Genomic DNA, 122655 nt, shown 5'->3' with positions numbered 1-122655 from the left:
ATTGCCTTTCTGTGCGCCGCCTAATTATGAAGCACTGAAATTCCACAAGTTTTTCTTCATAATTTTTCAGCAGCTTCTGTGCAACTGAAGTTCGCCTCTGAAGTGAAAACCGCAGCACTTCATAAACAGATCAATCCAGCTGTGACTAGCCTTAAAATTTTCGATTTTTTGATCTCTAGCCATTTCATGTGCCTTAATTTTTAAAATTTCGGCGATCATAGGCAGAAATTTCTAACGCTGTTCCCTAACAAATTCATTTAAAATCACATCTAGTGAATGATATCGGCCACACTTTGGCCCACTAAACGCTTTCCTGCTACTTGAACATTCAAATAATTAGTCTCTCTGCAGTCGCCATCGCCTGACGTTGCTCTCATGAATCCCGTATGCAGACCAGCAGCACAATTAGAACTTTGTTCCGCAAAATAAATAACTCCCCTCTTGAATTTGGAACTATAACGAAAGTGCTTCATTATGGTTCACTAACAACAACAAGCACTTCACAAAATTCCGTGAAGCAATAGGTACTGCTACGTGAAATCTTAATGAGACCCAGTGTATCAACTCGTGCAACAATCCTATAGCATTGTGCAATGTTGGTATTTTTGTGTAATAAAATTATTTTCTTTCCAACGAATATTTGAAAGGCTGCTACACTCGAAGATGAACAATACTGAATTTCTGTTTACTCTTTGGATAATGTATGAAAATGCAGTGGTCTGAACTCAGCACAGAGAAAAAGCTCGCCTTCCACTTTTTTTTTTAATTTATTTACTGACGCAGAGGTTTTGGCGCCCGTGTTTATCTTCGTGCCTGAAAAGCATGCCTGTGTAGCGCTACATATATTCGACGGCATAAGTTAGTTGTGGCGGCACCTACCAACAGTTTTCGGAACTTCCGCTTACTTTGCACTCGATTCTAAGCCGCAGGCGGTTTTTTGAATTACAAAAACCGCAAAAAATTGCGGCTTAGATTCTAGTAAATATGGTAGTTGCAGGTTACGATACGCTGTCATTCTTTGAAATAAAGTATAACATCTCTATTAATAATAAATAACTTTTTGCCCGTATATTAAGTCATGCTACATATATTTTAATAACGACACAAATGTCTGATCTTCTGGACTCGAAATTCATCTGAATGGCTCGTCATCAGCTTATTTTTAAATGAGTCAAATGCTCTGTGATTTAAGAAATTCATCGTACATTCTCGCACATAGTTCAACTTGCGTAAAAGGAAATTTACTTCGATAGTAACGTTTTCCAAACATTCGGAATATTTTCCCGCGACATGTTAGAAAAAGGTTTTTCTGCAGTTGCCAGAGAGCGCCAGATGACAGGCGTTACCGCGCTTGCGCAGCTACAATGTCTAGGGAGCCCTATGTTCGTATGTGTAAAACATTAAAAGATCTTACATTATGTCATAAACGAAACAATACATCACGGGATACTCCAGGAGCATCAGAATTTCGTTACCCATACTAAAATGTGCACATTTATAGTGTACATTCGTTTGTCCAGATTCCCAGTGAAGTAGGCCACGACCTGATATTAAGCTTTTCAATGTGGTTTTCGGAATGTAAATTTTCTTGGAGTACCATTACTGTGTTATCTCATGTTTGGTTCTTTATTATGTTATACGTGCTAGAAGTTGAAAATGTGCACCTGAAAAGCAGCGAACAGTGTGTGGAATAAAACACTACGTTTCAAATATCTACATTTACATACATATTCCGCAATTCACCATACGGTGCGTGGCGGAGGGAACCTCATACCACAACTAGCATCTTCTCTCCCTGTTCCAGCCCGAAACAGAACGGGGGAAAAATGACTACCTATATGCCTCTGTACGAGCCCTAATCTCTCTTATCTTATCTTTGTGGTCTTTCCTCGAAATATAAGTTGGCGGCAGTAAAATTGTACTGCAGTCAGTCTCAAATGCTGGTTCTCTAAATTTCCTCAGTAGCGATTCACGAAAAGAACGCCTCCTTTCCTCCAGAGACTCCCACCCGAGTTCCTGAAGCATTTATGTAACACTCGCATGATGATCAAACCTACCAGTAACAAATCTAGCAGCCCGCCTCTGAATTGCTTCTATGTCCTCCCTTAATCCGATCTGATAGGGATCCCAAACGCTCGAGTAGTACTCAAGAATAGGTCGTATTAGTGTTTTATAAGTGGTCTCCTTTACAGATGAATCACATCTTCCCAAAATTCTACCAATGAACCAAAGACGACTACGACTATCCGCCTTCCCCACAACTGCTATTGCATGCTTGTCCCACCTCATATCGCTCTGCAATGTTACGCCCAAATATTTAATCGACGTGACTGTGTCAAGCGCTACACTACTAATTGAGTATTCAAACATTATGGGATTCTTTTTCCTATTCATCTGCATTAATTTACATTTATCTATATTTAGAGTTAGCTGCCATTCTTTACACCAATCCTGTCCAAGTCATCTTGTATCCTCCTACGGTCACTCGACGACGACACCTTCCCGTACACCACAGCATCATCAGCAAACAGCCGCACATAGCTATCCACTATATCCAAAAGGTCATTTATGTACATAGAAAACAACAGCGGACCTACCACCCTTCCCTGGGGCACTCCAGATGATAACCTCACCTCCGACAAACACTCACCATCGAGGACAACGTACTGAGTTCTATTACTTAAGAAGTCTTCGAGCCACTCACATATCTGGGAACCAATCCCATATTCTCATACCTTAGTTAGGAGTCTGCAGTGGGGCACCGAATCAAACGCTTTCCGGAAGTCAAGGAATATGGCATCCGTCTGATACCCTTCACCCATGGTTCGCAAGATATCATGTGAAAAAAGGGCGAGTTGCGTTTCGCAGGAGCGATGCTTTCTAAAGCCGTGCTGATGCATGGACAGCAACTTCTCTGTCTCAAGGAAATTCATTATATTCGAACTGAGAATATGTTCGAGAATCTTGCAACAAACCGATGTTAAGGATATTGGTCAGTAATTTTGAGGATCTGTCCTTCTACCCTTCTTATATACAGGCGTCACCTGCACTTTTTTCCAGTCGCTCGGGACTTTCCGTTGGGCAAGAGATTCGCGATAAAAACAAGCTAAGTAAGGAGCCAATGCAGTAGAGTACTCTCTGTAAAACCGAATTTGAATCCCACCAGGACCTGGCGATTTATTTATTTTCAACCCATTCAGCTGCTTCACAACCCCAGGGATGTCTATCAATATGTCCTCCATACGGGAATCTGTACGAGACTCAAACGGTGGTATGTTTGTACGATCCTCCTGCGTGAAAGATTTCTCAAATGCTACATTTAAAATTTCAGAGCTTTCGTTTTGCTGCCTTCCGATGCCAGGCCAGACTGATCAATGAGTGACTGGATGGAAACTTCCACCAGCTTACCGATTTTACGTAAGACCAGAATTTCCTTGGGTTTTCAGCAAGATCTTTTGCTAAGGTATGACGGTGATAGTGATTGTATGCTTCACGCGTCGCTCTTTTTACAGCAGCACGAATCTCTACTAACTTTTGCCTGTCCTCATTCTCCCGATCTTTCTTGTACCGCGAGTGCAACCGTTTTTGCTTCCTAAGCATTCTCCGAATTGCGCTGTTAAACCACGGTGGGTCTTTTCCGTCCGTAACCCACTTTATCGGCACATACTTGCCCAATGCGTGATCTACAATGCCTTTCAAATTTGCCCATAATTATTCCACGTCCATCGTACTGCAAGTAAATTATTCATTTACTAAGTGGGATGCTAACAACTGCTTATCTGCTCTTTCTAGTAAGAATACTCTCCTAGCCTTCTTGACCGACTTTTTAACTTTCGTAACCGTAGTCGTAATGACATCATGATCACTAATCCTTGTCTCAACACTGACACCGTCGATCAGGTCTGGTCTGTTCGTGGCTACCGGATCTAAAATATTTCCATTACGCGTTGGCTGTCGAATTTAGCTGCTCAAGACAGTTTTCGGATAATGTGTTCAAAAGAAATTCACACGACGGCTTGTCTGTACCACCTGTAATGAATCCATAGATATCCCAGTCTATACTGAATTATTCTAGAACTGTCACGGTGGAACCTGGTGGCCGGTAATAACACCCAACAATTAACTTTATTTCTCCTAACCCTGTTGAACGTGTCCGGATAACTTCACAATCACACTCTACTTCGACCTCCGTAGACACAATATTTTTGTCAACTGCAATGAAGACACCACCTCCTACGGGATCTAATCTGTCTTTCTGATACACGTTCCAACCCTCACTAAATATTTCAGAACTTCCTGTCTCAGGGTTCAGCCAGGTATCAGTTCCTCAGCAGAAACTATTAATAAAAGAAAATTTCGTTAGCAAACCGACAAAAAGAACATAGTTCTGCAAGGCAATTAATGTTTGCTTGTCAGAAAGGTGGAAATAAAATAAAATCTGAAACTAATAACACATTTTAGCCTTCCGTAATTATGTAAATGTATGTTAATTCACTTGATAGTTTCCGGCCACAGAAATCTGTTTTGTTTTTATTTGACGTGAGAGCAGTAAACGAAGAGGAAACAGCAAAAATCACTAAATGTAAACACGGGTCACGTGCAGACTACCTACTTCCCCACTATAACTCAGACTGCTGTGCGCATCAGCACGGGATCTATGATATTTCCGAACCGGGTCAATACTAAATAGTGTGGCCTGCTACACATGCATGAATATGGCAACTTGGGCGCTCCAGTAAAATTTTTCCCGTTAGCATCTAGCTGTTTGCTGCGACTGCTTACACAGCTATCAACAACATTTCTGTAGCCAGACGCGGGAGAAGGTACTACTCAACTGCGGATGCGCATGATCCCGCTAACTGCTAAAACGAATCTAATATAAAGTTGTGACGTCACGCTCATCGGAGGCAATTTGTTGTTACGAAGCATAGCACATTCTTCCTAAAGCCTTTGACACATTTTGCTGTTGGCAGACGCTTGTATGAGCACTGTGTTTTGTTGCTGTATATGGCACATTTCCTTTGCAGTTTAAGTTGCCACTATAATAATATTAATAAACTTTTGTGGCCAGAACAACTGTATGCAGTGTCTGGACTGAGCTACTCTGAGGCCAGTGTAGGATTGAGGCATATTGGGCAAGTGTTTCAAACATTGCAAAATCGGCACTGTGATTAGGTAATGCTGTGGGCTTCATGTCTGAGTGTTCCATGTGGGCACCACATTATCACCAATGACGGCTGCAAGCAGCAGATATGCAGCAGTGCAGCATATATTCTGGATCAGAGATCTTGACAACGTAACATATGGTACCATGCCGGTGCCATGATGTTTGTACAGAACTTTGGTCGAGGGGGCAAAATGATGTCATACGGAAGATGCACCGTGAACTATCAGATAGCAAAAAAATGGTGGGAGACTACGCCTGGCACTGTCGAAACAAACAGCAATCCTGGGGAAGGCAGCAACCTCCTATTCATTCACCAACAAAGGACTCACAATGCCACTCCAACAGACTTCAGTGGATGCACAGTCTAGGGCACAAGCCTCTGTCTCCAAGAAACTGAGATAGTTGAGTGGTTGCCACAGGTACTCGCTATTGCAACTGATTCAGTCCCACATCTGCCTATCAACAAAGCAGCACAAATGAAGATCCCCAGAGAGTGACCCACCATGTCATAAGGTTACACGGCTACCTGATGAGAATGTATTAGATGGGCCCGATGGTCAACAATCACTGAGAGTCCAGCAGGGGGCATGCTACATACAGTGTTATATGCTCCAATGTAACCTGAGCTATGAGAACTTCAACCATGAGCGAGTGTGGCAAATGCAAGCAAAGACCAGTGTTACTTTTTTTCCTAAAATAAAAATAAGTGTCAAGTATTTTCTTATAACAGACTAACATATCTCTTCTGTAAATGAACGTCATTTCTTGAATTGCGCTTTGTCTTGTTGATACCTCCTTTGAACTGGGCATACATACTCTGTTTTTTTCATTTGTTGTCATCTTAACAAAACAATGTAGAAAAAACTGGACTGCTGCTGCTTATTAATAGTAATAAAATTATAGGAGGTGAGATTCCCACTTGTATTAACAGAATTTTTGATGATTAATTTGACGGAATAATTTCACTGTTCAATGTGGATATAATTTAGGACTGGGTATTTAGCATCTTTATTTACGTCAATTTCATCATATTATCTTTTTTCTTTTCTCGTCGTGTAGAAGTGTTGATTGTACACAAACAATAGTGTACTTAGGAAAACATGAGGTTTCCTAGTTGGTGTTCCAGTCTAGCAGCGATTTTTGTATCACATGAAGAAATGCATATTGGACCTTCCGGCATCTTCTACTGTTTTTGACATCGTGATACATTAGGTTCTGTTTTGTGCAGCACTTATAAATATTATGAGTCCTACATATTTAAGTTCTGTGCAATGTATAAAATCTGTGTGAGTGATACTTCTAATTCTTCAATTACAGAGTTTTATAATGAGTAATCCTCTATATATTTTTAATACTCGTTACATAATGCATGGGTGGTTAAGCCACAGTTTATCAGTAATGCACCATCTTGTACCTTAAAATGTCAAGTTTTCTACTGTGGAGCATATTCTGCAAATTAACTGAGCTTCTTTAACGCCTTAACAATTTTCCCTATTTTGAAAATACAAATTTGTGTTAGTTGTCTCAACAGCTTCTACTCCAAAATGTTTTTAACTCATAATTGCTTTTTGATAACACTTCTTTACAATTTGATCTCTCTCACTGACTGTTGGCAAGTAGCAGAGTAATAATTTAATACAGTACTATTAAACGCAGTTTTGTCAAAATTTTCTCAATGGCAGCACCTTTAAATTTGAACAAAATCTTTGTTCCTAAATACATGAACCTTGGAAAAAGTTCTCACATTAGGGAAATCCTTATTTTTTTCTAGAGTAATTTTTGCAATTTGAGAAAAATATTTCAGCACACAAAAAGTGAATGCTTTTAGAATTGGGGAGAAGAAGAATTTGTTGCACAACTTGACTAGAAGACGGGATTGGTTGATAGGACACAATCTGAGGCATCAAGGGATCACCAGTTTAGCACTGGTGGGAAGTGTGGAGGGTAAACATTGTAGAGGGAGGCCAAGAGATGAATACAGTAAGCAGATTCAGAAGGATGTAAGTTCCAGCAGTTACTTGGGGATGGAGAGGCACAATAACAACAAAGTGAATGCTATCACTTCAAAATGGACTCACTAAGAGGCAAAAGCCTGAAAAGTGCTCCAAGGTACAATACTATCACCTATATATGCATAGAAGGAGTCTTCTCTTTATTCTCATAATTAACTTCCTGAATTTTTAAAACAATTTATGGTGGGAATCTTCTACACTCATACTCTTTGATTTGCATGAGCTAGCTAGTGAGTCTGACATTCTGGAATTTTAGCACACTACACACACCAGGATTCTTTTAGTATTTAATGTGTGACAATGTGAGTATGTAAATGAAGGGGAGCTAGAAATGTCGATGAGACCCCAAAAAATGGGCTCCAGGCACAGTAACAGTTAACAGCAATGTTGAGATGGAGATTTGTACTAAGAAGTCAAGTGGTTATTCATATATATACCGAGCAAGGTGGCGCAGTGGTTAGACACTGGACTCGCATTCAGGAGGACGACGGTTCAATCCCGCGTCCGGCCATCCTGATTTAGGTTTTCCGTGATTTCCCTAAATCGCTCCAGGAAAATGCCGGGTTGGTTCCTTTCAAAATGGCACGGCCGACTTCCTTCCCCATCCTTCCCTAATCCGATGAGACCGATGACCTCGCTGTCTGGTCTCCTTCCCCAAATCAACCAACCAACCTATTCATATATAATAAAATAGATTGAAGTTTAGCACAAGGAGTGTGTGTTAAATCTTTCTAATGTGAACAGAACTGAAGTGACCAATTAGAACTGACTTGACTTAATAAGCTATAGGAAACAATAGTACAAGCACAAACTGGTGTCACTGAAATAATTTAAGATCAGGTAAATAGTGACTTTGCAGAGTGAGAGTTTGACAGTAGGGACTGCAAAAAGTGAGGATGTGGATGGCATAGTTAGGAACTTTCATTGTTTGGAACCAATAAACCAAGCTTACGTACACTATGTTCTCTGTTATAGTAGATCCTTATCATGTGTAATTTCTAAGTTAGTGCCCTTAGTTATAGACATGTCACAAACAATCCTGTACAGGTTTATTTTCTGTGTGTAATATTTTCTGTTGTAAGCCATCTACCTTAAAAGATTGATCATCAAATGACATGGAATGGTAATACAATGAGAATTTCCAAGGGAGATCTTAAGATAGCATCCAATAAAATCAGCACATTTAGAAAAGCTGGATAAAAACAGAAGCTTGGTAGAGTAAAAAGAAGACACTGCCTGTTTCAAAATAGCTGCTTTTCTATTAAAAAATATAAAAAAGGAATGCAAGTAATTCTTGTGATCAGTAATATGAATAGATTATACTGGTCACAGTATTCAGCTCACCAGGAACACATGAAGATCCTGAAAAATATCCCAACAGAGGGGTCAAAACAACAATTGTTCAAGAAGAAACTGAAGAGGAACATGATAACTCACTACTAAGAAGATATTACCTTCAACTAGTCATAATGGTTTGATAGTATACTTAAGTAACATTCAGCTGCTTGTTCTATATGTTAATATGTAACTTGCCTTGTTACCAACCCCTGAAAGCAGTTATAGGGATACCCTGTCTGAACGAATGGACACAACACCACTATGTCCTCAAAATGCTGCACAAGTTGTTATGCTGTTTTCTAAAAGGGTCTTTATGTTCAAGAGACCTTCTTGTTTCAGTGTATGAAAACATCCAAACCAAAATAATCTTAACTGAGACCCTGAAAATTGTATTTACATATTATAAATTTCATTTCATTACATCAAAATATCTTTTTATAATTAGTTCATTATGGGCAAATGATGTTGTTTTCACAGAAGGAATGAAAAGGTTTAGTACACTTGAACAGATGCTGTCTCAGAGATAACCATACATTTAGATCTAAGACTTAAAATACACTGGAATCTTGCTTACTGCTCTTCTCTTTCAAAGTTCAACTATTACATACGTCTGACATTTAGGCTACTGAAATACATAAGAAATCTAAAAACTATAATAACAGAAATTAAAGTTACATCATATACATTAGGCACAAGGTAGAAGCTACTCAATATGAAAATCAAATGATACTTTGTCAGAACATGAACTAGCATGTGAATTACGCTGAGATAGATGTCTTCTTGGTCAAATATCTATCCAGTTCTATCAGCAGTTCTACAAAAACAAAAGGGTTGACATTCTTGCTAAGCTGAGTGAGCAAAAACCAGTTTCCAACAGGTAGAGAATGTCCCAGGTGTTCAGCAACATTCCTTGGAAGCAGGCGAGCTTTTGCCCACAGTAAATAAACTCGGGTATTAACACTCAGCAAGATGATTGCACGGTAAACTAGTGCCACTGCAGACACCACAGCCAAAGCCACAAACCAGAACCATAAGAATAGGAATACCTGGAACAGCATTTTGGGTAATCAAATACAATTTTAATCACATGTGATATGAAAGTATTATGGAGGAAGAACAGAACTGTAGGTTACACTGGTCTAAATTTGTAAAATATGTATGCAATTCATTCAGATGTACTGTTGCTATGTCCAATAATTGCAGAAGTTCAACAATATAAATGTTGTTAACACTTTACAACAGGCAGGGCAACCTATGGTGACCCTAAGGCCTGATTTACATACTTTCTTAAACTTGTGGTCTGCTTCATCACATGACAGAACAGTAGCACTCCCAATGCATAAAGTCTAAAGTCAAAATATAGTGTACATGTCGTTTATGTTTATGGGGTAATGCACCAATATGAATGGCATTTCTTTCCCAACATGCCAGGCCATCACATTGTGCCTCAAAACACCATTTTTGAGAGTACATTCATTTTATGTTCACCCCGTCTTCAGATGTTTACATTTACTTACGTGCTGTGAATGGGTTTTCCTTTTTTTTCCCCTTAGGATGTTTGTCAATAGGTGTCTTAAAAATTTCACTATGCCATTAGTAAAGGAACAATGTTCATGAGATGTCAATAACATAACATGGGATGTCAGGTACCTTGAAATGTCATCATGGAAAAATAAACACTTAAAGAGCAACTGGCTGCAACTAATTCATTATAAATTAGCTTAAATTTCAACACTGCAGTGTTCTAATGTGCCCACAGCAAAGAAGAATTATTTACTAATGTAAATATGAAATATCCAAAAATATGTTCTGAACGAAGCACAATGTGAGGGCCTTGCTTGCTCTCTCCTTTCACAAATTTCTCGGGCAGGCTATGTGGAAACCAATTGTGGGCTGAATCCAGCCTTTGGGCCACTAGATGCCCACCTGTACTCTAGAACATGACAATTTCTATTACACATATATTCATAGCACCCATGAACATGTTTTAATCTTGCATGGTCAGTTCAGGTTCATATATTATATGTGGCTGAAAAGAAATACATTATCATGAAATATATAACTAAATCTGAGGGGGAAATTACTTAGAATGTATGCCAGAATCATGGACTATAGGAAAAAGCATAATTTGAGATGTGATGCTACAGAGTGGTGATGAAAATTAAGTGGACCTAAGACATAAGGGACGAAAAGATTATTTGCAGAATAAGCAAGGAAAGAATATGTAGAAACAATGGCTAAATGATGAGACAATGTTATGCTACGAAATAACTTCAGTGGCACAAAAGGAACCTGTAGAGTGCAAAAACTGTAGGGTAAGACAGAGACTGGAAAACACACAACAAATAATTATGGATACTGATGTGTTATTCTGAGATGAAGAGGTTGGCATAGGAGTGAAGTCAGGTAAGACATATCAAATCAGTCAGAATTCACATTTACTATAATGTTCACTTGATTCTCCTAGCTGGTACACCAGTCCTGATGAACCACAACTTAGGGCTTTTTCTAGGAAACTGTTTCATAAAAGATTTAAGTTTTATATTTTCCACCAAACTTAGGCTTAGTTTAAAAATGAGGCAAGATGAAACAAAGAACACTGTCTACTTCTTTCTTCTAGTGTTACACAAGGGGTATTATCACAATACATAACATTTTCTTACATCCTGTGCTACTTGTACCACTAACACTGCAAATTATGGGTAAATTAAAAAATATATATAAACTACAATTTTCCTTGCATGATGCAATACTTACATGCTACTGAAATTTAAAATTATCACAAGTTCACATACACAATATTTATGCTTAAGAGCTGTATACCTAAACATGCCAAGAATATCTCCATTAATTTGTCCACAATTAAAAAAGTTTGTGATTTTCTTTTACTTTTTTTACTATCTATGTTACTTGCTCTTACTACAATGAAATATTTCACTCCAGTTTTTTTTTTTTTTTTCTGTAATCTTGCTGGACTTTTACTGTTGGCCTGGGCACCCCAAACATTTTCTGTTAACCATTATTTCCTTTCTTTGTAATACTCTCATTCAACACTTCAAATCACCAGCATTTGGCAAATTAAGTATTAATATCTTCATAGACTTCTGAATCAGTTGCCTATTCACAAACAGGCATACCTCAATAATGGCAGTGTTGTTAAGGAGTATAATGCTGAAATTTGAAAGAAAAGGAAGAAAGGATTAGTGTTTAGCACCTCATCAATATTGAGATGATTACAGATGGAGCATAGGCGGCTTGGTTCACACAAGTTTGGTATAGCATAATGAGCATGGCTTCATTAAAGAATCTCCCTAGTTTTCACCTTTACTTATCCAGTGGCACCACAAAATTACTACATCAGGGCAGGACTTTTATTTCCACTTCTGCTGAAGTTGAGTCTAATATTTTAACCTCTGTGTCGTCCTACTCTAACCGAAACTATGAATTTTAGATTCTATAATCACTGAATATGCTTACTTATGGTCCTGCTACTAAAGTGGCTAGAAAAGAATTGCACTTCCACATTAAATCAAATGAATAGATGTTTTAGTTATCATTGCTTGGCAACTCAGACAGTTAGTACCTTATCGTTGATATTGTTCAGAGGTAGAATACACAGGGAATCCATCTTGGACATTCCCCCAGATGTACCAAAATAGTACATCCTGCATTTGGCTACTTTGGGAAACATGTGATCCAGAGGAGATGGCATTGTTTGATTTTTTAGACCAAAATCTGTTGATGATGCATATTTGATAAAATTTGGCCCAAGAAATGCAAATTCTCCTCCAAGAAACCTATCCAGCAAGATGATCTGCAATACCTGAAATTAAGAAAATAATGTCAAACTGATTTTAGTTACATGAGGAACACATAACTAATGAATATAGATTTTCGTTGAGCTGCATACACACTTCCTCCAAAACGACAATCATTTGCATAAAATTTGAAAGGAGAACATTTTTATAGTTATGTTAGAAATGAGAAAATGTAGAAATACATTCCTGCAGGGGGACATTATTTTAGATGTGAACTCTGTAAGGCTCAAGATATAATACTTAATAAGATATGACAATTTTTCTCTGCCATAGAATTTTAGGTCACACTTTAAATTAATTTCAGAAGTTCATTGTGCTGGGTCATACAATCACAACATTGTACACTGTGACTTTGGAATATCAACACGTTACTCTTGGCAGTTGTTTTAATAGCCTCAGGTAAAATTCCTTATTATAGAATATCAGCCAGTTTTCCATTACATGAAAAAAGCACACACTGACCCATATTGCAAGTTTTATATAACCATATAAAATATGTTTTCCTTTTGTGTTCAGGTAGGTCTCTAATAAGATGTGGTTGTGGAGCAAACAGGATACATAACATTTTATCAAGACTCTGGGTGAATCAAATTACACTGAATGCTAAATAATGCTGTATGGCTAGAGTAGTCACAAGAAGGCTCACAAGCTGCATGCAGCTCTTGCTTCAATGTAGTGGGGCTCATGAAGTAAAGTATGTAATTATACAATAATGGAAAGGCAACCAATCACGTGTGGAGCACAGTAACACATAACAGCATTTACACTAGCTTTTGGGCATGCTCTTTTTTTGGCTAATGCTTGAAAAATAGTATGAATGCTGTATTCTATTAGGTGTTACTGTGCTCTACTGATCAATGTACTGTATGTGAGTGCTTGCCTTCCCTTACTTTACATATTGCTTCATCCATGAATTTCCATTATTGTAATATAAAAACATTAATAAAGTATAAAAACAATAAACATTTAAAATTGTACAAAGTAAAAAGTAATGCCTGTATATACGATACAAATGATACTCCTTCCATGGATTCACAACTGAGCAACCTTCTTGTCACTGCATCGCACCGGCCTTGCAACAGCAGAGATCGAAGTTCAGACAGTGGCTAGTTACATTCACAGCTAATAATGCAATTACTTTTCTCCATGCAGTATCGCTGTTTAAGTTAACTTGTGATTATTGCTGGTGTCCTAAGAATAGCTGTGTTATCTAAGAAGTGTAAATATGAAGAATAGAACACAGTGTTTAACATTTTTTGTAGAGAGGAATGGTAAACCAATGTGTGTTTTGTGTCAAATGATATTGTCATGGTACATGGCCAATAATCTGAAACATCACCTTGACACTAACCACAGTGGTTTCAGGATAGACTTTCTTGTTGGTTCTCAGTTGAGAAAAATTAATCTGACGTCACTATAGGAAAAACTTCAAGAGCAGAGTAGGGTTATGACTATGTTTACCAGAGGTGCAGATTTAAGAACCTTACAAAAAGGGTGAGTTTGTAAAGAATGATATTGCACATGTCGTTTCTATTTTAGACCTTAAAAATAAGAAACTACATAAAATACCAACTTCTAGACATACAACAGGGAGGCATGATTCTGGTATTAATGATGATATTGTAAGTAATGTGCAAATATAAAAAAATATAAAAAGTGACTGCTCAGCAATGAGTCTGGGTTTGGATGAGTTTACAGATATACAAGATAAAACTCCAAGTTTCCATATTTGTGAGATATGTATTGAATTACTTGGATTTGGTGGAACAGCTCTTAGACCTTTTTACATTGAACAATACTGCTCTATGTTGTGACACTGAAGAAGTCCTGGAGGTGTTTCAGTGAAATATGCAGTGCCTACTGGGAAGATTGCCAGTATATAACAAAAATCATGACCCTGTGGGGCTTTTAAATGCAGACACTTCATATTGTGTCGTTACTATTCACAGACAACATTAAGCATATAAATATTTCCAATATTGACTTGTTATGCAGGTGGTGCTAAAAATTGTAAGCTACATTCCTTCAAATTCCAGAACACACTGACAGGTCAAATCTTTCATAGAAGAAATGTGTACTGATGACCCTTGTACTGGCGTGTCTTGGCATTGCTTAGTGAGGGTAATGTTCCAGACAGATTTTTCAAATTATTGGATTCAATAAAGCTATCTTTGCAAGAAAAAGGAAAATCTTTGCCTGAACTAGATGAGCCATAGTGGCTTACATTGGCCCTTATTACTGAAGATATTCAGCATTTACTAACACTAAACACAAAGTTAAAATAAAGAGTGTAATTTATTTGTGATTTAGTGCAGCCTGTGTCATCTTTCATAACAAATTAAGACTCTTTCAGAAATAATTTGAGACTAAAACATTTGCTCATTTCATATGCCTGAAGACAATTACTGAAAGTCTGCCTCTATTTCAGGTGCAAATATAAGGTTATTTACGAGAATGCCTGCAATTGTTGAAGAAATAAATGTAAGATTTATTAAGGTATGGAACATTCTGGTTGAGAATAATGAATTATTTAGGAGTAAAGGACACGACCCACTTAAAGACAGAAGCACTGCGTCGTCGACAGATACACACGCAAAAGGTACAGAGCTTTACTTTCCTAGCTTTCAGAATGGAATTCCTTTCTAAAGCTGTAGGAGAAACATCCACACAAAAACACACTCACTCATATGTGCACACGCGTCTCCCTACATTGTACTCATTCAACTACTGAATCGAATGAGCACAGTGTAAAATCTAGTGAGGTTATCACAGATTCCGAATGTGAATTAATCAGGGTGAAATTGAGTATCAAAGAACAGCCAAAAATGGTGATCAGATGCTTCTTTTACAGATCACCTGGGTCAGGATCTGTAGTTGTAGAGCACTTCAGACAGAACTTGCAGAATATAACTAGTAATTTACCTGATCAAACTGTTGTAATAGGGATGACTTCAACTTACCAGGTATAGATAGGGAGTGTTATGCCATAAAAACTGGTGCCAGAGACAGGGATTGGGGCATTGTTCTGGGTGTCTTGTCTGAAAATTACTTGAGCAGATAGTTTGAAAATCAACTCATGACGGTAACATCTTAGACCTCCTGGCAAAACTTATCAAATCAGTTAACGTAGAGGAAGGAATCAGTGATCATAAGGCTGTGACAGCATCTATGATGTATCGAATCAGTCAATGTAGAGGAAGGTATCAGTGATCATACAGTGATCATAAGGCTGTGACAGCATCTATGATGACTCATTCTACAAGGAATGTTAAGAAAAGTAGAAACATGTATTTACTCAGCAAGGGTGACAGGATACAAATTTCAGAATATCTCAGCAGTCAGCATCAAATATTTGGTGATGAGGATGAAGATGTGGAGGACAAACAGAAAAAATTGAAAGACATCATTCAATATACCCTAGACAAGTATGTTCCAAGTAAGGTTATAACTAGAATGGTGGAAGGGATCAAAATGACCCATCAGATGTTTTTTGTTCATTGTCATATCCAATTTATTTACTTCGTTAATGAAATTATGACTTTTTCTGATATTTTTCTCGTCTTTCTGAAGATATTTTAGTATTTACAGAATATTTTACTTTTGCTCACCATTTCATTCAGTATAGCTAGAACGGTGGAAGGGGTCAATTTGACCGCACTGTAATCTCTTCTAAATGTAAGTAAATTATCCAACAATAGTGGCAACAGTGAGTAGTAACGCAAAGCAGTTCCTCCGCATTGTTGCAACTTGGCACATGTACATTCCAATCTGCCACAGCTTACGTTGTGTCATTCAGGCAGTCTTTGTCTGTGAAACACATTTTCAAACCTGTATGCTCACAAAGTACTAAAAAACAATGACTGGACTGTTTCACTTGAGAAACTGAGAGCTATCATACATGTTCGGGGTGTATTGTGCATAAAATGTATGTCTGTGGATGATCTCTGGTCACACTCTTGGGGGCCTGCTTTTATCGAGGACATTATGCCAAGGGACAGATTTCAGAAGGTTCTTAGATTTCTCCGTTTTCATGAAAAATCAACCTGGGCTGAGTGCCTGGCAGCCAACAAATTCGCTCTTGTATCTGAAATTTGGGGAAAGTTCATTGAAAACACTATTTGCGCTTACCACCCAGGAGAAAATATAACCATTGACGAGCAACTGTTACCAAGCAAAGCAAGATGCAGGTGTCCAACAAACTAAGACAAATATGGTCTCCAAACCAGACAAATATGGTCTCAAATTCTGCTTGGCTGTTGAATTAACGACGAAGTATATATTTAATGCTTTCCCATTCCTTGGCAAAGAGGACATGCACAGAGAGAAACAAGCACTTGGAGAGTACGTCGTTCTGCATCTCATGGAGCCATTTGTAAATCACGGAAGAAATGTGACCACAGGCAATTTCTTTACACCTCTTCAACTTGCTAAAAATCTCAAAGATAAGCAAACCTCATCAGTTGGTACAATGAACAAGATCCGCGGTGAAATCCTCGATGAAGTAAAGAAGCCGAATGCTGAAATACACTCCGCCACAATACTGCACAATAGTGGTAACACAGACTGTACCTTGACTGTATACCAAGGAAAGAGGAATGAAAATGTCATTCTTCTGTGTATGAAGTAGCAATAAGCAAGGAAGGAAAGAAAAAACCTGAAACTGTAATGTTCTACAATGCAGCCAAGTACCGGATGGACGTGGCTGATCAAATGACTCGTAAATATACTACGAAGGTTGCATGTAGGAGATGGCCAATGCATGTCCTCTACAACATACTGTACATGGCAGCAATAAATGCATGGGTCATCTATAACATAGTAATGAACAAGAAAATGGAAAGGAATAAGTTCATACTTTAATTGACAAATGAACTCAAGGTAACGAAAGAGCAGGAACGTCAGGCAAAGGAAGAGGATATGGGACTGAAATCACCTAGAAAGCCAAGGAAGTACCAAATCAGGGTCTGCAAAGGCAAACAGACCAGCGAAAACTGTGTAAAGTGCCACAAATCTGCGTGCGGAAAATGTGTGCATGAAACACAAATCACCAGTGCTAAGTGCATCTAGCAGCTTCAAATGACTTGAGTGAAAATGAATACAGAGCTTTTTGTAAAACACATGTGAGAGTAAAATGGACCAAATATACTAAATGTGTCTTGAAGGGTGTATGAATAGTTAATAAATTAAAATTTATAATTAAGAAACTTGTTAGCAGTAGTAACAATAAATTAGTATGGTATATGGTTGTTCAACGAAATTAGTAATAATTATTTATAGTTGTAAATAATTATTGTGATTACTACAAATAAAGTATGGATCAACAAACACTAAAAAAAGTACTTGTTTAAGTCAAATATGAAAATATTTTACATGGGTCAAAATGACCCCTTTCCGCTGTTTTAGGAATGTCAGAAACTCTGCCATTCTAGTGTTAAGGGATGGAACGATCTACCTTGGTTAATAGCCATGTTAGAAAAGCACTATGTGAATAAAGAGCTCTTCATCTCAGATTCAAGAGAAGTGAAAACGTAGCTGACAAACAAAAATGAATGAAACAAAAATGAGTAAGGAAAGCAATAAGAGAAGCGTTCAATGATTTTGAAAGTAAGACGTTGTCAACCGACCTGAGTAAAAAACCTAATAGATTTTGGTCGTATGTAAAATTAGTAAATTGGTCAAAATCATCTATTCATTCTATCATCTATTCATTCTCTCAGCACCACACCGGCACCGAAACTTAAGATAACGGAGAGAAGGCCAAAATACTGAATTTGGTCTTCTGAAGTTGTTTCACAGTGGAAAATCATAACCCTGTCCCTCCTTTCAATTGTCCTACAAACGTCAAAATGGTGGATGTTGAGATAACTGATAGCAGAATTGAAAAGCAGCTACAATCCCTTAGTAGTGGAAAGGTGTCAGAACCAGATGATATACCTGTAAGATTCTATAAGGATTATGTGAATATGTTGTAGAATTATGGAACACGTTTTATGCTCAACAATTATGACTTTTTCAGAAAATCAACAACTCTTCTATAAAAATCAACATTATTCTGCAAATAGAGATCCTGTGGAACTCAGCTCCTTCTGTTCCACCACGAGATCCACAGCACGGTGGACAAAGGTGCTCAGGTTGATGCTATGTTCCTAGATTTAGTATAACATTTGACACTGTCCTGCATTGCCGTTTAATGAAAAAAATACAAGCTTACGGAGTATCGGAGTAGACTTGGGATTGGATTCAAGACTTTCTTCCAGATAGAACTCAACATGTCGCCCTTAATGGAACAAAACCAACAAATGTAAAGGTAATATCCGGAGTACCACAGGGAAATGTGATAGGACCGTTGCTGTTTACAATATATATAAATGATCTAGTAGAAAGCGTTGGATGCTCTTTAAGGCTATTCGCAGATGATGCACTTGTCTATATCAAAGTATCAATGCTAGAAATAGCAATATTTTGCAGAATTACCTGAGCACAAAATTATGCTAACAAAATACACAAGTTTCATACATAACACTGACCAAACACTACTAGATCCTTCTGAACAAGTTGTGATACAGCATCACATATATAGTTATTAGAATCTCAATCTCAGAGATTGGCTTACCTTAGATATGCTACATATAACATTGCATGAAGCTGAATTTTTGCAGGCTGCGATTAATAATGGCAACTGGATCACCAGAGTCACAAAAACAATGACATTCCACAGTGTAATGGTTAGTGTATGGAATTGAATAGAATTGATGTGTAAAAGGTTGTTGGTTCATCTCTTGTCAGTCATTTACATTCAATTAAATGATTTAAAAGGCAATGGTTAGCATATAAACCTGACGTATGGAAGGTCATAGGTTCAAATCTCATCAATGGCAATGAATATTTTTCTAAATCTAATCAAAGACTTATTACTATTTTCATTGACATATTGACTTTTTTATTTGCTCTTATTTTTCTTCTTATCATCCCCCCCCCCCCAAAAAAAAAATCTATTTCTGTCACCTGCTCATCAGTTGGTAATGTGGCAGCCTATGTAACCAGTATGAGGATATTTTTAGGTAACCAATGGCAGCAAGAAATTACAGTTTGCTTTTACCACTAAAACTGTAATTTTTCTGTTTTGAGTTTGCTCATAGAGGTTAGCAGTAAACAGCAGAACAAAGCAATTGTGATTTCAGTTCTGCCACAGATTGTTGCTCACCATTTTCTCAGACACATTGCACATTGTGAGGTTGTAGTTAGTTAGGACATAAGTTTCAATTCAGGGCTACAAAACATGCCGATTGCCTCAGTTCAGACACTGGACACTTAAAATAATCTGTCAACTGAGCACCTCCCATTTCTGTCACACTTCGTGGTGGCTGCTTCCAACATTGCTTCTCATTGCAGGTCAACAGCATTTGTGAAGCAATCCACCATGTTTGTGAGTCTCCTCTAACCAAAAGGTAGCTGGCAGGAGATGGGCGAACACTGTAGCTGCAAGTGACAGACATGAACTATCATGTAATTTTAACCATATTATAGAATGGATCTTAGATCAAGCATGTACCATTGCTAAATTGAAATAGTGAAAGCAAGAGCTTGGAAACTTGTTAAAATGTGTCATTTGAAGTGCAAAGATTACCTTTAAAAATATTTACTAGGAAGTGGGGTTAATTTTTTTGATTAATTTTGGGCTGTAGGATATCATGGCAGGAAAGTACATTGCAACATTGCTCTTGTTGACTTAGAGGTGCCCAAAATATCAAGAAGAACACAGCACCTACACAATGACATAGCACAATACTTACTTCTGCAAAAATGTAAAATGATTTTGTATTAGCACATGAACTACGCAATGAGATATTCTACATATTTTATTTCTGCAAAAGTGTTAAATGATCCTGTATTAGCACATGAATTACACAATGAGACATTCTAGATACTGGCACAAGTATTTTATTTCTGCAAAAATGTAAAATGATTTTGTATTAGCACATGAACTACGCAATGAGATATTCTACATATTTTATTTCTGCAAAAGTGTTAAATGATCCTGTATTAGCACATGAATTACACAATGAGACATTCTAGATACTGGCACAAGTATTTTATTTCTGCAAAAATGTAAAATGATTTTGTATTAGCACATGAACTACGCAATGAGATATTCTACATATTTTATTTCTGCAAAAGTGTTAAATGATCCTGTATTAGCACATGAATTATACAATGAGACATTCTAGATACTGGCACAAGTATTTTATTTCTGCAAAAATGTAGAACGATTCTGTATCAGCACATGATCATTTCATGATACTTGCAATGCAGGTATCTGCCAACAGAAATTCAAGCGTACTGACATCACATATTGTAACGAAAGGAAAAGGACTGTATTTAGAAATAAGCATTTCAATATTAAGTGAAAGGCAATTGTGGATCATATATAACAATTTCCTCAATGTAAGTCACACCACACATCATATATGTGAAACCTTAGACCTGTCCATTTATACAGCCCTCCATTTCTTTTGAATCTGATCCAGCCATATTCTATTTCAACAAAAGATATGTAACTGATCATACTGGTCACTATTATTGACTCACATTAAGCTGATGCGATAAGGCTTGTGCAAAAATGCAACATATTTTCTCCTTCTAGGGCCTATTACTCCCTTTGATTACTGGTGTACGAAGTTATACTGTGATGACATGCTAAAATGTAATGCCTCCAGGGTGGCTACTCAAACTTAGGAGATAAAAAGAAAAATTCTTCTTCTTCTTTTGCTGATGCCTTTGTCCCACAGTTTGCACAGGGTCGGCGTGGTTACAATCGCATTTGGCAAGGTTAATTTGAAGGGGTGGCCAGATGCCCTTCCTGCCGCCATCTTGTACCTCCCGGGATGGAATCAATGTACCCCAGCTGTCTACATCTAGTGTAAATCATGAAATAGTGTGAATGTGTTTCAAATATCTGCAAGTCATGTAACTGAGGTGGGATGTGGGGACCAGCCCAGTATTCAGCTAGTGGGATGTGGAAAACCACCTAAAAACCACATCCAGGCTGGCCCTCATTGTTAATCCGCCGACTGGATGCAATCTGGGACCAGCATGCCCACCCGAGTCCAGGAAGCAGTACATTAGCGCTCTTGGCTAACCTGGCAGGTCCGAGATAAAATGAAAAATAAATAAATAAATTTGCTGAGAATTCCAGGTGTGAGGGTGAAGATGGTGTCAAAAGCTCCTGATAAGTTAATGGTGAGCATGGTGGGTGGGTTAGGATGGTGGGCTAAGCTATAATAACCACATTTTTTGAACATTGATAATTTATGTGGAATAATGTTCATATAAGTATTTTAAAATTTGTGATTTGTTATGGTCAATAAAATTAAATTCCAATGCTACGTTAATAACACAGGGTTCCCTGAGATTTTATGAAAATCCTGAAATTCCCAATTTTTCCGGGTAAAAGGTAATCTCCCAAAAATTCAAAGCTTTCCAGAAGAATTGTCATCCTGGCGACCACTCTTTTGATGGCAATAACATGCAATGTTGGGTTTTTTATAATTGTAATGAAGGAGACGGTGATGATAACCTCAACATGTGTGACAGGAGACCGGAGTGGACGACCGCACATGGAAACCAACGAGACTCGTTGGAATTGAATTGATGAACTCATCAGAGAAAATTCTTGGATAATGCAGACACAGCTGTGAGGTGTGACAGAAAACTGCGTGCACAGTGGGCGTCTCAAATGCTCACTCCTGACATGAAACAGAGAAGACTGGATATCTGTCAACAATTTCTTTTGTGTTTTGAGTGTATGGGTAATGGGTTACTCAACAACTTTGTGTCAGGCGATGAAAGCTGGATTCACCAGTTTGATCTCAAAAACAAGAGAGCCAAAAAGGATCACTGAAACCAAATAAGTTCAAGACCGTGCCATCAACAGGCAAATCATGCTGGTGCATTTGGAATTCATATCTAAGGCACCACCATAACTTCTGCAAGATACTGCGAGACCCTCAGAAAACTGAAAGCACAAATTCGAAGATTTTATCCACACATGGAGCACCATCCCATTTAGCACGAATATGCCAGACCACACACAAGCACTGCAACATATGCAACAATCCAATGCCTTGGGTTCACTGTAACTGATCATCCTCTAAACCGTTCCCACTTGCCCCCATCCACTTTTCATCTATTTCCAAAACTTAAAAAAACATCTTCAAGCACTTTACCTTGATAGTGATGAAGTGGTGCAAACAGAGATGAGGTTGTAGCTCAGTCAACAAAATCAAACATTCTAAGTGATGATATCAACAAGCTGGCCTCTCGTTGGGAGAACACAAAAGGAAGCTATTATTCTATGCATACTGTGATGTCCTAAAGTCTAATACTTATTATGAAATCTACAAAATCATCAGAAACCAATCACTTCAGATAAATTTAAATACCGAATTTGTGTAAAAATTGAACTTCATAAAGATTGTGAACTACCACTCCATTGAACACACATTTAACGTTTGTGTAATATTAAATTTTACTAAAACCTACAAATTCTAATTTTGTAAAAGCAATTGCATAAATATTTATGCAAACTTTTATAATATTTAAATGTCACTTCATGAGAAAACAATTTCAAAAACATTTCAACTGACTAATTGTGACAATCACTCACTTCTTTCAGTAACATGTACAAAAGAATCAACATCCTGCTCGTTTGCTAACACTTGGTGGGAAAAGTTGTTGTGTGATGGGAGTGTAGGAAAGACAGCTGTAAAGACTAGTCATGTTTAGTGTTAGTATTGTAGAACCCATTGTGAGAAATCTATTGTGAACCAACCATAAGTTTTGAATACAAAAGATTCAATGAATAAACTGTTTTATTTGGTAGTTAGCAAACCGCTAACACGACAAACCTGGAACTAGTATATTTATTCTTATCTACTGTATCTCTGACCATCACAGCCCTGTGAAGAAGACAGCAACAGACTCAGCAAAATAACAAAACTTTTACTTTATAATAGTGGTGACACCATTTGCTTACACTTAAAAATGACAAGAGTCCATAAAGCATATGCATCATGGTAGTTACTCACTATTGTAAAGGCATGTTACAACATACAGATCAACAACAGGTAATTATTAATTGTTTTTAGGAAAACTGTATGTCCTTCAAATGAACTTCAAAGTCAATAAAAATGAATGATTTTATTTTAGACTCCAGTGTAAACTTAAGAACTGCAAGTACAAAAAGGGACCAACTGATCAACTTATTAACCTCTTACAATTTGTCGTAAGAGAAAACTAGATTTGGCTAGAGCAGTGAATCTTCAATTTACCTGATGTTTAGTGGCAAACAAATGTGTACCTCACAATAATTTTTCAGGTCACAAGGCAATTAGAAACTTGTGCTCAAAATATGTTTAGGAAGAATTTCTGGTTAAATTACAACTATATCACAGACAACAACAAGATTTCAATTTTATGCTACAAAATGCAGCTCAGGAAAAAGCTGTGCTAAGTTAACATGAGTAATATAAGAGTTACATGATAAATGACAACTCTCTAAAAAGCAAAATTACTAATTAAGGCAACAATAGGATTTTCAATTGCATGTTGCAAAAAGCAGTCTGGGAAAAACTTATCGATCATACTACTCTTCTATGGCAACTAAAATGGATGACATTAAATGTCTTCCCTTTGCATAGATAATCATAGCTCAACAACAGATAACAGAGTACCACATTATCAAATGATGTAACAGAAATCATGGGAAACATTAAATATCACGTGCCACAAGGTTTCGTGGTTTGCTTACTCGTGTTCTTGGTCTGCATTAATAAATTTGCTGATGGCACTGGAAAGCTCTTCAAAAACTGTTAAGTTTTTGTGTTGTCACAAGTACATTGATAAAAGATTCAGGCACATCCATATTAGACATGGCCAGGAGAATAATTGAACAGACTTACAACTTATTTTCAGCCAACACCAGAACACTTATATCTTACAAAAACTAATATTATGCAATATTAAATTAATTGGCATACACTGGATGAGGCCCCCATGAGTAAAGTTCCTGGGTATCCAGAGACATAATAAACTGAGGTGCCATCAGAAAGTGGATAATTCAAACAAAAAACTTAGTTCTGCCTGATCTGCACTCACTGTGTTAACCTGCAAAGACTATTGTTAGCATACTTTGACTACTTTAACTCACCTCTGTCCCATGGAATAATCTCCTGAGGCATTGCACCTAAGGTGAAAAAATATTTACTAAGTATTTATTCTTCCTATATAAGAAATAAAAATATGTGTAAAGTTAATGACCAAATATTTTCCAGAAGCCACTTCAGGGATGTAGGGATCTTTACACATATTCCTAAATGTTATTTGTGGTTAATAACAAGAATGCATTCAGAATGAACTCAGCACTTCCCAGCACAATATTAGAAGTAGAAATAATCTCTTTATAGATTAAGCATCCCTCAGTAGAGTTCAGAATGGACTTTTATATTCTGGAGCAAAGTCTTTAATAGGCTGCCAGTGGACACCAGACAGGAAATTGGAAGTCCACAAATATTTAAACCACAAAGACAAGAATATCTCAGCAGCCATCCATTATACAATACATCTGAATACTGGAATTGGACTCAGGAGTGTAAATTCTGTCTAACTCTAATATTTGTACACTGAGCAACACAATTAAAGGGCCACATTTTTAAAAACCCAATGACATGGTATTTGACTGTTTTCTGGAAATAATCTTATGTGGTTAATTACGTCATTTCATGCTCAAACATGCTTTTTTCCCCTCATGAGCCTGCTAAAATGCTTAGTTTGTATCATGTGATGTCACTGGTTAGCAAGTTGCTCTTACTGATGCAAAGTTCATTCACAGCAATTTCTTGTTTTGGAATTTACGTTTCAGAAAATTAATTACAAATTATGTGTAGTACTACACTGTACAAATGTATCTTTGTGAGGATAATTTTGACGTAACTAAACACTCCCCATGAAGACGATGACACTTGCAGCATAATAGGTAGCGTGCTGGACTTCTGATGCAATGTTCACAAAATAAATCCATGCAGTGTTCACAAGATCAATCCTCATTTAGAGCAAGCTGCCCCCCCCCCCTCCCTGTGCCCATCCAATCCCATCCTACCCCGCCAAATCATTCTCTTCTCTCAAAGCTACTATCTTCTTAAGATTTCTTTATACATAATATAGTTATGTAAGTGCTTTAGTTTGTATGTGATGTTGTTGCTGTGGTCTTCAGTCCTGAGACTGGTTTGATGCACCTCTCCATGCTACCCTATCCTGTGCAGGCTTCTTCATCTCTCAGTACTTACTGCAACCTACATACTTCTGAATCTGCTTAGTGTATTCATCTCTTGGTCTCCCTCTACAATTTTTACCCTCCACACTGCCCTCCAATGCTAAATTTGTGATCCCTTGATGCCTCTGAAAATGTCCTACCAACTGGCCCCTTCTTCTTGTCAAGTTGTGCACAAACTCCTCTTCTCCCCAATTTCTATTCAATACATCCTCATTAGTTATGTGATCTACCCATCTAATCTTTAGCATTCTTCTGTAGCACCATATTTCGAAAGCTTCTATTCTCTTCTTGTCCAAACTATTTATCACCCATGTTTCACTTCCATACATGGCTATACTCCATACAAATACTTTCGGAAACGACTTCCTGACAGTTAAATCTATACTCGATGTTAATAAATTTTTCTTCTTCACAAACACTTACCTTGCCATTGCCAGTCTACATTTTATATCTTCTCTACTTCAACCATCATCAGTTATTTTGCTCCTCAAATAGCAAAATTCCTTTACTACTTTAAGTGTCTCATTTCCTAATCTAATACCCTCAGAATCACCCGATTTAACTTGACTACATTCCATTATCCTCGTTTTGCTTTTGTTGACGTTCATCTTATATCCTCCTTTCAAGACACTGTCCGTTCCGTTCAACTGCTCTTCCAAGTCCTTTGCTGTCTCTGACAGAATTACAATGTCATCGGTGAACCTCAACGTATTTATTTCTTCTCCATGGATTTTAATACCTACTCCGAATTTTTCTTTCATTTCCTTTACTGCTTGCTCAATATACAGATTTAATAACACTGGGGAGAGGCTACAACCCTGTCTCACTCCCTTCCCAACCACTGCTTCCCTTTCATGCCCCTCGACTCTTATAACTGCCATCTGGTTTCTGTACAAATTGTAAATTGCCTTTCACTCCCCGTATTTTACCCCTGCCACCTTTAGAATTTGAAAGAGAGTATTACAGTCAACATTGTCAAAAGCTTTCTCTAAGTCTACAAATGCTAGAAACGTAGGTTTGTCTTTCCTTAATCTTTCTTCTAAGATAAGTCGTAAGGTCAGTATTGCCTCACGCGTTCCAATATTTCTAAGGAATCCAAACTGATCTTCCCCGAGGTCAGATTCTACCAGTTTTTCCATTCATCTGTAAAGAATTCGTGTTAGTATTTTGCAGCTGTGACTTATTAAACTGATAGTTCGGTAATTTTCACATCTGTCAACACCTGCTTTCTTTGCGATTCGAATTATATTCTTCTTGAAGTCTGAGGGTATTTTGCCTGTCTTATACATTTTGCTCACCAGATGGTCGAGTTTTGTCAGGACTGGCTCTCCCAAGGCCATCAGTAGTTCTAATAGAATGTTGTTTTCACCTGGGGCCTTGTTTCGACTCAGGTCTTCCAGTGCTCTGTCAAACTCTTCACGCAGTATAGTATCTCCCAGTTCATCTTCATCTACATTCTCTTCCATTTCCATAATATTGTCCTCAAGTACATCGTCTTTGTAAAGATTCTCTATATACTCCTTCCAACTTTCTGCTTTCCCTTCTTTGCTTAGAACTGGGTTTCCATCTGAGCTCTTGATATTCATACAAGTGGTTCTCTTTTTTCCAAAGGTCTCTTTAATTTTCCTGTAGGCAGTATCCATCTTACCCCTAGTGAGGTAAGCCTCTACATCCTTACATTTGTCCTCTAGCCATTCCTGCTTAGCCATTTTGCACTTCCTTTCGATCTCATTTTTGAGACGTTTGTATTCCTTTTTGCTTGCTTCATTTACTGCATTTTTATATTTTCTCCTTTTATCAATTAAATTCTATATTTCTTCTGTTACCCAAGGATTTCTACTAGCCCTCATCTTTTTACCTACTTGATCCTGTGCTGCCTTCACTACTTCATCCCTCAGAGCTACCCATTCTTCTTCTACTGTATTTCTTTCCTCCATTCCTGTCAATTGTTCCCTTATGCTCTCCCTGAAACTCTGTACAACCTCTGGTTTAGTCAGTTTATCCAGGTCCCATCTCCTAAAATTCCCACCTTTTTGCAGTTTCTTCAGTTTTAATCTACAGTTCATAACCAATAGATTGTGGTCAGAGTCCACATCTGCCCCTGGAAATGTCTTACAATTTAAAACCTGGTTTTTAAATCTCTGTCTTACCATTATATAAGCTATCTGATATCTTCTAGTATCTCCAGGATTCTTCCATGTATACAGCCTTCTATTATGATTCTTGAACCAAGTGTTAGCTATGATTAAGTTATGCTCTGTGCAAAATTCTACCAGACAGCTTCCTCTTTCATTTCTTACCCCCAATCCATATTCACCTACTACGTTTCCTTCTCTCCCTTTTCCTACTATCGAGCTCCAGTCACCCATGAGTATTAAATTTTCATCTCCCTTCACTACCTGAATAATTTCTTTTATCTCATCATACATTTCATCAATTTCTTCATTATCTGCAGAGCTAGTTGACATATAAACTTGTACTATGGGTAGTAGGCATGGGCTTCGTGTCTATCTTGGCCACAGTAATACATTCACTATGCTGTTTATAGTAGCTTACCCGCACTCCTATTTTTTTTATTCATTATTAAACCTACTCCTGCATTACCCCTATTTGATTTTGTTATTTATAACCCTGTATTCACCTGACCAAAAGTCTTGTTCCTCCTGCCAGCGAACTTCACTAATTCTCACTATATCTAACTTCAACCTATCCATTTCCCTTTTTAAATTTTCTAACCTATCTGCCCGATTAAGGGATCTGACATTCCATGCTCCGATCCGTAGAACGCCAGTTTCCTTTCTCCTGATAACGACGGCCTCTTGAGTAGTCCCCTCCCGGAGATCTGAATGGGGGACTATTTTACCTCCAGAATATTTTACCCAAGAGGACGACATCATCATTTAACCATACAGTAAAGCTGCATGCCCTCGGGAAAAATTACGGCTGTAGTTTCCCCTTGCTTTCAGCCGTTCGCAGTACCAGCACAGCAGGGCCGTTTTGGTTAGCGTTACAAGGCCAGATCAGTCAATCATTGAGACTGTTGCCCCTGCAACTACTGAAAAGGCTGCTGCCCCTCTTCAGGAACCATACGTTTGTTTGGCCTCTCAAGAGATACCCCTCCATTGTGGTTGCACCTATGGTACGGCCATCTGTATCGCCTCCCCACCAATGGCAAGATCCATGGTTCATGTCATATTACATTTTAATATTTATTTTCAGTTACTAGCTACATCCTACACCTGATCAATATGAGATGAATCTCAAGGATGGTGTTATGAAACTGTATTATATACCTGATGTTAAGTCAGTGAAGATAATAATTTGCCATTTCCAACTGTCTCCATTGAACCTGTTGTAAAGTTGTATGATTTTGACAAAGAGAAACACTGATGGCTTCTTGGAATCTACAAGGAACACTGAAGGCTGCTTTGAACAGACAAGAAAATACAATAAGACCAGGGCATTATGATAAAACTAAACCTGGCCCTGCTTAAATATTTTTAAACCAAAGAGTTTCAGCAGCAGCTAAGTATGCAGTAGCACTATGGATACTTTGAGGTTGTGCTGTGTCAACTGCATATTGTGCAGACGTAATTTGCTAATGGTTTAAACTAAGAATGTGGGGGAAAAGAAACATTGCTATGTGCAAAGCTGTTGAATCTCTCAGTTCCCCGTGTGTTATTGGACTGTCTGAAAATTTTAAAACTGAGATAAATGGGGCCTGGAAAATAATAGCAGTTCTGACAACAAACACAGCAAATGACAATCAGAACTATATTCTGATCCAAAATGTTTCCTCTTTGTTTTATTGTGCACAATTTAGCAAGTTACCCTGGAAAAACGTTTTCAGCGTGGTCTGAACAAATGATCTAGTTCCAGATTCCTTCAATTTTTAGGACAATACTGTGACTTATTGCTGTGTCACAGTATTCCCATTCTAGTCATCATTCAGTGCAGTTTTCATGTTTCTCATTCGAGGAACATAAAAATCAGGATAGTTTTTGAAGAACAAAATGACCATAAACATATTATCTTTCAGAAGGTTTCCTAAATCATCCTTCATGCAATTCCTTTACATTGTTACGTGAAAGCTGTAAAAACATTTTCTATCAATAAATAAATAAACCGTTTGCATAAAAATCCTCATAACTTAGGCTAACACCTCTATAATACGCATACGGTTTTCTCTTACTCCTAGCCAGCAACATCGCCAGAGCTTCACCCAACAAGAGTATGTTTTCAGTTAGGTGAGCACATCTTGAAACTTAATGATTTTTAAGCTTTAATTACAAAAAAATAACAGATATATTGTTGGAATATTGACATAAATGCTTAAATGTTGCAATCGTTCAGAATAATAATCTGAACCATATTTTTAAATAGGAAAATAGTTAAATGTCTCCCATTGTGATGCCAAAGTTTGGAATTTGGCTCAAAGATGCCTACAACCTTCCTCTGTAATTGTGCAAAAGCGCAGTGCTCTGTGATGTCACCCTCAGACTAGGTGATGCTTCTTACAGCAAGGAGCTGACACGTGAAAAAGAGGCCAGCAATCAGAAGTTCATGTGAGGTGTAAGGTGCACCTGTGATGCCACAATAGCACTAAATTTCAGCCACAATTCTGATCTATGCTGCCATGGGCATGTCATACAATGGGAAGGTCATCACACCTGCTCTTACCCTCATTTCACTCCCTCTCTTGATATCTCTGCAATGTAGATCAGAACTGTAACACCCAGCACTGAAATCATAAGGTTTTCTTCCGGTTGGTCAAGAAAATCAGTTCCAACACAATTTTTCTTAGAACTGATGTGAAAAGGCCTCAGGAGTTGGCATAATGACTATCAATGAAACCACCTCTTGTATTGGGGCATTGATTCCCACACCAAAAACGATAGTTAGATGAGCAAAGGGATGACATTCTTGACAACCTGTGACACCGATGACAGGTCCCCCTCCTCCCCTCCCATTGACAATTCATCCTTTTTCTAAGGACACTGTAGTCCTGCAACCCCACTGAATGTGATTACACTCCTTTGGAGTGTAGGACAATCACATCTTTGCCCTGATGTGCAAGATGGAACTATTAGGGACTATTAAACACCATGTGACAAAATTTGAGCATGATTTGAAGCAGCAACAGTGTTTATGTTTTTTTAGCCATAATGTGGCATGATAAAATGGGGGCTGAGGGTGGAACACTGATATGTATGAATGACAAAATACTTTTCTGATTTCATCACAAATGGTTCTAAGTACACTTGAGACTTGTCAATGTCTATTCATGTTCTGGCTTTCTTCAGATTGATACTGAACTGATGTGTCTCTTTTTGGAAGGGCAAGATGTGAGCAGGGTTGATTCAAGTACATTTTTCTACACAAGTGACTTCTCGTTTGGTGCCAATCCCTCTATGACTCCCCAGTTCAACAACACCCTCAGGGCCCAAGCACATCTGTTGGGAACCTTAAAAATGTCCCTGTATGGAGACAGCCATTCACTGATTCATAGGCACTGACGTGACAGTCAATCATTTCAACACACATCAGCTGAGTGGGGCTACATCACTGAACTATCGCCTTCTACCTGCGTGCAAAATCTAAGGGCTGTGAAAAGGGATGCCTGTCATGATGGTGCTTAGAAATCAGTGAATGGCTGTATCTGTACAGCAACATTTTTAAAGTGCTCAACGAATATGCACAGGTAGCACAGAGGGTATTGCTGAATTGGAGGATCCCGGGCGGATCCATGCATATGTTAATGTCCCCGCCCCCAGACCACTTCTGATCATACCACATGAGGATAAAACAAAAAGACTGGAAAAGCAAAGACACCTTTTGCTGCTTCAGATCACATTCAAATTCTGCTGAATGGTTTTCAATGGTCCCTAGTGCTTCCACTGTTCACACCAGAGCAAAAATTGCAGTTGAACTGCACTCCAAAGGAGTGTGATTAAAGTTTAATGGGGTTGCAGGCCCATGATGAGCTGACAGCCGGGTTGAACCATCTGGGGCTGTCACAGTGTCAAAGGTTGTCCTGTTGCTCACTACACTGTGAACTGTTGTTTTCAACAAACATGTGGGAATCAACACCCAAAGTGAAGGAGTGGTTTCATTGACTCCCTTTATATCAACTCCTGAAGCCTTTTTGTGTCTGTTCTGAGCACAATTGTGTCTGAAATATCATCCTTGGCCACCCATAAGAAAATTGTGGTTTCAACATAGGGTGTTGCAGTTCTGACCTCCATTGGAGAGTCATAGAGAGGTGTGTAATGTGAGTCAGGGTGTGATGACCTTTGAATAATGTGGCACATCTGTAGTGGTGGTGGGCAAAACTATGCCAAAATTTGGTGCCAATGTGACATCCATAATCTACCTTACACTTCACATGAACTTCTGATCTCTGGCCTTTTTTTCACATATGTTGACACCTTGCTGTTTGAATTGTTGCTGAGCCTGAAGGGGACGGCAAAGAGTGACGCACTTTTGCACAATTACTGAGGAAGTTTGGAGGCACCTCTGAGTCAAATTTCTGTATTACATTGGATGTTAACTATGGGGTTTCAAGAAAGTTACTCTCTAATTGAGTTGCTCAGTGTATTAGACAGATTCTGATTTGGCCAATATGTAGACAGCTAACAGAAGGCTGTGCAATGCTAAATTGTTTCGTTTATGGCAGTATAGGAGGACAAGTGGCTATTTTGAAAGTAGCTGTTTTTCCCCAACATACACATATAATATTATCCAGAAGTAATTGCTAATCATAATCTGTTGTTAGTGTACTTTACAGAAGTAGCCAGCAATTGTTTATTCCATTTATAAGGGGCACTCAAATGAAACTCGGTCACTAGTGTAAAGTAATGGTAATGATTTTATTAACTCAAAAATGAAGTTATACACAGTACACATACTCAAAAATAGTCACCAAAATTGTTGGCACATTTATCCCATTCCAACACTAGTCGGTTCATTCCATCCTTGAAAAAGCTAGTAGGTTGCTGTCAGATCCAGGCCTGGACCTAGTCACACACTTCATTGTCCATTGTTAATCGATGTCAATGAATAGCATAGTTCCAAACACTTGAAAGTCATACGGTGAAAGGTTGGGACTGTAGGGTGGATGTTCCAGCATTTCCCACTGACATTGCTACAATGTCATCTTGAACGCATTGGGCATTTGTGGGCAGGCATTAGGAGGATAACACCACTGAACAACATGCCTCGGCATTTCGACTTCATGGCTTGTCTAAGGTTCTGTAAAGTGGCTTAATAATGCTGGACATTGACAGTGGTTCCCCATTCCAGGAACTCGACAAGCATTGGGTCCTTGTGGTCAAAAACCAGAACTGGTGTGCACGGCCTTTGATTTCCTTGGAGGCGGTGAAGTCGCACGTTTCCACTGCTTGCTCTGACGCTTGCTTTCTGGTTCAAAATGGTGACACCACGTTTCATCACCTGTGACGATATGTGACAGAAAGCTGTATTCCTCCTCATGACAATGTTGCTGATGACTCAAAGACAGTGCCATTCAAGTGTTGCGCTGTTCAGCAGTCAGTTGGTGGGGAACCCACTGCACACAGATTTTTCGAAAGTTCAAGTGTTGACGCATTGTTGTGTGGGCGGTGCCCATGCTAATACCCAGTAACTGATGGATTTTGTCCATGGGGATTCTGTGATTGTCCAAAACTAAAGAATTCACTTCTGCAACCATTTCTGATGTGATGACACGATGAGCCTGTCCAGGACAAGCATTGTCTTCCAGTGACTCACGTCCCCCAAGGAATCGTTAGCGCCATTCCCCAACACTTGAATGACTCAGACTGTACTCAACATTTACAGTCTTCATCTATTGATACATTTCATGGCCTCACTCACAGTCAAAAATCGTATTATTCCTCATTGTTCCTGCTTACTCCTCCGCATTTTCAGTAGTGGATGATAACTTGTGTGACCACCTTCTCTTCAGCGTGAAACACACTGCCACTATGCAACATCAAATGGTGCACACGTGTCAATCTCTCTACCAATAAATGGTGCCACCATACCCGCAGTTATATGGTGCCACCATACCCACAGTTATGTGGTGCCACCTTACATGTAAGGCAAGGGTAGACGCACTGACCAGGTTTCATTTGAATGAACCTCATATTAATGAATGATTACTATTTCGCTCGTTCCACATCCCTGAAGACTCTCCTTCAAGAAGGGACTGACAGAACTTGTGTGAATGTATGAATTTGCGATGATCTCAGTTACTGTGCACGTTGTTGGTGCAAGACACATAAGATGAATCACTGGTTTATCAGTGAGTATTGATTACACTAGTCTGCATGGTATCAGATGACTGACAACTAATATGTGATACTACCTCAACTTTTTTCTGCTGATTCCAAATCTGTTTTCAGTTTTGCTGCAATTCTGCTGCACCAGTAGGTTATGCATATTGTTGAACGGAAATTTCTGAATACAGCCCTGTATATCTTTAGATCGTTACACCTGTTGGTGCTAGTTGTGATTGTGTGATGGTGAAAGCGCTACTTATCACACAGGCTTGGATTACCAGTGCTATATTGAGATTATTCTGTATATTTAAGACAGTATCAGTAAAACACTTTGCCTAGTATTGATAGTTACTACAATGTCAACAGGCAAGTGTGTGCAGAACCTAAATATATTCTGTTACATTTTTGGGAATTATGCAGTGGCTAAGCAGATGTTTTGCAACAATCTTACCACCCTTATTTTAAAGCGAATCTTAAGAGACCAGGACTTGATATGGGCACCAGATAAGGTTGCCACTATTGTGTGGAAAGCTTAAGATTGTGGACAAAGGGAAAGAAAACACTCATGCCATTTCTGATTTCAGTGGTGTGCAGGGGGCCTAAAAGTCGCCTTAATGACTGTTACTTCTGCTTCATTAATGTTCAGGGGTAAAGTTCAAAAAATAAGAGACAAATTGTGAACCCAAGCATTGATTCAATCATTAGGCCAGTTTGCACATAGAGAAGATCTGATTGCTACTCTTCTTCCAGCTGCCGTAGAGAACGTGGCAGAAGATGATGAAGAAAATGAAGTTGATGCAATTACCAAAGACGATAGTGATGTCCATGAATATGAATTTACTCCATAACTTTTCCCAGAGTGAACTTAATGCTCTCACATGAGATTTGAGGTTGCCTAAGGAATCTGAGGAACTATTTGGCTCCCAGGTAAAAAGCAAGAATCTTCTGGAACCAGGAACACATTACTCACAGTATAGGCACAGAGAGAAAAAATTAGGTAATTTATTTTCACAGAACGAGTCCTTAATTTACTGCAATAACATAAATGAGATAATGCACTTCTATGGCACTGAAAAAGATCCAATACATTAGAGACATTCTAGACTCTTCAACGAGGAGCCTGAAAGGTGTGTTACTGCATAATGGAAACATGTACAGGTCCATTCTTGTTGCCTATTCACTCCTCCTGTTCAGATCCTGCCAATCCTTAGCACTCACCGATACAGTCCTGCAAAACCACATCAACCAAGCCCAAATTTCCTTGCAGCAACTTCTCTCCACGTGCAAAATACTCCTGCCATGCAATCCCAAATTCCAGAAACCCATTACACACATTGAAACTCTTGCCCTCCACGAACTAAAGCAAAATGCACAACAGCACCTCAAAAAGCTCTTCACACTGCTCACTCCCTATTTCTCCCACCTTGGAGTACCACTGTCCACCACCTCTTCAACAACCTCCAAACCTCCACCATGTCCCCTCATAGCTGACAAATGCTATCTTGCATACCTACTACATTTATCCCACCCTCCAAAACTCCCTTCCACCACCACACAGAATTCAAAACACAAACAGACCTGAACCACTGTCATGAACCTTTCCTACAGAAGAGTCAGCCCCACAGGTATATCAGTCCTTTCCAAAGGCCTCATCTTTTGCCCCACTCCCAAATTCAATCATGCAGGACCTGTTACAGACCTTCTCCTGGTCCCTACAGTGGAAACTCATTTTTGCCACCAACCCTACGAGTCAGAATCACCCACAAACCAATGTTGAACCCTACCTAACTCAGTTCACTCCTCCATCCAACCATTATCCACTGCCCACAAATCAACTTTCCAAAATAACGTAACTTCGAATCTTACCTCACCATCATTCCCCAAATTCCTCAACATGCAAACTAACCTTACATCTGCAGAAAGAACTGTAGTCCACCATCTAAAACTGATCCTACCTGCAGACAAAGGCTCCAGCACTGATGTTTTGAACGACAAGGATTACCTGCCAAAAGGATTCCGCCAGCTGTCAGATACAGCCACCTACAAACCTTGCCACAGCTCCATTCCAGAAATCCAGCAGGATGTCCAGTCACTTCCCAAATCCTTAGGCCCATTCCAGAACCTCTCCCCAAGTCTATCTCTCTCCTTGCCCCTACCACTCGACGCACTACCCAACCACCTATGATGCCTGTGCTTTATCTTTCCAGTCTCCCACCATCTCCCAAAGTCCCTCTGTCCGGCCAGAGATTAGCATTCTCCTCATAACTCAATACCACTCAGGACTGGAGCAACTGAATTACATTCTCCACCAAAATTTTGACTACCTGTCGTCGTGCCCTGAAATGAGAATGTCCTGCCCACTCTCCTTCCCACCCCTTCAGTAGTATTCCACCATCCACCGATCCTGCTAAATATACTTGTCCATCTCTACACAATCCCTGCTTCCAACCTCTTACCTCATGGCTCACACCCCTGTAATAGACCTAGATGCAAAACCTGTCTCATACGTCCTCCCACCCACCACCACCTACTCCAATCTGGGTCACAAACATCACCTATCCCATCAAAGGCAGGAGGCAGGGCTACCTGTGAAACCAGTCAAGTGATTTACAAGCTAAGCTGCAACCACTGTGTTGCATTCTATGTGAGCGTGACAACCAACGAGTTGTCTGTCCACATAAATGACCACCAACAAACTGTGGCCCAGACACAAGTGGACCACCCAGTTGCTGAGCATGCTGCCTAACTTGACATCCTTCATTTCAATGATTACCTACAACCTGAGCCATATGGATCCTTCCCACCAACACCAGCTTTTCTGAATTGCGTAAGAGAGAACTTTCATTGTGATATACCCTCCTGGACTCAACCTTTGTTAGTCACTGTTCTCCCGTATCCAGCCTCCATGTTCCAGCACCAAGCAGCTCTCATTTCACCCTCACAACCAGTCCTATTACTTCTCTTCTGTTCCGCCACCTGCCCCCCCCCCCCCCCCCGCCCTCTGTCTAACCTCCTGACTGCACATAGCTGCCCTATCCTCTCTCCATCTCATCTCTGCGTGCTCCCCAGCAGTGCTGAGCACTGCACTGTCCATGACTCCTACCATACTATCCCAACCCCTCCCCTGCCCTGCCTCCTCCTTATCCCCACCCAGTCGCCACTCCTATCATGCATTGGTGCTGCTGCTCGCAGTGTGGCTACAGTAGCCTGAGACTGCATTCATGTGTGTGAGTTGCATTTGTGTGAATGTGTGTGTGTGTGTGTGTGTGTGTGTGTGTGTGTGTTGACGAAGGCCTTATGTGCTGAACGCTTTATTTGTTAATAGTCTTTTTGTTGTGCCTATCTGTGACTCAGCATCTCTGCAATATGGTGAGTGGCAACTTTCCTTTTCATAATATTGTTACATTCCATCACAGCTTTTCTATTTTAGATTTTAAATGTATTTCATTCTTATCTCATCTTGTGTGAAAAGATGTTCTAAAACATTTGTGGGCTCAGAAGTGAAAACTGTCAAAAATTTACTTTTTATTTTGTGTAAAAATCTGATGCAATAGACAAAAATGGTAGTGATTTCCAGAAACAGCATTAAGAATTCATTCAAGAACACCTACTTTCAACAAATTAGCCAACAAAAAGTTTTAAAATGCAAACTAGTGTTATCGATGTAGAGTTTTGTTCATTACCGGTATTCTTTGTATTTATGTTGGTTACAATTGGGTGTGTAATAAAGTTATTTATTGAGTAATATTGTGTCCACAATTCATAAGGAAATTATTTCTTGTTAAATTACCCATAATGGTGACCCTGACATGATTCCTCCAAGAGAAAATTCAGGACTGAGACGGACGTGACATCAAAATCACCAGAGACTGAAGTTAAAGTGGAAGAATCCACATCTCCAGCAATGCCACAACATGCAGTCACTGACATAAATCAGCAGGATATTTATTCCTCAACCCATTCTGGTCATGACAAACTTCTACCAATCTGGTCTAATCACCCGCTGATGTGCTTTGTGCACATAAAGTGCATCTTTCAACAACTCAAAAAAGTGCTCACCAATAATGACAAGTATATTGTCGTGGTTGCATATTTAGGAGTACCAGAGACAGAGAAAGTAGATGTTCCACCACAATACTGCTACATGTCATGAAAGGAGACACTTGTACGACATTATATACTATCGCTGGAGTTTCAGCTGCAGGAAGTTTGTAATGACAAGCTGCTAGGTTAACAGATTCCTACCTCAGATGTTGTGAGCTTTACGTGCTTTAGATGGCCCTGATCTGTTGCCTGAAATGTTGCCACACATGCAGAGGCTTTGTAAGCTCCCAGTTGGTATCTGCACAGTCAAAGCAATACAGTGAGATCTGTCGCTGCAGGTATCAGCAGTGAAAGCTGACGTATTAGCGAGTATCCTGTCTGAACTGCCATCATGCATTAAAATTGAGAGTGTGACTGACAACAGTCATGGGAAGCACTGAGTACTGCTCCTAGTACCAAAATGCATGTGTTAAGTCCAGATGTGTCAACTAAGAGCAAGGAGTGGAACGGCAAGATGATCAAATTTTGCACGTGAACCTCAAGCTATCAGCACAACACAAATTCTGAGCTGCTTTGAGCATACTTCTGAGCAGTGGACAGGGCACTGGAAAGATGATTGGTGTATACTTGATACGAATACTGACCAATGATGCTGGTACCACGGGTGTTTTAGAGATGCAGCTTGCTAGTGCACCAGCCCTCTGTTACCCAAATATTGCAAACTGACATTAGAGGACACATGTTTAACATCAACAATGCATGCATCTGCAAGTGAAGGGTGAAAGGCAGCATGAAAACACAACACTGTCAGCATTGCACCTGTCACAGAAGATAGTCGTGTACACTCTCACCTCTGGTAAAATTCTTCTTGTATATTATGGGTCTGAAGTAAGTTTTTACCCAAAAAGTCTGAGTGTTGCACCTGCCACACTGGTGCGCCATATACTCACTGCAGTGAACAATTTGTGCACTGAAACTTTTGGTGAAGAGAGAATAACATTGGATTTGGATCTTCAATATGAGCATATGTGGCCATTTATTATGGCCAATGTCACCTATCCTATACTCAGTGTAAATTTTTGATCTCATTTTCATCTTTCACTGGATTTTGTCAAATGTCATTTAATTACAGCGACCCACAGTGTCAATCACCAACTGTGTTATTTATGCTGGTAAATGAGGAGTCAATTGTGTGCATACAACAATATGGAAACCACCTGAGTATCTCACATGGTGTTGACCGTGGGCCCAAATGTTTTTTGGTCAATGGAAAATGCTGTTGCGGTAAATGATGACAATCTTTTTGGCTGTGTACTTCAAAAATATAGCAGCTTTTTCAGTGCCTACAGTATGGCACAGAGATTAACAAGGCAAATAGTGTTTTTGGTAAATGAGAGGTGCAATTTTTGGAATATGTAGTCTCAACAGTTAGTTTGCCACTGTTTCCTGTATATGGAGCAGTAGTGCAAGACATGACTTTATCAACAACCTATAAAGGACCACACAGATTTTTTTGTAATGTTAAATTACTACCGGGAACACCATCCGACCCTGACAATACAGCAGGAACCACTTACCACACTATTCTCAGACAAGTATACAACTGGTAATTGGAAGGTACAATAAACTTCAGTGAGTGAAGCTGCACAGCTAGTTCACCCACACATTAGGGACCCACTGACGGTAATGATCGATGTGAGCCAAAATGCAATCAGCACAGCACTACAACAGAGAGTGGATGGTTGATTGCAATCACTTGCCTTTTACTCACAGAATCGTACAACACATCAGAAGATATGGAGTGCTATTGATCATGATATGTTGGCGATCTACATGGATATTAAACATTTTCAATCATCTATTGAGGGAAGACATTCAACACATGCCATATTTTAGGTAGAAACAACAATGTTGCAGATTGCCTGTTGCGAAATTACACTAGCCTACAGGCAGTTCTATGGATTGAGATAGCAGCTAGGCAAAAAGAGAACACAGTGCTGCACAACTTGCTCCAAAATGAACACATAGCTCTGCAGCTTTGATGTATTTCTGTTCCATATTGTGTGCCAAGAGTGTCTAGTGTGACACATCCTGGGACAAAAATGGCCATGAATTCCTGCAGAATTTCAGCAGATATGTAGTTTTCTGAGCACTACATAAGCTGACTCATGAAGGCAACAGCAATGATAGTTGCACACAAGGTGGTGTGGCCAGGAATCCAGAAGCACTGCCAAGAACAGGCACGCTCCTGCCTAAATTGCTAGACAGCAAAGTTGACCAATATACCCTTGCATTGGTTGCACATTTTCCAATGCCAAAAGTAAGATTTTAACACTTACATGTGGGTATAGTATGACCGTTACCCTACTCTGATGGTGGCTGCTGTCTAGTTATTGTGGTGGCTCATTTTATGAGGTGGCCTGCTGTTATTCTCAGGACTGTGGTCATCAGTAATGGTGGATCTGTGATGTCCACCACCCCAACTGGTCTACAATGAGCAGCTGAAAATGCCAAGCGAACTCACTGTACCAACACATCATCACCACACACTCAGTAAACAGAGACAGATTTCGTACTACATTTCAGCTCCAAGATGAGATGTTTGCACAAAGACCCATCTGCCATATATGGAGAAAAAAAGGTTCTTATCAATAAAGATCTGCTTGCAGCATCACATCTCTGGCTCAGATATGATACTGTGCTCACACCATATACTGATCACCACAGAGTGCTGTCAAAAGAGAGTCTCCATAGGCTGTTTACCTCTACACGGAGGAACTTCCACAGCACCAACCTGTCAGTTTTCCACTAACCTGCACTGAGCCTAAGGTGTGGAACGACAATACAGCTAACCCTCCCCCACAAGGAGTCTCAGGACACCTACACTATTCCCACAGCAATGTCACCCCACACCCTCCCAGCTGATAAACATGAGGGCTGCATGACAGGTATATCACCAGTACCCCAATAGGACTGGAGTGCCCAGCTTTAAAGAGAGTGAGCGCCCAGCTTTAAAGAGAGTGGGGGGAGGGGGGGCTGGGGTGTGACATCATCACTATCTACTATCTGTGCAAGAGTAGCCAGTGTAAGAGCAAAAGATGAATTGCTGATTTAGCAGAGAGTATTTATTATTGATGTAGGGTTTTGATCATTATTATTTATATTTTGATTGGTTATGATATGGGGTGTAATCAAGTTACATATTGAGTAATCACCATATCTGCTATTTACATGGTAATATTTCTTGTCATCTAATTACCCATAAATTGATTATGTAAAGATAGTATATCTAAAAACAAAGATGATGTGACTTACCGAACGAAAGTGCTGGCAGGTCGACAGACACACAAACAAATACAAACATACACGTTTGTGTGTCTGTCAATCTGCCAGCACTTTCGTTCGGTAAGTCACATCATCTCTGTTTTTAGATATATTTTTCCCACGTGGAATGTTTCCCTCTATTATATTATCTAAAGATAACATTGATAAAGTGTTTGACTCATATTTCTGCAATTATAAATATGACTGTGAAGTTGCAGTCCTAATTTGAAAAATAAAAGTTAAGGTTAAATCAATATATAGATCAGGGCTTTCCAACGTGTGGTCCCCGGACCCCTTAGGGATCTGCCAGCTCTTTCCAGAGGACCTGTGGCCACCTTCGATCAAAACCTGTAGAAAAATGAGCAAAATTATAACTTAAAAAAAAAACGTAAATTCATCAATATCATCTTTCTTTCATTTTAAAAATATGTGTATGTTTATGTCAGGTTGTGTTTCCAAGCAGCAACTGCAGCTGCAGTTTAGTGCCGGTGAATGTGGCCTCACTGCTCGACTGTTTCTACAACCCTCCATGGGTCAAGTGTGTTCCAGCTCATGGTGCTTGATGCACAGAAACCATTTATCCCATGTGGCACGAGCTCAGTCAACCAGTCAGAGTGTTCTCTGACATGTGTGTTCATTCAACATTAAACTTCCTTTGTGAGTACACAGCCTGTTTCATCATTCGCTTTTTGACTAGTGTATTACTTTGAACATGGATCAACAGCTTAAGTCAGGATCACTGACAAAGCGAGCAGTTTCTGCATTACCTTCACAGCAAGTAAACTCCCGGTTGAAATCGAGGAGGGAGGACAGCCAAACGAAGAAAATAACATGAAGTGCCAGTGTCAGATTTATTACTCAAAAACTCTGCAAGTGCTCCTCCAGTTGCAATACCATGCAGAAGTGGAATAACTAAAAAGTGTTAATGCACTGAAAGGTATTTCTTAATGGGCTTTATCAAGACAGAGGAGGATAAAGCTCAGTGGTGTAATTTGTGCACGAGTCCTTCCAAACAGTACAATGATTCCAGTTAAATTGCACCATCATTTTGAGGGTACTCATGCAGATTTACAGACTAAAGAGATTGAGTTTTTCAAAAGGAAGAGCACTGAATTAGCTGCTCCTCAACACTGCATGAAAATGTATGCAAAAACAATTAATGAAAACTCATTAAAAGCATTTCTTGGTAAGTTACTGAGTGGCAAAGACAGGCAAAGCTCATAAAACCATGTGTTAGTGATATTGTTTCTTGAATGTTAGACAAAAAGGCAGTAAAATTAGTATCTTTGGTGCCACTGTCAAACAATACTGTCAAGAGATGGGTAGTTGATATGTCATGTGATGTGAAAGAATCTCTGGTTTCTTGCATCCAACACAAGTCATCCTCTCTCCAAAGAAATGAATCTACTGGCTTGTGGGACTAGTGATTTTATTAGCTTTTGTCCATTATGAACACTTGGGATGTTTCGAGGAGGACCCCTTATTGATGAAGTCATTGCTTGCCAATATAACATATGGTGAAATATTCCATTTATTGGATGATTAGTTGAAGACCAACGAAATTTCATGGTTGAATAGGCTATTTTCCTAAGTTAAAAATATGGTTGGGATTGTTGTTTGGAGTGATTACAACATTCAAATATCATTTACAGTCAGTTTTCTCACAAAATATCTCTTATTTTTATGTAATTAAAGCTTAAAAATAATTAAATATCAAAATTTAGTTACGTGATCGAAAACGCTCTGTTATTGGCTGAAACTCTGGTGACATCAGGCTAAGAGTAAGATGAAGCTATACATGTGTTACAGGAGTGTTAGCCGAAATTACTAGGTTTTTATGTATGTTTGCTACTAATAGCTTAGCTATTTGGTGATGGAAAATGCATTTACAACTTTTGAGTATCATTAGAAAGGAATTTTGTGAACTTTGATACTGTAAACCTTACAAAAATTGATGCATTTATCTACATCTACATGGATACTCCACAAATTACATTCACGTACATGTCAGGGGTTCTTCGAACCACCTTCACAATAATTCTCTATTATACCAATCTTGTGCAGTGTGCAGAAACAACAAACAGCTGTCCGTGCAAGCTCTGATTTCCCTTATTTTATTATGATTATAATTTTGCCCTATGTAGGCCAATGTCAACAAAATATTTTTGCATTCAGAGGAGAAAGTTGCAACGAAAAATGCCTTTGTTTAATGATGTCCACCCCAAGCCCTGTATCATGTCAGTGACATACTCTCCCCTATTTAGCGACAATACAAAATGTGCTGTCCTTCTTTGAACATTCTTGATGTACTCAATCAGTCATATCTGGTAAGCAGTGCAGCAGTATTCTGAAAGAGGAAGGAGAAGTGTAGTGTAGACAATCTCTTTAGTGTAGCTGCTACATTTCCTAAGTGTTCTGCCAATAAAACACAGTCTTTGGTTAGCCTTCCCCACAACATTTTCTGCGTGTTCCTTCAAAGTTAAGTTGTTTGTAATTGTAATTGCTAGGTATTTAGCTGAATTTATGGTTTTCAGATTTGACTGATTTATCATCACTCATGTGGATGACCTCATACTTTTCATTGAGTCAATTCCCAATTTCTCCACCATACAGATATCTTTTCTAAATCATTTTGCAATTTGTTTTGATCTTCTGATGACTTTACTAGTTGATAAACAACAGCATCATCTGCAAACAACCTAAGATGACTGCTTAGATTGTCTCCTAAATCATCTATATAGATAAAGAACAGCAAAGGGCCTATAACACTACCCTGGGGAACACCAGATATCACTTCTGTTTTACTCAATGACTTCCCATCTGTTACCATGAAGTGTGACCTCTCTGAAAGGAAATCACAAATCCAGTCACATAACTGAGACGATATTCCATAAGCATGCAATTTCACTACAAGCCGCTTGTATGGTAGAGTGTCAAAAACCTTCTGGAAATCTAAAAATAAGGAATCAATTTTAAATCCCTTGTGAATAGCACTCAACATGAGTAAAGAACTAGTTGTGTTTCACAAGAAAGACGTTTTATAAATCCATATTGACTGTGTCAACAGACCATTCTCTTCGAGGTAAAGCATAGTGCTCGAACACAATATATGTTTCAAAATCCTGTTGCATACTTATGTTAATGATATGGGCCTGTAATATAGTGGGATTACTCCCACTACCTTTGTAGACAATTTTCTGCACCTTTCCAGTATATTTGATTGTTACGTATAGGGCTGTTGTATCAGCATACTCTGAAAGGAACCTACCTGGTATAAAGTCTTTTGTTAAGTGATTTAAGTTGTTTCACTACTCTGGGGATAACAGTTTCTACATTACTCATATTTGCAGCTTTTCTTGATTCAAATTCTGGAATATTTACTTTGTCTTCTTTGGTGAAGGAATTTCAGAAGGCTGTATTTAGTAACTCTGCTTTGGCAGCACTGTTGTTGACAGTATTCCCATTGCTATCATGCAGAGAAGGCACTGACTGTGTCTTGCCACTAGCATACTTCACATATGACCAGAATCTCTTGATTTTCACCCAGGTTTCAAGAGAGTTTCATTGTGGAAACTATAATAAGCATCTCGCATTGAAGGCCGCATTAAATTTTGAGCTTCTGTAAAAGATCATCAATCTTGGTGATATTGTGCCCATTTATTTTGGTATGTTTTTTCATTGTTTTTACAACAGTGTTCTAACTTGTTTTGTGTACCAAAGAGAATCAGCTCCATAATTTGTTAATTTGTGTGGTATAAATCTCTGAATTGCTGCCAATACTACTTCTTTGAATTCAAGCCACATCTGGTCTACACTTGCATTGATAATTTGGAAAGAGTAGAGATTGTCTGTCAGGAAGGTGACAAGTGAATTTTTATCTGCTTTTTAAAATAAGTATATTTTTTGTTTACTTTTGGAGGATTTGGGGGCTGTTATATTCAATCTCACTACAACAACCCCATGTTTACTAATCCCTGTACCCATTTTGGTGCTTGTTATTAGCTCAGGATTATTTGTTGCTAAGAGGTTGAGTGTGTTTTCACAACGGTTTACTATTTGTGAGGGCTCATAAACTAACTGCTTGAAGTAACTTTCATAGAATACATTTAGCACAATTTCAGATGATGTTTTATGTGTACATGTACTTTCACCAACATATCGAGGGTAAATTAATTTCACCACCAACTATAGTTGAATATATAAAATATCACCATACTCCCACAGAACAATGAATTGCATGCTGATGAGGTTTTGTATGTGGGGAAATATAAAGCACACAATGGAAAATCCAGAGTGGGATCCAACAATATTATGAAAAGGAAAGTTGCTACTCGCCATATACCAGAAATGCTGAGTCACTGATAGGCACACTAAAAAGACTGTATGTGTGAGTTGCATTGGTGTGTGTGCGTATGGGTCTGTCTGTCATCTAATTTTGATGAAGGCTTACTGGCCAAAAGCTGTACTTGTGACAGTCTTTTTAGTGTGTGTATCTGCGACTCAGCATCTCCGCTATATGGTGAGTGCCAAGTTTTCTTTTCATAATAGTGAGATATAAAGCACATACAACATACAGGTAACACAAATGTAAGGGCACTGCTGTTTGTGAGTGTAAACTAATCTCAGTGCCTTAAGCAGACTTAAGTTCATCCTATGTAAATGACGAAATTTCAGATGGTCAAGCAATAAGGATCCTAGCTGGACAATATGAAGATAGAAAAGAAATATTGTTTCTAATCAAGTAAAAAGTGTGTGCTCACATCAACTAAAAAATATATTTTTGAACGTGATGTGTGTGAACAGCTATTCAAAAATGTAAGCGCATGTAAACGTCAAGGAAAACAAGTAATGCTATGTTTCTAACCGGAGTTGTGAAGTTTTTTAATTTTAATTTAATTTCAAATGAAAGGACTGTCAATTTGTTTTATAAATAAGTTCAAATATTTTTGCAGGCTAGATTCAATGCACCAACCTACGGATATTATCTATTTAATATTCACCAGTTCGCTGCTTTATCAACCGAACTACTATGAGTTTAATTTTGTCGACTGCTCTATCCTTCTTTGTACCAGTGGGAAAGCATATATCAGAGGTAAATCAATGTTAACTTCAGAGTGCAACACATTTTTAATTAAGTAAGTGAACTTGGCCATCAACGTGATCGCATTTTGTTGGTACAGTGCAACCAATTTTTCTGTACTTTCCCATTCCCTGAAACACTCAAAATTAAATTTTCAAGAGTTTCTATGGATGTATTTGTATAGTGTGATGTTAAACACTATTTGCAATCAATTTTCTGAAACGTAAATTCTAAAAGAAGACATCACTGTGAAGTAGCATTATGACAGTACGAGCAGCAAGCTAGCCAGTGATGTTACAGGCATCACACAACTCGAATGGAGCATTTCAATGTGCTTTCAAATTATTTGAGTTTCATTTCCGTTTTTGTAAAAGAATACTGAAGTTCAAGAAGGAAAGAAGTGTTATGAGCATAAAATGATATAATTCACCATTTAAGATGATTCCCAGAGAACAGTCAAATACCCTATTACATCAATGTGTGCCTAAATGGTGCAAAAGCTATCATGGGTACACATGATGGAGCAATAACTAAAATAAAAAAAGTGCTTAAAGGACTGCAGCGGTAGTCATTGTGCTCTCCAGAGACATGCTTTAGCTATGAAATAAATGCCTGCTTCCTTCAAGAAAGTTTCAGTTGAATCTGTCCAAATTATTAATTACATAAAATCACAGCCACTGGCGCCAAGACTTTTCACAACACAGTGTACCAAGTTATGGGAAGCCTTCATTGTTCCTTGCTTCTCCACACAGAAGTGTGGTGTCTAGGAAACTACTGCAAAAGCAAAAAGAGCTTCACTGCAAATTTAAACGAAGCCAAAACCTATCAGACAAACAGAAGCTAAACGATGTCAAAGGTAGTGTACGGCGGGCTATGTGTCTAGCGTTCAGCGAATTTGAAAGTAAAATTCTATGTACCGACTTGACAGAAAATCCTAGGAAGTTATGGTCTTATGTTAAATCAGTAAGTGGATCGAAACAGCATATTCAGACACTCTGGGATGATAATGGCATTGAAACAGAGGATGACACACGTAAAGCTGAAATACTGAACTCCTTTTACCAAAGCTGTTTCACAGACGAAGACCGCACTGCAGTTCCTTCTCTAAATCCTCGCACAAACAAGAAAATGGCTGATATCGAAATAAGTGTCCAAGGAATAGAAAAGCAACTGAAATCACTCAACAGAGGAAAGTCCACTGGACCTGATGGGATACCAATTCAATTCTACACAGAGTACGCGAAAGAACTTGCCCCCCCTGCTAACAGCCGTGTACCGCAAGTCTCTAGAGGAACGGAGGGTTCCAAATGATTGGAAAAGAGCACAGGTAGTCCCAGTCTTCAAGAAGGGTCCTCGAGCAGATGCGCAAAACTATAGGCCTATATCTCTGACATCAATCTCTAGTAGAATTTTAGAACATGTTTTCTGCTCGCGTATCATGTCATTTCTGGAAACCCAGAATCTACTCTGTAGGAATCAACATGGATTCCGGAAACAGCGATCATGTGAGACCCAACTCGCTTATTTGTTCATGAGACCCAGATGTCTGCTTGTGTCTGTGTATGTGCGGATGGATATGTGTGTGTGTGCGCGCGAGTGTATACCTGTCCTTTTTTCCCCCCTAAGGTAAGTCAAACTATAGGCCTATATCTCTGACATCAATCTCTAGTAGAATTTTAGAACATGTTTTCTGCTCGCGTATCATGTCATTTCTGGAAACCCAGAAATCTGATGTGACTTACCAAACGAAAGCGCTGGCACGTCGATAGACACACAAACAAACACACAAAATTCAAGCTTTCGCAACAAACTGTTGCCTCATCAGGAAAGAGGGAAGGAGAGGGAAAGACAAAAGGATGTGGGTTTTAAGGGAGAGGGTAAGGAGTCATTCCAATCCCGGGAGCGGAAAGACTTACCTTAGGGGGAAAAAAGGACGGGTATACACTCGCACACACACACATATCCATCCACACATATACAGACACAAGCAGACATACGTATATGTGTGGATGGATATGTGTGTGTGTGTGAGTGTATACCCATCCTTTTTTCCTCCTAAGGTAAGTCTTTCCGCTCCCGGGATTGGAATGACTCCTTACCCTCTCCCTTAAAACCCACGTCCCTTCATCTTTCCCTCTCCTTCCCTCTTTCCTGATGAGGCAACAGTTTGTTGCAAAAGCTTGAATTTTGTGTGTATGTTCGTGTTTGTTTGTGTGTCTATCGACGTGCCAGCGCTTTCGTTTGGTAAGTCACATCATCTTTGTTTGTAGATATATTTTCCCACGTGGAATGTTTCCCTCTATTAATATATATATATATATATATAAAGAAAGATGATGAGACTTACCAAACAAAAGCGCTGGCAGGTCGATAGACACACAAACAAACACAAATATACACACAAAATTCAAGCTTTCGCAACAAACTGTTGCCTCATCAGGAAAGAGGGGAAGGAGAGGGAAAGACGAAAGGATGTAGGTTTTAAGGGAGAGGATAAGGAGTCATTCCAATCCCGGGAGCGGAAAGACTTACCTTAGGGGGAAAAAAGGACAGGTATACACTCACACACACACACATATCCATCCACACATACAGACACAAGCAGACACACACACACACATATATATATATATATATATAAAATTACTGTGTGCTTGACTGACAAGGGGCCTACTGTGCATTTTCACCTGAAAAAGGAGCCCACAAGCTAAAAAGTTTGGTAAGTCCTGTTATAGATTACACAGGGCATAAGGAAGCCATTTGAAACTCTCTGAGGCCTTAATGCAGCAGCATACCAAATTGCAGCCTAGATGCCATATGTTAAGAAGTTACAGGAAGGTGTACAGAAAAATTATAGTAACAATAAATAAGTTAGCAAATGAGATAGAAGGAAGTAACAAAATGAAATCACTCTGGAATGTTTTTAATGACAGTGTGGACAGCAATAAAGTAGTCCACAATAAATTCATAATAAAATGTGAAGGTAATGATAACCACATTTATGGAGGAAAGTACAAATATATGTTTTACAAAATTAATGTGAATTTCTAACAGCTGGGATAGAGGAAATACTACAAATAAAGCTATGAAAAGTTTTCAGAAATGACTGAGAATGATCCAGGAGAAATTGACAGGAAAAGAACTGCAAACTATAGAAGGAAAGACAAAGTATAATCTGCAACAAACAACAAGATACATGGAAGTTCAGGCAGTTTGTTTCTACAATTCCTATTTGAGCTGTAATGTTATCTGTAAAACCACAAAATCAGATTGTATTATGTGGTTAGAGACTCCCTACTTTTCAATGTGAAATAAGTAATTTTGTGCTGAAGAGTCACATAAGGAACAGAGAAAAAACTTTCACATAGATAAAATGTTCTTGTTTGTTATGTGGCTAAAAAAAACATGATTATTGATGACACATTAGCAGCCATGACCATGTGGATTGTGAAATTTATATTTTTATGCCTGAGATCCAGATACTAACACCAGTGATGAATTTACATGATTGACATCAAATTGTATGATTTGTTAACATGTATAGTAAATTTGGTTGTTGAAGCATTCCACCAAAGGCAACAAAGAGGATCAGGGGAGGGTAGCTGCCACCTGCTCCTCCCCCATAGAAAAAAGTCTTCAGAAGCTGTACACAATTTCAGGGCCAGCTTAAGGTCCAAGCGACAAAGCCTTCCCTTGGTGTGCCACAGGTACCACAACTATAACATTTCTATACATGATGTATCACAATATTCAGTTGCTGCTTGAGGTGCTGAGCTGAGATGGGTGACATGGGCATTCAAATACAAGAGGTGTATACAGCACGTATCACAATTATTAACGAAAAGAGACATGGGTGAAAATGTGAGTGGGAAAAGGAGTGAGGGGTGGGGTGTGTGCCAAAAGAAAAGTCAATTGTGTGGAAAAATGTTCTTGGACCTGTCTCGCTCACATTCTGCCCTGCCAAACAGAGGTATCAGTTTGAAGCAAGCCAGAACATAAAATGTCTCTGACAAGTATCAACTGTACTTAGAACCATTTGCAATGAAATCTCAGAAATATTTTGTTGTTTACCATGAAACAAACATGAGGCTTCCCCCTTCCCCCTCCATTCCCTGCTGCAGACTTAGGTCCTCTGACTTCCTGTGCATTATAGATATGCCGAAATACAACTTTCCACATCCAAACAGTGACACTGAGGGAAACCAGTTTAACTGGTGCTACATAACATTGTACTGTTTCAGAAACTATAAAAAACTGTACTTTTTAGTGGTAACTTATTACTCAAGCCATTTATGTTAACGAGATTCTTCAAATTACTGCCATCTAGCTCTTCTAATTTAGAAAATAAAGTTTAACTGAGTAGATAAAAAATCTGCTCACCAAGTGGCAGTAGGTGAAAACTTGTATAAAGGTTAAGTAAATGTGCAAGCTTTTGGAGCCAGTGGCTCCTTCTGGCGGAAGGGTTGAAGGGGCAAGGAAGAAGGATGAAGGAAACGGACTGCCAAGATTTAAAAAATGGGGAGGTTGTGGAAAAGTCACCCAGAATCCTGGATCAGGGGAGACTTACCAAGTGGGATGTTGGGGAATTCACCGGATGAGATTGGAAACCTAAGAGCTTAAATGTAGAAGATGGGGTAATAAGTGAGACATAGATTGCTTAAAAAACATCATCCAGGGATTAATAAGAGTGGAAAGCTAAGCATATCGTATGTGGCAGAGGTGAAAGATGGGGAAACATAGACAGTGTTGGAATTATGTAATACATTTATATCGGATATGAGAAAGTTCCAGAACATCGTTCTAGAATAAGTTATTCGAGTATGTTCGAGAAGTATCGATTGTGGTGACAGCTATGTTTGTGTATATATGCGTGAGTGATGAGGCGCAATAGATAGTCTTCGTGTGTCTTTTATGAAGTGAACCTATGTATATTTTAATAAAGTATTTTATAAGTAAAAGTGTGAACGTGATTCAAAACATGGTAGCAGAGCGTGGTTGAGGAGAGCAGCATGGTTTTAGCAGCGGTCGGCATCACAGCAAGCAAGGTTACCATCAGAGTGATCATGGTATGAGTAGTTTTATAACAGAGGTTAATTCTATGATAGGTCAAAATAGAACAGTAGAGTCAAGTAACAACAATCAAATTCAAATCAATTGGTTATTAGACAGTGGCTGTACTGATCATGTTATTAATAATGAGGAATATTTTTCTAAGAGTATAACTTTAAAACAACCTATAAATGTAAAAATTGCTGATGGAAAAATTTTGCAAGCTACTAAAGTTGGTAATGTAATTAGTAATTTTCCTATCTATAATCAAATGGTTCCAATTAATATGCGAGATGTTTTCTTTGTAAAAGACATAGACAAAAACTTGATCAGTTATGCCAAAATTACAGATAATCACAAAATTGTATCGGTAGGGAATAATCCTAAAATTTTTGATAAAGCTAATGGATTGATTGCAATTGCATGGAAAGAGAGTCGGTTGTATAAAATGAGTAGTACTATTAATAAAGGAGAAGTTAATGTTAATGTTATGAGTAAAGACAATAATATGACAACAAAGGAAAAATGGCATCGCATTTTGGGACATGTTAATTTCAATTATCTAAATACTTTATGTAAACATCAATTGTTAGATGGGGTTCCTTCAGAACTAGAATCAGAATTTATGAAATGTAAAATCTGTATCGAAAACAAAATGCATAATGTTCCTTTTAAAAATAATAGAACCAAAGCAAAGGAAATCTTAGAAATTGTTCACACAGATCTAAATGGGCCTCACTCAACTACTGGAATGCATGGGGAAAGATATTTTCTTTCTTTCATTGATGATTACAGTAAGGCAACTCGTGTTTACACCATAAAATCTAAAGATCAAGTATACAATTGTTTTGTAGAGTATATTAATGAAGTTGAGAATCTCACTGGGAAAACTGTTAAAAAGATAAGATGTGACAATGGGAAGGAATATTTAAATGAAAATGTCTATGAATTTGTGAGACAAAAAGGAATTGTATTGAATGCTTGTCCACCTTATGTGCATGAGCTTAATGGTACTGCTGAAAGGTATAACAGATCCATCATGGACATGTCTCGGTGTCTGCTAGCCGAAGCGCGAGTAGACAAGAGATTTTGGCCTGAAGTGGTTTGTGCAGCAGCGTACCTCAAAAACAGAACTTTAGCTAACACCATTGAAAAGAAAACTCCTTATGAGATATTACTGGGGAAAAGACCTAATGTTAATCATTTGAAATTGTATGGGAGTAGAGTTTTTGTAAGAGTACCTGAGCAACTGAGGAAGTCAAAATGGGATAGGAAAGCCGATTTGGGGGTTTTAATGGGTTATTGTGAAGTAGGCTACAGAGTGCTAATAAATAATAAGATAGTTGTTGCTCGACATGTGGACATTGTTGAAAGTGATGTTAAATGTATTGGGTTTAAAGATTATGATTCAGTAAGTGAATATTTTAGTGATTCTGAACACGAAAGTATAGAAAATGAAACTGAACTAATAGAAAAACAGAAGGAAATTGAGAAAAATGAAAAGCTTTCTGATAATCATGAACCAGAGAAAGTACTTGGGTTGAGGAGATCATCTAGAGAAAGAAAACCAAAAATATTAAATGATTATGTTTACAGCAACTTTATTTATGTAAACTTTTGCAGTGCAAATAGTCCGGAAAGCTTTGAGGAGGCGATTAACAGCGCCGAATCAAATTATTGGGAAAAAGCGATGAATAAGGAAATTGATTGTTTGAACAAAAACAAAACATGGGAATTAGTAGATAAACCAGTTGATAAAGAAGCCATTGATGTAAAGTGGGTTTTCACAAAGAAATCAGAAAGTGTTTACAAAGCAAGATTAGTTGTCAGGGGGTTTCAACAAAAAGAAGTCGTCGAGGATATTTATTCTCCAGTAACCAATATGCAAACATTAAAGATTTTGTTGTCATACTGTTGTCAAGAAGGTTTGGTTATAGAACAAATGGACGTAGAGACTGCGTTTCTAAATTGTAAAGTTTTATCTGAAGTTTATGTAAAGCAGCCAAAAGGACATGATGATGGTACGGATAGAGTCTGTAAATTGTATAAAGCATTGTATGGTTTGCGAGAAAGCTCACGAGCTTGGTACAATTGTCTTGATGAGTTTTTAAGACGTTTAGGTTTTAAAAGGAGTAAATATGATTATTGTCTTTATGTATTGCGAGATGGAGATGTCTTGATTTATTTGATTATTTTTGTCGACGATTTGCTCATTTGCTGTGTGAGAAAAGAAAAAATTGTTAAGATTAAGAACTTATTGTCAAAACGATTTAATATGAAAGATTTAGGTGAGGTAAAAAGATATCTTGGGATCGATATTAATTATGATTGTGAAACAAGAGTTATGAGTTTGAGTCAAGAAAAGTATATTGATTCGTTAGCTGTGAAATATAAAATTGAAGATTCGATCTTGTACAAAATTCCAATGGAAGTAAATTTAAAGTTAGAACCAGCGTATGAAGATTGTAATGACGTTAGATATAGAAACTTGATAGGTGCACTCTTGTACGTAAGTTCGGGTACTAGACCAGATATTAGCTATAGTGTGAATTACTTGAGCAGATTCCAAAGTTGTTACAGTAGTACTCATTTTAAATATGCTTTGAGAATTTTGAAATATTTATATTTAACTAAAGATTTGAAATTAAACTATTGTAGGAATGAAAGTGCTGAGATATTAGATTGTTTTGTGGATTCAGATTGGGCAGGTGATAGTGTGGATAGAAAGTCACCTTCTGGTTATGTAATTAGATTATTTGGTAATGTTGTATTTTGGAAGTCAAGAAAACAAGCGAGTGTTACAAAGGCTTCAACTTTCGCAGAATATGTAGCATTGTCTGAAGCTGTAAGCGAGGTGAAACTTATACATGATATTTTAGACATTTTTAATGTTAAATTTGAAAAACCTATTGTCATATATGAAGATAATTCAGGAGCATTAAATATAGCGAAGTTTGGTAATTTTACAAAGAATTCAAAATACATAGAAGTGCATTACCATTTTGTGAATGAGTATTATTTACAGGGACTCATTGATATTGTTAAAGTAGATTCAAATGAAAATGTTGCAGATATATTCACAAAGTCGTTATGTAAAGAAAAATTCATTAAAATTAGGAATATGTTAAACATCGCGATATAAATGTAAGGAGGTGTGTTGGAATTATGTAATACATTTATATCGGATATGAGAAAGTTCCAGAACATCGTTCTAGAATAAGTTATATCGAGTATGTTTGAGAAGTATCGATTGTGGTGACAGCTATGTTTGTGTATATATGCGTGAGTGATGAGGCGCAATAGAGTCTTCGTGTGTCTTTTATGAAGTGAACCTATGTATATTTTAATAAAGTATTTTATAAGTAAAAGTGTGAACGTGATTCAAAACAGACAGTTTAGAAAGTAAAAGATATAGGAAGCTAAAAGCATGTGAAGCAAGAAATGGTTAATGAAAAGAAATGCTGTGACCAAAGAAAATAATGTAAATTAAGGCCAAGTGGGTAGCGAGAACCAAGGACATGTTGTGACATCAATTACCACCTACAGAGTTCTGAGAAGTAGGTGTCTGGGGAAGAAAGTAGATGGCATGTGTGGTGAATAAGGCACCAAGTTCAAGTGAAATTTAATTGGAAGAATGTCATGAAGTTCTATTCCAAATTCCAAGCCACCTTCCTTGATGTTGACCTCATCCTCACTACATACTTCTGTTTACATTAAACATATTAACAACAGTACTTACATTTTGAGTTGTCGTCCTTTCCATGTCTAACATTCCCTCCCATACATCCTTGGCATTTGAGGAAAATGCATTTGTTCAGATGAAGACTCTTTACAGTAATACAGCACTGTTCTCACCTCTACCTTCAGTGGACATAATTATTCCACACACCTAGTTCAAAAGCAGATTTCCCACACCATCACATCCAATCCTGGTACAACTGACCTCTTCAAAAATCAGCTTAGGAGCACACCTCTTGTCACTATTATCCTGGTCTTGAATGTATCAATTAATTACTTTGACAAGGCTATGACTTCCTAAAATTGTGCCCCAAAATTCTGTCTGACCCTTTTGTCCGCCACACATAGAATAGGTAACCCCCCCAATCAAAATCTCTGCAGTATCCTGGTGGGGCCCTACACTCCTTCTGCACCCATTTCCCAACACTATGGTTCCTACTCTGGCAACCACCCCTGCTGTAACACTTGCCCCATGCACCCTCCTCCACCACCAATAATGGCCCTGTAACTGGCAGAAGACATACTATCAAACTGAGAACCATCTGTGAAACAACATGTCATGTAACAGCTGTTATGTAAATACTGTTTCGCCTTTTACATTGACATGAGAACCACCAGCTTATCAGTTACCATGAATGGGCATAGACAGAGTGTGTTGCAGAGCATGTGCTGCAACCTGACAATCATGACATCAGTGCCTATTTCACCACACATGCTATCTGGACTCTTCCCCCTGATACCAGATTTCAAGAACTCCACAGATGGGAACTGGCATTACATGTCCTTCATTCTTGCCACCCACCTGGCCTTAATTTACATCAATTCCTTCAGTCTCAGCAATTAATCTTTTCAGTAACTATTCCTTTCTTCAAACACTTTTAGCTGTCTATGAAATGTAATGAAATGATCGTGTGGTATTGTTGACTGGGAGGCCCCATCTGGCGAAGTCTGGCCGCCGGTTTCCAAGTCTTATTTCACATGACACCACATTGGGTGATTTGCATGTCGATGACGATGAGGACAACACAACACACAGTCCACAAGTGGATAAAATCTCCAACCTGGCTGGGAATCAAACCCAGGCCCATCGCATGGCTGGCAAATGCATACCATTCAGCTAAGCAGGCAGACTAGCTTTCTATATCTTTTATTTTCTGGCCTGTCTATTTTTCACCTCTACCACATACAGTTCACTTAGTTTTAAGCTCTTATTAACTCTTGCGTGATGCTTTGTCAGTAATCTCCATCTTGCTTATTACCCTATTTTTCACCTTTAAGATCTCAGGTTTTCAAATCTTGTTTGGTGTGGTCATCATTTCCTAAACCTCGCCAGTAGTTTTCCTTCAACCCTCTACCTTACCCTTCAATCCTTCTGCCAGAGGAAGGAGCCACTGTCTCTTATCACTTGCACATTTACTAACCTTTATATATGTTTTCTCTTGCAGTCACTTGGGAAATAGATGTTTTTTATCTATACTGTTACATTATATTTTCAAAAAAAGTTGATCATTTTCATTGATAAATTGGATCTTATAATTTAGAAACAGAAGAAGACTATCTAGATTCATTTACAATTCACAACTTCTACAAAAAAAGTGGTAATTTGAATGGAAATGCTTCTGACAACCGGTCTGTCTTTGAGCAGTTGGTGAGGGGCGAAATTTACCTGCCTGCATAGGACATACATCCTTTCATTTTTTATTGTGCAGATATAAATACAGAACTCACCACATTGATGAAGTTTAGAATCTCACAGAAAGTAAATCTTAAGACATAGACTGTAAAAGGGCGCAGTTTTGTGTCAGCAAGGTACTCCACAATAGTGTTCTTTCGTTCTGGATTCCATTCATTTCCCAGTACTGGAGATCCTGAAATAAAATAATGAATAATTATTATCTTAACCATTTGGATGCTACAGACATGCTGAGCTTAACACAAAGTCATTACCACCAAAGTGGGCCACCTGTCCTAAATAGCCTGTATTTGTGTTTCAAACTCGACTGAGGTTACGTGAGTGGCCTATCTCATCCTGTGCTGAATATTTCTTCTCCTTCTGTCTCTGAATGGTTTTTCCCCACTCAGATGAACATTATTGTACGTGCAAAAAATAGTTGCTCACTCTGAAACCTCTCTGCAAATTTATGGTTGTTATGAATCTGCAGAAATGTAAAGATAGCATTTCTTTCAACAGTGTCTGATCCATTTTTAAAAACACGTTCAAAACCTTGCTATCATTTTCGGATTAGAAAGAACTATGAATTACATTATGAGACTCTAATGTTACACCTGCTTAAGTAGATGGCTTAGGACTGTTACTTCCAGAATTTGTGGAGAAGTTATCACTTATGTCGACATCAAATAATACATCCACACTGTTACTTTTTGAGAGTCTCTCCATAACTTCTTTTTCAGTGCAGCCATGACACCTTTTCATTTTCTTCGTAGAACAGATTATGAGAGAAGCATTGTTATGCCAATCCTGATGAACAGTAAGACATATAGCAAAGTTGAATGCAGCATACTGAGATCAAAACAGACTAAGCATCCAAACACAAATTAGTAGCCAGAGCTGTGACAAGCTACTGAGATATGGGGTGGAGATTCTGTTGTATGCTGAAAGTCATCAGCAATACGCAAAGCTCCTGAATGGTGATGATATTCACCTTTAGAACTCAGGAGTCAACAAGGAGGCACGACATTTTTTTATCAACAGCACTGAAGGAAATCCCTAAGGCCATGCTAAAACTTATCAACAGCACTTGCGGAGTGGTGAAGTGTGAACAGTAAATTCACCAACAGCAGTCAAAGGGTTAATTATACAGATGTAATTAAATGCCAGTAACTCTAATCACCTAGATTATCTTCCCATTGGTAAAGGCACCTACATACTTGCAGCGCACGAGCTGTGTGACACTAGATGCAAGGTTTCTATGGCAAGCATAAAGAGGTGCTCAGGCTCTGTTTTTTTTGTATGAAAACTACTTTGAGCAAAGTAAAAAGATATTTTTTTCTGCATTCTTTATATCATTAACTGCAGTTCAGAATCTGTATGATACTGACCATAGTCAAAGGTAACAAAATGACAGAGCTTCCTATCAAAGACAATCTAGGATAATGATTTTCATTGTTCCATACTCCGTCAACACCATTATCAGAAATATCGTTTCCTAAAAAAAAAAATTTGGAGTACTTTAGTGCATCAGCCAAATCAGCACTTCATCAAATAGGAGCACAGAGATACTGCCAAACACAACAAATGGTATCCTCTTTTTGTCTCTACTGCTTTGTTTAACAAATATGCATGTAGCTCCACACAATAAGCAACTACATTGTCTTAGTAACACACTTAATGAAAATTCCTTTCAAATTCATTTTCCAACATAATCTGATTTTGGTTTCAATTCATTGATATTATCTTCATCTACACACCACTGTTTCATACAAGGCAAATCATGCTGAAAGGTTTGTGGAGCAAGATGTGCTCATAAAAAGAAGATGCACATAAATGTGTTTGAGCTTATAGCTGACACCTACAATATTTCATTGCAAACTATGGCAGGAAATGATTTTAACATTAATAATGAAAGACTCAATAAATTATACCATGAACACACTTCTCTAGAAACAGTAAGAGTAAGGAGAAAACCTGCACCATGGTTTACAGTCCATCACAAACACCTTACGAGTGTTAGAGATGCAGCACACAGAACACAAATGGCATACAACCTCTGATAATCACCTCATCTACAAGCAACTACGCACTACACAACCAAGTTAATCAGTCTGTAAGGAATGAAAAACTCAGGAATGCCCACTAGTTAAATAAGGACGTTCAAAGACTTGCCGTTCTGTCGAAAAATCCGCAAGGTCTAGCCATGGGCAACTTAAATCTGCTCCAGTTCCTATTGATGATCTAAACGAGTGTTTCATCATGCTGATATCTTTACCTGACCAACGCACAGAAACCATCGATTCCCTTACGGTATCAGCGGCTGGTACAAACAGAAATTTTTCACGATGATTTAACAGTGAGAGCAAATGTCAGTTTTCTCACTGATCTGCTAGTACCCAAAATAATGGACAGTTTTAACGATTCTCTGACCTCCAGCATCTTCCCAACAGCCTGGAAGCAGTAACTCATAAAACCACTACCCAAGAAGGAATCAGCCAAACAACCTTCTGACTATATGCCCATTTGCAATCTACCAGCATTATCCAGGGCTTTAGAATACACAGTTCATGAACAGCTCACTAATTATTTAACATCAAATAACCTTTAAAACTAATACCAGCCTAGTTTCTGGCACAATCACAGCATGATGACTGCTCTTTTAAAAGTGACCACAAGAGTGAAACAAGCTATGGACAAACAACAGGAGACTACACTATGTGCTTTTCGGATTTCAGCAAAGCTGTCGACACTGCTGACTTAGACACACTACTAGCTAAACTCACAAGAAAATATTTCTCTCTTCAATTGCCGTACAGTGGTCCCACTCATACCTTACATTTCATCAATGGTGTGTCATAAATGGAACAGAAAAGTCACAATGGAGGGGTGCAGTACCAGAGTTCCTATGAAAATCAATACTGGACCCATTACTCATGTCATTATATGTTAGTGATAAGTCAAACATTCTTTCTAGTGATGTGTCAAATATTCTTTCCCACAGCAAATAGCACCTACACACTAGTGACATCCACTTATATCTAAGTGCAAATCCAACAAACCTGTGCACATTCATTCAGCATGTAAATGCTGATTTCCTGCCACTATCAGGGTGAGCACAGGTATGAAACTTAACCCATCTACAATGGAAGCCATCTTAGTTGCTCACAAAAACCTGCCACCCCACAGTTCAGAAAATCTCTTCCACCATTAATCCTAAATAACACAGAAATAACATTTTCTTGTTCTGCAAAAAGAACTTGGTGATAATTCTGGATCATAACTTACACTGAACACACAACTGCAGTCTAGAAGAAGTATCTGAACAGAACAACAGGAATCTTGTTCTTAACAAAGTAAAATTCTCTCTGTATCACCACTTGACACTGACATGTTCTCTAAATTATTTTCTGTATCAGGAACACAGCGTTAGAACAATCTGCCTCAAACTATCAGATACATTAAATTCCTTGCAAACTTCAGAAGGCAGCTAATGACCTGTCACATAGCAATCCCTCTAATCAGTCCCCCATCCATAGCTTTTCTTTGCCCCTTGTCAGCAATTCTGTGTTTACATTCTGTCATTTCCTAACAACCACTGTCATTGTTACTTCAATCTGCTCCTTTTCCTCTCTTTACAGCTTCAAATGTGCTAAGCCAATCCATATAGTTCTAAATGCCCATTACCATGATTATTGTCAATTATTGACATTATTATTATTATTGGGAATATTTTGTAATATACTTGGTATGCGTTCATGGTCAAATGTGAGAGAAGGCCTTCAGGCCCTAATCTGGTCAGGCTAAATAAACAATAAATAAATAAGTATTCTTGTGAAATAATTACAAACATTTATAACTTTTGCCACTACTAGTTTACTATTTTCACTATACTTCCTTATTGATTTGAACTCTGCTACAGCTTTAACATTTTCTAATGACATATCATGAATCATCAGGGAAACTATCTCAGACTGACAGGATGTAATTAATATTTTTTAAAAAAATCAAGAGAATACCTTAACTTTAAAAAAATATGTATAGTATGGATCTAATTTGTTATTTTGTTACACGATGAACTCACATCATATATGGTGGCATCTGATTCTCTCACATAAGGTGGTATCTGATTCTCTCACATAACATCACACAAACTAAAGGGATTTTCACCACATAAGTTTCCAACTTGCGGATGAGGTCAGAGCTTATACCAAATAGACTATATTTGGCAATTAGTGCACATAAAATAAGAAACAATAATCGAAAATCAAATGTGGAAAGCAGCTCAGAATTCATAAAACTGTTCCTAAATGGTTGGCTCAATACACACACACTGCTCAGAAGCAACTGTGGAGTATTACTAGAGCTTTATTACTACTCTATGACTTTTTGGACATATTTTTTTAGCATCATCAAAAAGGGATAAAATGTAGAAAAATTTAATTCACCTTGACAAATAATAATTCAGTACAAAATTGTTTACATACCTAAATCAACAGCAAGCATGTGAATACAACCTCCTTCCCATGCTTTCCAGAGGTAACCAGGTGTGGCAAAGAACAGAGCTTCAAGAAACAGAACAAAGCACACCCACTGGTAATAATGCTGAGATGTCAGCTTGTCCTTACCCTCTTGCTGTGTTGCAACACCTGGTTTCACAATGTCCACTCCTGCAGAGCCTGAAAGTTCAAAAACACAATTTTTGGAGATTTTATTTCTGTAATACATTGTGGAAATATGTGTAAATCTTCCAAAATGTGAAATTGCCCATTATGTTAATCCCTTTAGTAGAAGGAACAGTCTAATGAGCATAAGGTTACCGTATTATGAAACCACCAAAATGGGGAAACCCTCAAAGGGATTGGTTAACATGCTTTTAGGATGGTTGTAGTCTAGCTCTTGGAAGGATGGTAGAATAGCGTAAATATTGCTGACATAATATCACATATGGCAATGCTAGAATCTTTTTTAATAACAATATATGATTGCAGTATATCTTATCTGAGCATAGCCTAGGTAATAAGTATTAGGTTTGGATGTTTTTTGGCTTTAAATAAGGAAGTATGATTGCCACAAAACAGTGGGTGTTACGCTCCTATCAAGATCTGGACTAATCCCTTTAGGACTACCAAATTAATGTTCCTACAGAGATCTGGACTAATCCCTTTACGACTAACAAATTAAACATAATTTGTTCAATTTTTGGTTGTCAAATAACTATATTACAAACGAAACAAATAATCAAAATGTTACATACATCACACATAGGCCTACCTACATTAATTTACAACCCACATCCCACATGTATTTTTCACTTTACTGAATCTGATTAAATTTTTCTTTTATTGACACAAACAAATTTTTACACAAATTGATTTTACCACTGCAATCTATTTTTAAGGCTCCTTAAGTATAAATTTAAATTTAACAACAATAGCAGTAGGTCATACTGTAATAAAATAACTTGAACAAAACATTAAACATGAACTGATAAATGTGCAATGGTATACAAATGCAATGAATTTATGTAGGCCAAATATAACATGAATTTTCCCTTTCAGATGGCAGGCAATAAAGTAAGGAAATCATCACAATAGTCTTGGGATGCTGCACAGATGCAGCAGGCTACAGATGCTGTTACCAGCGGCGAGATGGGATGGCTGCTGGCGTTTCCAGAAAAATTTCAACACTGTATTGGAGTGTGAACTGGTACAACTCCTGAAACTGTTGGAATCACACACGTTGGTATGACTATGAAGGACGTGGGTCAACTTCCATTCCAAATAGCTGAGAAAAGCAAAGAGGTAACTTAGTTTTGGAAAGAAATATTGTACAAAAATGACATTTTTTGGCAATAACAGTGATGCTTCCAAAGATTGTCTCTGTACTGCTTGTAACTATACTTGGTTTTAAAACCAAGAGAACTCCGGTTAAGGTGTCATCAATGTAATTTGTGAGCACACTCTGAATGTGCTGGAGTAAGCCATAAAAAAACTTTATTGGTTATGTATGTATTCAAATAGATATGACTGGTGAAAATTATTTTTTCAAAAACGGAACTAATTTTGTTTCTTCATGGATTAACATTCATAATTCTACTTTCAGTCTTGACTTTTTGTAAGATTTAACTGAGAAACCTTAATTGATACTGTTGAAGAATTGTTTCAGGAGTGGCTTTTTATTTGTAAAGTACAAATCTATTAAATATATCAAGTATATAATGTTTATCTGCATTTCTTACTTTTTCTTACCCCTATGTCATTTTGTCCTGACATCAGTCTAAAATGACATATTATGCCTTTCTACAAGTGTGTCAAGAATGTTTGGTTTACGGTACATTAATTTAAAAACACGGCACTAAAACTGTGAAACCTACAAGTGAATAGGCCTATGGCATGGTTCTGATAAAAATTTTATTTAACATCATGGTTTATAAGGCAATAGTGACCTAAAAACAAAATGGTATGTCATTTTAACTGGACTTCCCCTAACTGTACCTTTGTTCTGATTTTCCATCAAATTATATAAACTTTATGGACATGCAAACTTAGCAAAAATCTTTTACGATAAATTCAAATATTTTTATCTAACAAAATTTTTATAGATTCTTCCATGTAAGTCCATGATAATAATATAATTAAATAACAAACAGAGAACATAAATTCTTTAAGATATGAGATGAAAGCAAAAATCGGAAGTGAAACTAAAAAAATGTGGACATCAGTAGAAATAGAGAAAATGTATGTGGACACTAAATTAAACGTCGAAAATGCGGGTGTGTCCTTTTTTAGACGGACCCTAAAAGAGCACATATTTACACTGTGTATGCTAGACAACATATGTATGTCATATATAGATATAAAACATTAGCATGACACTTTCTATTTATTTTTTGCTTTGTGTGTTAAAGATTTACTGTTATTTGTTTGTGAACGAATTTCCTGACACTAGCTGGTTTCATGACTTGTACACCTCATCACTGCTAAAGTCGCTATCATGGTACACCAGCATGCCAATTATTCAGTAGTAGCAGTATGTGTTTCTGTCATTTGGTCTCATTTCTTACGGTACCACACATCATACAACAGTTCTTGTGTATTGTAGAAATACAGCCCAGTATGTGTGCACTATGAGGAGACTTTGAAATTCCAAATCCATCTGCCAAGTACAAATGGAATGGTTCACAACTGTCAACAGATTACTGACACAAAGAAGTATTCCACGACCTACAGTATAGTTAACAGGCAGGCCTAGAGGTAAATACACTACGACTAACTACTTCTATGTGTTACATATAGGAGACATAAAAGAATACGTATGAATGCTGCTCAGTTCCAATCTGTGACTGTGGGTACAGGAAAAGAATGCGTGTAAATGCAGCTCAGTTCCCATCTGTGACTGTGGGTACAGGGGTAGCAAACATATATGCAAATGGGAAAATAATTTCGAACTACATCATTGAAATAATTCTCATAGCAAAATTTCGCAACAATAATCATAATTATTATCATGCAATAGTAATCATAATAAATAGCACTATGACAGCTGAAATGTACAGACACGGATATTTTGAAACGTTTAGAGTACAATGACTAGATTTGATGCGTCCATGTTACCGACGCAAGCTGCGCGCAGTTACCCTGTACCGAAAATAATGAAATTCAGTATCTCCATACCCTATGCTTGAAAAAGAACAGGAAACAATGAAAACGGGTGTGAGTTGCATATCAGGGTGATCAGAAAAACTGCAACATTTAAAACGAGTTATTTCGGACGATAAAGCTAGTCACTGCATTTACTAGAAAAGCAGAATACGTGAAAAGTATCTTAGCGAATAATGTCGGGAAAAAAAGGATACTGTGGTACGGGTACCCAATAATACAATAAATTAAGTAATCACAACTTATAATGATAATAATAATAATAATAATAATGTGCGCTCATATTGATAAGTAGGACTAAAAATGCAAAAATCTTAAACTATGCAGACCTTTGAAATGGCGCTCCACCGTGAAAGTCGCATGGATCCAACAAAAAGTGTTTAAAGTCTCGCGGTTAATGTCCGGAGCTCCAGGTATACAGTCAACTGGTTCACCGAAATATTGTTTCGATGTCACAAGCAGTGAAAATGCTATTAACATTAACGACGTTAACTTGTAATGCAAGCGAAACACATTATTGTCTGTGCAAGCATTTTCGAGCTTCAGGAAAGCCGACAGATTGCGGACCAAATCTATCATAGTGACGAAATCCAAAGTGGTCTCCAAACAACTAGCACTTCTCCAAGCTGTGAAATGGAACAATCAACTGTTACGGCGCCTATGACCTACGTTCATTGTTGCGCTAAACGCAACGGGGCAATACTGAACCAACAGTGGTGCCAAAGTGACAAGTGTTCTTACTGGCGCCATTCGTAAACTTTCCGAGACCGTGTTTCATTATTTTTTATTTTATTGGCTTATAGCATACAAACTTTTTAGCCATCGCCATTTAAATGGTTGATACACAGTCATACACAAAGCAAGACATCATTTGTTCTTCACTCATGTATGCCTTCAGATCGAGATTGTTGGGCTTATATTCGAAAGACACAATTAACAACTAACCGCCTAGTTGCCATTTAAATTCTTTAGTTAACTTCAATTACGTTTAAATCTTTATGTCTTCTTTTGCTATAAATCTGGATATGGCGTCGTATCGTATGTTCTCCTGCTTGTGTCTCTGACAAATGGGATCGTGCAAAGTGGTTGGCAGTACCCAAGTCTGAAGAGCTCCTTTAAAAGCGTCTACATTGAAATAAGATGTCATTTATATTACCAATCTTTTCTTCTTCACACTGACACTAGGGTGTCTCCGATACTCCGATTTTATGTCAATGGGTAGGAAAGATTCACAAGTGAGTGGCACTCTCATAATGGATGTTATAATTTTCCTTGAGTGTTTGAACCTGGGCAACCATGGCTTTTCTGGTATGACTGTCTGTATATGTGCATAGCTTTTAGCTCTTGTTTGTTGACTTTCATTCCATTCTTACCGACACAAGAGAAGCGCTGACCGTGATTCAGTAGTTCTGTCTATTCAAGCCGTTATTGCTTAGGACAAGCGTTTTGGTGTCACTTTTGCGGCCACATTCGTTAGCTTGTCCGAGGACCATAGTGAAAAGGTGCGCTCTAATACCTCTCTAACGACGAGTGGACTAAACAGTGGAGCAAAAAAGAAATTGAAAAGACGACGCCTTCATAAATGATGACTGCTTTTCTGTATTGGAGTCCGTAAAACTATCTCATGGGTCGGGTCGTTATTTTTCCTCTCTATAAGTTATTAGGTAGATCTCTGATGTGTACTGTTAGCCTAGAACATGTAGTATGCGGTGAAACCGGAAAGCTGAGCATTTACCGGTACTTAGAAACAAATTCCATCTCTAAAGATGTTTGCGTCGAAGTGGTATTAAACCAATGATCTCTACCTAGAACAGTAAATTTAATTGGCCAAGTGAAGTGCTTTACTATGTTAATATAATTACGAATGGCTGTGAAAATCATTGATCCCCGTACCGAGTCAGAAACAACTGTACTTTGGGGTGCGGGTTCACTTCAGGACAATATTTTAAGATTTTTTGTCGACAGTATGCGACAGGATTTAAAACTTGTTCTGTGAGCTGTTCGAAGTTAAACCTTGAGTAGGATTGCCATCCCTCCCAATACTTAGAGACCTTCACCGTTATGGACCTTCTTGTCCCGACAAGACCGAGTTATGTACAGATTTTATAAAATAGTGCAAAAATTATTCAAGTATTTATTTTCTATTTCCGCACACAACGTCACTGTGGAAAGGGTATTTTCGCTGATGTTGGCCTAGTGAACTGATGGAAAAAATCGATTGCTGCGATGGATTGTACCAGCTACTTCTGCCGCAACAAGTTCCCTGTGATTGTGTTCTAATCAGAAAGTAATTATATTAAATCAATTTTTTAACTTTATTTTTACACTACCATCTGAGAGTATCCCGACGAGGCCCAAGCTAGATATCTACATCTACATCTACATCCAGACTCCGCAAGCCACCCGACGGTGTGTGGCGGAGGGTATCTTGAGTACCTCTATCGGTTCTCCCATCTATTCCAGTCTCGTATTGTTCGTGGAAAGAAGGATTGACGGTAAGCTTCTGTGTGGGCTCTAATCTCTCTGATTTTATCCTCATGGTCTCTTCGCGAGATACACGTAGGAGGGAGCAATATACTGCTTGACTCTTCGGTGAAGGTATGTTCCCGAAACTTCAACAAAAGCCCCTACCGAGCTACTGAGCGTCGCGTCTCTCCTGCAGAGTCTTCCACTGGAGTTTATCTATCATCTCCGTAACGCTTTCGCGATTACTAAATGATCCTGTAACGAAGCGCGCTGCTCTCCGTTGGATCTTCTCATCTCTTCTATCAACCCTATCTGGTACGGATCCCACAATGCTGAGCAGTATTCAAGCAGTGGGCGAACAAGCGTACTGTAACCTACTTCCTTTGTTTTCGGATTGCATTTCCTTAAGATTCTTCCAATGAATCTCAGTCTGGTATCTGCTTTACCGACGATCAACTTTATATGATCATTCCATTTTAAATCACTCCTGATGCGTACTCCCAGATAATTTATGGAATTTACTGCTTCCAGTTGCTGACCTGCTATTTTGTAGCTAAATGATAAGGGATCTATCTTTCTATGTATTCGCAGCACATTACACTTGTCTACATTGAGATTCAATTGCCATTCCCTGCACCATGCGTCAATTCGCTGCAGATCCTCCTGCATTTCAGTACAATTTTCCATTGTTACAACCTCTCGATATACCACAGCATCATCCGCAAAAAGCCTCAGTGAACTTCCGATGTCATCCACAAGGTCATTTATGTATATTGTGAATAGCAACGGTCCTACGACACTCCCCTACGGCACACCTCAAATCACTCTTACTTCGGAAGACTTCTGTCCATTGAGAATGACACGTTGCGTTCTGTTATCTAGGAACTCTTCAATCCAATCACACAATTGGTCTGATAGTCCATATGCTCTTACTTTATTCATTAAACGCCCGCATCTCGTGGTCGTGCGGTAGCGTTCTCGCTTCCCACGCCCGGGTTCCCGGGTTCGATTCCCGGCGGGGTCAGGGATTTTCTCTGCCTCGTGATGGCTGGGTGTTGTGTGCTGTCCTTAGGTTAGTTAGGTTTAAGTAGTTCTAAGTTCTAGGGGACTGATGACCATAGAAGTTAAGTCCCATAGTGCTCAGAGCCATTTGAACCATTTTATTCATTAAACGACTGTGGGGAACTCTATCGAACGCCTTGCGGAAGTCAAGAAACACGGCATCTACCTGGGAAACCGTGTCTATGGCCCTCTGAGTCTCGTGGATGAATAGTGCGAGCTGGGTTTCACACGATCGTCTTTTTCGAAACCCATGCTGATTCCTACAGAGTAGATTTCTAGTCTCCAGAGAAGTCATTATACTCGAACATAATACGTGTTCCAAAATTCTACAATTGATCGACGTTAGAGACATAGGTCTATAATTCTGCACATCTGTTCGACGTCCCTTTTTGAAAACGGGGATGACCTGCGCCCTTTTCCAATCCTTTGGAACGCTACGCTCTTCTAGAGACCAACGGTACAGCGCTGCAAGAAGGGGGGCAAGTTCCTTCGCGTACTCTGTGTAAAATCGAACTGGTGTCCCATCAGGTCCAGCAGCCTTTCCTCTTTTGAGCGATTTTAATTGTTTCTCTATCCCTCTGTCGTCTATTTCGATATCTACCTTTTTGTCATCTGTGCGACAATCTAGAGAAGGAACTACAGTGGAGTCTTCCTCTGTGAAACAGCTTTGGAAAAAGACATTTAGTATTTCGGCCTTTAGTCTGTCATCCTCTGTTTCAGTACCATTTTGGTCACAGAGTGTCTGGACATTTTGTTTTGACCCACCTACCGCTTTGACATAAGACCAAAATTTCTTAGGATTTTCTGCCAAGTCAGTACATAGAACTTTACTTTCGAATTCATTGAACGCCTCTCGCATAGCCCTCCTCACACTACATTCCGCGCCGGCCGATGGTGGCCGAGCGGTTCTGGCGCTACTGTCTGGAACCGCGCGACCGCAACGGTCGCAGGTTCGAATCCTGCCTCGGGCATGGATGTGTGTGTCCTTAGGTGAGTTAGGTTTAAGTATTTCTAAGTTCTAGGGAACTTATGACCTCAGCAGTTGAGTCCCATAGTGCTCAGAGCCATTTGAACCATTTGAACTACATTCCGCTTCGCTTAATTTTTGTTTGTCTGCAAGGCTTTGGCTATGTTTATGTTTGCTGTGAAGTTCCCTTTGCTTCCGCAGCAGTTTTCTAAATCGGTTGTTGTACCACGGTGGCTCTTTTCCATCTCTTACGATCTTGCTTGGCACATACTCATCTAACACATATTGTACGATGGTCATGAACTTTGTCCACTGATCCTCAACACTATCTGTCCTTGAGACAAAACTTTTGTGTTGAGCCGTCAGGTACTCTGTAATCTGCTTTTTGTCACTTTTGCTAAACAGAAAAATCTTCCTACCTTTTTTAATATTCATATTTACGGCTGAAATCATCGATGCAGTAACCGCTTTATGATCGCTGATTCCCTGTTCTGCGTTAACTGTTTCAAATAGTTCGGGTCTGTTTGTCACCAGAAGGTCTAATACGTTATCGCCACGAGTCGGTTCTTCCCTAAAGACACATCTCTATTGACTCAATGTTAGGGAGACGAGAAGGCAAGTAAGTTGCATACGGTAGAGTTGTATTGGGACTGAGGATACGAAATGCACTGACACAAAAGCGTTAAAGCTGGTCCACCTTAATAGTTACGGGTCTGCAGAAATAACAATTTGAAATCACATTTCAGTTCATTAAAGTTTAGCCGTTTAACACTCCTAGATTTAAACGGCAAATTAGCTTTCTAACAAAAACAGGAAGCTTAATGCATAAAACCCACATACAAATAGGAAGCTTAATGCATAAAACCCACATACAATGCCTTATAAATTCTTATGAAAATATGTTATTTCTAATGATATATTAATGGTGAACCACGGTGATAAGAGCGGTACAAAGGTGATCCTGCGCCATTGGCAGCCACCTACCAAAGCTGCTCCCCCTCCCCAATCCTGTAAAACTCAACCAACTTTCGGTAATTTTTTCTACAGATTAAGCAGAGTTTTAAATAAGTTTAATGAAAATGAAACATTATTGAAAAATGTTGTCGGCATCAGTTGCCATGTACAGCGAACTTGCGTTTCAATTTGCCTCCATAATGACGCTGTCCACTTGGAATATTGGCGTTTCCCGAGCACTTTCCTCGACTGCATTCTCGTAAGTCATATGAAAATTAGTTACAGAAGAAGATCAATTTTCAGAGGGGCCAGTAAACTACAAATACTCTCCACCTTTTCTACCTACTTTCAGGCTTCACTCATCAACCAGCAGAAATGTAGAAAAAATGGAAACCTTCCGAAATATAGCGTATACGCTTCGGCACCTACGCGTCTGCCTTTGGAAACAAAATACTGTGTCGAACTAGCAACAAAAACTCCACTGTTGCGCATGAGCAAACTGTTTAGGCGGCTGTCATATGAAACGCGCACAGTTGCCGCTTGAATTCTGATAGAGATAGATGACACTATTTTGGCGAAAAGACACTGTAGAAATGGCAATGGTCACAAAATGCTAGTTTACAACCTTGAGCCGCAGTTAGGGCTTTCTCGTACGCAGAAGATGGTAGCAAGAGAGACAGGTGAATAACGTACCTCTTCTGATAAATTCTTAAGCCATTTCCTATAGTGAATTTTTTCCGGTCGGTTTTGTGCGTCCTATTCGCCTGCAGCCTTGGCGGGGGCCAGTCCCACCGTGCCGTCTGGACGGCCCTGATGGTGATACACTCGACTTGTCGAATGTTATTTGTACTAGTGAATGCAGAAGGGCACTTACAACAGAAACTTCAGAGAAGAATAAATCATTTGTAATATTCTGGTTTTCCTGTAATTAGAATGTTTTTAAAATTTAGGCTTCTCCAACACGAAGTGCTTTAGACAATCTGTGACAAACACTCTGGATGACTGGTTGCACAAAATGAAGTTACTTTGAATATAACTGTTGTTTCGAAGGTCTTCATATTTATAAAACACACATGCTTGTAAGATTTTATGTTGCGCGTCCACGGAAAGATGCATAGATTTGATGTCTGTGTTTTGGGTAAGTGGATTAGCAGAACTCAGATGTCTGTTGATGGCTCACCTTCTGATAGCTGTCGGTGCTCTGTGCTCTTCCTCCATTCGCGGATTTCTCGTCTCGAACTGATGCTGAGCAACGGCGTGGGGCGCTGCAGGGACCATTGTATTGTCGAGACTTCATCTCATAGTGATTTGTTATTTACCCTTCGAGGATAAACGGAAAATAATCAGTTCAATTGATGAAACTACAAGGGGCGGAAAAAATATGAGAACACAAAAAATACAGCACATTACCATGCCTACTAGGCCTACGTTAGCGTTCGAAAAAGCTTCCAGTCGTCTTTAGATGTATACATATAGCTTTACGTTGATGGAGGACAGCGACACATACTCTTCTTTTCCAAATAGACTCAAATGTTCAAATGTGTGTGAAATATTATGGGACTTAACTGCTAAGGTCATCAGTCCCTAAGCTTACACACTACTTAACCTAAATTATCCTAAGGACAAACACACACACTCATGCCCGAGGGAGGACTCGAACCTCCGCCGGGACCAGCCGCACAGTCCACGACTTCAGCGCCTCAGACCGCACGGCTAATCACGCACGGCCCCAAATAGGCCACAAAATATTGACATCTGGTGACTATGGTAGCCAGGGGAGATACGACAATACACCCTCTTACTCACAAAACCAGTCCTGAACGATGTGTGCTGTTTGAACAGGGATTCTGTCGTCTTGGAACACAGCATTACCATTTGGGCACTCACATTGTACCATGGGATGGACCTGACCATCCAAAATGGTAATATAATCCTTGGTGGTGGTGCGTTCTTGCAGAATAACCATGGGGCCCGTGGAATACCAAGATATAGCTGCCCAAATCATCACCGAATCCTCTTCATATTTTATTCTTGAGACATAAACTCGGCCAGAAGTTGGAAACAGTGTGAAAATAGACTCATGCAGCCAAACGACTTTCTTCCATTGGTCAACAGACCAGGTTTTATGGTGTCGGTATACAGTTTTCCTATTACTGGCATGTGCATCATTGATGAGTGGTTTTGGAATTCCAGGTTGCCCTGCCATATCTAGCTTATGGAGCTCCCCTCGTGTTGTTTTGGTGCTGACAGGTTTCGCAAATGCGACATTCAGTTCTGCTGCGACTTCTGCAGCTGTTGTTCTCTTATTTTTCGCCACAATCTTCACTGAGCGTCTGTCACAGTCCCGCACCACTCACTTTCGTCCGCGTTGTAATTTAGAAGATGGCGGTTTTTCGCATCCCAGCAAACACTTCGGCTACCACCATAAGAGCACCAATAATTTGTCCACATTTGGATTCACTTAGCTCCGACATAATACACTCACAACTACACAGAACATTCTTTTGACCTCTGCTGACACTTGCGGCGTATTGAGGACATCGCATAGGTGCCACTGATGGTCAACTGTTAGCTGCACCGAGCGGATGACGTGCTTTGTTGGTGCTGCAGATTTTAGCTATTTTGACCGAGATAAACTCACGCTGCTGTGTTCTTTTTCGGCAAGGCTGTGTAGAAGTTTGCACAGAATCAGTCCATTGAAAAATCCGTGCATACCCCGGTTATTCATATATAAAAGCAGACTTCGGAATCTTCTTCTGTGTGGGACCAGGTATACGTGTACAAGCAATATATTTTATTGATTGTATCAGTACCCGTTTGTATTGTGGCGTATTGTGGCATTTCGAACATTCGCAAGTGCCGCGATACACTCGTACCATTATCGTCAATTATAGGCTTTAACTTAACTATGCTCTGCCAAATTTTTTTAGAACACTAGGCCTATCCTCGTTGAAAACAATCGTTCTCTAATTTTATTGAACAATTACATGAGAAATAGGTTAATTTTGAGAATTTTGGGACAGTTAAAAAACTATATTTTCGTAAGTTACTGGTACGTGTGTTTTGGATATGTAATTTATTTCGTAGCAAATCGGAGTTTGTGGTTCACAGTTCTGCCAGCGAATACATAATCCCGGAATTTCATTGTATATCAGCGCAAATAAACATGCGTATTTGTGAATTTTCAGAAGTTGACTTTGTCCTTTGCATAATATACGAGCAATCAGTAGTAGAGTGGCGTTTTTTATTTAGTTACTGTAGCAGATATTCTAACATGTCGTGTTACGTCTAGTTTTCCCTTAAAGAGGAGTAGCCCACTATACTATCTGCGTTTATCGTAAATTAACTCTGTATTCGAGTTTGCAAACAATTATAATTAACCTAAAAAGGTTTTGGGAAACTAGTAACTTTTACCACAGGTTTTTGTGTTATCTTAATAGAAATGTCGTTTTGTGTATTTGCTTCAATTCTTATTGGGAATTAGTAACTTCTTAGCTCAGGAGATTAAACGATAACGAGCGGGCTTAATTGAAAGGTATTTTTCGCTGCCAAATGCAGCCCTACTGTGAATGCTGTTTTCGAACACGAGGTGAATAGGCTGACTTTTGTAAGCAGCTGTAAATCGCCCTGACTGCTGTCAAACGATTGGCAGCTGCTGCGAAGCAGTGAGTTGAAGAGCTATCGAGATTCGCGTAATGTGATACCTGTACCAGAGGCACCTCAATTACTTTCCTCACCTGTGGATCCTGTCTCCTCTACAGAAAGTACAGGATCTGTCATTGTTCACCTGACTGACTGCAAATTATGTGTTAATGGTAGATCTAGGAGTCCTGTACAGGATCAATGAGAACCAGGGGAGACTAAGGGTGTAGTTCTGATCCCTCTAACGAACAAGTTTGGGGTGCTCTCTCTCACTGAAACTGAAACTCAGCCAGTGGGACTCACTTCACCTGCTTTGGGGCAACCTATTTTGTCCAGGGTGAAGAGGAAGCAAACACAAAAGGGTAGAGGTCCGTTAATGTCAGCAGTTCAAATGTGTAGTGAATGACGATACCCCTTAGGAAAATGGCAGCAAGGTACGGGAAGGGACACCAAGTGCACTCAGTGTGTATGTGCCTGGGGGTCTCATTCAGCACTGAGGGAACAGGGTGCAACCAACTGCTGATTGTGGCGCACATTGGAACAAATGAAGCCTGTCAACTGGGCTCTGAGGTTACACTTCGGTCATTCCAGCAACTGGCAGAGAAGATTAAGAAGACCAGCCTTGTGCAAGGCGTTTCAACGAAACACACAATTTTCAGCATTGTTCCCATAACTGATAGTAGCCCTTTGGTTTTGAGTTGTGTGGAAGGACTGAACCAGAGACTTTGAATGTTCTGTGTCAAGTTAGGCTGTGACGTACTGGACTTGCGCGATAGGGTGAGAACTTTAGGGTCCCCCTAAACAGGTCAGGAGTGAACTACACACCAGAGGCTGCTACTCACGTAGCTGACTGTGTGTTGGAGGTATACAAAGCTTTTTTAGATTAGGCGACTCTTCATCCAATCTAGATAACGATAGTTGTAAGAAAGCGAGAAGTATCAGTGCAAGATCGAAAGAAATGCATCCCACAGGTGAGAGTATTAAAATCCTAATGGTAAACTGCCAAAGCACTCGCAACAGAGGGCCGGAGTTTGAAGCGCGCAGAAAAGCAGTGAAGCTCACATAACACTAGGTACAGAACGCTTGTTGAAACCTGAAATTGATAGCACTGAGATTTTTGGGAAAAATTTAAGTGTATTTCGAAAGGATAGGTAAATGGAATATGGAAGTGGTGTATTTGTCGCAGTATACAAGAAATTCAAATCCAGTGAGTTAGAGATTGAAGCTGCATGTGAGATTGTTTGCGCAACACTCAGTATCAGGGGTGAGCATAAAATGATAACTGGATCCTTCTATCGCCCAACAGATTTGTCTACTGATGTAACCGAAAACTTTAGAGAAAATCTCAGTTCACTTGTACGTAAGTACTCAATTATACTGTAATCACTGGTGCAGACTTTACTCATCCAACAATTAACTCGGAAAAGTACAGTTTTGTTAGTGGTAGGTGTGATAAGACATCCTGCGAAACATTACTAAATGCCTCCTCTCAAAACTACCTACTCATGGTGCAAATATATTGGATGTAATGGCAACACGTAGACCTGACCTCTTTGAGGTTGTCCACATCGAACCTGGTATCAGTGACTATGACGCGGTTGTGGCAACAATCACTACCAAAGAGCAAAGGACTGTAAACAAGAAGAAAGATATATATTTTCAGTAAACTAGATAAAAATCAGTAGTGTTATATCTCAATGAGGAAATTGAAACTTTCAGCACAGGGTAGGAGCATGTAGAGGAACTATAGCTCAAGTTTAAAAGAATAAATGATCATGCACTTGATAGAATGTACCTAGTAGAACAGTCCACAATGGGAGGGACCCTCCATGCTGTGCAGTCACTTTAAGGAAACTTCTAAAGAAATGGAGATTACTGCATAATAGGTGTAAAACAAAGCATAGAGCTACAGATGGAGATATGCTGAATGAAACGTGTTTGGCTGTCAAGGGAGCAAGGCGTGAAGCCTTCAGTGACTGCCAAAGCAGAATATTGTCAAAGGATCTCTCACAGAACCCTAAGAAATGCTGGTCTAATGTAAAGGCTGTTAGTGGCACCAAAGTTAGTGACCAGTCCCTGGCGAAGGGACAGGAGCTGAAACTGAGGGCAGCAAAGCAAAAGCTGAAATGCTGAACTCTGTTTTTAAATGTTGCTTTACAAAGGAAAACCGAGTAGAATTGTCCCAGTTTAATCCTCGTACCACTGAAAAGATGAATGAAATAAGTATTAGTGTAGGTGCTGTTGAAAAACAGCTGAAATCGATAAAACTGAACAAAGCTCTAGGGCCGGATGGGATCCTTATCAGCCTCTATACCGAATTTGCAGCTGAGTAGGTCCCTCTTCTAACTATAATCTATGGTAGATCCCGCGGACAAAAACCGTGACCAGTTCTTGGAAAAAAGCTGAGGCCACACCCGTCTACAAGAAGGGTAGTAGAAGTGATGCACAAAACTACCGTGCAATATCCTTGACATCGATTTGTTGTAGAATCTTAGAACACATTCTGAGCTCAACCATAATGAGATATCTTGAACAGAATGACCTCCTCAGTGCCAACTAGCATGGTTTCCAATAACATCGATCTTGTAAAACCCAACTCGCACTTTTCTCACGTGACATACTGGAAGCTTTGGATCAAGGCAGTCAGGTAGACGCAGTATTTCTTCGTTTCCGAAAAACATTTTAATCGGTACCACAAAAAGTACTATCATATGGGGTATCAAGTGAAATTTGTGACTGGATCGAGGATTCCTTGGTAGGGAGGACTCAACATATCACCTTAGATGGAGAGTCGTCGGCAGATGGGGAAGTAGCTTCGGGTATACCCCAGGGAACTTTGTTGGGCCCCTTGCTGTTCATGTTATAAATTAATTACCTTGCAGACTACATTAATAGTAACATCAGGTTTTTTTTACGGATGATCCAGTGATCTATAATGAAAGAAGATGCACAAATATTCAGTCAGGTATTCATAAGATTTCAAAGTGGTGCTGGGATTGGCAAATTGCTTTAAATGTTCAGAAATGTAAAATTATGCATTTAAAAAACGCAAAAAAGCAATATCCTATGACTATAATGTCAGTGAGTCACTGTGGGGATCGGCCAACTCATACAAATACCTGGGTGCAACACTCTGTAGGGATATACAGTGGAATGATCACATACGCTCACTCGCGGGTAAAGCAGACAGCAGACTTCAACTTATTGATAGAATACTGGAAAGTGAAATCAATCTACAAAGAAGACTGCATACAAATCACTTGTCTAACCCATGCTAGAATATTGCTCAAGTGTATGGAACCCATAGTAAATAGGACTAACAACGGACATTGAACATATACAGAGAAGGGCACCACGAATGATCAGAGGTCTGTTTAATCCGTGGGAGAGTATCACAGAGATACTGAAGGAACTGAACTGGAAGAGTCTTGGAGACAGACTTAAATTATCCCGAGAAAATCTATTAACAAAGTCAAATGGTGAATCTAGGAATATGCTACATTCCACTACGTATCACTCACATAGAAATCGTGAGGATAAGATCAGAATAAATACTGCACGTATTCAAACAATCATTCTTCGCGCGCTCCATACATGAATGGAACGGGAAGAAACCCTAATAACTTGTGCAATGGGACGTAATCTCTGCCATGCACCTCACAGTGGTTTGCAGAGTATAGATGTAGATGTAGATATGTTCAAGCATGCTTATGTCACGGTGTCTCCGTATTTTTGTCCAGCCACTGTGTTTTGTGATAACAGCGGGATGTAGGTTAGCTGTGACACTTGAGGCAATGCTGCAAGATTGCCAACGACAGGGGGTCCACAGTGCGCGAAGAAAAGAAAGGAAAACTTTAAAGAAACAGGACAATTGGAAAAATAGGAAAATTGATCAGTCAATCGCAATATTTCGTATTCTAAAAAATCAAAGATGGTTCTGGAAATCATTAGCATCTTTTGTGCAGAACAGTAGTGTAACTAGTGTGTGGCAGCCTGGGCACGTGCAATGGCCGCTTTTTCTGTGAGGGGTTGTTGGAGTAGTTTTGTGACAGACGAAAGAAATGGAGAAGAGTAAAACTACAGTCGAAGCGGGAAGGTGAAGCAAGAGGGGTAAGAACTAGTAGTCGTGATAATACTAGTAGTGGTGATAATAGCAGTAGTAGTAACAGTAGTGAGAGCAGAGGAAGAAGAAGAAGAAGAAGAAGAAGGAAATGTGTGAGCAGTAGTTTCACATAACATACTTTCATTGTTACGTCACCCTTGTTTCTTTGATGGAGCTATTCACCTCATTCCAATAATCCAAAGCAACGAAAGTATGAAGAGTTTATTTTGTGTTTGTTATTTACAATTTGTACAGAAAGCAGATGGCAGTTATAAGAGACGAGGGACATGAACGGGAAGCAGTGGTTGGGAAGGGAGTGAGACAGGGTTGTAGCCTCTCCCCGATGCTATTCAATCTGTATATTGAGCAAGCAGTAAAGGAAACAAAAGAAAAATTCGGAGTAGGTATTAAAATCCATGGAGAAGAAATAAAAACTTTGAGGTTCGCCGATGACATTGTAATTCTGTCAAAGACAGCAAAGGACTTGGAAGAGCAGTTGAACGGAATGACCAGTGTCTTGAAAGGAGGGTATAAGATGAACATCAACAAAAGCAAAACGAGGATAATGGAATGTAGTCGAATTAAGTCGGGTGATGCTGCGGGAATTAGATTAGGAAATGAGACACTTAAAGTAGTAAAGGAGTTTTGCTGTTTGGGGAGCAAAATAACTGATGATGGTCGAAGTAGAGAGGATATAAAATGTAGACTGGCAATGGCAAGGAAAGCGTTTCTGAAGAAGAGAAATTTGTTAACATCGAGTATTTATTTAAGTGTCAGGAAGTCGTTTCTGAAAGTATTTGTATGGAGTGTAGCCATGTATGGAAGTGAAACGTGGACGATAAATAGTTTAGACAAGAAGAGAATAGAAGCTTTCGAAATTTGGTGCTACAGAAGAATGCTGAAGATTAGATGGGTAGATCACATAACTAATGAGGAGGTATTGAATAGAATTGGGGAGAAGATGAGTTTGTGGCACAACTTGACTAGATCGGTTGGTAGGACATGTTCTGAGGCATCAAGGGATCACCAATTTAGTACTGGAGGGCAGCGTGGATGGTAAAAATCGTAGAGGGAGACCAAGAGATGAATACACTAAGGAGATTCAGAAGGATGTAGGTTGCGGTAGGTACTGGGAGATGAAGAGGCTTGCACAGGATAGAGTAGCATGGAGAGCTGCATCAAACCAGTCTCAGGACTGAAGACCAGAACAACAACAAAAACAATTTTGTTCGTTACGGCTTAGCAATGATCGGCAATAAAAAAACGAGGTCCGATATTCTTGCAACCAATATAAATTTCGTCTGTGTATTGGTTGGTTGATTTGGGGGGGGGGGGGGGGGGACCTATCAGCGAGCTCATCAGTCCCATCGCATTAGGGAAGGATGGGGAAGGAAATCGGTCGTGCCCTTTCAAAGGAACTATCCCAGCATTTGCCAGAAGCGTTTTGGGGAAATCACGGAAAACCTGAATCCGGATGGCTGGCCGCAGGTTTGAATCGTCATCCTCCCGAATGCGAGTCTAGTGTGCTAACCACTGCGGCACCTCCCTCGGTGATATGTTTTGAATAGCGTCGTACAAAATAGAGTTACTGAAATGTGTTCCCTTTACTTCATTGATCTGAATCAACGAATAAACGGTGTAAGTGATGATGATAATTTATCACAAATAGCAAAAATTTGAGGTGTGGGACCGAAGGGTGTGGGTGGAGATAGGAGGGACAAAGTCGAAGTTTGGACTGGGCCCCAGTTACGCCACTGGTCACGTCAAAGATCGATGCCAAGTAGGATTCGAACGTTCGAGACAACTGGCAAAGTTTATAAATTTTTTGGCAACAGCATGCAACGGTGATAGGATTGTTACGTTGAGTACTTTCGCTGTAACGCTGAAGACAATAAACCCAATGCGGAAGAAATGACAACTTCACACTTAACGAGAGATTCATTGACGTTCTTTAGTCTCTGAGAAACATAATTGTGACTAGCAAGAGATGTAACGAACGAAGTGTTGTTCATTACAAAGTACTAGAAAGAGTCAACATAGTACCTTGGGCCTCGAAATCTGAGGGTATTGACGTTGCAGCTGCATATGACCGGTGTCGAGTTACACGTCTGTACAACCGTTCTGATGTACGAGTGTGTAACAAAATCTGTGGGTGTAGAAAAGCTGCGGTTTTTTTTTTCAAACTAAAAACATTTGAAAAATAGGCCTGCTTACATTACTTACACTCTACGCTCACAGTCAGTCACTATCGGTTATTTGGGCTGACAATAGTATCAGTAGGAAAGGGGCTGTAAGTAAAGTTACGGTATTCTTCGACTCGTGTGCTAGCGTAATAGCAATGTTAAAAAATCGTAGCTAGCGCAACTCGAAGCAAAACGCAGCACATCTCGCCATACCCGTCTATCTACGCAGAAACTACACGTCTCCATCCCTGATAAAATGAGGCAAACAGTAGTTCGCACAGAGACGTACAGGATGGGGCATATAATAGTGGAACTGAGTGGATTTGATTTGACATGAATGTATGCACAAAATCACACCAGTTGATTTGAACAGGATGGAACAACCGCCTATACAGCCGGCCGAACCTCGGAGCACATTCACATAATCTTCACGCCTGACAGAGCTGTGAGCAGAGGTCAGTCTGGTCGCGACCCTAAGAGGCCACCCGGGTCACCTCATCTTTCAGAGTGCGATTATTTTGTGTGGGGAGCCTCAAGTCGAAGGTACATTGCAACAACCCTCATGATTTTCAAGAACTGCAGCTGAATATTTCAGATGAAATTGCAGCAATTTCAGCTGTACAGCTTAGATTACCTACGCTCTGTACAAACAGTTATTCTTCGCACGCTCCACCTGCGCTCGGAAGAGGAACAGACTTTCAGGCATGCTTCAATAAAAAGTATCCTCTGCCACACACTTTGCGCTGGCTGGCTCAGTATAACTGAAGATGTAGATCTATCCATAAAAAATGAAAGAGCACGAAATACTAATTTTTATAAAATAATATACCATTTTGCAGTTACATACGAACTCCACGAAATACACTACTGGCCATTAAAATTGCTAAACCAAGAAGAAATGCAGATGACAAACGGGTATTCATTGGACAAATATACACTCCTGGAAATTGAAATAAGAACACCGTGAATTCATTGTCCCAGGAAGGGGAAACTTTATTGGCACATTCCTGGGGTCAGATACATCACATGATCACACTGACAGAACCACAGGCACATAGACACAGGCAACAGAGCATGCACAATGTCGGCACTAGTACAGTGTATATCCACCTTTCGCAGCAATGCAGGCTGCTATTCTCCCATGGAGACGACCGTAGAGATGCTGGATGTAGTCCTGTGGAACGGCTTGCCATGCCATTTCCACCTGGCGCCTCAGTTGGACCAGCGTTCGTGCCGGACGTGCAGACCGTGTGAGACGACGCTTCATCCAGTCCCAAACATGCTCAATGGGGGACAGATCCGGAGATCTTGCTGGCCAGGGTAGTTGACTTACACCTTCTAGAGCACGTTGGGTGGCACGGGATACATGCGGACGTGCATTGTCCTGTTGGAACAGCAAGTTCCCTTGCCGGTCTCGGAATGGTAGAACGATGGGTTCGATGACGGTTTGGATGTACCGTGCACTATTCAGTGTCTCCTCGACGATCACCAGTGGTGTATGGCCAGTGTAGGAGATCGCTCCCCACACCATGATGCCGGGTGTTGGCCCTGTGTGCCTCGGTCGTATGCAGTCCTGATTGTGGCGCTCACCTGCACGGCACCAAACACGCATACGACCATCATTGGCACCAAGGCAGAAGCGACTCTCATCGCTGAAGACGACACGTCTGCATTCGTCCCTCCATTCACGCCTGTCGCGACACCACTGGAGGCGGGCTGCACGATGTTGGGGCGTGAGCGGAAGACGGCCTAACGGTGTGCGGGACCGTAGCCCAGCTTCATGGAGACGGTTGCGAATGGTCCTCGCCGATACCCCAGGAGCAACAGTGTCCCTAATTTGCTGGGAAGTGGCGGTGCGGTCCCCTACGGCACTGCGTAGGATCCTACGGTCTTGGCGTGCATCCGTGCGTCGCTGCGGTCCGGTCCCAGGTCGACGGGCACGTGCACCTTCCGCCGACCACTGGCGACAACATCGATGTACTGTGGAGACCTCACGCCCCACGTGTTGAGCAATTCGGCGGTACGTCCACCCGGCCTCCCGCATGCCCACTATACGCCCTCGCTCAAAGTCCGTCAACTGCACATACGGTTCACGTCCACGCTGTCGCGGCATGCTACCAGTATTAAAGACTGCGATGGAGCTCCGTATGCCACGGCAAACTGGCTGACACTGACGGCGGCGGTGCACAAATGCTGCGCAGCTAGCGCCATTCGACGGCCAACACCGCGGTTCCTGGTGTGTCCGCTGTGCCGTGCGTGTGATCATTGCTTGTACAGCCCTCTCGCAGTGTCCTGAGCAAGTATGGTGGGTCTGACACACCGGTGTCAATGTGTTCTTTTTTCCATTTCCAGGAGTGTATTATACAAGAACTGACATGTGATTACATTTTCACGCAATTTGGGTGCATAGATCCTGAGAAATCAGTACCCAGAACATACAACTCTGGCCGTAATAACGGCCTTGATACACCTGGGCGTTGAGTCAAACAGAGCTTGGATGGCGTGTACAGGTACAGCTGCCCATGCAGCTTCAACACGATACCACAGTTCATCAAGAGTAGTGACTGGCGTATTGTGACCAGCCAGTTGCTCGGCCACCATTGACCAGACGTTTTCAATTGGTGAGAGATCTGGAGAATGTGCTGGCCAGGACGGCAGTCGAACATTTTCTGTATCCAGAAAGGCCCGTATAGGACCTGCAACATGCGGTCGTGCATTATCCTGCTGAAATGTAGGGTTTCGCAGGGATCGAATGAAGGGTAGAGCCACGGGTCGTAACACATCTGAAATGTAACGTCCACTGTTCAAAGTGCCGTCAATGCGAACAAGAGGTGGCCGAGACGTGTAACCAATGGCACCCCATACTGTCACGCCGGGTGATACGCCAGTATGGCGATGACGAATACCGCGATGTCTCCAAAAACGGATGTGGTCATCATGATGCTGTAAACAGAACGTCGATTCATACGAAAAAATGGCGTTTTTCCATTCGTGCTCCCAGGTTCGTCGTTGAGTACACCCTCGCAGGGGCTCCTGTCTGTGATGCAGCATCAAGGGTAACTGCCCCCATGGTCTCCGAGCTGATAGTCCATGCTGCTGCAAACGTCCTCGAACTGTTCGTGCAGATGGTTATTGTCTTGCAAACGTCCCCATCTGTTGACTCAGGGATCGAGACGTGGCTGCACGATCCGTTACAGCCATGCGGATAAGATGCCTGTCATCTTGACTGCTAGTGATACGAGGCCGTTGGGATCCAGCACGGCGCTCCGTATTACCCTCCTGAACCCACCGATTCCATATTCTGCTAACAGTCACTGGATCTCGACCAACGCGAGCAGCAATGTCGCGATACGATAAACCGCATTCGCGATAGGCTACAATCCGACCTTTATCAAAGTCTGAAACGTAATGGTACGCATTTCTCCTCCTTACACGAGGCATCACAACAACGTTTCACCAGGCAACGCCGGTCAGCTGCTGTTTGTGTATGAGAAATCGGTTGGAAACTTTCCTCATGTCAGCACGTTGAAGGTGTCGCCACCGGCGCCAACCTTGTGTGAATGCTCTGAAAAGCTAACCATTTGCATATCACAGCATCTTCTTCCTGTCGGCTAAATTTCGCGTCTGTAGGACGTCATCTTCGTGGCGTAGCAATTTTAATAGCCAGTTACACATGTCGTCCTACGCTAACAATAAGACCATTGCGCCACAAGAATTGCGCACTGTGAGACGTTAATAAATGTTCCGGGTTTTCACTTTCCAGACACAGTTCTGCTGCGGCACGGATAACATAACAGGTGCATCACAGTCTGGGTATGGAATGGCGGACCATCTGTAAATGTAGATCTACTCCAAAGTTTAAGGCGCTACAATACGATTCTTGTCGGCAAATGCGCAAGACTGTTCGCACAGTGGCACCGATGTCGAGGGATTCCGCCGACGACCGCCATCGGCCGGAGACGGCCGTTTTTTTGCAAATCAGTACTCCACGACATGCGTGGTCACCCTGTAGCCGATCTCATCGTCAGATTGTACAGACTTCGGACGACAATAGGTGGAATTCACATCAGTTTGTTTTCTTCGTTCAAATCCGTCGACGTTCTCACATATAGAATATGCGCTATGAGAACTTGAGAAGTTCAGTCCAAGCAAGAGTGCGTTTCTGGCATCCTGAGGAAAAAAAAAAATATATTATGATCGGAATTTATTTCGGGATTTGTGGACTAAAATTACAGGCTTACAGGAAACAACAAGTAGGCAAAATCTTAATCGGATATTTTAGGCTTATTCTATGACTCCAAGAAATAATTTGTTCAAGTGAAAAGCGTGGCATTCTTATGCTTATATAGCTAATAAAGTTGATCTTTTTAGGGCTGTGGTAGGTGTAATTAGGTGTCTACAAATCAATACTACTGCTTATTAGCGTTTTTATGCCACTGTTGTGGTAATTCTGTTATATGAAGTGGTTTGCAAATGTGGTCTACATGTTTCTGCTTTTCAATGTTTCATTTGTTCAGAGTATTTTATTCTAAAAGTCGTCTTTCACACGTATGCTGAAAAATATTCGTTGAAGGTTAATTGACGTTTTTAGATTAGATTTATTTTCATTCCAGTTGATCCGTAGTGAGGAGGTCCTCCAGGATGAAGAACATGTCAGAAAAACAATAATATATAACAAATATTTACAACTGAAACAAATAAGCTAATGTAGCTTCCACAGGTCCCAAGTAGAATGATCGTCATTTTTTAATGCACACTATATGAAAGAATCACTGCACATGCACTGAATTTAAAATAAAAAAGTTTTTTATTTATAAGGTAATAAACATGTAATAGTACTTATTATAATACTTATTTACAATGACACATTACTGCACTGAAATGGTGCGGAAGTCAGATTGTACTTACACACCACACAAACACACACTTATTTACAATGATTACATTACTGCACTGAAATTGTGCAGAAGTTTATATATAAATCATCTGGTTCTACTGAGAATTTCATCAACGGAGTAGAAGGAGTTGGCCACCAATAAATCATTTAGGCTTCTCTTAAACTGAATTTCATTGCTTGTTAAGCTCTTTATGGCTGCTGGCAAGTTATTGAAAATGTGTGTTCCTGAATAATGCACACCTTTTTGTACAAGAGTAAGTGACTTTAAATCCTTGTGAAGATTATTCTTATTTCTAGTATTGATTCCAAGAATTGAGCTGTTGGTTTGAAAAAGTGATATATTTTTAATGACAAATTTCATCAAGGAATAAATATATTGGGAAGCAGTAGTTAGTATCCCTAGTTCACTAAACAGGCTTCTGCAGGATGTTCTTGAGTTCACACCACATACACTCCTGGAAATGGAAAAAAGAACACATTGACACCGGTGTGTCAGACCCACCATACTTGCTCCGGACACTGCGAGAGGGCTGTACAAGCAATGATCACACGCACGGCACAGCGGACACACCAGGAACCGCGGTGTTGGCCGTCGAATGGCGCTAGCTGCGCAGCATTTGTGCACCGCCGCCGTCAGTGTCAGCCAGTTTGCCGTGGCATACGGAGCTCCATCGCAGTCTTTAACACTGGTAGCATGCCGCGACAGCGTGGACGTGAACCGTATGTGCAGTTGACGGACTTTGAGCGAGGGCGTATAGTGGGCATGCGGGAGGCCGGGTGGACGTACCGCCGAATTGCTCAACACGTGGGGCGTGAGGTCTCCACAGTACATCGATGTTGTCGCCAGTGGTCGGCGGAAGGTGCACGTGCCCGTCGACCTGGGACCGGACCGCAGCGACGCACGGATGCACGCCAAGACCGTAGGATCCTACGCAGTGCCGTAGGGGACCGCACCGCCACTTCCCAGCAAATTAGGGACACTGTTGCTCCTGGGGTATCGGCGAGGACCATTCGCAACCGTCTCCATGAAGCTGGGCTACGGTCCCGCACACCGTTAGGCCGTCTTCCGCTCACGCCCCAACATCGTGCAGCCCGCCTCCAGTGGTGTCGCGACAGGCGTGAATAGAGGGACGAATGGAGACGTGTCGTCTTCAGCGATGAGAGTCGCTTCTGCCTTGGTGCCAATGATGGTCGTATGCGTGTTTGGCGCCGTGCAGGTGAGCGCCACAATCAGGACTGCATACGACCGAGGCACACAGGGCCAACACCCGGCATCATGGTGTGGGGAGCGATCTCCTACACTGGCCATACACCACTGGTGGTCGAGGGGACACTGAATAGTGCACGGTACATCCAAACCGTCATCGAACCCATTGTTCTACCATTCCTAGACCGGCAAGGGAACTTGCTGTTCCAACAGGACAATGCACGTCCGCATGTATCCCGTGCCACCCAACGTGCTCTAGAAGGTGTAAGTCAACTACCCTGGCCAGCAAGATCTCCGGATCTGTCCCCCATTGAGCATGTTTGGGACTGGATGAAGCGTCGTCTCACGCGGTCTGCACGTCCAGCACGAACGCTGGTCCAACTGAGGCGCCAGGTGGAAATGGCATGGCAAGCCGTTCCACAGGACTACATCCAGCATCTCTACGATCGTCTCCATGGGAGAATAGCAGCCTGCATTGCTGCGAAAGGTGGATATACACTGTACTAGTGCCGACATTGTGCATGCTCTGTTGCCTGTGTCTATGTGCCTGTGGTTCTGTCAGTGTGATCATGTGATGTATCTGACCCCAGGAGTGTGTCAATAAAGTTTCCCCTTCCTGGGACAATGAATTCACGGTGTTCTTATTTCAATTTCCAGGAGTGTATAACTCTTACTGCACGTTTTTGTGCCCGGAAAACTTTAGCTTGGCTTGATGAATTACCCAAAAAAATAATCCCATATGACATTATGGAATGAAAGTTGGCACAGTATGTCAGCTTTTTTTCATTTTTATATCTCTTATGTCTGACACAATTCCCACTGCAAATAGAGATTTTTTAAGACTTCTACACAACTTCAAATAAATACAGCAAAGCGAAGTGTTCGTAATATTATTACCTTTTAATGTCACCACGAATCATGTTGAGTATGTAACAGAACGTTTCTCCCTTCGTCTCCTATTTTCGTAAAACTTGTCTGGTTACTCCAATAACTAAGGACATATCATACAGTACTCGCCGCATTCTTTTCGAGACAGATATAGCTCTTTCACATGCATTTGGTGGCTACTGCCATTAAACTCGACACATAACTGTGTTGCGTTTTCTGAACATTGTTTAGCGACTGCACTGATTTCATCTCTAAGTAATTTTGTTGTTGCTGCATGTGTATTATGTAATTCTTGTGCAACGGATCTAATTTCTTCACTACTATTCCTAGTACAAGCCTCAATTTCCTCACGTAATTGTTCTTTAGTATCATGACATTGCACGGCAACGGCTGTAATCTGTTCATTAATCTGTTTAAAGTTCTCATTAGTTTGTTTGATCGACCTGTCCTGTTTTTCATTAAGTTGTCTATAATTGTTGTCTTGTTTTTCATTGAGTTGTTGGAAAGTGTTGTCATGTTTTTAATTGAGTTGTAGCAATAATGCCACAACTTGACCCATGCCAAAATTAGCGACTCTATTCTCAGTACTGTGTGATGGTGTATCTACATTTGTCACGTTTTGTGTAAGCATTTGGTCATTGTCTGATTCACGAAAAGGTTTGCTAATTGGATGTGCACTGTTGGTCACTACATCGGAATCAAATAAATCTGACGTATTTTGAGTACATTGTTCATCTTTGTTAGAAGCAATTATCTGTTCACTGTGTAAATTTTGCAAATCAGGTGTGTCAAACTGGTCAGCGTTCATTGTAGCGGAACGTGCCGCGTCAACAATTGTCATTAAATGTACTGTGGACATAATAGAATTTGTTTGCTCAACATTTAGATTAAAATCATTACTGGTGGTCGGCATGCACTGATTATCTGTAATTGGAGTATTATCATTATGACACGTCGCAAGTATTATCAGTCAAATTACTCGAGTCCGCTTTTTCACTCATTAGGCATCGCGATACTGTTAGCAGTTTTTCGCGGCGTTTTCACAAGGCAAAAGTGAGCACAAAATCAAACAAAGACAAAGCGAAATGGAACAAATACATTAACAACAATTCGCAATAAATTGCCGATGATCTGTGAAAGAAGGAGTGACAAATTAGTAAATACGTTGCGCCAGATGCAAACTACATTTAACATCAGGTAATTAAGAGCAGATACCGTAACTGACTACTTCTCAGAAATTCACAAACAAAATACGATCCTGGCCGGATGTCGCCAAGTGTAAACTCCCAACCGTTTAAATAACTATAACATTCACATTCAGTGTAACCTCCCAACAGATAAAATTATTTCCGTAACCTTGGAATAATAATGTGACTAACCTCTCAATAAAAATTGTGACTTATACATAACCTGCCAATAATTAACTGACTGTGAACCTAAACTGGTAAATCTGGACGTCAACAATGCTGCGTCATGGCCCTGAAAAATCATTCTGAATAAATTGAAAATTCTTACCGCAATGAATTCGCCGGGTAACGCGTATATATCTGCTCCTGTAAGAAATTTTTCTGGCACAGTCCAGTGCAATGGCGCAGTGGTTAGACACTGGACTCGCATTCGGGAGGACGACGGTTCAATCCCGCGTCCGGCCATCCTGATTTAGGTTTTCCGTGATTTCCCTAAATCACTCCAGGCAAATGCCGGGATGGTTCCTCTGAAAGGGCACGGCCGACTTCCTTCCCGATCCTTCCCTAATCCGATGAGACCGATGACCACGCTGTCTGGTCTCCTCCCCAAAACCAACCAACCAGTGCAATGATGGCCGCTAGATTTGTCATGTATAAAAATAAACAACTGATTTTTCTTTACGATAATCGGGATGACCATGGATAAGAGAAGTTAATAAAATCTTTAAATTCATATGAATGATTGTCAAAAGTTATTTTTATAAGAAAGATTATTATTAAAAGATTTTTTAAAAAAAGTTTTCATGGGACTTGATATAACAATAGTACAAAATCAGTTGTTACAAATTACATATGCGCATGGCTGCTTTTACCTTATACTGCTTCGTTCAGGGACTGCCGTCGCTCTCCCCCAGACTGCGAGTCACTACCACTACTGACCGAGCTACAACTACTACTGCTGACAACACTGCTCTCTGGTCTGCGATTCTATTGTAGCTTACATATCGCACGCAGCGCGTGAGCAATCCACCGAAATTAAATCTGCTCGAGTGCGCTAGCAATAAATTCCTTATTCACGGACCACTCACAATGGTGAATCGCGTAAGACATAACACTCCCTGTATTGCGAGGGCGATTGCACGTATCTGCATGCGGTTTTCGGCGAATCATAGCCGACTGTGGGGCACATACGTTGGTACATGCACAATAATCACAAGGTTTATATTGACCGACATAATGAGGCAAGTATATATTTTTTGAGTGGGACGCTATACTTTTTTTACCATCTTTCGAATGCTCTGGGAAAGACGCGTATAGTGATGTAACGAATGTTGCTATTGTGATTCAAACTTTGCTTAAAAGACGCTGGGAAATACACTCCTGGAAATTGAAATAAGAACACCGTGAATTCATTGTCCCAGGAAGGGGAAACTTTATTGACACATTCCTCGGGTCAGATACATCACATGATCACACTGACAGAACCACAGGCACATAGACACAGGCAACAGAGCATGCACAATGTCGGCACTAGTACAGTGTATATCCACCTTTCGCAGCAATGCAGGCTGCTATTCTCCCATGGAGACGATCGTAGAGATGCTGGATGTAGTCCTGTGGAACGGCTTGCCATGCCATTTCCACCTGGCGCCTCAGTTGGACCAGCGTTCGTGCCGGACGTGCAGACCGCGTGAGACGACGCTTCATCCAGTCCCAAACATGCTCAATGGGGGACAGATCCGGAGATCTTGCTGGCCAGGGTAGTTGACTTACACCTTCTAGAGCACGTTGGGTGGCACGGGATACATGCGGACGTGCATTGTCCTGTTGGAACAGCAAGTTCCCTTGCCGGTCTCGGAATGGTAGAACGATGGGTTCGATGACGGTTTGGATGTACCGTGCACTATTCAGTGTCCCCTCGACGATCACCAGTGGTGTACGGCCAGTGTAGGAGATCGCTCCCCACACCATGATGCCGGGTGTTGGCCCTGTGTGCCTCGGTCGTATGTAGTCCTGATTGTGGCGCTCACCTGCACGGCGCCAAACACGCATACGACCATCATTGGCACCAAGGCAGAAGCGACTCTCATCGCTGAAGACGACACGTCTGCATTCGTCCCTCCATTCACGCCTGTCGCGACACCACTGGAGGCGGGCTGCACGATGTTGGGGCGTGAGCGGAAGACGGCCTAACGGTGTGCGGGACCGTAGCCCAGCTTCATGGAGACGGTTGCGAATGGTCCTCGCCGATACCCCAGGAGCAACAGTGTCCCTAATTTGCTGGGAAGTGGCGGTGCGGTCCCCTACGGCACTGCGTAGGATCCTACGGTCTTGGCGTGCATCCGTGCGTCGCTGCGGTCCGGTCCCAGGTCGACGGGCACGTGCACCTTCCGCCGACCACTGGCGACAACATCGATGTACTGTGGAGACCTCACGCCCCACGTGTTGAGCAATTCGGCGGTACGTCCACCCGGCCTCCCGCATGCCCACTATACGCCCTCGCTCAAAGTCCGTCAACTGCACATACGGTTCACGTCCACGCTGTCGCGGCATGCTACCAGTGTTAAAGACTGCGATGGAGCTCCGTATGCCACGGCAAACTGGCTGACACTGACGGCGGCGGTGCACAAATGCTGCGCAGCTAGCGCCATTCGACGGCCAACACCGCGGTTCCTGGTGTGTCCGCTGTGCCGTGCGTGTGATCATTGCTTGTACAGCCCTCTCGCAGTGTCCGGAGCAAGTATGGTGGGTCTGACACACCGGTGTCAATGTGTTCTTTTTTCCATTTCCAGGAGTGTACTAAACGAGTGAAGCTCGAGGCGGTCGGAATCGGCTGCAGACTGTAAACACGCCTCGCGCGACCCGGAAAGCAGGCCGCGTCGTACAACTAGTAGGTCGTGCGACGTTGAACCAGTAGGATGTGCGTCTCCTATCCAGACGTACTTACTGCTAGAACATTACTTCCAGATATGTACACAAATCAGGAGAAGTTAGACGTTACTTCTGTATGGCGAATGTCGTAGGAATGCTGCCGAAACCATGCGCCGCACAGGGATATGTATCCTGATCGTCTGTGTCCTACTCGCCAGGCCATTTCAAGAATGATTACTACACTAGTGCGAACAGGCAGATTTAACAGCAAACAAAGGAGGACGAAGAAGACTGCGACCGACAGAGACCAGGAAGACGCTGTTCTGGCCATGACGTTTATCGATCCTCATTGTGGCACGAGACGTACTGCCGCGGAATGTGGGGTCAGCCAGATGAGTGTCGTGCGCATTCTGCACCGGCATAAGTTCCACCTATATGACCTTTCGCTCCATCAGGCACTCGAAGGACGCGATTTCGAACTTCTTATGGAATTTTGTCGGTTTGCTCTGCGACGCCTGCGAGATGATAATACATTCTTCAAACGTGTGCTCTTCACCGACGAAGCAACATCCACTAATCGCAGGAATGTAAATTTACGTAACATGCACTACTGGACAGCTGAGAACCCACATTGGCTGTCAGGTACAGCACCAAAGGCCATGGCGCGTCAACGTGTGGTCTGGCATTGTAGGAAATTACATCGTAGGACCTTATTACATTACAGGAGTATTAAATGGAAATAAGTATGGAGACTTTCTTAGGAACATTCTACCCGTTCTGCTAGAGGAGATACCACTCAATGAGCTCCTGTGTATGTGATTCCAACACGACGGCTGCTCAGCTCACTCCTCACGTATTGCAAGTCAAATATTGAACGAGACATTTCCTGACCGCTGGATTGGACGGAATGCTGGTGGCCTGCCAGGTCCCCCGATTTGACTCCACTTGATTTCTTTTTGTGGGGAACACTGAAAGTTGCGGTCTACCGCGAAGCCCCAACAACGCCAGATGACATGCGCCGCCGAGTCGTCACAGCTTGCTCCGCCATATCATCCACTGACCTATCGTCTGTTACCCATTCTCTTGGAACGTCGAGGGTAAACCGTTTGAGTACATGCTTACGTAAAGTACAACGTCATGTTTTGTTAAGAACACTATGAATTGTGGAGGTTATCAGTAGGTACCAATGTATTATTAAACGATATGCGTCAATGACCAGTAACATCCTTGAAGTATAAATTTAACGTATGTGGACAATGTGTATACCACGTAGATTGTCCTTCTGTCGTATTGTTTGGTGGGAGGTGGTCAGCATATGAATGTGAATAAAATGATTATCGTATCAAATGTGTATTCTCTCTAATTATTATGTCCAATACTATCTGTGGAAACAATAGTTTCACAGCAGACGCTTTGTTGCCCCACAGAAACACTGAGGCGTCACCCGGTGAAGAGTTTCCCATGGCGCATCCATCAGCGGCTTACAGTGCGTCAGATGTGACATGTAGGCAGGAAGGGGGCAAAGCTTAAATGAGAAACGGCGTGACAAAGCGGTTGCTATGTTCACACAATAACTATTCATTTCAGCCTGGGAATGGCCATGCATTTGGCATAGTTTCCATAATCCCCTTTTGATATGCAACTAGCTAGCAGCATGTGCCACAGATAAATACTAAACGCGACTTGCCATCCTTGTAGCTAAGGTGTATCGTGAGGAGGGCGGATGAAGATTTACCTACACATCAAGGCCGTGCATGCTGCATAGAGCACGGCAACTCGGCCTGCGGGTCGCGCGAGGCGTGTTTACAGTCTGCAGCCGATTCCGACAGCCTCGACCTTCAGCCGTACAATATTTCCCAGCGTCAAAGTTTGAATCACAATAGCAACATGCGTTACATCACTATACGCGCCTTTTCCAGAGCGTTCGAATGATGGTAAAAAAGTATAGCTTCCCATTTAAAAAACATGTACTTGCCTCATTATCTCGGTCAATATAAACGTTGAGATTATTGTGCATGTACCAACGTATGTGTCCCACAGTCGGCTATGATTCGCCGAACACCGCTTGTCGGTACGTGCAATCGCCCCCGGAATAATGGGGGTCCCGCCCTCTTCCACTGATGCATGCCTGTATTCGTCGTGCCATACTATACACAAGTTCATCAAGGCACTGTTGGTCCAGATTGTCCCAATCCTCAACGGCGACTCGGCGTAGATCCATCAGAGTGGTTGGCGCCTCACGTCGTCCATAAACAGCCCTTTTCAATCTATCCCAGGCATGTTCGATAGGGTTCATGTCTGAAGATCATGCTGGCCACTTTAGTCGAGCGATGTCGTTATCCTGAAGGAAGTATTTAAAGGTGCGCACGAAGGGGACGCGAATTGTCGTCCATGAAGACGAATGTCTCGCCAATATGCTGACGATATGGTTGCACTATCAGTCGGAGGATGGCATTCACGTATCATACAGCCGTTACGGCGCCTTCGATGACCACCAGCGGCGACCCTCGGCCCACATAATGCCATCCCAAAACATTGGGGAACCTCCACCTTGCTGCACTCGCTGGACAGTGTGTCTAAGGCGTTCAGCCTGACCGGATTGCCTCCGAACTTGTCTCAGACGGCTGACAGATTGAAGGCACATGCGACACTCATCGGTGAAGAGAACGTGATACCAACCCTGAGTGATCCATTCGGCATGTTGTTGGGCCCATCTGTACCGCGCTGCATGGTGTCGTGGTTGCAAAGATGCACCTCGCCATGGACGTCGGGAGTGAAGTTGCGCATCAAGCAGCCTATTGCGCACAGTTTGAGTCGTAACACTACGTCCTGTGGCTGCACGAAAAGCATTATTCAACATGGTGGCATTGCTGTCAGGGTTCCTCCGACCCGTAATCCCTAGGTAGCGGTCGTCCACTGCAGTAGTAGCCCTTGGGCGGCCTGAGCGAGGCATGTCATTGACAGTTCCTGTCTCTCTGTATCTCCTCCATGTTAGAACATCGTCTTAGTTCACTCCGAGACGTCTGGACACTTACCTTGTTGAGGGCCCTTCCTGGCACAAAGTAACAATGCGGACGTGATCGAACCGCGGTATTGACCGTCTAGGCATGGTTGAACTACAGACAACAAGAGCCGTGTACCTCCTTCCTGGTGGAATGACTGGAACTTACCGGCTGTCGGACCCTCTTCATCTAAGAGTCGCTGCTCATGCGCGGTTGTTTACATCGTTGGGCGGGTTTAGTGACATCTCTGAACAGTCAAATTGACTGTGTCTGTCATGCAATACCCACAGTCAACGTCTATCTGAAGGAGTTCTGGGAACTGGGGCGATGCAAAACCTTTTTTGGTGTGTGTATATGATATGAGGAATCTGACTGAATCTGGAATCGAACCACATCCCCAAGAGCTGGCTGACGGTTCAAATTGTATGAATAACTCCTTGCATGAATTTTATTACGATGCACATGTCCTCATGAAAAAATGATAACCGAAGAATTCGAAGAAGAAATTTAAAGGCCATTTGCACATAATCAACCATCCTTTTCTATTGCTGCCTCCACCAGCTTTCCGACTGCGGAATTCTCCGTGGAACTACGTAGATGGGTGCAAGCATATATCATTAACGTACGAGTACCAGTATATGAACATCTGGAGGAATAATTTCTTCGAGATCATGAGAATAAAATATGCATAACTTGGGGCTAAAGATTGCTCCCTGGGGTATGCCCCTGCAGAGAGCCAGTTATCCTACAAATGAAACAATACATAAATCGTTCTCATCGAGAGAAAAGTACTAATGTCGTACATCCGAATGAAAGGAAGACCATTTCGCTTCCCATTGGCTGCCGAAACTATAGCGTTACCAATCTACGCACATAAGCAGGAAAGATCCGCTGCATTGAGCCTATTCTTGACGTCGAAGTTCGCATAATTAAAAGTTCTCTTTCTCTTGGCAGTCCCCTAGTCGTATCCGTCTCGAAAATCACAAAACAAAACTCGGTAGTCGTATCTCGGACGCTTTCGAAGACATACAAGTCAGTCGGCAAAAATTCATTATTAGTCCGGACGGAAGGGAAGCTGGCAACGAGGGCTGTGATTACGTCTCTTCAAGATAACATACGAAATTGTTTTGAATAGTCCCAGATGTAGCGCCTTTTGCGGAAAATGTGGGAACAATGGGATTTGTTGGAATATTATTTCGTGGAAAAATAGGTTAACATTGAGTAGCAGTGAGACGTTAATATGTGACGTATATCATGCGTAGCGTAACTTCTTCGGAATCCAGCGATTTCCGAGTTGGCGGTTAGGTTGGAACCAAATAGCACAGCTCATATTTTATATACGAAAATTTATATCATGTTGTGCGTATTAATATTTCATTGTACCGCCATTGTCTACGACAAACTGTTGCGAAACTCTATAGGCAAAGAAAGATACAACTTTTCATAGCTGCTACGATGCTATCCCTCCAAGTGGTTGGCATATAATAACAGAAGGGCTCACGATATCAACTGACAAACTGCTATTTTTAATGTTGTTAATTCCATATTTCCCAGTCACTAAAGGATGGTGATTTTTATAATACGGAAAACTGCCAATGTTAACACACAGTAACAAAATCTGAATGCAATGTAATATATACGGTTCACCGTAGCCGAGTCCTATTCGTATCATCTCAAATCACGTAGGTCAAACAACGATAAATTAATTGTGTCCTAATTAAGTTAAAAAATAACTGATTACGAGTATATCTTCGTGCCTTTAAAATACCTTCTGTCCGTGTCCTTGCTTCTATGTCTTGCGTGTACGTACAACGCTTATCTGCTCTGCTTCCCAGGTACTAAAATGTATATATCCCTTCCAGATTTGCTTTCCCGGCTGCAGCACGTCCATTTATGACGCTTTCGTCTTAATTATGTGTTTATCTTAACCTACAGCTAGCACAAGTTCCATTACAACTAGCACAAACCCAAGGTCCTGTGATTTTCGGCTACCACGGCTTTATCATCTATTAATTGTATATTACTAGTTTTCTATCCTTGACAAAGAACAATAGTCCATTATTTACCTTATTCCCTTTTCAATGAACAAATAAAAGTGCTCACAATGAACTTGGTTTCCACCTCTTCTGGTTTTTACCTAGGTTTCCACCCACTCTGCTACTGAGAGCACTCTTTGTCTTTCTCCCTCTTTCTCAAAAATAAAATAAAATAAAATAAAATAAAATAAAATAAAATAAACTGCCTATCCATATTTATAGCATCACAATAAGCTCCGAAACTCGACGTCATATTCATTTTGAGTGTGTTTCTTCATATGAACTAGAGGTGCAAAAAGTAACTTAAAGTAACTTAACAGGAATATATAACCGGTTATTGAGTATTCACAGTTAGCGAAATAAGCAGTTATAGGTATCAGGCTGTTATTTCAAAATAATTGCCAATACCGCGCGCCATCTTTCAGCCGAAGTGCGTACGTCGTACTTAATACACTCCTGGAAATGGAAAAAAGAACACATTGACACCGGTGTGTCAGACCCACCATACTTGCTCCGGACACTGCGAGAGGGTTGTACAAGCAATGATCACACGCACGGCACAGCGGACACACCAGGAACCGCGGTGTTGGCCGTCGAATGGCGCTAGCTGCGCAGCATTTGTGCACCGCCGCCGTCAGTGTCAGCCAGTTTGCCGTGGCATACGGAGCTCCACCGCAGTCTTTAACACTGGTAGCATGCCGCGACAGCGTGGACGTGAACCGTATGTGCAGTTGACGGACTTTGAGCGAGGGCGTATAGTGGGCATGCGGGAGGCCGGGTGGACGTACCGCCGAATTGCTCAACACGTGGGGCGTGAGGTCTCCACAGTACATCGATGTTGTCGCCAGTGGTCGGCGGAAGGTGCACGTGCCCGTCGACCTGGGACCGGACCGCAGCGACGCACGGATGCACGCCAAGACCGTAGGATCCTACGCAGTGCCGTAGGGGACCGCACCGCCACTTCCCAGCAAATTAGGGACACTGTTGCTCCTGGGGTATCGGCGAGGACCATTCGCAACCGTCTCCATGAAGCTGGGCTACGGTCCCGCACACCGTTAGGCCGTCTTCCGCTCACGCCCCAACATCGTGCAGCCCGCCTCCAGTGGTGTCGCGACAGGCGTGAATGGAGGGACGAATGGAGACGTGTCGTCTTCAGCGATGAGAGTCGCTTCTGCCTTGGTGCCAATGATGGTCGTATGCGTGTTTGGCGCCGTGCAGGTGAGCGCCACAATCAGGACTGCATACGACCGAGGCACACAGGGCCAACACCCGGCATCATGGTGTGGGGAGCGATCTCCTACACTGGCCGTACACCACTGGTGATCGTCGAGGGGACACTGAATAGTGCACGGTACATCCAAACCGTCATCGAACCCATCGTTCTACCATTCCGAGACCGGCAAGGGAACTTGCTGTTCCAACAGGACAATGCACGTCCGCATGTATCCCGTGCCACCCAACGTGCTCTAGAAGGTGTAAGTCAACTACCCTGGCCAGCAAGATCTCCGGATCTGTCCCCCATTGAGCATGTTTGGGACTGGATGAAGCGTCGTCTCACGCGGTCTGCACGTCCAGCACGAACGCTGGTCCAACTGAGGCGCCAGGTGGAAATGGCATGGCAAGCCGTTCCACAGGACTACATCCAGCATCTCTACGGTCGTCTCCATGGGAGAATAGCAGCCTGCATTGCTGCGAAAGGTGGATATACACTGTACTAGTGCCGACATTGTGCATGCTCTGTTGCCTGTGTCTATGTGCCTGTGGTTCTGTCAGTGTGATCATGTGATGTATCTGACCCCAGGAATGTGTCAATAAAGTTTCCCCTTCCTGGGACAATGAATTCACGGTGTTCTTATTTCAATTTCCAGGTGTGTACTTCCCTTTTGGTCTCGCTCTGTCGCACCACGAATTACGAACACATTTTGTTCATAGCGGACACAACAGCAAAGAATTTATTAAAAGAAGTTGGCATGATTCCAGCAAATGTGACGTTCGTACTACCATGGAGATAACTGGGTGAGTAATTGCTAGTACTACGCCATCTATTTACCGATGAATGTACTTGTAATTCGGTCTCGCGCTATCTGTTCATTAATAAATCGCAGTGACCTTCCGATATTCGTACTACCATGGAAGTAACTGATGGAATAACTGGTTATTTCCAAGGATATAGGAATACTAGAGGTTGCTAGTAACCGTTATACTAGATAAGTGAAATGTCAAAGAAACAGAACTGCGTAGAGATGTACCTCCATGTAGAATAAAGTTCTTGTTTTATTAGACTGTCAGTGCGTTAGTTTCACTGTACGGTAGCTTACACATCTTCTCATTTTGAAATCTTTCCTATGATGCGTCATTCAGTGTGCGACCAATATTAGCAATGTACAACTTCAAAAAAAAGATATAATTTTTTGAACATGTTCCAGCATCAAGCAATACTATAAATGTGATGAAGGGAGTGGTCTCAAACGCTTAGACCTCGTAAAATGGATATTTTGCTTTAACATATATTCAAGACTTTTTTTTTTAGCAATGATAGCCTAACCTGCGTAACATGTAGGCCTACTTTTATAACAGTAGCCTGTTTGCTTCTTTTCTCGGAACCTCAGTTTTTCAGGAATAGCCGAACATCTCACAAATGGAATGTACGTCTACTGTGATCATCTCCTTCATTTTGCTCTTAAATTTCATTTTGAAGGTTTCAAAGTACAGAAGTCTACACCGTCCTTTGTGACACACCAAAAGTTAGTTACTTTACTTTCATATTCCACGTAACATTTGCACAGTAAGTCTTAATGATCTCGGAAGAGTCATTTTATATTAACATCAATTTTTTTTTATAAATATACCTCCATGTTGAACATCTATTAGTTTTTTAGTTTTTTAATTAAAGACAGACAGACGTTAGTAATTCTTAGTCGTCACCATTTACATAATACAATAGTAGGTAGTCTTTTTGCGGAACAGGATGAGTTATCAAAGAGAAACGTTTACAGTTTAGTTTCAAATGTCAGGTATTTTATATCACTGGCTAAGTGATAAAAAATTTCCATTGCAGCATTGTGAATGCCTGTTTGTGCTAAGACACCCTTAGTGTTGCGTAATGAATGTCCTTTTTTTCTTCTGGTATTGTAATTATGTACAAAATTGTTTCTGTTGAAGTGCAGTAGATTACTTAAACAAACTTCACGAGGAAATAACTGTGCCGGCCGCGGTGGTCTCGCGGTTCTAGGCGCGCAGTCAGGAACCGTGCGACTGCTACGGTCGCAGGTTCGAATCCTGCCTCGGGCATGGATGTGTGTGATGTCCTTAGGTTAGTTAGGTTTAAGTAGTTCTAAGTTCTAGGGGACTGATGACCACAGCAGTTGAGTCCCATAGTGCTCAGAGCCATTTGAACCATTTTTTGAAATAACTGTGCAGCGGTTAGATTGCTACTCACACCCCGAGCAGCAGGCGGGCACAACGGCATGAGCATTCACGTAAGGTTTCGGCCAAAGCTAAGGAAGCAAGGAGCACGCATGCTTACACACATTCATACATTCACACACAGAACTCACAGACACGTGAGGGAGGGATGGAGGGAATGTGAACAATGCATAATTATCGTCGGGGGGAATTTAGGGCATTAGATGCTGCACCAACAACCGGAGCGGTCATGTAGCCGTGTGTTTTGCGGGGACGAGACCTTTGATGCGGTGTGGCTCGGATGTCAAGAGCGTTTGCAGTTTAGAAGGCGATGAGAAACACAGGAAAGATTAAACGTAAATAGCGCACCCATAATTCATGTATACCATGTATGTTTGCTTGAACGGCTAAACTTACGAATAAAATGTGATTCTTTTAAATTGTAGATTGCGATCGGATCAATTTGGACACCCGTAAACGAAGCAAACTGGCATTTTTTACGAAATAACTGCGACTCCACAAAATCGAAGCACTGGATAAGACCACGAAAGATGATAGATATCAGAGAAGCATCACAGGGAAGTATTACCGCGGTGGAACACGGAGGTATAAATGCGATGAACCTAATGCTTTCGACTATGTGAGATGACGGACGTCGGCTTCAAGTTTGTGACGTTATGACAAATCCCTTCTTATTTTGCCATAGAGTAAATATCTCTGGAGTGAGCATTGCGTTCTGCGCATGTTGTCAACATTAAACCTGGATTGTCACGTGATCTCGGGACTTCGTTGTACCTGTGTGCTTTCTGCAGCGTTTGAAGTTTATAATACCAAGAGTTTTTGTTGTGTTTCACCGTTTGTTGATAGTGCAATAGCGATGGTGAATTACGTTGTTGCTACGGATGGAAAGAAAAATATTTGAAAGGAGGGATAGTAACTTTTCATGGGTACATTCCATATAGCTCTAATTATAGTTTTCATTTTAGTAAGAGACACTGTATACGTTTAAAAATTTCGAGACGCATTATAATTAAGACTTGATTCTGTAGACCTATTTTTCTACGATTTTATGACTATATAATAAATATTACGGCTCGTACAAAAGCTTACAAACAATCGCTTCCTCTAGTAAATTTGCTAGTGGAACAGGAAAGGGAAAGGTTAGTTGTTTCAGTAAATACTATCCTCCATGCATTTATCAGTGACTTGTCAATTATGTATATTGATTACTCCATCTACTATTTATTTAATGAACTGGGAGCAAATACTTAAAATGCGTTAAATAAATACCTCAAAATGCCACCAGTAAGAAAAATTGTGCTTTAGGTCGCAAAAACGGGAAAATAAATACGCAGAAATACAAGAAAAAAGGACGAATTAGCAGGGATATAATCGCTAATGTGTGGTAAATTCGGTGTTTTTCGGACACTTGCGAAAGTACTAACGTACTGTCGTTTTGCAGGACTATCACTGCAAAAATGTACTTCAGGCTCTGTAATACTATAAAGTGCGGTATCATACCAAAAACTACCAAAAATCGAGTGCATCTGAACTATGACACCTATCGCGAAGAAGCTGAATGTAATATCACTTGCCCTTAAAAGTTACGTAGCTGGTTTATTCCCGGTATCAAATGGATACTGTTGGTTGGTTGGTTGGTTGGTTTGGGGAAGGAGACCAGACTGCGTGGTCATCGGTCTCATCGGATTAGGGAAGGATGGGGAAGGAAGTCGGCCGTGCCCTTTCAGAGGAACCATCCCGGCATTTGCCTGGACTGATTTAGGGAAATCACGGAAAACCTAAATCAGGATGGCCGGACGCGGGATTGAACCGTCGTCCTCCCGTGGATACTGTTAAAATGTCTTCGCAACATATATAAATAATCCACGACACGTACGGAAAGAATCCGTCTGTACTAGGGATGTAGTGACATTCTAAATATACAGGGCGCTATACGAACAAACACACGATGTCCCGAGATCACGTGACCAGGCCGGCAATGTATGTTGACAACACAAAATCTGTTCTCCGCATGTGAGTGCTCACTCCAGAGATATTTACTCTATGTATTCTACCTCAATTAATTCACAGTACGTACAAGTTATCTTTGACAGTTATTTATGACCGCTATAAAGAACCGTTACCGAAAAATAACTTAACCGTGATAACTGATATCGGACACTAAATGTTTTGCCCGTCCCTAAAATTCAGAATACACTATTATTTCTCTGAGTGCTTCTACACGTCAGCCGCTTGACGGCGCTTCAGTAGCGAAGGCGCAGAAAAACATCCATGAGAAAAACGGTGGGTGTTTCGCGACTTATAGTCTTGTACCGCCGTGTAGATTCCTAAAGGTAACGTCACGATGATGTTTCTCGATCCCAGTACTGTTATTGGCTCTGCAATCTTTTGTATAAACAATCAGCGTCTGTCGTTGCCAACTGCTATCTGGTATTGCGCATTATTTTCCTTAAACTGTTATCGAAAGATACAGCAAATACGTAGCGGTAGATACACAACTTGTCTACATTTCAGTATCGTGTATATTTATGTAATGTAGGCCTATGGTTTTTAATCGTTTTGTCTATCTGCTCAAGTTTTGTCAGTCAGTTGGTTAATTCGTCGCAAAAAAGGAACAAAATTAATCTGTGGAAACAGTTGAAGACCAGCGTTGTGTGCAGTCTCCCGGACAACGAAGCGGCGAGCGGCATGTGGCCACAATGCAGGGGGAGGCGGCTGCCTGTGAAACTCACGGGCGTCACCGCCGCCCCCGCGGCGGCCACCGCTATCGTCCCAGCAGGGGGCGAGGCCGCCCTCAGTGGAGGAGGCGGCACGGCCAGCAGTCCCCCGATCTCTCTAACGCTGAACTGCACACTGCAGACGTCACCCGATGGCAGCGAGAGACGTGTCCAGGCAACGGCAAATCTCCCTGCTTCTGCTGACCAACCATGTGGTTGCAGTCGCAAGCCCTGCTGCTGCCTCCCGTCATCGGGGGCGGCGTCGACACCAACGACTCAACAGCAACCGACGGATCAGCTGCGACCGGTGATCCATGAATCAAGGGATGGTCTCTTCTGGTAAATACGCGTTTACATACTCCCTGTCTGATATGGCTTTAGAGTAATAGGGTCCAGACGACTCTGTGATATTAGTCGTCTGCTTTGACCAGTGGTGTAATGTTAGTGGCTAGCTCTTCAAACGATACTCGATTTGTTTCACTGTTAATGGCTGCTGTGACGTCACTTCTTGGTGCGTATTTTGAACTGGATCCCTTTATAGCATTATTAGCTATCGTACTGTCGGTGGTTTAAAGATAAATTATTTTTTAAAATCTCTTAAGTGTTTGAGAAACAAGATACTGTCTTTTCTGTATCGGCGGAAATTCTAAGATTTCGTCCTCTTAGTTGCCTAGTATGGACATCGCGGTCGTTAGTTCTCTCACTGCCTTCGAGAACTTAGTATGACAGATTTGGTGACGTCACGCTTTGATTCAGCGATGAGGTGGCACATTCGTAAGCAGACGTCAATGATATTCCACTCACGTGCGGTTGTATTTTCAGATATAAAATATAAAATTAATCACGACTTTTACGATTTTAAATTCGCAATATTTTAAAGAACTTTTAAATTGTATGCGTTGGGAATTAACAACAAATGTACAATGACAGTCATTACACTGCACTCTATATGTCATATATAGGATACATGTATATTACGTTAAAATATTTCCTAATTAGTTTTCGTGTCAGTATATGAGTTAATATTGCACAGATGCATACGTTAAAAAAGAAATTATAAATTGCATATGACGAAATATCGAATACAGTTTACAGAACAGTAAACGGTTATAGGATGTCAGATAAGAGATGAACTAGTCAGAAACGCAGCTCTCCAGGAAAAGCTAATAAGCATTTATGAATATTGTCATTTGACAATATTGATTCGAAACGACTATAGTAGACTAGAGGATTAGCTGTTTGTAATACTTGTACGCTCCAGACAGGGGGTACGACAACCAATGTTTTGGTTGACTCATGATATGTATATACTCGCAGCTACCGTTAACTACCCGACAGTGGTCCTGCACGTGAAGTAAAGATAAACCATAGAATTCCGTCAGTAAGCTGCATTTCGAATCGATATTGGTACCTATAGACGCAAATAAAACACTTACTACTTGTTAATGCAGTTTTCACCTGTTCGTCTTTTACCTATCGCGTTAGTATCGAAATATAATGATTTACAATGCTCAAGTGTTTAAATACCCTTTGTCATTACAGTTACACAAATATTGAAGCTTTCTTAAAAGTATTTTTGAAGCTACATAAGATTGAGGTCCTTTTGTGGTTTTGTGGATTTTTTTCCTCAATATAAGAGTTGATTTCGATCTTAAAATAGTTGTTTAATAGTACATTCGCCCAAGTGTCTTTGCTATTGCCAGAAACTTCCATTACAGATTTACCACATTCACAGGTTATTTGAAAGTACTGTAATTCCAACATATGAAAAATTAATGACTTCAAAATTAAATTGGTCGTGACACGATTTGCTAATATTGTTTCACATTTGTTTGAAACAAGAGACTGAAATATTTGATAAATACAGATTCCAATTGCAGTTGAGAATCAAGAGGGATATTTCAGACGTGCTCAGTTCAAAATGTTAAGATTGCTCACTACTGCTGAATCTGTCGTCAAAAGGGCTGTACGTGTTACAGATGTTAATCTGTTATGCATCTTGTAAGGGGTCCGTAGGCCCTTACTATAAATTTGCACTCGGCACAGGTCGATAGGGCGAACAATCGATTGTGTCGTGTTGCGAGAGCGAGTGTGGAGTTGAGCCAGTGCCATGTTGCGGGTAGAGGTGTGTAGAGGCCAGTTGTTGAAATGCAAGGCTTTAACGGTGAAGGGAGTCGCCATCGCCGTGGTTAGACCCCTTTTATACTAGAAATAATACCGGGAAAGTGAAGAAGTATAATTACGGAAGTGGTCAGTGACATTTGTAGTGCCGATATTTTGGTTTCGCGGCTACCGCGCCGGCATCACCTTGGATTGCAGTGTTGGAATGCAGTGTTGGAATGCAGTGTTGGATTAGCGTGTGACGGTAATGGAAAATGAAGAAGCCTGTGCTGAGATTAGCCGTAATTAAATATGTATGACGAAGGCAGTGGCTGTCTCCTCCTTTTTGTGTTTTTGAGACGAATATAGGTTCGTAATTAGTGAAACTGTGTTGGTGTTTTTCTTGTTACCAGACATTTCATTATTACAGTATTGAGAAGGACGAAATGGAAAGTAACAACTTCCGTAGCAGTCAATTCCGATTGCCAGCCGCATTAGGTACACGGTCACATTAATAATAATTATTGGGCTGCTATTCGATCAGATCAGGTCGGGATAACTAAACGGAGGTGTTACAATCTTAAAGTTAACACATTCAGAAAGTTAACACATTCAGTTTCTACTGCTTCTGCTACAGCAACTTTTACAAACTTGTAACCTTCAGTTTTCTTCCAGATTCTACAACTGGCTGAATTGAAACACTGCATTTTAACCAACCATTCTTCCGTATTTTCTAAATCTTTGTTCTAAGCAATCTGTCTGGATTGTTCCTAACATTACACAATGCAGTCCTAAATGACTGAGCTAATATTCACACAACTTTAACCAATTTTTCAGTGTTGTGTATAGCTGCAAGTGTTACTCTGCTGAATTTCCCACTGATCTTAGGAGAATCAGTTACAGTCATATCATCTCAGTTTTGCAGCCAAGAGCAGAGTGACTGCAAATACTTGATATTTTCTTGATTCGTTCTACTAACAGAATGAGTACACTTCTCTTAAATGAACCCCCTTTTTAGGATGCTTTACATTAACTGTAAATCTACTAATTTCTTATTATTTCTAACCACTCTCTAACGCCATTACCGTCAATCCCTGCTAAATTTGATACAGCAGCTATTGTTTTCACGTCAGCCAGAGGCACAACAAGAGTAACATTTTGCCTTTAGATAACAAACTCCTTTACAAAGACGGAAGTCTGCTATACCATGTTAAGTTTTTGTTTCTCATATATTTGTCAGATATGCTTGAATTGATTGTGTTATGTTATTTGCATCGTACATAGATGAATAAAGAAATGAATAGTTCTTCTCATTCAACCAGCTATTTCTTAAGATTTTTGAACAAGTGACCTGCATCAAACAGAAGAAAAACTTTTTTACACATGCCATATGGATGAGTTACAAAAGAAGGAACCACTGAATAAAGTTTTATATGCCTTATTATTGGCCTTATTACTATTAGCAATGGTTATGTACAACATTATAAGCAATTTCATGATGTATTCTTAGGATATTCACTGTTGTCTTCTGTAAAAGTTCTGCACCTAAGTGCTTCACAGGAAATAATGTCGCTAAGTTTTTATTATTAGACAAAATTCATTTGACCATGAATGCCTGGACAGCAGAAGCTGCTTTCATATCCACTGAATTACTGGCCATCACTACCAGTCCTTTACCCTTGTATGTAATTTTTGGCTTCAGTTTTTCAAATGATGTGGATGTGGCATAACAGTAAGTTTCAACTCTCACAAAAATTTGTAATTTATTGGGAATGGGAAAAACAAAAGAAAACTGGAAGCAGTGAGAAGCAATTCTGAGGAGTAACTCAAACGTTTGGATATGAGGGGTCGCAACTGCTCACTTTAACTTGAGACCTGGCGTTATATCATCATCACCTTCACTTTTTTCCATACATTTAGTTGGCAGTGTCTCAGTTCTACATACGTTTTCCTTAACGCTAATTTCACCGCCCTCAGTATTTTTAATAGTAGCTAAAAAATTTTCCAGTGTAGCATATGTATTACAAAGAGACTGTGACCTTAAAATCCATTCAACCTATTAACTTCTATGTTTTCATTATCACACACTAAGTAAGTTTCGAAATTATTGCTGAAGATGAACACTTTGGTAACAGAGGGACATTCGTAAAATTCTAATGTGATGAAGTGTAAACAATCATTGTGTTTTTTAATGAGCCAGTATGTGTAGCTAAATGTTCCTCGATTATTGGTAATACCATTTAAACAGAAAGCATTGTCTTCTGAGAGACACTCAGCAAGTCTGTCAATTTTACATTATCACGAACTTTTCTTCAGACCAGTGAGCGTGTACGTTGAGGAATAAAATGGTTCAAATGGCTCTGAGCACTATGGAACTTAACTACTGAGGTCATTAGTCCCCTAGAACTTAGAACTACTTAAACCTAACTAACCTAAGGACATCACACAACACCCATGCCCGAGGCAGGATTCGAACCTGCGACCGTAGCGGTCGTGCGATTCCAGACTGTAGCGCCTAGAACCGCTCGGCCACCCCGGACGGCAGGAATAAAATGATAAGACAAGTATGTGGGTAAATTTGGAAGTAAGTATGGAACAGTATCACTTTCAAGAGCTAACGTTTTATGAGGCCAGAAGCTAAAAAAGAATAACCTTATCTTCAGGACCAGTGTTGGTGCTTTTCATATCCTATAAAATATTTTGTAAATTATTAATATTTACTTGTAATCAGATCGAGTTGCTCTGAGTTTCCGAATAATTTGATCCTCAAGAAAATGTAGTATGCAGACTCCTATGTTCTTTGCAACTTCCAGATTTTCCCCTCAGAGTTTTCTTTACCCATGTTATCCTCTTTCCTTCTTCAGAAGGAAAAGAAACCACTGGCACAAGTTTGCCTTTAATTAAATCTGCAGGGAGGGACAGTATATACTCTAGGAATTATATTAACAAAAAAGAACAAGAAATCTCATAGAAACACGTTCTGTTAGGCTGAATCCACCTACTCACTAAAACATCTGATTGTGTTTGCGCCAGTTCTGCACTAAGGCCCATATCTATCTCGAAGGCAGTGGTACTGCACCATATTTGGAAGTTATTTTGGAAGAGAGTTGAGTACTGAAAGTGAAAGTTCTTAGTGTGTTTCATTGGGCTAAATGTGGTTGTGGAGCTTAGGGAGCCTACCACAACTACTTTCTGTTTCATTTTGTATTATCAGGGATCATTTGTTTAAATAGCTTCATAGTTAGCCTTGCTTTGTTGTGTGTAATGGTACGTAGGAATACTTATCTGCTGAATAGCCTATGATTGTAATTCTTATTTCTGTAGTGTCTTTATATTTGACAATTTTGTGCTGTCCTGATTAAATACATTTGAGTTTCTTTCAGTTAAATGTTGAACCGATTATGATAGGCTGTCATACCGTGGCTCATCTTGCATTCTGGATCTATGACAGATGGTTAAGTCACATGTGTGATCTATATAGTAAAATTCGGCGTTGTAGCTGAACGGGGGTATCCCAGTCCCAACTTGAGGTATGTTGCTTAATTGTTTTTTCTGATACCAAATTCGATTTCTTTATAACTGCTATTTTTTGACTGATATGTGTGTCGTGGTCTCCATACAGATGTAGACTCTACTAAGTTTCTATCCGACGAATAGTTAAATTTCTTCTTGTCACAATCGATTCGATTCACTCCTGATACATTCGTAAGTCTGCATCACGATCATCACTAGAGCTATATAGCTAAAGTGTATCTTCCAACGTTAACTCTGATTTATTTTAATTCGTACAATTTCTGTTGACTTTCACTAGTGACGTCGTAACAAGCCCCATAATGCAACGCAAACATCATTTCAAGATGGCGATCAATAACATTACCTCTTCGCATGATGCTGAATAATACATATCAAACATAGAATCGTACAAATGCTGAACAATTTCTGAAGCTAAAGGGGCAACCTTCGGCAGTTGGGGGTTTTGGGCGCGAACAAACTAACAACCACGAACTAAAGATAATTGCAAAATATACAAAACGAAGCAATCAGAAAAGTACGACATAATGGCTGGTTTGAAAGACGCAAAAACGCAAAATTAGAGCGCTCTAACTTCAGCAGATATGGAAAACATCTCTCGACCTTTGTAGTTCAGCTTAAAAGACAAATACGAATATAAAATGGCAAAAACCTATAGCAGTACAAAAAGCGATAACAATACCGTTAGCCAAAAATTATGGCACTTAACGAAAAGTAATATCGACATTTTCATTTAATCTGTATGTCAGCTTAAAAGGCTGATAGCAGTCCAGAAAGCTCAAAAGAGGTACCAATACAGAAACCCATAATGCGATACCGACATACTTCGCCAAAAATTGAGGAAACTAATCGAAACGCTGTATCGAAAACTTTACTTTATCTATACAGCTCAACCTAAAACGCTGACAGAAATACAGAAAAAAAATCCACGATAGCAACATAGAAAGCCCAATAGCGATACCAGTACACACAGCCAAAAATTGCGAGAACTAACAAAACGCAGTTTCCAAAACATTACTTGATCCCCCAGAGATAATGTTTAATCTCAGACTGGTGAATTACATCTACCACCACAAGAGTAGTGCGACACGGCTCAAAGCCGATGTGCGGTATCGATTGCTCAAGTTGAGCAGTATGTTTTATCTCCACTGCAGCTGTGGATCTCTTACTCGATTAGATTTATTCCTAAGAATTGTTTCTGTTATTAACACGTCGTTGGGTTATAATGGTTGTAATTCGAACTCTATTTTCCCAACGTAGTAAATTCTCGTAATCATAACTGTCTATGTTATTTATGTTTCAGAACACAAACACTAATATGACCAATTATGGTCGCCACGTTGTTCATGTCACCTGTCACATGTTCACCACGTCACTATTGAAAGCCGACGGCTAGTATTGGAATTTTCACTTTATCTGACAAGGGGACCACGCAGCAATGGGATTTTTGTAATTTTTTATATTTATGGTACGTGAAATGTAGAACCCAAATATGCATCTCCCAAAGCAATTTAATGCAACTCCCATAAATACCCGAGAAAATCGAGTCTGTAGTTTCCCGACCATTTTTAACGCGCTAATCTAAAGCATTGTAGCTATGTGGTATAGTGCTTGGGTGATATGTGCGGGCCTCCGGTTCGAATCCTGGCGGAATCAAATTTTAAACAAAGGTGCGTGGTCTAAGAAAATTTACGTGAAGCGTAAAATACAAAAGGTAATTTTTTAAATTACACCTTCTTGGTTAACAACCTTTTATAAAACATTCGTAATCGAGAATTTTTGTTTGCAATGAAAACTTCATTCATAATTAGAAATATGATTAAAAATAAGAAGATGAACATTTTTCATAACAATGATGATTAGATATGTTAATTATCAAATATTTGAAGAATTTTATATTGAAATGACGTAGCTATTTTAACTTAAAGAAAAAAAAACCTAAAAAGTAATGACGGAAACGAGACTCGATCTAGCGGTTATCACTCTCGTGTGCTTCGTGTCATCTACGCTTCGTGGAAATGCACCTAGAACACAGCCCTTTCTTTAAGAAATTTATTTCACCTGGAATTTGTATTGTTGGGGATTATTTTGTTTAAACAGCTCCATAGTTAGCCTTGGTTTGTTGTGTATAATGCTATATAGAAATATTCAGCTGCTATTGGTAAGCTTACAACGTGATGGCACTGCACCCCTGCATAGAGTTTGACCTGTATAATATATTAGATGCGTTAATTAGCAGATATTTGATGAATTTTATATTTAAATGCTATAGGTGTTTTAACTGAACGGAAAAAATCAGAAAGAGAATGACCGAAACAAAACTCGGTCTAGCGATTACCAGTCTCGTGTGCTTTATTCTACGCTTCACGAAAATGCTTGTAGAACACGCACCTTTGTTTAAAAACTTGATTTCACCTAAAATGGAACCCAGGACCTCCTCTCTCCAGTCCTTCCACGATGGTCCCAGGTCCACCAAGGCTGTTCTCAAGCGAGTACCCTGGATTTTTCTCGCCGCCCTCCCTCTTCCTCAAGCCACGGCGAATATAAAGGCTGCACTCGACGTGTAGTAAGGCAGATAGTGCGAGCCTGGGCTTGCGACACAGACTTTACCTTTACTTTCACAATGATGTTTCGACTCCCCAGAAAATGAGAGTCGTAGCCAGTAAAAAACTGAATGAAAAAGAAAAAGTTGGATGATTTTTTTTGCGAATGCGAATTAAAAGCAAGTGATACGAAGTACAATTTGTTTTAACAGTAATTCTCTAAACAAATTATAAACTGCAGCGATAGCAGTTTCTCTAGAACTGATAAAAAAGGTATGTTCCTTTTTTTAAACCGCTATCGTTAATGTAAGTTGAGGAGAAGTGGCTCCTACCTACTAACATATGCTTAAGCTCAAACATGGGATCGAAAAGGGGTGACTTCTACTCTTTGTAACATTCTACTATCCTGCTATTGGAAGCTCCCCTTTCACCTTATTAAATGATTTTGACTGATTGCCGAGAATATTTGGCAATCGTGATGAAACGCTTGGAATTCTGTAGGATCACATGGTAGCAAGCATTCCTCTGTGGCTTAATTTGTCATACTAAGAGCCAAGATGCCACTCGGATGCTCTTACTATCTAAGGGGTCTCTTTGGGAATATGATCTCATAATCATTTAACATATACAGCAAGATCGGTAGGGGTGGAGAGGGCGAGAAACGTGAATCGACTAACCTGACTATCTATTACTTAGAATTCTTTCTTCACATCGAAGGCCATCCTTACATTACGAATAAACAAACGCTCATTAAGGTCCCTTACACAATGAAGTCTATATCTAATTAACTAAACTGCCCAGCAAGAATTATTGACTTTGATGCTATGTTAGTTGACTTAAACAAATAAAGCTGAATCATTCCATATAATGAATTATACAATGGGTAGGAGAAACCTAAGTTCGTCACACCTGACAAAAAAGAATTAATTCAATATGACCCAGGGACCGATTTTCATGCATAGAAGGATTCGTTACATTGGGGATAATTAATACCATGGAACTAGAGAGGAAGATGATGGAGGGGGTAAGGGAAAGACAGAGCTACTCCGTCAAATAAGCAACATCAATTTCAACAAAACCGATTTACAGATAATTCTAATCATCTGTACAGGGATTTGTTATACTCAGGAAGATGTACACTCTGTTAGTAAAGAAAAAGTAAAACACCGATTCGAAACCACGTGGTGGCCAGTACCATACAAAGGATAGGTTCAAATTACCGAACGCATATTATGGAACGAGAAACCAAAAGATCACGTTTGAATATAACAGGGAAAGATCACTGAAGTGGGTAAATGGAAGAACAATGAGTGGAGTTTAGATTGCTAGGTACGGGGGTTCCTCGCTTATTATGCACAAAAATTCGCTACACCTGATCAAATTCATTCGCGATGCGTACCATGACAAACTAACACTTCACGCAGACACTGATATTAAACAATCGTATCGAAACCCGAGAGATACTATACTTAGTAACAACTAATATGTAAATCCCACGTGGTCTGTAACAGACTAAGGTCAAAGCATAGCTTCATGGCCACACGTTACGCACGAATTTTACTAGACTGAAAACGCGAGCATTACTAAAAACATTAATAAGTGCCAGTAGTAGATCAAAGAGAGTGAGAACAAAGGGCCTGTAGCTCTCCTTACCTCTAGATAATACCCACCTTCCTCTCCTTTCCCCTTACCAGGACTCGTGGTAAGGATACCAAATCACAGTAACGTTTCTGGAATAAAGGTTCCATTGTTAATAAAGTCTCTGAGCCGCCTCGTCCACGTATGTGTGTCTAACTGGGCCAATAGGAATAAAGCAACTTGTCCACTCACCCTGGACATCTTAATATAAATCCATTAGTCCAGGCTCATCCAAGAATTGCGCTCGGCGGGCGCGCTCGCGCCTTGCGGGCGCAAGACAATGTTGTTCAGCGGCCCGTCCGCGACCGTGTGTCGCTAGTGTCGGCATAGGAGCGAGAGAGAGAGAGAGAGAGAGAGAGAGAGAGAGCTGCAGAGCGAGTGAGACCGCACAGCACTGCTCTGCGCTGGACTGTCCCGCGGTCAGATCTAACGTAAACAAAATATTCTATTTTAGAAATAATTTTATGTACGGGATATAGAGTCTCATTCTTACTGTTAGTATTTACAAGTTAATATTTTTTGTTATACTTCGTACTACAATTTTTTGTATCCCTTTTCAGAGTTTAGAAACCGGATCCTTAGTTTGCTGTTTTGTACGTAATACTTTTAACGGTCCAAGTTTGAAAACTTATTAAAATAGAAATAAGGTTATACAGCTCTTTAATTCTTACAGTCAACATTGTTAAAGAAGACAATTAACATTTTACACGTTTTTCTTTTACGAGGAAACGATTTTGTCTAGGCTTGGTACAATATTCCGTGAGACTGCTAACCTCAAAGAATTGGTCAAATTTTTATGGCCAAGGAATGAACGGTTCTTAGTTTTAGCAAGCTTTAAAAGAGAGGTAAAGCGCTCACAAATATACATGGAACCAAACATTGAGAGAACTTTGGCCGCGTGCTTGTGCAAAAGAGGATATTTCTCTCGTGGAAGACATCTGCAAAAAGTCATCCAAAGTTTTACACATAAGAAAGCGGTCCTTCAGGTCAATCAGCTCTTGTTGAAGCACTTTTGAGACGTCCTCTGCCCGAAGGGAAAACGGGCGAACAAATATATCTATCGGCTGGCGTTCGGGCGGTCCGCACGGCCAGCTAAGCGCCACGGCTCGGGCACTGCAGCAACATACGAATTCGCCCGGGGCGCTGGCGATCGCGGGCGCTAGCGCCCCAGGGGCGCAGTTTGGATGAGCCTGCATTAGTCGTTTGTGCTCTGTTCACTTTAGTGAAAGGAGCGTGTTTTTGGGAGTCAGGATGTAGGCAATTCTTATAAATGATAATAACAATTAAATGTCAGGTATATTATTACTAACAATTTTTTCAGCTCTTCCCCTCGTCCTCATTTTATTACTAGAGCCTTGTCATTCGAGGTCTGTACATCATAGTGAGATGCAACATCAGTATCAGAGCTATCCTCCTTAGAAAATGACATTAAATATCACCACAGTTATTGAGGTAAGGCCCTTTGGCAGGATGTAGTGCGCTGGAGGTCTCTGGAGATTAAGATATCTTGGTGGGCGGCTATCTGAAGACTGATAAAAAGAGTAATATATGTTTGCCGATAGCGTGTGCTTCAGACTGCAAAATCCGGCATGTCTTCCAGAAAAGAATACACTTCATTGACATACGTCGCTAGAATTCTTCCACACAGTAAAGAACTTGAAAATCGAAATAATTCCCTTAAACATAAGTAAACAACAAGCACAGTGTGAAATGTTAACAAAACAATTTCTGCAATGCACGATATATGCACCCTTGAAAGTAGACACAGAAACATTATCTGTCATTGAATAATGAGCGACAATTCTGGACTGCGATCCACAGACACCCGCCTGACTGCCCAATACTGTGCCACGACCTACCATAAGGGAGAAGACTTCGCTATCAGTTGCGTCACGTGTCTGTAGAGAGGCCAGCACACCGCTCCCACTGCCGCCTCTGGGGAAAGTACCTAAAAATATGGGAAACCCGGGCTGATAACAGTCAAGCCCCTCACCCACCCTCGCCTCCGTTTATCACCAGAGACTCGTCAATCTTGTTCCAGACTCCATGGTAAGAGGAAGCAGCAGAGGCGTCCCACGTGGAAAATGACGGTAAATAGCCAGTACAGGCGTTCTACAGTATTGCTGGGAGCAGTAACTGCCTACCAACAGACATCTGGAGCGAGCTAATGTACACTCCTGGAAATTGAAATAAGAACACCGTGAATTCATTGTCCCAGGAAGGGGAAACTTTATTGACACATTCCTGGGGTCAGATACATCACATGATCACACTGACAGAACCACAGGCACATAGACACAGGCAACAGAGCATGCACAATGTCGGCACTAGTACAGTGTATATCCACCTTTCGCAGCAATGCAGGCTGCTATCCTCCCATGGAGACGATCGTAGAGATGCTGGATGTAGTCCTGTGGAACGGCTTGCCATGCCATTTCCACCTGGCGCCTCAGTTGGACCAGCGTTCGTGCTGGACGTGCAGACCGCGTGAGACGACGCTTCATCCAGTCCCAAACATGCTCAATGGGGGACAGATCCGGAGATCTTGCTGGCCAGGGTAGTTGACTTACACCTTCTAGAGCACGTTGGGTGGCACGGGATACATGCGGACGTGCATTGTCCTGTTGGAACAGCAAGTTCCCTTGCCGGTCTAGGAATGGTAGAACGATGGGTTCGATGACAGTTTGGATGTACCGTGCACTATTCAGTGTCCCCTCGACGATCACCAGTGGTGTACGGCCAGTGTAGGAGATCGCTCCCCACACCATGATGCCGGGTGTTGGCCCTGTGTGCCTCGGTCGTATGCAGTCCTGATTGTGGCGCTCACCTGCACGGCGCCAAACACGCATACGACCATCATTGGCACCAAGGCAGAAGCGACTCTCATCGCTGAAGACGACACGTCTCCATTCGTCCCTCCATTCACGCCTGTCGCGACACCACTGGAGGCGGGCTGCACGATGTTGGGGCGTGAGCGGAAGACGGCCTAACGGTGTGCGGGACCGTAGCCCAGCTTCATGGAGACGGTTGCGAATGGTCCTCGCCGATACCCCAGGAGCAACAGTGTCCCTAATTTGCTGGGAAGTGGCGGTGCGGTCCCCTACGGCACTGCGTAGGATCCTACGGTCTTGGCGTGCATCCGTGCGTCGCTGCGGTCCGGTCCCAGGTCGACGGGCACGTGCACCTTCCGCCGACCACTGGCGACAACATCGATGTACTGTGGAGACCTCACGCCCCACGTGTTGAGCAATTCGGCGGTACGTCCACCCGGCCTCCCGCATGCCCACTATACGCCCTCGCTCAAAGTCCGTCAGCTGCACATACGGTTCACGTCCACGCTGTCGCGGCATGCTACCAGTGTTAAAGACTGCGATGGAGCTCCGTATGCCACGGCAAACTGGCTGACACTGACGGCGGCGGTGCACAAATGCTGCGCAGCTAGCGCCATTCGACGGCCAACACCGCGGTTCCTGGTGTGTCCGCTGTGCCGTGCGTGTGATCATTGCTTGTACAGCCCTCTCGCAGTGTCCGGAGCAAGTATGGTGGGTCTGACACACCGGTGTCAATGTGTTCTTTTTTCCATTTCCAGGAGTGTATATTCTGGATTCAGATTTATGTGGAGGACTGTTTTTCGTCATCAGAAATGGTCAGAAATGGAAGAGGAGCCGAGAGAGACAGAAGAGGCGAGAGGAGAAAATGGACGAGAATGGTAAGAGGAGGAGATCGACAAAGAGAGGGAGGACAAAGAGGTGGCCTGAGAGAGGGGAGGGAGGAGATGGACAGGGGATCTCAAGTTGATTCCGTGTTTCTGGATTTCCGGAAGGCTTTTGACAGCGTTCCTCACAAGCGACTTCTAATCAAGCTGCGGGCCAATGGGGTATCGTCTCAGTTGTGCGACTGGATTCGTGATTTCCTGTCAGGAAGGTCGCAGTTCGTAGTAATAGACGGCAAATCATCGAGTAAAATTGAAGTGATATCAGGTGTTCCCCAGGGAAGCGTCCTGGGACCTCTGCTGTTCCTGATCTATAGAAATGACCTGGGTGACAATCTGAGCAGTTCTCTTAGATTGTTCGCAGATGATGCTGTAATTTACCGTCTAGTAAGGTCATCCGAAGACCAGTATCAGTTGCAAAGCGATTTAGAAAAGATTGCTGTATGTTGTGGCAGGTGGCAGTTGACACTAAATAACGGAAAGTGTGAGGTGATCCACACGGGTTCCAAAAGAAATCCGTTGGAATTCGATTACTCGATAAATAGTACAATTCTCAAGGCTATCAATTCAACTAAGTACCTGGATGTTAAAATTACGAACAACTTCAGTTGGAAAGACCACATAGATAATATTGTGGGGAAGGCGAGCCAAAGGTTGCGTTTCATTGGCAGGACCGTTAGAAGATGCAACAAGTCCACTAAAGAGACAGCTTACACTACACTCGTTCGTCCTCTGTTACAATATTGCTGCGCGGTGTGGGATCCATACCAGGTGGGATGGACGGAGGACATCGAAAGTGTGCAAAAAAGGGCGATCGTTTTGCATTATCACGTAATAGGGGAGAGAGTGTGGCAATGATACGCGAGTTGGGATGGAAGTCATTAAAGCAAAGACGATTTTCGTCGCGGCGAGATCTATTTACGAAATTTCAGTCACCAACTTTCTCTTCCGAATGCGAAAGTATTTTGTTGAGCCCAACCTACATAGGTAGGAATGATCATCAAAATAAAATAAGAGAAATCAGAGCTCGAACAGAAAGGTTTAGGTGTTCGTTTTCCCGCGCGCTGTTCGGGAGTGGAATGGTAGAGAGATAGTATGATTGTGGTTCGATGAACCCTCTGCCAAGTACTTAAATGTGAATTGCAGAATAATCATGTAGATGTAGATGTAGAGAAGGGGAGAGAGAGCGGTGGAGCACATGGAGAGAGGAGAGATGAGCTGACAGACAGAGAGAGAGAGAGTGGGGGGAAAGGCGTAGAAGACTGAAAAGATAACATATACGGACAACGTTGGGTAGTCTATATACATTGATAAGCCAAAAAATCATGACCACTGCCCACTGCGATGTTGCATGCCGCCTGGTAGCGTTGCGGGCACGTGACACCGTAACAGAGGTGTATAAGTGGAGCAGACACGGACAGGGGATCACCCTAGCGAAGATATGGGCTGCAAATGGGGAAATCCATTGAGATAAGCGACTTTGACAAAGGGCAGATTATTATTGTGCAGCGTCTGTGAACAAGCGTCTCTAAAACGGCGAAGATGTTCGAATGTTGACGTGCTACTATCATGAGCGTCTACGGTAAGAGGTAGAAGGACAGTGAAACTACCACTAGGCGCTAAGTGGTTGGACGTGTATAACTCTTCACAGAACGAAGGGTTTGGAGGCTTGTCTGCTCTGTAACGTTGGAAAGATGCTGCTCTGCGGCATCTCTGCAGAAAGAGCACAATGCTCTGCTGCACGCACAAGTGTTTTGAGGGAAACTGTTCATTATGTATTTCGTTCCAAAGACGAACAAACAAGCTATTAAGCAGGTGGTCATAATGTTTTGGCTCATCAGTGTGTGTGTGTGTGTGTGTGTGTGTGTGTAAAGCTGGGTACTAGAGGAACAGAGAGTTTTGGGAGGAACAGATGGACTGATAGAGAGGGGAGTAGGAAATGGACAGAGCGAGGGATAGGAGGAGAGAAGACAGAGAGTTGGGGAGGAGGATAGGAAGAGGGGAGAGAAGGAGATGGACAGAGAGAAGGACAGAGGAGATAGAAAAGGAGAGGTGGAAGGACGAATGGGCTAATGCAATAATCACATACATAGGCAATGCTATCCTATCTCTCTCTGCCTCCACAATTCTCTGTCTCTCTCCTCCTGCTCCTCTCTCTGTCCATCTGCCCATCTGGTCCTCCCAAATCTCTCTGTCCCTCCGCTCCTACTCTGCCCATCTGCTCCTCCCCCTATCTGTGTCCATATCTTCCTCATCCCATTCTCTGTCTATTTCCCCTCCCCCTCATTGTGTTCACCTTCTCCTCCCCAATCTGTGTCCATGCCCTCCTTCCCTCTCTCTATCTGTCCATCTCTTCTTCCCCCCTTCTATCTCCACATTATCACTCCCACCTCAATAGGAGGTTGCTGCTTCTTACCCCCAGAATATTTCTTTCTGTTTAGCGATATGTGTATCAAATTTGGTCGAAATCGATCTAGATGTTGAGGAGGAGTTTTTACCCACAGCTTTGCCAGTGCACGCACATATGTTTCACATATGTTTAACGAATTTCACACATGTTTGTACACGTTTCACCTGTATCTCTAGAGAATTTTGTACTGTAGATTCGTTTTCACATAGTCATAATGCCTAAACAATGTGTCATAGAATGATATAGATTTGCAGGTACAGTCATGCTCAAAAGTATCCGGACGACCTGAATTGCATTTCTCCTGATTCGCATGCAACCCGCATAACGCAGCTGTCTAGCAGGTCCTCTAATCGCTCCTCGGTACAGTCGTTTGACTATTGAAAATGGTTCCAACAATTCACCACTAGAAAAAACTGCTCTGTATCGCAATAACTCAAGATGTAAAGTTATACCACGATACTACCAATATCAGGGAACACCTTATCACAGATAAGACTGTCCTTAAGGTTTGTAAGCTCACATTTATTACAATAAATGACATACCTGAAATGTTACCAAAAAAATGGTTCAAATGGCTCTGAGCACTATGCGACTTAACATCTGAGGTCATCAGTCGCCTAGAACTTAGAACTAATTAAACCTAACCAACCTAAGGACATCACACACAAACATGCCCGAGGCAGGATTCGAACCTGCGACCGTAGATTTGCAGGTACAGTCATGCTCAAAAGTATCCGGACGACCTGAATTGCATTTCTCCTGATTCGCATGCAACCCGCATAACGCAGCTGTCTAGCAGGTCCTCTAATCGCTCCTCGGTACAGTCGTTTCACTATTGAAAATGGTTCCAACAATTCACCACTAGTAAAAACTGCTCTGTATCGCAATAACTCAAGATGTAAAGTTATACCACGATACTACCAATATCAGGGAACACCTTATCACAGATAAGACTGTCCTTAAGGTTTGTAAGCTCACATTTATTACAATAAATTCTCGGTTCCAGACTGTAGCGCCTAGAACCGCACGGCCAGAAATGTTACCACTCTCATTATTACGTCAGATAGGTAATGCACGTAGTAAGTTCGTCGTATTCATGATTTCCTCTTCAAAGTGACTGACGGAAACTAACAGTCATTCCTGACTATGCATACAGAGAGTGATATACCTCGATTTTAGTCAGTTTCAGTTGGCAAATATCAAATTTATATTACATAACGTAAACATTTTTAACGGACAGGAATTCCTACTAAGCAACTATTGTCCCTCTTAACGAACTACGAGAGATGTTAAATATTGCTTCTTCACAAGAAAATTACTTGAAATGCCATGAGGTAAAGCTTTGTGTTGGACAGGAATTCGAACCCAGAACCTAATCAGATTGTTTTCGAAGCACAATCAACTGTGCATATCGGATTTTCTCGACAGTAAATAGATGTTTTAACTGAAATGATGAGACGAAACTAATTTTTTCCTTCCCAGGGCTCCAACCCGACACCTATCGCTGTTATATTCTAGAGAAAACGAACGTTAAACATGTATTTGTTACACCAGCAGCGACAAAAATGGTTCAAATGGCTCTGAGCACTATGGGACTTAACTTCTGAGGTCATCCGTCCCCTTAGAACTATTTAAACCTAACTAACCTAGGGAAATCACACACATCCATGCCCTAGGCAGGATTCGAACCTGCGACTAGAAATAATATGACGAAGAGTTCAGTGCTGACTCGGAATCGAACCCCACACACATCGTTGTTGACTACACAGAAAGAGACCTCAGCTACCGAATTATTCTCCACCAGCATCCTTGAACTTAGTGAAGTCGCAAATAGTTCTGTGTCTCACTGTGAGTCAAAAACGTTAGATACAGTTAGTGCTGACAACGAATGAAATTCATTAAAAATCAAAATTATTACCCACCAAAAGATATGTGTTCTCAATTAGAGCTTGATAATACATAATGAAAACTTTAGTGGTGGGCCAGGATTCGAACCCATTCATGCGCAATATGTGGAGATGTTGAAGAATCTGCAGTTTTGAACAGACAACAAATTGTAGTAGTGCTGTATTGTCACGAAGGGATCAAATTCCGCGTTAAGGGCCGTCTGAGTTGCATTCCCAGTTCAGAACCAATTTTATCGACATACAGAAGCTCAAACAGAAGATGAAATAAGCGTCCAGTGACCCTACATACCGTTCGTTTCGTCACTAGAAATAAATAACTAGTATAATAGTCGCCACACCTGACTTTATTGTGGTTCAACCTAACGTCTACTTGGTAGAGAAGAAATATTATGATTAATGAGAATTTCAGACTGCAATGCCATTATACCTTCTTCACTTGGCGTAGCCAGAAGAGAATAGAATCTGTCTCTCCCTGTCGAAAATCATCGGTAGAAGTTGGAATCGAACCCAGACCATAAGTATATGAACCTATTATCAATCCAACAGCCCACCGAATCCCGTGCTCAAAATGCTGTTGCGCCACTCTGGAACAGAATTCTGACACACAAGCCCCCTGTAGTGGTTTGCAGCATGTTCAGTACATTCATTTACTTGGTTGAACGAATCGCCATGAACTAGCTGCCTCAGTTACCCAGTGCATAGATTCGACTCTGTTTTGTAATCACTGAAATAAAACCACGTAACTGCCAACTACACAGAACTGCCAATAGTGTAGGATGCAGAAATTTAAATAGGAAGTGTTCCTTTCCACTTGTGCTACTCTATTGCGCTTGCAGTTTTAATAAAACTGAGTATCTGTCACAAGTGTCCCTCTATTGGTACGAATTAGTGAAATACTATTCACTTATGTTTCGTTTGAGTATGTGCTTAATTGGTATGCTGTATCATACTCAAGATGTATGCTTATGTGGCATTACATAAACCAAGTTATGTATTCATAGAAACCCAAAATTTGCTTGTCAGCAGCGGAAAGAGGCGTTACCTGTAGTGCAGCATTGTAAGTTTTTGACCATTGCACTATGAGCAGAAAGTATTTTCTTGCGATTTCCTTATCTCTCTCTCATTTTATTATGTGTATATATATATATATATATATATATATATATATATATATATATATATATGAGCATGTTTGAACTAGAAATAATATGACGAAGAGTTCAGTGCTGACTGGGAATCGAACCCCACACATATCGTTGTTGACTACACACAAAGAGACGTCAGCTACCGAATTTTTCTCCACCAGCATCCTTGAACTTACAGTGATCTCGCAAATAGTTCTGTGTCTCACTGGGAGTCAAAAACGTTAGATATCGTTAGTGCTAACAACGAATGAAATTCATTAAAAATCAAAATTATTATCCACCAGCAGATAGGTGTTCTCATCTAGAGCTTGATAATACATAATGAAAACTTTAGTGGTGGGCCAGGATTCGAACCCATTCACGCCCAATATGTGGAGATGTTGAAGAATCTGCAGTTTTGAACAGACAGCAAATTGTAGTCGAGCTGTATTGTCACGAAGGGATATATAATTTATATTTTTTCTGTCTCTCTCTCTCACACACACTCATACAAACATTCTTTTTTATATTTGTTTGTTGTGCTTGACTATTGGTGAGGATCGAAAACGTCTGTGAATGAGTTTCTTAGTTTTGAGTACACTTACGAAAGAAATATAAAAACAACTATGAGAGTCATTGATTTATGATGATGCTTAGTTTGCAGTCAGTTCTGAGTATTATTAGTAACTACGCTCCAGTCCCTAAACCTAGTTACAGAAATGCGAATCAGACGCATTACGTATTCCAGACCGTAGCAGCTGTGTCTTTGAGACTCCAGCTATGGTTACTTCCCATCCCGCTGTAGTATCACATCGATTCGTCTTCTTCCTGCTGGTACTGTAACTGAGATTTGGCAACAAGGCAAAGTATGTTTGGCAACTCTGTGATCGGCGAATTACAGCCTGGTGTGCACGGAATTAAGCATCAAAGTTCACTTCATTTTTCCTGTCATTCCCATTGAATAATCTGAGTTATTATCACTTGAGGTGTAACAAAAGATTGTAAATTTACGGTTTTCGGCCCAGGATAGTCGTTGCACGTGGAAATCGCAACTAATCTCGTCCTTTAAATAGCTGTTTACGAGTTCTAGGCACTATTGTGCTCGTAAGGGGAAACTAAAATACATACCTCTTCGCCAGCTCTGTGGTTGCGTGCTAACTTGTGAAGAAGCGTCTGTTATGGTTCGCGGTTCCAGTCTCGCTGAAAATAACATTATTATCCCTTATGTCAAAGACCTACAAGCAGTCAGACTAAACATCCCGCTGACAGAAGAATAGCATTATCTCCGCGTCTCCCAGCACACTCCTGGGGCATGGAAATGTGGCCACAATGGTCTGGTGGAATGAACTATCACAGGTGCAATGCGTGGGTTAAGGCATCTACTTTTAAGAGGCACAGACATATTTACTTTACCTCTGGGAACCTCGAGAGAAAGACGTTAGAATCCATTAACAATGATCCATTAAACATCAAGTTCCTTCATTACCAACTGGGCAGAGCCGGTTTTCGTAGGGAAATTACATAGGCGGAAGTCATGGTAAACAGAAATACCGTCGCCGGTAAACTCAGTTACA

At 40.7% G+C, this 122655-nt stretch overlaps 1 protein-coding gene across 1 annotated transcript; it reads right to left on the bottom strand.

Annotated features, from left to right (window-relative positions):
* Nucleotides 1-5731: 5731 nt before the first annotated feature.
* On the bottom strand, nucleotides 5732-65088 carry LOC126235097 (innexin inx2-like). The gene is made up of 6 exons (XM_049943831.1): nucleotides 64929-65088; nucleotides 61336-61527; nucleotides 56908-57047; nucleotides 12101-12340; nucleotides 9280-9563; nucleotides 5732-5858 (listed from the first exon to the last, which is right to left on the bottom strand). Exons 1-6 carry the CDS (start codon nucleotides 65086-65088, stop codon nucleotides 5732-5734), a joined length of 1143 nt encoding a protein of 380 aa, XP_049799788.1.
* Between the last annotated feature and the right edge of the window lie 57567 nt (nucleotides 65089-122655).

This window comes from Schistocerca nitens, chromosome 2, assembly GCF_023898315.1.
Source record: "Schistocerca nitens isolate TAMUIC-IGC-003100 chromosome 2, iqSchNite1.1, whole genome shotgun sequence".
In the NCBI taxonomy this organism is placed as follows: Eukaryota; Metazoa; Arthropoda; class Insecta; order Orthoptera; family Acrididae; genus Schistocerca; species Schistocerca nitens.
The sequence above is the reverse complement of the archived record's forward strand: the minus strand, read 5'-3'. Positions and strand labels throughout refer to the sequence as shown.

Bases quoted from the DNA above. Each gene is read 5' to 3' on its own strand.
- LOC126235097 (XM_049943831.1), bottom strand. From the start codon at position 65,088: ATGATAGATTTGGTCCGCAATCTGTCGGCTTTCCTGAAGCTCGAAAAT. The intron at 57,048-61,335 runs GTATGTAAACAA...ATTTTATTTCAG, and splicing joins CATGCTTGCTGTTGATTTAG to GATCTCCAGTACTGGGAAAT. The intron at 5,859-9,279 runs GTAATTCACATG...TTTTTATTTTAG, and splicing joins AAGAAGACATCTATCTCAGC to GAAAAAAAGTAACACTGGTC.